The following is a 133,163-nucleotide window of genomic DNA, read 5'->3' as shown; positions in this document are numbered from 1 at the left end:
AGGGACCAAAAGTAATGGGACAATTGGCTTCTCAGCTGTTCCATGGCCCGTGTGTGTTATTCCCTCATTATCACAATATCGATGAGCAGATAAAAGGTCCAGAGTTCATTTCAAGTGTGCTATTTGCATTTGGAATCTGTTGCTGTCAACTCTCGAGATAAAATCCAAACAGCTGTCACTATCAGTGAAGCAAGCCATCATTAGGCTGAAAAAACAATATAAACCCATCAGAGAGATGGCAAAAACATTAGGTGTGGCCAAAACAACTGTTTGGAACATTCTTAAAAAGAAGGAATGCACCGGTCAGCTCAGCAACACCAAAAGACCCGGAAGACTACGGAAAACAACTGTGGTGGATGACCGAAGAATTCTTTCCCTGGTGAAGAAAACACCCTACACAACAGTTGGCCAGATCAAGAACACTCTCCAGGAGGTAGGCGTATGTGTGTCAAAGTCAACAATTAAGAGGAGACTTCACTAGAGTGAATACAGAGGGTTCACCACAAGATGTAAACCATTGGTGAGCCTCAAAAACAGGAAGGCCAGATTAGAGTTTGCCAAACGACATCTAAAAAAGCCTTCACAGTTCTGGAACAACATTATATGGACAGATGAGACCAAGATCAACTTGTACCAGAGTGATGGGAAGAGAAGAGTATGGAGAAGGAAAGGAACTGCTCATGATCCTAAGCATACGACCTCATCAGTGAAGCATGGTAGTGTCATGGCATGGGCATGTATGGCTGCCAATGGAACTGGTTCTCTTGTATTTATTGATGCGACTGCTGACAAAAGCAGCAGGATGAATTCTGAAGTGTTTCGGGCAATATTATCTGCTCATATTCAGCCAAATGCTTCAGAACTCATTGGACAGCGCTTCACAGTGCAGATGGACAATGACCCAAAGCATACTGCAAAAGCAACCAAAGAGTTTTTTAAGGGAAAGAAGTGGAATGTTATGCAATGGCCAAATCAATCACCTGACCCGAATCCGATTGAGCATGCATTTCACTTGCTGAAGACAAAACTGAAGGGAAAATGCCCCAAGAACAAGCAGGAACTGAAGACAGTTGCAGTAGAGGCCTGGCAGAGCATCACCAGGGATGAAACCCAGCGTCTGGTGATGTCTATGCGTTCCAGACTTCAGGCTGTAATTGACTGCAAAGGATTTGCGACCAAGTATTTAAAAAGTGAAAGTTTGATTTATGATTATTATTCTGTCCCATTACTTTTGGTCCCTTAACAAGTGGGAGGCACATATGTAAACTGTTGTAATTCCTACACCGTTCACCTGATTTGGATGTAAATACCCTCAAATTAAAGCTGTTAGTCTGCAGTTAAAGCACATCTTGTTTGTTTCATTTCTAATCCATTGTGGTGGTGTATAGAGCCAAAAATGTTAGCATTGTGTCGATGTCCCAATATTTATGGACCTGACTGTATATCAGGGGTCGGTACAGAGATCTCTCCCATCATCTATTTATCCTCAGGACTGTGACTGTGACGAGGGGACATCCTCTGCGTCTGGAGTAAAGAAGGTTTGTACACAAACATAGAAGAGGATTCTTTACGGTAAGAGCAGTGAGACTATGGAGCTCTCTGCCTGAGGAGGTGGTGATGGTGAGTACAATAAAGGAATTCAAGAGGGGCTTGGATGTATTTCTGGAGCGTAATAATATTACAGGCTATAGCTACTAGAGAGGGGTCGTTGATCCAGGGAGTTATTCTGATTGCCTGATTGGAGTCGGGAAGGAATTTTTTATTCCCCTAAAGTGGGGAAAATTGGCTTCTACCTCACAGTTTTTTTTTGCCTTCCTCTGGATCAACTTGCAGGATAACAGGCCGAACTGGATGGGCAAATGTCTTTTTTCGGCCTTATGTACTACGTTACTAAGTTCAGTCAGTTTTGTCTGGGATTGTGTTTAGTTCAGTTTTTTCCGCACGGGTGCAATGCATTTTGATGCGTTTGTCACTTACGTGATAAAAAACGGAAGGTTTACAAACAATATTTCTTCACTTGCTTCCGGATGCAATGCATTTTTCACTGAAGCCCCAAAAATGCAGAATATAGAACACTCTGCGTTTTTCACACAACACAGAACTGATGCGTGAAACAAAAAGCTCATGTACACAGACCCATTGAAATGAATGGGTCCGGATTCAGTGCGGGTACTATGTGTTCACTTCACGCATTGCACATCGCGCAGAAAACTTGCTCGTGTTAAAGGGGCCCTAGGCCCCTTTCACACGGGCGAGATTTCCTCGCGGGTGCGATGCGTGAGGTGAACGCATTGCACCTGCACTGAATCCGGACCCATTCATTTATATGGGGCTGTGCACATGAGCTGTGATTTTCGCGCATCACTTGTGCATTGCGTGAAAATCGCAGCATGCTCCTCTTTGTGCGTTTTTCACGTAACGCAGGCCCCATAGAAATGAATGGGGTTGCGTGAAAATCGCAAGCATCCGCAAGCAAGTGCGGATGCGGTGCGATTTTCACGCACGGTTGCTAGGTGACGATCGGGATGGAGACCCGATCATTATTATTTTCCCTTTTAACATGTTATAAGGGAAAATAATAGCATTCTGAATACAGAATGCATAGTACAATAGGGCTGGAGGGGTTAAAAAAAAAATAAAAAAATATTTAACTCACCTTAATCCACTTGTTCGCGCAGCCGGCATCTCTTCTGTCTTCTTTTGTGAGGAATAGGACCTTTGATGACGTCACTACGTTCATCATATGGTCCGTCACATGATCCATCACCATGGTAAAAGATCATGTGATGGACCATGTGATGAGCGTAGTGACGTCATCAAAGGTCCTATTCTTTACAAAAGAAGACAGAAGAGATGCCGGTTGCGTGAACAAGTGGATTAAGGTGAGTTAAATAATATATATATTATTTTTTAACCCCTCCAGCCCTATTGTACTAAGCATTCTGTATTCAGAATGCTATTATTTTCCCTTATAGCCATGTTATAAGGGAAAATAATACAATCTACACAACCTTGAACCCAAACCTGAACTTCTGTGAAGAAGTTCGGGTCTGGGTACCACATTCAGTTTTTTATCACGCGCGTGCAAAACGCATTGCATCCGCACGATAAAAACTGAACAACGGAACGCAATCGCAGTCAAAACTGACTGCAATTGCGTACCTACTCGCGTGGGTTTGCCGCAATGCACCGGGACACATCCGGATCTAATCCGGACACGCTCGTCTGCAAGGGGCCTTAGGGTGTTCCTTCTTTCTATGTAAAGCCTCATTCACACGCCAGTGTGCTGTACATGTCCTCCACGGACAGCACACGTCCCCATTCATTTTAATGTGTGTATTCAGACATCAGTGTTTTACCATGGTCTGTGGGTTAGTTTTGTAGCACGGATGCATGCACTGTTCACAAATCTATGACGCCCATTACAGTTTATGGGTCCATGAAAACCATGGATGCCATCCGTGTTTCATGGATCATTAGGAAGAGATGCTTTCAAAATTGTTTTTCAGCTGTGCAGGGTGAGTGAAACACACAGACAGCAAAAAACGGACACATGGACCCAACATGGATCCATCACTGACCATCTTCTCACGGATTTGAGCACGGACATGTGAATAAGGCTTAAGGCTGGGTTCACATCACATTTTTCCTGTATGTTTAATGTATACATTTTTTGTATTCATTAAACATACAGGAAAAATGTGATGTGAACCCACTCCAATACAGAAAAACATATACGTTAAACGGATGCCTCAGACTGATACCACACATTGGCATCTGTTCCCCACAGAGTTCCATTGTAAAAAAAAAAAAAATTATATATATATATATATATATATATATATACAGTACAGACCAAAAGTTTGGACACACCTTCTCATTCAAAGAGTTTTCTTTATTTTCATGACTATGAAGGCATCAAAACTATAAATTAACACATGTGGAATTATATACATAACAAACAAGTGTGAAACAACTGAAAATATGTCATATTCTAGGTTCTTCAAAGTAGCCACCTTTTGCTTTGATTACTGCTTTGCACACTCTTGGCATTCTCTTGATGAGCTTCAAGAGGTAGTCCCCTGAAATGGTCTTCCAACAGTCTTGAAGGAGTTCCCAGAGATGCTTAGCACTTGTTGGCCCTTTTGCCTTCACTCTGCGGTCCAGCTCACCCCAAACCATCTCGATTGGGTTCAGGTCCGGTGACTGTGGAGGCCAGGTCATCTGTCGCAGCACCCCATCACTCTCTTTCATGGTCAAATAGCCCTTACTTTCAAAGTTTTCCCAATTTTTCGGCTGACTGACTGACCTTCATTTCTTAAAGTAATGATGGCCACTCGTTTTTCTTTACTTTGCTGCTTTTTTCTTGCCATAAACATAATACAAATTCTAACAGTCTATTCAGTAGGACTATCAGCTGTGTATCCACCTGACTTCTCCTCAACACAACTGATGGTCCCAACCCCATTTATAAGGCAAGAAATCCCACTTATTAAACCTGACAGGGCACACCTGTGAAGTGAAAACCATTTCAGGGGACTACCTCTTGAAGCTCATCAAGAGAATGCCAAGAGTGTGCAAAGCAGTAATCAAAGCAAAAGGTGGCTACTTTGAAGAACCTAGAATATGACATATTTTCAGTTGTTTCACACTTGTTTGTTATTTATATAATTCCACATGTGTTAATTCATAGTTATGATGCCTTCAGTGTGAATCTACAATTTTCATAGTCATGAAAATAAAGAAAACTCTTTGAATGAGAAGGTGTGTCCAAACTTTTGGTCTGTACTGTATATATATATATATACACGCTTTTTTTTTTACCGGACTGTGCAGGATACAAAAACGTGGTGTGCTGCATTTTTGTATCCTTTTTTTCCCTAACGTATACATCAAAGGGCATAAAACACGATGTGAACCCAGCCTAACCAATATTATTGAGCAGGATAGCTTAACGATGCATACTGTTTACGGTACATAAGATTTAGGATACATAAACCCTGAGGATTTTCTGCAGTCTCAGCCTTATAAGGCCACCGACACACAGGTGCAGGTCAATGCACATAAGATCCGCACTAATTTTTGTGCGGATTTATGTGTGTTTCTGCATGCATATCCATACCGAAATCCACAATTTCTAATTGTGTATTAGATGCGGTTTTGCTGCAGATTTCAACCTTCCATTGAAAAGGGTGAAATCTGCAGTTACCGGTAGATCCGCAAACATACAGTAACTGACATGCTGCAGATTTGGAAATCTGCTATGTGGGTCAATTTTTGCACAGAAACAATATGCAAAGTACATGAGATTTGTATAATCGCCAACACTTTGCTGGTACTGTACTACATTGCTGTTTTTCTGCACGAAAATCCGCATGTATTCTGCAACATGTGCAGGTGGCCTAAAAGATCTCATCCATATGGCAGAAGTTGACCTACTGAGTGGATTTTGAATCTGCGGCAGCATGTTACGGTCCATTCACACGTCCGTAGTGTATTGCGGATCTGCAATACAATTGCGGACCAGAATAGGACATGTCCTTTTTTTTCCCGGAGCTGCGGAACGGAAGATCGGGGCCGCGCTCCGGAAATGCGGATACGGAGAGCACACAGTGTGCTCTCCGCATCCATTCCTGCTCTATTGAGAATGAATGGGTCCGCACCCGTTCCGGATATTGTGGAACGGATGCGGACCAATTCCGCGGACATGTGAATGGACCCTTAATATGGTGTTCATTTCCACCACAGATTCTGGAAGGCTCTCAGATGTTCCAGGAGAGTTGACAAGTATGCTCTATTCCATTTAATAAAAAAAAAGTGTACCGAAACACACTGGCCCATATAACATAAAGTGGTTGTTTGATTTCAGCGCTCTAAAGAGCCATTGATGGACTTTCACCAGTAACGTTACCGCTGCAGCCAGTAAGAAGAGCCTGGGTGGGAGAACTGGAGAGGTGGTGCGGAATCTGTCAGGTACTTACCTGTTCTTTATTTCAGGTGGATCTCAGGGTTGTCCGGTTTCCTCCCGCAAACCAGACAACTCTTTTAGGGCTCATGCACACGACCGTTGCCCGGCCGTATTGCGGTCTGCAATACAAGGGCACCGGCCATGTGCACCCCGCTTCACGGATGTGGACCCATTCACTTGAATGGGTCCGCAATCTGGGACATACAGTATGGATCGAAGCCCATGGAAGCACTATGGAGAGCTTCCATGGTGTTTCTGTCCGTGCCTCCGCACCGCAAAAAAAATAGAACATGTTCTATTTTTTTATGGTGCGGATGGATCACGGACCCATTCAAGTTAAATGGGTCTCGAGCCGTCCTGGCCGCTACACAGATATTGCCCATGCAATGGGGACGGCAAATTGCAGTCCCCAATGCACGGAACGGTCGTGTGCATGAGCCCTTAAAGGAACACTCTCTGAAACACTTTTGGCGTCATTTATTAAACTGGTGTAAGGTAGAACTGGCTTAGTTGCCCATAGCAACCAATCAGATTCCACCTTTCATTTTCCAAAAGGGTTCTAAAAATGAAAGGTGGAATCTGATTGGTTGCTATGGGCAACTGAGACAGTTCTGCTTTACACCACTTTGATAAATGACCCCATTTGTGCCTAGTGCTGGGCTGAGGGTTCACTGCATGTGCCAGGAGTTGAAAAAAGGCTTCAAAGACGTGTATACATACATTTCTTATTATGTACAGTCACCAAATACCCATATTTTACAGACTGTCATGAATGTACAGGTGGTTAGTATCCACATAGATCCCACAGGATGAAAAGGGTTATTCAAGTCAGAAAGCCCTTTAGATGATAAATGGATGGTAGATGGATATATAGATACATACATACCTAGACTGGGCAAAGTGGGACTCTGGGCCAACAGAACTTTTCCACCTAGAATTCTCCAAACACCTTCTCCAGGTCCACAAGAGCATCTCAAACAGCGCCTGTCAAGCAGAACTGGGCAGATTCCCACTCTACTTTGCTGTTCAGAAGCGGGTGCTTTCATTCAGATACCATCTGCATAGCAGCATTCCCAGCTCCTACCATTACAAAGCCTTGCTACACCAAGAAGCCCCAGAAAAACAAAGCACCCTGCAACAAGTCACCCAAACCCAGCCTGCCCAAGCCACCAACCAATACAGCCTGGCAAAGGGGGTAACCCAGAGGACGATACACAAGGGCAAAGAGAAGTATATCAGCGTCTGGAAGAACGACATACGAACATCACAGAAGCTGACAGTATACCAGAGCCTGCAGAAGGAGTACAAACTGGCCCCATATCTGTAGAAACTCCCCAATCCAAGAGACCGACAGATCCTGAGCCGATACAGACTGAGCAGCCACAGCCTGCTCATTGAATCCTGGCGTCACCGACAGAGGTACAAGCCCAGGAAGAGCAGACTGTGCCAGCAGTGCGACCAGGAGGCGTGAAGGATGAGGCTCATTTCCTGCTACAGTGCCTCAAATACTCAGCAGAAAGGGAGACTCACTTCAGGAGACTGTCTGATCTCTGCCCAGACTTCACCTCCATGGAGGAGGAAGAAAGATTATCCATACTGCTGGGGGAAGAGGAGAACACAGCGGCCACAGCAGCACAATATATTACTGCCTGCCATAGACTGAGAGGAGCCTGATATACCATGGACACCCCACCCTGGATGTGTCCCCATCCCCCAAACTTACCCTAAACCCCCTCCCTGGACGTGTCCCCATTCCCCAACCCTACCCAATTATTTCCCACCTGCTTTGGCAATGCTAAAATTTATTTAGTCCTGCCGATAAAGCTTATTTGATTAGATATGAGATAGATAGATAGATAGATAGATACCGTATTTTCCGGCGTATAAGACGACTTTCTAACACTAGAAATTATTTTCAAAAGTCGGGGGTCGTCTTATACGCCGGGTATACTCAGATCCGATGGTATATTCTAACCCCCAGGCGTTCCCATGGTGACGGGGATGCTTGCCGGGGGGTTAGAATATTCCATCGGATCTGAGTTTTCACGATCTCAGTGAGATCATGAAAACTCAAATCTGATGGTATATTCTAACCCCCAGGCGGTTAGAATATACAGGGCCACGCCGCTCACAGGAGTACATTTATAAACTGTAATCGGTAACTTTAACTTTAAGCATCGCTCATCTGTTTACTAGGATACCTCACTCTCAGCTCCGGTAACAGCAGGCAGTGTGGGCGGTGCTCACTCATTGATGTCACGTGCCTGCTCCTCCCACTAGGCGGTGCAGGTGCCTGCTGTTACCGGAGCTGAGAGTAAGGTATCCTAGTAAACAGATGAGCGATGATTAAAGTTAAAGATTACAGTTTATAAATGTACTCCTGTGTTTAGGGGAGGGGGATCTGTGGATGGCACTGTTTAGGGGAGGGGGATCTGCGGATGGCACTGTTTAGGAAGGGGGATCTGTGGATGGCACTGTTTAGGGGAGGGGGAACTGTGGATGGCACTATTTAGGGGAGGGGGATCTGTGGAGGGCACTGTTATGGGGAGGGGGATCTGTGGATGACACATATAGCATAAGATGCTATATACAGTCAGGTCCATAAATATTGGGACATCGACACAATGCTAACATTTTTGGCTCTATACACCACCACAATGGATTAGAAATGAAACTAACAAGGTGTGCTATAACTGCAGACTAACAGCTTTAATTTGAGGGTATTTTCATCCAAATCAGGTGAACGGTGTAGGAATTACAACAGTTTGCATATGTGCCTCCCACTTGTTAAGGGACCAAAAGTAATGGGACAGAATAATAATCATAAATCAAACTTTCACTTTTTAAATACTTGGTTGCAAATCCTTTGCAGTCAATTACAGCCTGAAGTCTGGAACGCATAGACATCACCAGACGCTGGGTTTCATCCCTGGTGATGCTCTGCCAGGCCTCTACTGCAACTGTCTTCAGTTCCTGCTTGTTCTTGGGGGCATTTTCCCTTCAGTTTTGTCTTCAGCAAGTGAAATGCATGCTCAATCGGATTCGGGTCAGGTGATTGATTTGGCCATTGCATAACATTCCACTTCTTTCCCTTAAAAAACTCTTTGGTTGCTTTTGCAGTATGCTTTGGGTCATTGTCCACCTGCACTGTGAAGCGCTGTCCAATGAGTTCTGAAGCATTTGGCTGAATATGAGCAGATAATATTGCCCGAAAAACTTCAGAATTCATCCTGCTGCCTTTGTCAGCAGTCACATCATCAATAAATACAAGAGAACCAGTTCCATTGGCAGCCATACATGCCCACGCCATGACACTACCACCACCATGGTTCACTGATGAGGTGGTATGCTTAGGATCATGAGCAGTTCCTTTCCTTCTCCATACTCTTCTCTTCCCATCACTCTGGTACAAGTTGATCTTGGTCTCATCTGTCCATAGGATGTTGTTCCAGAACTGTGAAGGCTTTTTTAGATGTCGTTTGGCAAACTCTAATCTGGCCTTCCTGTTTTTGAGGCTCACCAATAGTTTACATCTTGTGGTGAACCCTCTGTATTCACTCTGGTGAAGTCTTCTCTTAATTGTTGACATACGCCTACCTCCTGGAGAGTGTTCTTGATCTGGCCAACTGTTGTGAAGGGTTTTCTTCACCAGGGAAAGAATTCATCCACCACAGTTGTTTTCCGTAGTCTTCCGGGTCTTTTGGTGTTGCTGAGCTGACCGGTGCATTCCTTCTTTTTAAGAATGTTCCAAACAGTTGTTTTGGCCACACCTAATGTTTTTGCCATCTCTCTGATGGGTTTATATTGTTTTTTCAGCCTAATGATGGCTTGCTTCACTGATAGTGACAGCTCTTTGGATTTCATCTTGAGAGTTGACAGCAACAGATTCCAAAATGCAAATAGCAGACTTGAAATGAACTCTGGACCTTTTATCTGCTCATTGATATTGTGATAATAAGGAAATAACACACACGGGCCATGGAACAGCTGAGAAGCCAATTGTCCCATTACTTTTGGTCCCTTAAGAAGTGGGAGGAACATATGCAAACTGTTGTAATTCCTACACCGTTCACCTAATTTGGATGTAAATACCCTCAAATTAAAGCTGACAGTCTACAGTTAAAGTACAACTTGTTCATTTCATTTCAAATCCATTGTGGTGGTGTATAGAGCCAAAAATGTTAGAATTGTGTCGATGTCCCAATATTTATGGACCTGACTGTAGTGTCATCCATAGATCCCCCCCATAGCAGTGTCATTCACTGATCCCCCTCCCCATAACAATGCCATCCACAGATCTCAGTCAGTTCCCTGGACTGGAGAAGATCGTCTTGAAGACAGGGAGGGCTGGGCATTCAGGGGTAGTCTTATACGCCGAGTATAGCCCAAAACCTTTATTTTAAATGGAAAAGTTGGGGGTCGTCTTATACGCCGGAAAATACGTTAGATATGAAATTGATAATAGATACTATAGATAGATAGATATGAGATAGATAGATATGAGATAGATAGATATGAGATAGACAGATAGATATGAGATAGATAGAAAGATATGAAATAGATAGGAGATAGATATGAAATAGATAGATAGAAAAAATAATATAGCGTGTGAACGGCTCCGCAAGTACAAAGACAAATGGGTGCCAGCAGATGTTGAAGCCAGGGCTGTTTCTTGGACCGGGCGGGCCGGATAGCTGCCCGGGGCGCTGTCAGAAGGTGGGCGCCTACAGGGCACAGCAGGAGATGAGCGCTGCGCTTCCATTATGGAAGCGCTCACTCATCTCTATAGTCACCTGGATTCGCCACTGGTTGCTGGGGGCGCCGTTCCTCTGTGACTCTCCTGCTGTATTCACTTCTTGGCGAGTTTAGCTATTTTGGTAACTATATCATATTTGATCTATTTTAAATAAAGTACCCTGGTGTCTCAGTACGACTATTGATACACTGTGGGCCGAAGAGTTCCAATGACAGCGTGGCTCCATGACTAAGATCAGTCTTCTTTTCTTTATAATATTGCAAGTAACAATAAACAAACATTTAGACCAACCTATAAGAGAACTTCAGATAAGTGTATAAAATACACTGGGGTCTAGTATAATATATGAAACCAACCAACAAATCAAACTAATAACCCCATAAGAATGAGAAATCACATATAAAATATATGTAATTTATTGACAGAATCAAATAATTTAAATAGATGACACAAATCACCAAGGTAAAGGAGGGTGGGACGCCCCATGTGGCGGGATCATGAACAACCACCCTCACATATACCCAACTAACAAGGAAAGGAGGGTCACAGCCCCGGGTATAAAGCCACATAAATTTGGGAAAGCGGTAAACTTGCCCAAAGTAACATATGAGCATATGTCTGCTACATGCAAATAAAAATGAAAATAAAATTGAATGAAAATAAAATGTGGTCACACCTAGCAAGCTTACCCACCCTGGTAACATAGATGGCCACCTGAAGAGTACAGTGGCCAAATTAGAATAGATGAAGGCAGGGCAAGGGTGCTAAGTGTAAGCAGTAACAGTATGGTAGCAAATGTCCTAGCGAAAAGCAAAGCATATATTACCCATAGTGTGCCGGAACCCAGAGTCTGTGACCAAAGCTGCACCTCAACGCATGTTTCGCCTGGAGAGGCTTCGACCTCCTTACCGCCTTCATCTATTCTAATTTGGCCACTGTACTCTTCAGGTGGCCATCTATGTTACCAGGGTGGGTAAGCTTGCTAGGTGTGACCACATTTTATTTTCATTCAATTTTATTTTCATTTTTATTTGCATGTAGCAGACATATGCTCATATGTTACTTTGGGCAAGCTTACCGCTTTCCCAAATTGATGTGGCTTTATACCCGGGGCTGTGACCCTCCTTTCCTTGTTAGTTGGGTGTAGGTGAGGGTGGTTGTTCATGATCCCGCCACATGGGGCGTCCCACCCTCCTTTACCTTGGTGCTTTGTGTCATCTATTTATATTATTTGATTCTGTCAATAAATTACATATATTTTATGTGTTTTCTCATTCTTATGGGGTTATTACAATAAACAAACATGACTGGATCTCCAAATTGGGATTATATTCTTGACAATAACACTGCAGATGCCTGTGACTTTTAGCAGTTTAAGCAGTAATTTATGATTTTCTTTTGCTCTCAATAAATCTTGTGTTAAGCATAAAAAAATATATATATGGTGAGACGGTTGCAAGTACTCTTCTGATATGATTTCATCGAGCAGTTTTGATGGGGGAGGGGGAGTTCTTTTGACACTCGCCCTGAGAGAAATTTTACCTAGAAACTGCACTGGTTGAAGTGATCCAATCTCCAAAAATGCAGAAAATGAATATTCCACAGCACTCCAGAAAAGTAAAATAGATGTGACTTTAATTCACCAACGCAACGTTTCGGTCCGCACACTGGAACCTTCCTCAAGCAGTTGCGTTGGTGAATAAAAGTCACATCTATTTTACTTTTCTGGAGTGCTGTGGAATATTCATTTTCTAGATAGATAGATATATAGATATTAGATAGATAGATAGATAGATAGATAGATAGATAGATAGATAGAAAGATATGAAATAGATAGATATGAGATAGATAATAGATAGATAGAAAGATATGAAATAGATAGATATATATATATATATAGATATGAGATAGATAGATATAAGATAGATAGATATTAGATATGAGAGATAGATACATACATAGATAGAACCACTATGACAGGAGAGCATTCCCCTCATGTAACTGATAAGGTGAGCTCTGGCAGGACACAAGCTCCCACAACTAGTACAGAGCCGCTTGTGACCTTCTCCCAATGGCCGACAGAGCAGGCCGCTACGTGGACTAAGCTCAGCCGTGACGTCACCACGCTACTGACGCAGCTGCAGCTCTGGTCGTGTGTAGCGTGGGCTCCCGCAGCCATTGCAGCTCAGAGAGGTCTTTGCTTTAGTGTCACGGCGCAGGCTCGCTGTAGCGCAGCCGCTCTGAGGTGAGTGCCCTACCGCGCAATCTCCAGCTATCTCAGCCCTGCTGGCGCAGCCGCAACACGGAGCTCGGGCTCCGGGGCTCAGCCAGCAGCTCCGCCCCGCACAGCGCTTGTCGGGGATAACTGCGGGAAGTCGGGTGATGGGAAACGGCTGGAGCGCCAGGAAAAGGCGGGGAGGAGGCCGCAGGCCTAGCTAGGCCCGTGTGAACGTGCTCTTATTTGGGGTGGCCTCTTGCAGGGTGTTGTGCTGGCTGCAGACCAGGCCGGACCCGTGCACGTATATGACGGTGCAGTCCCTGGGGTCTGGATGCTGCATCATGTGCAGGACCGGCTGTGTGAATGGGGGCATAGACATGCCGCCTGCAGCACAGCCCATTGTATTAACCCTTCACCCTGCCGCCCTCCCTGTTGTATGTGATGCACCGTATACAGTGATCTGTGTCTGCAGGGCTTCAGCTGCTTGGACCTATAGCTGCTATAGGGGAAGAGTATGGAGGCCCAATTGTTGGTTGATACGGGTAATCATATTGTCTCTGGCGCTACTAGTGACCGGTTCTGCCCCTCCATTTACCACACGGTTAAAATGTGTAGTATTGGGGGCTGACTCCCGGGACCCCTGCCGATCCGCCGTGTAAAGATATGTCACCGTTTTCTTCTGCCAGATAGCAAAACACATCCCATTGACTTCTATGGCAGAGTCTTCTAGGCATGCTGTGTGCCCTGTGCAGAGGTCATCGTACAAGGAAAGAAGAGATAACATCTGACAATCCCCTATTGTCAATGGTGGATCCTGTCTTATCTATACGCAGAGGTGATACCTGTCACCCTAATCCTGTCTGTAATGATGAGCAGATAACTGCAGTAAAGTGATCTGTTCAGACCAAGAAGTGGCGCCTATTATTAGGATTAGTGGCCAGTGCAGGATTTTATAGGGTTTGTTTAAATATAGATATTGACATGGAAAAATGTAAAGATCACAGTTCTTTAAGGCCTCTTGAATACAGCCGTACTGCGCTTTGGGTACCGCAATTTGCGTTCCCCAATGCACAGGGACCATCTGTGCGGCTGCCGCAGACAGATCTGGACTCGTTCAACTTGAAATGTTCTATTTTAATTTTTTATTTTTTTTTGCGGTGCGGAGGCACGAAGAGGAACATTCTAGATTGCTGACCCATTCAAGTGAATGGGTCCGCATCTGTGCGGTGAGCACACGGCCGGCGCCTGCATATTGCGGACCCGCTGCTTGCAGGCTGTGATACGGGCACGGCTGTGTGCATGAGCCCTAAAAAAAATGAAGTCAAATGTCCCCCAGAGGTCTTGTATGACCTTTATGGGGGCCACAAAGTGTAAAATAAAAAAATTGTGTTTTATAAAACAAATGTAAAAAAAAAAAAATTTGAAATAAAAAAATCCCCTAATTAAGTAATGAAAAAAATAAAATAGACATATTTGGTATTGCCGCGTCCGTGACTGCCGGCTCTATAAATATATCCCATGATCCACCCTGTCTGATAAACACCATAAAAAAAATAAACTGTGTAAAAAAAAAAAAAAAAAAAAAAAAGCCATTTTTGTCACCTTACATCACAAAAAATGCAACATGAAGTGATCAAAAAGGCGTATGTCCCACACAATGGTACTAATAAAGCAGTCACCTCATCCTGTAAAAAAGGAGCCCCTACATAAGAAAATCGCCCAAAAAATAAAAAAAACTGACTCTCAGAATATGGAGACACTAAAACATGATTTCAAAAAACATTATTATGTAAAACTTAAATAAAAGAAAGTAGACATTAGGTATTGCCACGTCCGTAACAACCTGCTCTATTAAAGTATAACATGACCTAACCCCTCAGGTGAACACCGTAAAAAAAGTAGTCATATTTGGTATTGTCGCGTCCGTAACAACCTGTTCTATAGAAATATCACATGATCTAACCTGTCAGACGAACATTGTAAATAAAAACTGTGCCAAAACAGCTATTTGTTACCTTGCCTCACAAAAAGTGTAATATAGAGCAACCAAAAATCATATGTATCCTAAAATAGTACCAACAAAACTGCCACCTTATCCTGTAGTTTCCAAAATGGGGTTACTTTTTTGGAGTTTCTACTCTAGGGGTGCATCAGGGGGGCTTCAAAATCTGCCTTCCAAAAACCATATGGCGTTCCTTTTTTTTCTGCGCCCTGCCGTGTGGCCATACAGCAGTTTATGAGCACATATGGGGTGTTTCTGTAAACTACAGAATCAGGGCAATAAATATTGAGAGTTTTGTCTGGCTGTTAACCCTTGCTCTGTTAGCTGAAAAAAATGATTAAAATGGAAAATCTGCCAAAAAAGTGAAATTCTGAAATTACATCTCCATTTTCCACTTTTATTAACTTTATCTGCTGAATAAATGCCAATTGCTGAAGTGAAACAACCCTTTTAACCAGCGCATCACTGTCCATTAGGCTAGTTTCACACTCGCGTTTGGTGCGGATCCATCATGGATCTGCACAGACGGATCCGTTCAGACAATACAACCATCTGCATCCGTTCAGAACGCATCCGTTTGTATTATCTGTAACATAGCCAAGACGGATCCGTCATGAACTCCATTGAAAGTCAAAAGAGGACGGATTCGTTTTCTATTGTGCCAGAGAGAACGGATCCGTCCCCATTGACTTACATTGTGTCAGAACGGATCTGTTTGGCTCAGTTTCGTCAGAAGGATACCAAAGTGGAATGGAGGCAGAGCGGAGGCAAACTGAGCGGATCCTTTTCCATTCAGAATGCATTAGGGCAAAACTGATCCGTTTTGGACCGCTTGGGAGAGCCCTCAACAGATCTCGCAAACGGAAAGCCAAAACGCCAGTGTGAAAGTAGCCTTAGATGGTGATGGTATCACAGCTAAAACCTATTCACTTGAGCTGCACCACTGATGATCTATCCTGAGGATCAGTCATCGGTATAAAATCCTTGGAAAACCCCTTTATAGGAAATGTCACCTAATATTGCTAGTTAAAACCAGATAGTAACACACGTCATTTTTTTTCTAACCTCTGTTTATTTTTTGATATACACTACTCACAAAAAGTTAGAGATATTTTGCTTTTGGGTGAATTTTATGGAAAACAAAAAGTTCACGCTCCAGTGATATTAGATCATGAAAGTAGGGCAAGTAGAAGCAGCAATGGTGATTTCCTCATCTCAAACAATTCATTGAAACAAAAGCCCACACCAGTGGTGGGTATACCGCCACAAAAATGTTAGTGTCTCAATAACTTTGTCATGTGGCCTTGAGCATCAATTACAGCTTGACAACGACGTCTCGTGCTGTTCAGAAGTCATCTTATTGTCTGCTGAGGCATGGCATCCTACTCTTCTTGAAGGGCGGCCCTCAGGTCATTGAGGTTCTGGGGTACAGAGTTACCAGCCTCTACATGGCGACTCAGCTGATCCCATACGTTTTCAATGGGATTCAGGACTGGAGAAAGTGCAGGCCACTCCATTTTAGGTCCCCCATTCTCCAGCAGCCATTCACTAATGATGCAACCTCGATGAGCTTGTGCATTGTCGTCTGTGAAGATGAAATGATGCCTGTGTTGTTCATGCAGAGGCACAATGACTGGATTAATGATGTTATTGAAGTAGTATGGTCTTGTCACTGTACCATTCACAAAGTGTAGGACAGTTCTGTATTGACTAGACACACCTGCCCACTCTGTAACTCCACCAAAGGCTCATCAGTGGCTGATGCATAGCGCTCTCCTTGATGTCTCCAACATCATTGGCGGCCATCGTTTCTGCTCACCGTGAATCGACTTTCATCAGTGAACAGCACTGAAGCCCACTGGTCCCTCGTCCAGCGTAGATACTCCCTGGTCCATGCAAGACGATGATGCCTGTGGTCAGGTACCCTTGCAGGTCGTCTAGCATGCAGCCCACACCGATGTAAACTGTTTTGAATGGTCTGACGTGACACTTGGGTGCCTCTCGCCTCCCTTAAATGTACCTGGAGTTGTGTGGCATTCATCGTCCGGTTCCGCAGGGCATTGGTCACAATGAAGCGGTCATCAGTGTGGGATGTGGCCAAAAAACGTCCACTTCTATGCCTTTCTGTGACTCTTCCCGTCTCTCTGTAGCGCTGATACAACCAGTTGATGACACTCTAAGTGGCCACTTCAGTCTGAGAACATCCTGCTTGAATTCTCGCAATGGCGAGGTACTGTGGATCAATTGTTAGGTGTCAACTTGGTCTCATGATGTCAAAATGTGAACAGCATGATGAGGAGGACTGTTCAAATACCAATTCTAATTGAACCAGGAAATTTATTGGGCGTTTCATGGATCAAACACCTGGTGTGAATTTTGCCATTAAGCTCCTTACAGCAAGTTGTGTAAAAAATACTGAAACATTGAACAGTTGGACATGTGCATTCAAAAGTTTAGAGAAGGTCACATTAAACCCACCTGTAAAGGTTAGAGTGCATTTTAGGTTCATCCTGAAATTTCACCCACAAGCCAAATATTCCTAACTTTTTGTGAGTAGTGTATATATTTTTTTCCTATGGGAGTTTTTTTTTAGGCATGCTGTGTGATCTGTGCAGAGGTCAGGAAGGAGTAGATAAGCTGTGATATCGCCTATTGTTAATGGTGAATCCTGTGTTATCTATAGATAATGTCATTGCAGTCTAGCCTGTGATAAAGAAGTGGCACCTATTAGGCTTTTACTGACCTGAGCTAAAACTGACCTGCAAGATTTTAGGATGTTTTCTTTAGGCTACTTTCACACCTGCGTTTAGGTGCGGATCCGTCTGGTATCTGCACAGACGGAGCCGCACCTATAATGCAAACGCTTAGATCCGTTCAGTACGGATCCGTCTGCATTACTCTGTCAAAAAAAAAAGTCTAAGTGTAAGTCAAACGGATCCGTCCTGACTTACATTGAAAGTCAATGGGGGATGGATCCGTTTACAATTGCAACATATTTGGATCCGTTTGGCTCTGCATCGTCAGGCGGACACCAAAACGCTGCAAGCAGCGTTTTGGTGTCCGCCTCCAGAGCAGAAAGGAGCCAAACTGATGCCTTCTGAACGGATACTTATCCATTCAGAATGCATTGGGGCTAAACTGATCCGTTTGGGGCCGCTTGTGAGAGCCCTGAAACGGATCTCACAGGTGGACCCAGAAACGGCAGTGTGAAAGTAGCCTTAACTGTAGCTTGTGACATGGAAAATTAAAAATATTGCCAAAAATTCTTTAAAAATGGGTTTAACGTAAAAACGGGATTTAAATTGTCATTTACTGATAACACTTTCCTTTTAATATGAAGCCAAATAACCCGTCGGTATGTCTCTTTGAGGTTGAGAGGTACCTAGTCCTATTCAAGTGAATTTTCTGGTTTTGGCTTTAGAAACTGCATAAAAAAAACAAGGCTGTTTTCCCCTTACACAGGCAAATTGCCAGGAACGGGCGTTTATACAAACTTATCCTCAATATTTGGCGTAATTATAGGTCCGCGTAAGAGGCCCTTTTAGGCCTTATGCACACGACCGTATCAGTTTTGCAAATAGCAGATCAAGAAAACACATTTTCCCTTCCGCAGGTCCCGCACAATATTTCAATTGCCTATTCTTGACCTCAAAATGAACAGGAATAGAAAATGGTTTTTTAGTAAATGGAATGCTTTCTAGGCAAAGAAACATTAGTAAGTCTGGATCTGGGCTGCAATACCAAGCACAGCCACTATTACTGCACTGTGCTTGGCATGCTGATCGGTGGCAGTGCCAGGAGCCGGATCCCCATTCATCAGATATTACCTGTCCTGTTTTAGGGTGTACCAGGGATAGGTTTCGTTAGAGTCCATGCACCATCATGGTATTACTCTGTTTATAGGGGTTATTTCAGGTATATCAAGGGGTAGCTGGCTGCTTCCCTCTAACCCCCTTATTTTTGAAAACTTTACCCTTTTGTCACCAACACAACAACAACCACGAGAGTATATATAATTCCTTACATGTAAAATATTTTTTTATTAGTAATTAAGAGTGTACAAAACACTATCATGAATAACATATAGTACGAGTTTCCAAGTTTTTTTTGGTACTGCATCTATAGCGTTCAATTACTAGTACAATACATCCACATAGGTAACAAATAAATATATGAGGGAAACACAATGTGCATGACCTAATAAACCGCAGGGTATAGTAATCTCTGCTGAATTGAAGTGCATAAGTGTCCCAATATCTGTCTAGTTCTTGAACGCTATAGATGCAGTACCAAAAAAACCTTGGAAACTCGTACTATATGTTATTCATGATAGTGTTTTGTACACTTTTTTAATTACTAATAAATAAATATTTTACATGTAAGGAATTATATATACTCTCGTGGTTGTTGTTGTATTGAACTTTTGAGTATTCCGGTCACGTAGGACCATATAAACTGCCGACCTTGTTGTGTAGTAAGTACCTTTTGTCACCAAGCCTATCTTGCACCATGTACTTTTTGCTTTTTGAATTGGTAGTTTATTCCTTACGTCTTTCTTTATTGTGGTTATGTTCCTTGGTGACCTTTTTATTGCCTAGTATCCATTAAAAGCTAAGTTTTATGTTTAAGAGGTATAGCTGCCAGACTGTGTTTGTGCCCTACATCAGAAATGATACTATTGTATAGATAGATCTATCAAGAAATCCATCCAATTAGTTTAGGGTACTTTCTCACATGCAGCAGGACGGATCTGACAGGCTGTTCACCCTGTCGGATCCGTCCTTCCGCTATTTCGCCGTGCCGCCGCTCTGTCCCCATTGACTATAATGGGGACGGGGCAGAGCTCCAGCGCAGTTCGCGGTGAGAGGCCGCCGGACTAAAAAGTCGGACATGCAGGACTTTTAGTCCGGCGGCCTTTCGCCGAGTTGCGCCGGAGCTCCGCCCCGTCCCTATTATAGTCAATGGGGATGGAGCGGTGGCACGGCAAAATAGCTGAAGGACTGATCCGACAGGATGAACAGCCTGTCGGATCCGTCCTGCCGCATGTGTGAAAGTACCCTAACTGCTGCAAGTATGAAAGTAGCCTTAGGCTGGTTTCACACGGGTGTTGCGGGAACATGCACGATTTTTCAGCGCGAGTGCAAAACATTGTAATGCGTTTTGCACGCGCATGAGAAAAATCGGCATGTTTGGTACCCAAACCCGAACTTCTTCACAGAAGTTCAGGTTTGGGTTAGATGCTGGGTAGATTGTAATATTTTCCCTTATAACATGGTTATAAGGGAAAATAATAGAATTCTTAATACAGAATGCTTAGTACAATGGGGCTGGAGGGGTTAAAAAATAATTTAACTCGCCTTAATCCACTTGTTCGCGCAGCCCGGCTTCTTTTCTGTCTTCTTCTTTGAGGAATAGGACCTTGATGACGTCACTGCACTCATCACATGGTCTTTTACCATGGTGATGGATCATGTGACAGACCATGTGATGAGTGCAGTGACGTCACCACAGGTCCTTTTCATGTGCACAGCAAAGAAAAAGACAGAAGAGATGCCGGGCTGCGCGAACAAGTGGATGGGGTGAGTTAAATTATTATTTTTTAACCCCTCCAGCCCCATTGTACTATGCATTCTGTATTAAGAATGCTATTATTTTCCCTTATAACCATGTTATAAGGGAAAATTATAATGATCGGGTCTCCATCCTGATCGTCTCCTAGCAACCGTGCGTGAAAATCACCCCGCATCTGCACTTGCTTGCGGATGCTTGCGATTTTCACGGAGCCACATACACTTCTATGGAGCCTGCGTTGCGTGAAAAATGCAAAATATAGAACATGCTGAGATTTTCACGCAACGCACAAGTGATGCGTGAAAATCATCGCTCATGTGAACAGCCCCATAGAAATGAATGGGTCCGGATTCAGTGCGGGTGCAATGCGTTCACCTCACGCATTGCACCCGCGTGGAAAACTCGCCCGTGTGAAGGGGGCCTTAGGCTACTTTTACACTTGCGTTCTTAATTCCGGGATTGAGATCCAGCAGAGGATCCCAATATCGGAATTAAACAGATCCGTTTAGATTTTTCACAATAGGATTCATCAGTTCCGTTAGGATGCAGTTGTGTGAAATCAAAACAGAAAAAAAATGATCTGTTACTACATACATTGAAAGTCAATGGGTGATCCGGATCTGTTTTTTTTAGGCTTCATATAAAACGGATCCATTACCATTGACGTACATTGTTTTCAGTGTCTAATCCATTTTTAACCGTATCTTGCAGCGGTTTTGTGTCTGGTCACAAAACACAATGCTGCTGTAACGGAAGACATCCTGAACGGATCTCTTTCCATTCAGAATGCATGAGGACCAAACGGAAATTTTCTTTTTCTGGTATTGATGTTCTCTGCTGAATCTCAATACCGGATAACAACAACGCAAGTGTGAAAGTAGCCTGAGTTTAGTTTAGTTTACTTTTTTGTTTGGCCGGTTTTCATCAGATTTATAGAAATGTAGCCGTACATAGATTTCCATGTACTAAAATGCATACTTTTATGTCAACGTTTTCTTCTGTGGTGGCACAGTATGCTGGTACGTAATGAATTGTATGCCAAATGACCCTATGTAAGACTATAGGTTCAGTATATGTGTATATGAGGTGGGCCAGAAACATGTAACGCCTATTTTCCGGTAATTGATTTTACTGAGGGCAGAAGATTCAAGTAACAATGGAAAATAAAATCCATTTAGCTTCAGCTTTCAGTGTAAGGGCTCATGACGTCCGTGTGCGTTCCGTATTTTGTGGAACGGAACCGCTGGCCCCATAATAGAGCAGTACTATCCTTGTCCGTAATGCGGACAATAACACCACGCAACAAAAAAAAACTTTTCGTCTGCTACTGGGCAAAAACCATTTGTCCTATACTAAATTGAGTGTGCGGATTACAAATCCAGTCAGAAATGTAACGCGTCATGAAATTGTGCTATGCATAAGTATGCCCCAATGAATTAAGTACTTAAAAAGCATTGAATAATTTTGAACAGAACAAGTCTTACTCCAACAATTACCTGATTTACATCAAAGTTTGCGTAGTAAATAGTGTATGAAAATGTAATGGAATAACAATTTCAAAAAATCTTGTTTTTCAGTTTAAAAGTCTTACTTGAGCAAGGCCCAATACTGTTAAAAGTGCTTCAGGCATCTGCTTTTGGGTTTGTGAACGGTCATATTTTCCTGTTGCAAAAACCAGCAGTAGTCCCTCATCATGTTGGGATTCCAGCGGCCTTGATACCTGTTCTCCATTGTAGAAATATCTTTATGGAACCGCTCTCCATGTTCATCACTTACGTGTCCCAAATTGGGTGGGAAAAAGTCAATTCATAGGTCCGTAGTGCATTGTGGATCCGCAAATTGCGGATCTGCAATACACCTGGCCGGCACCCCCATAGAGCTGCCTATTCTTGTCCGCAATTGCGGACAAGAATAGGACATGTTCTATTTTTTTCCGGAGCCGTGGACCAGGAAGAACAGGGACACGCTCTGGAAATGCGGATGCGGTGAGCACAAAGTGTGCTCTCCGCATCCATTCCATCCCCATAGAGAATGAATGGGGAACGGATGCAGACCCATCATACGGACGTGTCAATTACATTCGGCAGCCAAGTTGTTCATGTGCTGTAAGCATGTTGTCTACTAATTCAGCATAGTTTGCAGATCGTCTGTTCCCAAGGAAGTTCTGCACTACTAGCACAAATGCATCCCAAGCTGTTAGATGCACTCGCTTTGTCAGATTCTTGCGCTGATCATAAGCAGTGTATTTGCCACATATGTATCAGAAATTGTCTGGATCGTTAACACATTTGCTTTTATCCATCTTAAGTTTCAAAACTGATAGCACTGTAACAGATCACTTTATCAAAATCTGTCCAGCTTGCCTTATATAATTACTGCTGACATCAGCCTGAGTGCGTCCGGACAGGTCTGGACATGTCCATTGGAATATCTCCAATATAATGCATTAATATTATAACTGAATAGGCTTTGCATGTATAACTTAACCCCTTTAATCCTCAACCCTTTGGGATCTACATGTACAGCGGAAGTCCGGTCCCCAAACATGGTGCCTGCTCGCACGTGCTATTTTAAATAGCAGAGACCCGCGGCACATGTATGCGATCAGCCATACATTTTCCCTTTCAGATGCCATGGTCAAATGTGACCATGGCATCTGCACAGTCCGTAAGCGGAAGTCGCGCACTTCCGCTCCGGTAACTGTGTTCCGTGGCTGAGATCGGGGAATCTGTTACATTGAGGCTTCAGCCTATTAGATCAATCAGGCTTCGGTGCCTATTAGATGACTATACCAATACAGGACACTAGGTGACAGCATTGTATTGGTATAGTGCAAATTAAAGGGAGTCTTTCACGCCGATTGACCCTATTTAACAGACTTATGTCCACGGCATCCCCCCTATTAAAACTGTTCTTACCGTTAGTTCCCTGCTAGCATCGTTCGTCCGAAAAACACTTATTCCGTATGCAAATTAGGCTGTGAAGGTGCCCACGGGCGGCCTTACAACGGCCGGTGCCCAGGCCCCTGGGTCATTTTCATACCAATCCACTCCCCCTCCGCCGCTTCTGCCCGCCCATCTGCCGCGGGCAGAAGCGGCGGAGGGGGAGTGGATTGGTATGAAAATGACCCAGGGGCCTGGGCACCGGCCGTTGTAAGGCCGCCCCTGGGCACCTTCACAGCCTAATTTGCATACGGAATAAGTGTTTTTCGGACGAACGATGCTAGCAGGGAACTAACGGTAAGAACAGTTTTAATAGGGGGGATGCCGTGGACATAAGTCTGTTAATAGGGTCAATCGGCGTGAAAGACTCCCTTTAAGTGTTCAACGGTGTCTATATAGACATCAATGAACACAATAGACAATCGAATGATTGTCAGTCACTGTCATCCAAGGTGACTTAAAAAAAAAGTTCAAATCACCCCCCTTAAAATAAAAATACTTAAACAATGAAAACAAAAACAAAACATGGGCATCGCCGCTTGCAAAAATGCCCATACTATTAAAATATAACAATGGCATACGGCAAATGGGGGGGGGGGGGGGGATTTGCCTTTTTTTTTCAATTCAACTACTTTTTTTCCTCAAAGGATTTAATTTTTCTTTCAGTATTTAAACGCAAGAAAAATTATACAAGTGGGGTATCGTTGGAACCGTACTGACCTGGAGAATATGAAGGTAACAAGTAAATTTTACTGCATAGTGTACAGTGTAAAAAAAATATATAAAAACCGTTATAAGAATTGCGTTTTTTCCAAATTCTACCCCATTTGGATTTTTTTCCCCGCTTCCTACTACATGGTATGCAACCGTAAATGGTGCCATTAGAAAGTATAACTTGTCCCGCAAAAAATAAGCCCTATTAAGGCTATGTGAATGGAAAAATAAAAAAAAGTTAGGACTATGGGAAGGTGGGGAGTGAAAAATGGAAAATCACAGGGTCTTAAAGGGGTTAAAATCTAGACATGTCAGGCAAATTCCGAGTTCATAATTGGAATCAGCGTGCTCATTTTAGTAATAAATCACGTTTTTCTCTCAGTAGCAAAATCATTGTTGCGCGGTGTAATAGGACGTTCTATTTTTTTGCGGAACGGATATATGGAAATGGAATGCACACGGAGTAACTTCAGTGTTTTTTTTGTTTGTTTTTTGTGGACCCATTGAAATGAATGGTTCCACGCAAGATCAGCAAAAAAAGGAACAGACACGGAAAGAAAATACGTTCATGTGCATGAGCCCTAAGCCTGACATGGAATACTTGCAGTTGAGTCTCCTCTCACTTGCTACTGTTGGCGTGTGATAAGAAGACTGTAATGTAATGTAGGATTGGGTGTGAGGCTGTGTGTTACACGGCAGGGAGGTGGAAGACGAGTAATATGGCGGGGCGTCGCTCTGAACTAAGCATTTATGGCAGAGATAAACTGGAATAGCTATTCCCCACAATGTGGCCACTGATTTCACTCCCCTGTCACAGCAGTCAGTGGGACATTTTTGTGCTGATCATTATGACTATCTACATGCTGCTATATGGAAATATCAATCCATATCTCTGTGTAAAGTATAGACCAGGCTAAGGGTACTTTCACACTAGCGTTTTTGTTTTCCGGTATTGAGTTCCGTCCTAGGGGCTCAATCCCGGAAAAGAACTGATCAGTTTTATCCTTATGCATTCTGAATGAATCCGTTCAGGATGCATCAGTTCAGTCCCTCTTACATTTTGTAGACTGAGAAAATACTGCAGCATGCTACAGTTTTCTCTCCGGCCAAAAATACTGCTCACTTGCCGTAATGCCGAATCCGGCATTTAGTGTTTCGGCAAAACTGATCCGGCTTTCCTGTCTGTGAATGCGCAGACCTTTAAAAATGCAAAAAAAGTTAATACTGGATCTGTTTTTCCGTATGACACTGGAGACAGATCCGATATTTCAATGCATTTGTCAGACGGATACGTCTGACAAATGCCATCAGGAATCCTGCTGGAATCCTCTGCCACAAGTGTGAAAGTACCCTAATGCTTCTGTCATAACCTTGAAAAAAACACACAGAGCTTTTAACATTCCCCATAAAAACATGATTTTATGAATCTAAGATGAACAAAAATATTATAGGGATCAACTGCTCCAAATAACTTAAAGGGGTATTCCCATCTTAGGCAATGGGGACATATTGCTAGGCTATGCCCCCATTGTCTGATAGGTGCGGGTCCCACCGCTGGGACCCGCACCTATATCGAACGGAACGGGGAGCGCTGTGGCTGGAGGACCCCAGATTTCCCGGGGTCCATCCACCACTAAGCGCTAATCCCCGCCTCTCCCATAGAAGTGAATGGGAGCGTTCTCGATATAGGTGTGGGTCCTAGCGGTGGGACCCGCACCTATAAGACAATGGGGTCATATCCCAGCGATATGCCCCCATTGCCTGAGATGAGAATTTTTTCCCATTGAAATACATTAATGCCGGATCCTGCCCTGAGTGTTCTGGCAAAACGGATCCGGCATTGCGGTCTGTGCATGCTCAGACCACAAAAAATGTGAATTTTTTTTATGCCAGATCTGTTTTTCCGAATGACACCGGAGGGACGGATCCGGCATTTCAATGCATTTGTCATACGGATCAGGATCCTGATCCGTATGACAAATGCCATCAGTTTGCATACGTCGCCGGAACTGCCTGCCTCAATCCTTTGCCGCAAGTCTGAAAGTACCCTAAAAGAGGTTTTTAACTTATTAGAAAAATTATGGATTGTAAAGCTCGTCACTGCTCCTCAGAATCTGACTACGGGACAAAAATATGGGGAACCAAACATTGCGGTTTTCCAGTAGCCCACAACAGCAATGGATGTCTTTGAGAGAAACCCCCTAGAAAGGTCACCTTCACACAATCAGTATTTGTCAGTATTTGAAAGCCAAAATCGGGAGGGGTCCACAACACAGAAGAAGCACAAATCCTTCCATACTGTTTCTCTGTAGGTTTCACTCCTGGTTTTGCTTACAAATACTACTGGTGCTGACCGTGTGAAAGTGAAATCGCCAAAAAATGAAGATGGTCTGCACAAAAACTGTTAGTAGTCACTAAAAGTGCTAGACCCGTAAAACATAATGTTTAAAGGGGTTGTCTCGTCTCAGACAATGGAGGCATGTCGTTAGGATATGCGCCCATTGTCTTATAAGTGCGTCTCCCACCGCTGGGACCTGCACTTATATTGGGAATAGAGCCCCGCAAAGTGGTGGCTGGAGGACTCCGGTCCGGCCAAAGCCAAGCACGCTCCCCATAGAAGTGCTCTGCTATTTTCTGTGGCACCATAGAAAATTAATGGAGGGGGTGTGCGCATGCGTAGTTTGCCTTCCACAACTTTTGGGGCTCCGTTCTTGATATAGGTGCGGTCCCAGCATAGGGCTCTGTTCTCGATATAGGTGCGGTCCTAGCATAGGTGGGCACCTATCAGACAATGGGGGCATATCCCAGCGATATGCCCCCATTGTCTGAGATAAGACAACCCCTTTAAGTATGCATCTAAAAAACAGAGTACATATAGTGTGTAATAAACAACACACACATGCGTAAATGCCAAAAAGACCAGGGTCCATTAACTAACCCCTTATTCAGTAGGTAACCCCAGATTACAGTAAGTGGGGGTACCATTCAGGTAATAAATGGGGGATGGGGTAGTGGAGGAGTAATAATACAGTGTGAGGGTGGCAATATATACCTAACCCTGGTACTGGACCCTAAAAATGAAATTGGGGTTATCGCCCTAAAAAGGGTGGCTCTGTGCTGGAACCTAGTACTGTGTGACCCTGTCACACTTTGTCTTCTGAGTCCACACCACACAGGACTGAAGTGAGACCTTTGTGCCACTATCTGTGTAGTCCATGCCATACCTTTCATGTCTCTCCTGAAGTACATATACACGGCCAAAAACTACTGGTCTGCGAATACTGGCATTTTACACTGCATAATACGCATTCTAAACACTACAAGCAGCTTGCTATTGATTTCAATAGAAATACATGCCTTCGAGCACGATTTAAATCAGTGGAAAGGGGTAAAATCCAATGAGAAGGAGTGTATATTTCTGAAGTGTAAATGTAGACCTTTACGCCACCAAAAAGCCGAAAAATTATGCAGATTTGATCACTTCTGATCAAAGTGTGTCTTTAGTGGATGGCCTAAGTGTCATGTCTTCTATCCCACCTAAGGAAATCCTGTTATAATTCAGGTCTTGATGAATAATCAAAGCTAGGAGCTCTACTCCTAGTGCGAAAAGAAGCGGTGGAAGAATCTGACTCTACCCATCAATTTTAAAAAGGAAACCAACCACCAACCGACTCGAAGGCCTTGGCCACATCTAAGAAGGTCAAGGCTCAATCCTTATTCATTGCCCTAACCATTAGCACAGCTACCTGTACGGTTTGGATGTTATCAGAAGTAGACCTCCTGGCATGAAACCAGATTGCTCCACACCTACAGTAGAGAGGATTACTTTATTTAACCTAATGGCAAGGACCTTTCCCAAGATGTTGTAGTCATTATTCAAAAGTGATATAGGGCGATAGGATCCACAATCGGTGGGTTCTGTTCCGGGTGTCAGAAAATCTTCAAGGTACCTACAACATATTTCCATGGGAAGGCCATCCCGTCCCAGAGATTCCCTAGGGTACAAATAGCCTCATATAAAGTTCTTCTGGGTAATATTTGCTTCTGGAGTCAGTCTGGGAATTGTTTAGATGAGAGGCGAGCAGTGCTGACTCATAGGTTATCTGAGATTTATATCTCGCTATAAAAATGGTTAAATCTGCGAGCCATGTCATTAGAATCAATCAGCATCTCACTTTCAGAGTGGTTGGAGATGACGTTTTGCCTAACAGTGTTGGCTGACAACTGACTAGACTGATTAATTCAATGTACATTTGTTTGGCGAAGAATAATTTCCTATGGGCTTTCTCGTGTAGGTGTGATAAATAATTGTCTGCCAGCAGTTAACCACGCAGTTCTGTTTAGGTCCAATCGGTCAGGAAGAAACTGTCTCTCTAGCTCTGCACATTGACCTGACAATTAATTTTCCCTAGCAGAGGACTCTCATTTAAAGGGGTTTTCCTATTGCATACAATGGGGGCATTGCTGCCCATTTCCCCTGAAGAAGCCAGTTTAACTGGCGAAACATGTCAGGGGGCAGTTTTTTCCTGTTTTAATGTGCGGTCTCCTTCCTCATAGTGTTTGAACTGTGGCTGTCCGAAAGGACCAGCATACTAGCACAGTTATCTATCAATCAAGTTTGATACACCTTTTACAGTGTTTGCCGGAACTGTGGAACTTTGGCTAATAGTTCAACTCTTAGTTGATTAGCTGTGTGTATGGGAGACTCTCTTTTTTTTCTCCCGCTATAGAGGGCTGATGTCGCTTTAGTCCCCTCTGCTTTACACTGCCACGGATAGCAGTATTGGGCCAATATCAGTCCTGCAGATGGCGACACTGTTACCTATCAGTGAGAGGGTGGGAGATAGTGCACTCTCCTGGTCCCTCTCAATTATAAAGTCCAGTCCTGTGAAGTTTAAACTGTAATTTTAACTTTAGGATCTTTGAATTGTAGAAAATTAATAGTTACCCCATCCTTTTTCATTTACCTATTGTGATGTAGGTTTTAGTATACTAAAAATAAAAGTGAAGTTTTAAGTAACACTTGGGTCAAGATAGGTCTCATTGCCTTGGTGGCATTAGTTAATTTAGTTATTAAATACCTTACCCAGGTTCTGTCCTAAATTTACTTCTTATATCAGACAATGGGGGCATATCCTAGCGATATGCCCCCATTGTATGTGATGTAAATACCCCTTTAATGTATCCAATGGAGGATCTTAAACAGCCCCTATGATGGTGCCTGCCAGATTTCTTCCGTTTTACACAGCAGATACCTGGGGCTAATGTTTATGATCAGCGATGAGTCTGATTCCAGACATTTAACCCCTTAGATGCTGTGGTTACTGTTGAGCGAAGCATTCGAAGCAGAATTTGGTCTGAATTTTAGGAAAACCTTGATTCTAAATAAATCTGAGTTTTCTTGTGCTTCGTGGTAATGAATCTGGTTTTCTTAAAATGGCATCTGCACGTGTTACAAAGCTAAGTGTACAGAAGACAAGCCCGAGACCACAAGAACACCCATAATGCTGTGCAGCCAGCCAATCTGCAGATGGCTATCCCCTGTGATGTCACAGCCCTATAAAACCCTCATCCCGCTCGGGCTCCTCCATTGTCTTGTGAGCTGAGCATAGGGAGAGAAGAGGCAAGCACTTATGTGCTAGGGACAGTGCTGCTGAAAGTGATTAATAGAAGAATATTGGAGAGGGATACTGCAGGGACAGTGTAGGGAGAGTGCAGGGAGACTTATTCTGGGGTCAGTTTTATTTATTTATTCTTGCATCAGCCATAAAATGTAATTCAATACCAATAAGATGGAAGCCTTTATTATTCCACTGCCAGAGTGCCCACCACTACCATCTAGTCTACACCCCTTAGGGAAGCCAGGTCTTAATGATGACCATCCTTATCTTTTGCTGGCTTTACTTTTTCCAAATCATCCTTCAAAGTCTCATATCCTAGAAAAGTCAATAAGATGCAGAGAGAGAAGGATCTGGATGTTCCTGATATATTCTCATCGATATTAGATGATGTGGAAAAGGAGGAAAAGCAGATGGCAGAAGAAGGGCTTCCACCTGTAGGGCAGGAGAGCGCTGGGGTTGGAGAAGTGGGTATGCCAGCATATTGAGCCCCCACCTGACCAGCCAAACCCGATACCAGCAACAGGCCCTGTTTAAAGGTGTAGCGCAGCCATTAACAATGAAGGACTATATAGTGCAGTCTTTATTATTAAATGAAAGTCAGCTGCGGGCTAATTCACTGCAGATGCGCGGTTCTTCACTGCAGCATGGCCACAACCCGCCCCTAGTACAGCTGCTCCATGTGGCCGTACTCTAAGTCAGAGAGGTCTGGGTATACCTGATTTTATAGCGATTTGTGACATTAATTTGGAATAAATCAAATTTCTTGGTGAACAACGGCAAAGTTGCCAAATCAAATTTTTTAAAACTTCGCTCCTCACTGCAGCCCTCCACCAATCTGGACTTTATGGCAGAGTAGCCAGAAAGAAGCCTCTCCTCAGTAAAAGATACATGAAGCCCACTAGGAGTTTGTAAAAAGCAAACTCAAAGCTGTGAGGAAACAAGATACGCTGGTCTGATGACCTTTTTGGCCTCAATTCTAAGCATCGTGTCTGGAGGATACCAGGCACTGCTCATCTGTCCAATGCCATCCCTACAGCAAACCGTGGTGGTGGCTACGTCATGATGTGGAGATGTTTTTCAACAGATGAGACAGGGAGACTGGTGAGGATTGAGGGAAAGCTGAATGGAGCACAGTACAGAGAATACTCCTAATGAAAACTTGATCCAGTGTGCTCTAGAGACCTCAGACTGGGCTGAAGGTTCACCTTCCAACAGTGATCCTAAGCATACTACCAACAACAGAAGTGGCTTAGGAACAGCTCTGTGAATTTACTTCAGTGATCCAGCCAGAGCCCTGACTTGAACCAAATCGAACATTTCTGGAGAGATATGAATATGGCAGTCCACCGACAGTCCTCATCCAGTCTGACAGAGCTTGAGAGGATCTGCAGAAAATCCCCAAATCCAGATGTGCAAACCTTGTGGCATCATACCAACGAATACTGAAGGCCATAATCACTTTAACTTAGTCCTGAGTAAAGGGTCTGAATACTTATGTTAATGCAAGATTTTAGTTTTTGCTTTTCTATAAATTAGCAAAGAATTAGAACATTCTGTTTTCACTCCCATTATGTGGTATTTAATGCCTTCAAAAATAATGTGTAAATCCTTTTTTTTTTTTTTTTTTTTTTTTTTTTATCATGTAATAAAATGCAAAGTGAATACACAAAATAAATCTACTGTAAATCAAATCAGTATCTTATGTGACCACCCTTTGCCTTCAAAACAGCATCAATTCTGCTAGTTACACCTGAACAGTTTTTGAAGGAACTTGGCCTGGGGGTTGTTCCAGATATCTTGGAGAACAAACGACAGATCTGACGTGGATGTAGACTTGCTCAAATCCATCTCTCTCTTCATGTAATCCCAGACAGTCTCAATGATGATGCGATCAGGGCTTTGTGGGTGCCATATTCTCACTTCCAGGATTCCTCAAACTGGTGTAAAGTAGAACTGGCTTAGTTGCCCATAGCAACGAATCAGATTCCACCTTTCATTTTCCAAAAGAGTTCTGAAAAATGAAACGTGGAATCTGATTGGTTGCTATGGGCTACACCAGTTTGATACATCTCCCCCCTCTTGTTCTTCTTTGCAGGGAAGATATGGAGTATGATGGAGTATCTGCCTGTATTTCTCAGCATTGAGGACACCATGAATCCTGACCAAATCCCTGTACTGTGTGCTTATCATGTTCAAATTTGAATAACTGACAAATCTGCTAAAGCTGTGTTCACACATTGCAGTGTTTTCGGGAAACTCTGTCAGAAAAACACACCATGGCAGGAGGATTTGAACACAACCTAAATATTTTCTGTAGACACGGAACGGTGCGGTAATGAATGACAACTTTGAAGCAGCATAAATCCTATAATAGGCAACTACTGTAAAGCTCGGTATTGGCTCAAATTCACACACTGAATATCATTCACAGTTTTTTTTTTTTTTTTCTATTATAAACGACAGAGCAGAGTTGTCTGGCCTGGGGACCGATGAAAACAATAAGAAAAAAACAACCACCTGTCCATAGTCCTACCATTTCTGTGCTGCTGTCCTGTTCTCAGCTGCTTTCGGAACCCACCGGACTGGGAGTGGCTTGGTCCTTTCGCAGCTGCAGTCAATCACTGGCCTCAGCAGTCATATGTGCCAGAGTGGCATGTCCATGTGATATGCTGTTCTAGCACATGAAACCGTTGAGGCCAGTGATTGACTGCAGTGGTCACAGGTGACGGGACCAAACCACTTCCAGTCTGGCAGGAACCAGAAGTGGGTGACACTGTGGACAGGTGAGTGGTTATTTATAATAATAATAAATAAAAAAACTAGATTAGTTACAGCAACTGGGGTTGTCGGCTCCTAGGCCAGAAGACCATTTTATATCTACCTTTTAACTGTATCCCTGATCTATTGCTTATACTTTATTAAAGGATCTTTTCTGTGAACAACATTGACCACTTCTCCACGGGATAGACAATAAATGTATGGTCATGAGAGCAGTGTCCTCTGTGTAACATGGCTGACCACTGCTCCATCTACTTCTATTGTAGGGCTGTACTTGCCAGTCCTCTAGAAGTGAATAGAGGGTGGTCACACATGCACGTTATCCCTTCATTCACACTGGGGTCTTGGGTAACCCTAAACCTGTGATTGATGCAGATCCCAGTGGTCAGTCCTTCAGCATTTATCATCTATCTAAGGCTACATGCACACGACCGTGCCGTTTTTTTGCGGTCCGCAAACCGGAGGCCGTCCGCGTGCTTTCCGCAATTTGCGGAACGGAACAGGCGGCCCATTGTAGACATGCCTATTCTTGTCCGCAAAACGGACAAGAATAGGACATGCTATATTTTTTTTGCGGAGCCTCGGAACGGAGCAATGGATGCGGACAGCACACAGAGTTCTGTCCGCATCTTTTGCGGCCCCATTGAAGTGAATGGGTCCGCACCCGAGCCGCAAAAACTGCTGCTCAGATACGGACCCGAAAAACGGTTGTGTGCATGAGGCCTTATAGATGGGAAATGAATGTTTGTAAGCCAACCTCTTTAAGTGGGAATCACACGTGCAGTTTATGTGCCAATTTTTGAGCCAAACTATGAAATAGACATAAAACAGAACTCTATCAGCCTTTCCTTTTATATTTTTCCATCTCCTTGGATCTATTATTGTCTTTGGCTCAAAAAACTGTGTCAAATGCTGCATGTGTGATTCCAACCTGAAAGTAAAACTCCCAGCCAGGTCCTAAAATAAAAAATTACTGCTGGACTTTAGGAATCCACCCCACCCCTTCAGAGTTTTACTTGGCCTACTTCCAAATCTGCGTCAGCGATTCTCCAGATCCTTCACTGCCTGATGCAACCGGAATGCCCGCTGGCCCCATTCATTATAAGGAGGTCTGGACGGACATCTGGCTGCGTTTCGGGAAAAATGCAGAGAATGAGCCGGACACAAACTCCTGCAGTTTGTCTTTCCGATTCTTGCCATTTGTACTAGGTCTCCATGCTGCAGATGTGAAAGTAGCCTTAGGAATTGCAGTCTGAATGTTCAAATGGTTCAGATTGTCTATCACAGGTCTTCTGCCATACTAAAAATTCAGATTGTAAGGTTGTAAAATAGCATTGTCTAAATATGGTTGCTCGATGACAGGGAACACGATTGTGGATATGTTGCTACACATCAAAGGGAACCTGTCACCATGAAAATGGAAAATAATCTGCAGGCAGCGTGTCATAGAGCAGGAGGAGCTGAGCAGACTGATTATATAGTTTTTTGGGAAAGGATTGAGTAAAAGCTGTAATTTATAAATTTATATCCCTGCTCATTCTGGGCATTGAAGTCAGGTAGATGGTCCTATCAGTGACTGACAGCTATCTCTGTATATACAGTCATAGAGGGGAGGATGTCATTTACTGATGGGACCGTCTCCTTGACTTCGAAGTTCAGAAGGAGCAGAGATATAAATGGATAAAATGCATAAGTATATATCAATCTGCTCAACTCCTCCTCCTGCTGTTTAACATGCAGCCTGAAGATTATTTAGCATTTTCATGGTGATATTCCCTTTAACATCCACCTGTAGTCAGACTTCTTCTGCACTGGGCAATGTGACTATGGTATAGATTGGATTGCAGAGCTGAATAATCACTACATGTAAATGCCTGTTTTCCCCATCCCCTCAGGGATCAAAAGAAAACACACATTTCCTACAGTGCTGTCAACCAGTGGTGCAGATGGATTTGCTTTGCAATAGCAACAGTGGTAGTTGTGTTACAACATATATCTTGTCTGGCTGAAGTGGGTGAGAGGTTTCACTGCGTGTAGTACCTACTACTAAAATGGATTCCTGTTTGTGTTCTTGGAAGCAACCGATGTGGTCTGTATCAGATTATTATTGAAAGGTATGCTTTGTTAAAGGACTTTCCCTGGACTTGAAGGGGTTTTCCTGGATTTTAATATTGATCACCTATTTCCACCTCATCACCACGACGGCTACAAGGAGATTGACCCCTGACCTCTGTAGGGGCAGGAACAGAGAGAGGGTTTAAATCCCCCCCCTCCCACCACCACCACCAGTGTTTCCTGTCCCTACAGAGGACAGGGGCAGAGAGAGTCTCCCTGCGGGGAGATGAAGATGGTAATAATTTCCTGGCACCTACCGGTGTTCCCCCTGCCCTCCTGCGGTCGGTGTACTAATGCTGGGCAGGGGTGAGGAGGGAGGCCTCGCTCCATTATTAGATGTGAGCCTGCTCCCGGCTGCGATCTCCCGCCGACGCCGAGTCTGGGGCGTTCGCCGGGTGCGCACCAAAGCGCTTCTGGGGCGGCCGACGTCACTTCCGGTGGAAGATGAGATGTTTGGGAGACTCCGGGTTAAGAAAACCCGTGTATTTCCAATCAATGAAAATATCCGAGATATGGTTTTGGACGAATGGTCCAACCCCGAAAAACGGTTGGGGGTTTCCAAATCCTTCAAGAACAGTTTATTATTTGATTCAAATGAGGTGAAGATCTTCAATGAGACTCCCAAAGTGGACATTCAGGTCGCCAAGGTCAATAAAAAGACTGCCTTGCCCTTTGAAGATACCTCGCAATTACGTGATCCTATGGATAGGAAGGCAGATAGTCTCCTGAAAAAATCATGGGAGGCGGCCATGATTAATCTGAAAACTAACATCGCGGCCACCTCGGTAGCCAGGTCCATGAGGATATGGCTAGACGAGTTAGGAAATCATATTAGGGATAATACCCCTAGGGAAGAGCTACTCAGGTCCCTTCCCTTATTGAAATCAGCCACAGCTTTTATGGCAGACGCCTCGGCCGAATCTGTTAGATTCGCCGCAAAGGATGCGGGGCTTTCCAACGCTGCCCGCCGCGCCTTGTGGATGAAAAGCTGGTCGGGTGACAACACTTCAAAGATGAAGCTGTGTGCTATCCCGTTTTCGGGGGAATATGTATTTGGCCCGGTCTTGGACCGTATCCTGGAAAAGGCCGCAGATAAGAAGGGCTTTCCTGAGGAAAAATCTTTTAAAAGGAAATATCCCTTTCGGGCCCCCTCTAGCCAGAATAAACCCTTTAGGGATAAGGGAAAGTCAGGGCGTTGGAGCTATTCCAAAGGGGGCAGGGGTAGAGGTAATCCCTCTTCTGCCCAAAATAAATCCGATAAACAATGACGCCAGCGTAGGGGGGAGATTGAGGAGATTTCTGACTCCGTGGGAGTCCATCTCCCCGAATCCTTGGGTCCGGGACATCGTAAAATCCGGCTATCGGATCGAACTTTCCTCATTTCCCCCAAACCGCTTCGTCATTACGAACCCAGGCTCCCCCAACACTCGTCTAAAATTCTACAAGGAGTTCAGAGCCTTCTGGCTATGGACGTGATAGTACGGGTCCCCCCTTCTCAACTGGGGCAGGGCTTCTATTCAAGCCTTTTCCTAGTGGAGAAGAAAGAGGGGTCTTTCCGTACAATTATAAACTTGAAAGCCCTAAACAAGTTTATAACTTATCGAAAGTTCAGAATGGAATCCCTAAAATCCCTGATCCCCTTAATAGGGAAGAACGCCCTAATGTGCTCAGTAGATCTTCAGGATGCCTACTATCATGTCCCAATTCATCCAGAATCCCAGAGGCTCCTAAGATTTGCTATTCAGGATCACAAGGGGATAACCAACCACTTCCAGTTTACGGCCCTCCCCTTTGGGATATCGTCTGCGCCCAGAATCTTTACGAAGCTGGTGGTCGAGATGGTAGCCTTCCTGAGACACAAAGGACTAGTGATCGTTCCATACCTGGACGACTTCCTCCTAGTCGGGAACTCAGAGGACGATCTAAAATCGGACTTACTAACCTTCCTATCTCTCATCCAAGATCTGGGATGGTTGGTGAACCAGAAAAAGTCACATCTGGTACCGTCCAGCACTATCCAGTTTCTGGGGGTCATCCTGGACTCCCGGGCTCAGCGTACCTTCCTTCCACCAGACAAAATCAAAGGCCTCCAACTGAAGATCCATCGGTTTCAGAGCAGAAGGTCTTGTCCCATAAGAGAGGCTATGAGCCTCCTGGGCCTTCTTTCATCCTGCATCCCATCCGTTCCCTGGAGCCAGTCTCACTTTCGATCACTTCAGCTATGGATCCTCAGATCTTGGGACAGGCGACAGTCCTCACTGAACCACAAGGTTCTGATTCCCACCGCGGTGAAGGTCTCCCTAAACTGGTGGAGACACTCAGCCAACCTGTCCTTGGGAGTCGCCTGGGAGAAGACCCCCTACATCCAAGTTCTCACGGACGCGAGCGAGAAAGGATGGGGTGCGAAAGTGGGAGATCACTTCTTTCAAGGCTCCTGGGTTTCGGTAACCCGCTCCCAATCTTCCAATTTCAGGGAGCTAGAAGCGGTCCGGAAAGCCCTGAAGGCGGCAGAAGCCCTCCTTGTGGGTCACCACATAAAAATACTCTCCGACAATACGACGACAGTGGCGTACCTTTCTCATCAGGGAGGCACAAGGTCAGAGAAACTGATGTCAATCTCAAGAAAAATCTTCGACTGGGCAGAGTCCCGCGTGAAGTCCATCTCCGCAATCCATCTAAAAGGGATCCTAAACGTGGAGGCAGACTATCTCAGTCGTCAGTGGATAGACCATACCGAGTGGTCCCTGAATCAGGACGTGTTCCAGACTCTCGTAGAGAAGTGGGGTGTCCCACAGGTGGACCTGTTTGCGTCCAAGAAAAACGCAAAAGTACCAACATTCTGCTCCTTGAACCCTCGGGACAACCCTTGGGCTCTGGACGCGCTGACGATTCCCTGGGACTGGGATCTCGGCTACGCATTCCCACCCTTGCCTCTGCTTCCCAGGGTAATTCAAAAGCTCAACTCAGAAAACTCGACTTTGATCCTAATAGCCCCCTATTGGCCGAAAAGGAGCTGGTTCACTTTACTAAAGAACCTATCGATAGAAGATCCATGGCCTCTTCCCTCCAGGAGGGACCTTCTTCATCAGGGGCCGATACTGCACCCAAATTCGAGTTTTCTCAAGCTATCGGCCTGGATCCTGAAGTCCAGAGGTTGAGATCTCAAGGACTTTCCGATCAAGTGATTTCAACCCTTAAAGCAAGTAGGAAGAAAGTCACCTTTTCGATATACCTAAAAATTTGGAAGCGTTTTTGTTCTTGGAGCGGCAATCCTGCCCCAAATCTGGAGCCACCCAACTTCCAGAGGATCTTAGATTTCCTCCAGCAGGGACTTGAATTGGGTCTCAGGCCTTCCACCCTGAAAGTACAGGTCTCGGCCCTAGCCTGTTTTTTTGATCTAGACCTAGCCAATCATCGCTGGATCAAAAGGTTTGAGAGCCGCTTCCCGACTTCGTCCCTCCCTGAAAACTAGGATCCCCAATTGGGACCTCAATACGGTACTCACAGGCCTGACCCTCGCCCCGTTTGAGCCCTTGGATAGCTGTTCTATCAAACATCTCTCTCTAAAAACAGCCTTTTTAGTGGCCATCACGTCCGCAAGAAGGTTAGGCGAGATTCAGGCCCTATCCATTCAGGAGCCCTACCTCCGCATCACCGATGACCGAATTATCCTAAGATTAGATCCAGGTTTTCTACCTAAGGTAGTATCAGATTTCCACCGGAACCAGGAGATAATCCTTCCTTCCTTCTGCAGTAATCCCTCTAATGATAGAGAGGCTAGCTTCCATTCCCTGGACGTGAGACGTTCAGTACTACGTTATCTTGAGGTATCTAAAGGTTTCCGTAGATCTAACAACCTATTCATCCTCTTCTCCGGTAAGAATAAGGGCCTAAAAGCCTCCAGGTCCTCCTTAGCTCGATGGATCAGGGATTCCATTTCCTTTTCTTATGAGTCTCAGGGTCTTCCTTGCCCCACAAATTTGAGAGCCCACTCTACTCGAGCTATGTCCTCTTCCCAAGCAGAGCGAGCAGGAGCTTCCCTGGAGGATATCTGTAAAGCTGCCACTTGGTCTAACATTCACACCTTCACTAAACATTATAGGTTAGACCTATCCAGTTCAGACCTGTCTTTTGGACGTAAGGTCCTTCAGGCGGTCGTCCCCCCCTAGGCGATAATTTTGTATATCTCCTTGTAGCCGTCGTGGTGATGAGGTGGAAAGCCGGAATTAGACTTACCGGTAATTCAGTTTCCACGAGATCACCACGACGGCACGTATTTTCCCTACCCCTTACTTATTTTCTATGAGGTTATGAAGTAATACCCTCTTGATTTACTATGTTTGTTCTCACCACCTTTTTTGTTTGATTGTCTCTGTAATTTTGGACACACTGGTGTTGGTGGTGGGAGGGGGGGATTTAAACCCTCTCTCTGTTCCTGCCCCTACAGAGGTCAGGGGTCAATCTCCTTGTAGCCGTCGTGGTGATCTCGTGGAAACTGAATTACCGGTAAGTCTAATTCCGGCTTTTCAGGACAGGTCATCAATATCAGATTGATAAGGGTCTGTCATCCGGCACCCCAGCTGTTTGAAGGGAAGGCCGCTCTCTGTGCAAGCGCAGCCTTCTCTTCATTGTTAACTTGCTCGCCGTCGACAGCACAGCAGTGAGCAGGTGTAATTATAAGCCATCCCATTCACTTCCATAGACCTCGTTCCTGTACACTTGAATAGGAACGAGCCGCCCCCTTTGAAACGATTGGGGAGGCTTGTAGTTACACCTGCTCACCGCAGCGAGCAGGTTAACAATGAAGAGAAGGCAGCACATACGCTTTCCCTTCAACCAGCTGATCAGCGGGGGTGTCGGACCCTCACCAATCTGATATTGATTATCTATCCCGAGGATAGGTCATCAGTATTAAAATCCCAAAAAACCCTATAACCATTGATGTACTGTTTTTTCCATTTTTTTTTTTAGGATAAACCTTCAGTGCTGGATCATGGGTCTCCCATCTCTGCCAACCAGCTGCGGCCCATATCATGTTGCGTACACAAGTTGCAGTTTGCACGCATATTCCCATACAGATAACGCGGCGTAGTACAGTACCAGCAAAGTGTATGAGAATAGACTATTATCATGTACATATTGGTTGTTTTTTTTTTTCTGCGTGGAAATTGACGTGCTGTGTGGATTTCCAAATCTGCTTCATCTTAATTGTGTGTTTGGTTTAAGCTGCGAATTTCACCCTTTTCCATAGAAGGGGCGAGATCTGTGAAAAAACCACAACAAATCCTCACTTCTAACCGCTGTTAGAGATTTAGCATTTTTGGTTATGGTTTGGGTGCAGGAACACACAGAAGTTCATGTAGCCACAGAAGTTCATGTAGTTCTTCTGCCTGTTCACCCGCGTGCAGGTACTTTTAGAGGGGCACAGCGCCAAACATATCCAGACAATCCCATTTGCTTGAACGGAACTGATTAGTAGTATCGGGCAAAGGAAGGATGAACACCACTGCCCTTGAGTAATGTCTAATATTGGTCTTGATTTGTTTCTACAGTTTGAAGCTATGGAGGACCATGACGTCACCCAGACAGATAACCTTACTACCATTGAAGCACATACAGTTGCTCACACTGTTGCCCATTCTGTGGCTCAGCAAGTACAACAAGTCCATGTTGCTACCTACACGGACCATAGTATGCTGAGTGCCGATGAGGATTCTCCATCATCTCCTGAGGACACCTCTTATGATGACTCTGACATACTGAACTCCACTGCTGCTGATGAAATAACAGCTCACCTGGCAGCTGCAGGTATGAAGATGAGCTTTTGTGTCATGCTTAATAACATGTGAGCCCCACCGTCAGGAATACCATCAAACCAAGCCGATGTTCATGCCAGTTTTCCATTATAGCATCTCTGCAGTTTGATTTCCCAAGGAAGGCCCATGAATAGTCGTAAAGGTGGAATGACCGTTTTCTTTTAGGTTAAAGCATCTGGTATATGCATGATCAATGCTGAACTCTGTCATGGGGCCAGAAACAGCAGGTTCCCCTCCAATGAATTTCATTCCAAAACTGAAGTGAAGCATGTCATGTGAGCCCTGGAGGTTATGTCTAAGAGCTGTGAGGGCTCGAGTATCAGAGCTCCCGCATATGCACATTAATGTCTATGGCACACTATCCCCATTCCCAACAGAGAGTAATCTGAGTATCTGTGCATTGCAGTTTAGCTCAAACCCACAGTCCACCAGTTGGCTCTGATCCCTTTAAAGGTGGTTTCCTGGTGTTTAATATTGATGGTCTATCATCAGGATAGGTCATCAATATCAGATCGGTGGTGGTCCAACTCCTGGGACCCCGCCAATCAGCTGTTTGAGGAAGCCTCGGCGCTCTTCGCACCTTACCAAGCACAGTGCCATCCATTGGATAGTGGCTGTGTTTGCTATTTCAGCTCAGCCACATTCACTGGAATGGGCCTGAGCTGTGCCTAGGCCAGGTGACCGAAGAACGTGATGTCATTGTACTTGGTAGATGCTGCAGTGCTCAACAAAGTGTCCTGGTCTCTTCAAACATCTGATCAGCAAGGGTTCCAGGAGTCGGGCCCACGCCGATCTAAGGCTACTTTCACACTCGCGTTTGGTGCGGATCAGTCTTGTATCTGCACAGACGGATCCGCACCAATAATGCAAACACTTGTATTCGTTCATAACGGATTCGTTTGCATTATTCATTCAAAAAAAAAGTCTTGTCAAAACGGATCCGTCTTGACTTGCATTGAAAGTCAATGGGGACGGATCCGTTTTCAATTGCACCATATTGTGTCAGTGAAAAACGGATCCGTCCCTATTGACTTACATTGTAAGTCAGGGCCGATCCGTTAGGCTCCGCATAGTCAGACGGTCACCAAAACGCTGCAAGCTGCGTTTGTGTCTGTCTAAAAAACGCAACGGAGACCAAACGCAGCCAAATTGATGCATTCTGAACGGATCCTTATCCATTCTGAATGCATTGGGGCTGAACTGATCCGTTTTGGGTCGCTTGTGAGAGCCCTGAAACGGATCTCACAAGCGGACCCAGAAACCCCAGTGTGAAAGTAGCCTAATATGGATGACCTATTCTGAGGATAGGCCATCAATATCAAAATAACAGACAACTCCTTTAATTTTGGGTTGAGTTGACATTCAGCACAGTTACATTCACACTAGGCATATATTATTATTTTTTCCCTGAAAATCTGTTCTGAATGGGGTTTCTGCAGCAAGCAAAATGATTTTTACAAACCCCCTTACAGATGTATGGTATTTCTATGTGTGAATGTAACCTCAACATTTCTTGTGTTTACCCTTTGACGTTTATTGGGGGAAAACAATTAATAGAACCTGTTATAAGAAAACTGCCGTATGCCAGCATCTGCCTCCAATGTATCATGGTGTGGATGAATGGTAAATGGCCAATTAAAGGGTAGGAAATACTTTCTGCAGATGTCCTGAGGGCATTTGAGTGAATTCCACCTCAGTAATATGATTCCCCATTGATAGAGAAAATTGGTAGCTCACAGATGCCTCCCCGAACTTCCAAGCTGTAAACTGCTGTTGTGCTGGATACCATTCTGTCTGTCCTTCTCCCCGAGGAGGGAGTTTCTGTTAGGAATGATAAGCCAATTCTCAATAGACTTGTGTGGTTTGTGCAGGATAGTGTGCAAATCCCTAACCTAAGGATGAAGAAAATAAATCTCTGAATATCGGGGACTAGCGTTCCCATACGTGCACTGGAGTAAGATGCGCCTAATTTAGGGCTCTTTCACACTTGCGTTGTCCGGATCCGTCGTGCACTCCATTTGCCGGAGGTGCCCGCCGGATCCGTAACAACGCAAGTGAACTGAAAGCATTTGAAGACGGATCCGTCTTCAAAATGCGTTCAGTGTTACTATGGCACCCAGAACGCTATTAAAGTCCTGGCTGCCATAGTAGTAGTGGGGAGCGAGGGAGCGGTATACTTACAGTCCGTGCGGCTCCCCGGGCGCTCCAGAATGACGTCAGAGCGCCCCATGCGCATGGATGATGTGATCACGTCATCCATGAGCGTGGGGCGCCCTGACGTCACTCTGAAGCGCCCCGGGAGCCGCACGGACGGTAAGTATACTGCTCCCCCGCTCCCCGCTACACTTTACCATGGCAAACAGGACTTTAGCGTCCTGGCAGCCATGGTAACCATTCAGAAAAAGCTAAACGTCGGATCCGGTAATGCGCCGAAACGACGTTTAGCTTAAGGCCGGATCCGGATTAATGCCTTTCAATGGGCATTAATTCCGGATCCGGCCTTGTGGCAAGTGTTCAGGATTTTTGACCGGACCAAAATGCTGCATGCCGCAGTATTTTCTCCGGCCAAAAAACGCTCCGTTCCGGAACTGAAGACATCCTGATGCATCCTGAACGGATTTCTCTCCATTCAGAATGCATGGGGATAATCCTGATCAGGATTCTTCCGGCATAGAGCCCCGACGACGGAACTCTATGCCGGAAGAAAACAACGCAAGTGTGAAAGAGCCCTTATTAAAGGTCATATGCCTCAAATTAGGCACATCTCTGACCTTCCATAAACCAGAACCTGAAATCCACGCCTTGACATGAGCTATAGCTTACGCCAGTTGCTACCACTAAGCACTACCACAGAAAGCTGAAAGTTGCAAACGATGGCTAGCACCATAATTTTCATCTTTTTAATGCCACAATAATGGAGTAAAGATATTCATAAATGCCCCTCTAAATATTAAGTTTGATGTTCTAATTGTTTATCTGGCTATAATTCTTCCAAGCAGCAGCTGCATGTAAATCCACCACTCTGCCAGCAGGGGGAGCAGTAGCATTACTTAAATACGCGTCTTAGGGTACTTTCACACTGGCATTGTTGGATTCCGGCAGGCAGTTCCATCGCTGGCCATCGATCCGGCAATCTGTATGCAAACGGATACCATTTGTAGACGGATCCGGATCAGTCTACAAATGCATTGCAATACTGGATCCGTGTCTCCGGTTGTCATCCGGAAAAACGGATCCGGTATTTATCTTTTTCACATTTTTAAAGGTATGCGCACACCGCAAAACCGGATCCGTTTTTCCAGAGCGGATCCGGGCATTAATGCATTTCAATGGAAAATAATGCTGGAGCCGGCATTCCGGCAAGTGGAATTTTGGACTGAGAAAATACCGCCACATGCTGCGGTATTTTCTCTGTCCAAAAACCGTACAGTGACTGAACTGAAGACATCCTGATGCATACAGAATGGATTGCTCTCCATTCAGAATGCATGGGGATATACCTGATCAGTTCTTTTCCGGTATTGAGCCCCTAGGACGGAACTCAATGCCGGAAAAGAATAACGCTAGTGTGAAAGTACCATTAGAAGATATTAATGCCTGCAGTGAGTAAGCGTGTAATATACTGGTTACATTTCTGAACACTGAAAATTATCTAAATCGACCTGAAAATCTTTGTGTTTACTACGTTGGTAAATGTGTTCCCCTTTCATTGCAATATGAATTCATAATTTTTATCCAAGAGCACCATAGCTTAGTCTTGAGGAGGTCTTGCACAAGTCTTGCTACAACAGGTTTTCAGGAGGTTGTCACCTACTTGATGGTGGTTTTATACAGTCTGAAGGCATTTTATTGTGACTTGTAACATTTAGGTCAGATCCGTGTTCCGACCAAGTTATGCATCTGTATTTCTCGTATGTGTCACAACCCCAACCACAAGTTCTGCCAACTCGAAATCACATATCGCAGCTCTATGATGCTGTGAGTTCAAGTCAGTTAAACCCACAGTCGGTCCATGACAGACTTTTGGCCTTCGAGCGCTCGTGGAGTTTGGAGCCGTACTCTACACACTCAAAGTCGAGCCAATGGAAACTGAAGGGGCAGGGAGCTCTGAGCAGCACTTCCGCCCTCTTTCTTTCTTACAACAAAGGCTTAGTAACCCTTTAATACTCGAATTTGGGCTATTAGTATATCTTCTTATTTTCAGGTCCTGTTGGAATGGCTGCTGCGGCAGCGGTGGCCACAGGGAAGAAACGCAAGAAACCCCACATCTTTGAGTCTAACCCTTCCATACGTAAGAGACAACAAACCCGGCTACTGAGGTGAGTTCATCCCCATTTGTCTAAAGCTTGCCTTGTGAATGTCTGTGTGCGCTGCTATTGACAAGAAGTGCAGAGGAGAGATGACACTAACTGGCTGTGATCCTTCCTCCTAATGTCACTTGCAGCAACCCACCTTTACATGCACACAGAACCAGCGCAGTGCACTCGCCTTTCCTTTCTATTGGACTTCTGAAAATAGATGAGCCGCTCACTATTTTTGGAACTCGCATGGAAATGAATGGAGGGTAGCCGCACATGCGCAGCGTGCTCTCCTTCACTTACGGGGGCCCGTTCTGGAGATAGGTGCAGGTCCCACAGCTATCTGCGGGTCCCAGAGACAACTCCTTTAATATTATGCAAGATCTAATCTGTAATCCCAGTATTTTAGCCCTAACCTTGGGCCTCCTGCACGCGAACGTTTTTTTTTTTTACCCCCGTTTACGTTCCGTTTTTTGCGTTCCGTATAGGGAACTATTCATTTCAATGGATCCGCAAAAAAAAAAACAGGAGGTACTCCGTATGCCTTCTTTTTTCGTATTTCCATTCCATTCAAACATAGAACATGCCCTATTGTCCGCAAATCGCGTTCCGTGGCTCCATTCAAGTCAATGGGTCCGCAAAAACGGAATGCATCTGTATGTCTTCCGTATCGTTCTATTTTTGCGGAACCATCTATTGAAAATGGTATGCCCAGCCCAATTTTTTTATGTACTCATTGTTTAAACAGTATTGTATGTTTTCCGTTTGCGATCCACAAAAAAACGGATCACAAACGGAAACACTACTGAAACAAAAAAGACTGTAAAACGGACCGCAAACCATACGGTCGTGTGCAAGAGGCCTTAGTCAGAACATATTACATACATGTTTATATAGCGAAGAAAAAACTTTAACGTATAAATGTATTTAGGTTTATAATTTGTAATATATCTAGTTTTACACTGAATTATGTGCTTCTTTTGACTCCAGGAAACTTAGGGCAACCCTGGATGAGTACACCACTAGGGTCGGCCAGCAGGCGATTGTCCTGTGCATTTCTCCTTCTAAACCTAACCCTGTTTTTAAAGTGTTTGGAGCGGCACCTTTGGAGAATGTGGTGAGTGTCCAGATATCAGTTTGGAGCTGTGTCCAGCTTCTTGTCTCCTGTTTAGGACCTGGTAGTGTGCTTGTAAAGTGATTCTGGCAATTCTTTACTAACTGAAAAGGTGTTTGGACTTTTAGTGTGCAGTAATTGGAACCGGACTACAAGTGTTTGGCTATCATTATACAGTGCCTATGAAATCAGCGGACTAAGGGTCCATTCACACGTCCGTTGTTTCTTTCCTGATCTGTTCCGTTTTTTGCGGAACAGATCTGGACCAGATCTGTACCCATTCATTTTCAATGGGTCCTGAAAAAAAATCGGACAGAAAATGTCAGATTTTTTTTTCAGGACCCATTGAAAATGAATGGGTACAGATCTGGTCCAGATCTGTTTTGCAAAACACGGAACAGATCAGGAAAGAAACAACGAACGTGTGAATGGACCCTAACTGCGTAATGCACGATGGTGACAAGTCCTACAAAGTCATTGCTTTTGCCTTATTTTCCACATTTTTTCGCTGTGGCTCTCAAAGCTGCTCTGAAATACACAGGCCTGACGGCTGTGCTGTAATATCATAATGGAGAGGACTCTTGTGTGCATGCACAGCGTTCCTGACCATGTAATTCAGAGCAGTGCTTACTGCGGGGGAATGGGGGCAGGGCATTTGAAACATTTTAAAATAAAAATAGTGATCTGGACGACTCCTTATCTGCTGTTCTATATGTGTGTGTTACTGTAGATCATAGTCCTAGATCATGGTGATGTATTCCCTTTAAATGATAAGCTATCATGAGGATAAGGCACCCCCGCAGATCAGCTGTTTTGTGTAACTCCATCATTGGAACTACACGGCACTGTTAGCATTGTAGTGGACAGCGGTCACAACTGCAACGCCCCTCCCATTGAAGTGAATGCAAGCAGTGCTGTGGTTGCAAGTGGTGTCCACCCCAATTTTGATAGTGTAGTTCTGGTGACAGGCTCAACAGAACAGCTAATTGGCTGGGGTACTCGCTGTTGGAGCCCCCGCCAATCAGGTATTCATTGCCTATCCTGAGGGTATCCCCTAAAAAAGGCTGGACAACCCCTTTAATCAAGTACCCAATCCCCCATCTTTCTGGTGCTCTCCACAGCTCTTTGTTTGCGACACTGCAGCGATGACTACATGATTGCTGCAGCCCAGTCACTGGTCTCAGCATTTGCATGGGGTACTTGGGAGAGTGCTGAAAACAAAGAACTGCGGGGTTTGGACAGGTTACTTTCAAACCTGCGTTCAGGTGTCCGCTCGTGAGCTCCGTTTGAAGGGGCTCACGAGCGGCCCTGAACGCAGCCGTCCGGCCCTAATGCATTCTCAGTGGAGGCGGATCCACTGAGAATGCATCCGCCTGCCAGCGCTCAGCCTCCGCTCCGCTCAGTGAGTGGACACCTGAACGCTGCTTGCAGCGTTCGGGTGTCCGCCTGGCCGTGCGGAGGCAAGCGGATCCGTCCAGACTTATAATGGAAGTCAATGGGGACGGATCTGCTTGAAGATGACACCATATGGCTCAATCTTCAAGCGGATCCGTCCCCCATTGACTTTCAATGTAAAGTCTGAACGGATCCGCTCAGGCTACTTTCAGACTTAGAAATTTTTCTAAGTTATAATGCAGACGGATCCATTCTGAACGGATGCAAACATCTGCATTATAGGAGCGGACCCGCTCCGAACGCTAGTGTGAAAGTAGCCTAAGACTGCTTTTTTTTAAATATTATGCCACTCCTTGTCTCTACCTAATTTTTGGGGATCTTGGGGAAAACCCTTGTTAACTGTTTGCTATGCAGAGACCACTGGTGACATTGACATGCTTCCACTCTTCCTGTCGAGATGATGCAGAGGTGTAGGTGATAAATTATCCACCATTACCAGAGTGGGAAATGCTGGCTGAAGCAAATGACTCCTTCCCCTTGCTGGAGTTTTTGAGGTGGATTCAATGCTGTTGAATTTTGCATACTGAATGTTCCTTTAGGCCCCTTTCACACGAGCGAGTTTACCGCACGGGTGCAATGTGTGACATGAATGCATAGCACCCGCACTGAAACCTGACCCATTAATTTCAATGGGTGTGTGTACATTTTTTTCACATATCAGTTGTGCATTGCATGAGAATCTGAGCATGTTCTATATTCTGCGTTTTTCACGCAGCCCTGGCCCCATAGAAGTGAATGGGGCTTCAGTCAAAAACGCATTGCATTCGGTAGCGAGTGCGTCTTTCACTGATGGTTGCTAAGAGATGTTGTGTGTAAACCTTCAATTTTTTATCACGCGCGTGAAAAACGTATCAAAACGCATTGTGCAGACAAAACTGACCTTGCTTGCAAAATGGCGCGAGTTTCACTGAACGCATCCGTACCTAATCCGTCACGCTCGTGTGAAAGAGGCCTTAGTATTCACTCATTCTTACTGCTACTACTGAAGTCATTACTTGATGTTTCATCATTATTTCCTCCTGGTTCAGCCATCAGAGACACAGAGGACCGTGTATTTTTAGCTGGCAGCTGTGCTGTCAGAGTTGCCTTTATGCCCTGGGGCTGTCATGTTACCAAGCACAGGGAGGCTGAGCGCTTCACTCATGTCTGTTTACCACCCACTCTCTCCCCTAGGTGCGCAAGTATAAGAGTATGATCCTGGAGGACTTGGAAACTGCACTGGCAGAGCATGCACCTGTCCAACAAGACATCAACTCTGACCTGCCCCCTCTGACTATAGATGGCATTCCAGTGTCTGTGGACAAGATGACCCAGGTGAGCAGCAGTCTGCCAACATGCCACTTCTGTGTTCTAAAGAAACTGCCACCTCAGCAAAAACGAGGTTCTCTGGTCCCTTGCTTCACCAATACTGCCCTTTGGAAGAATACAGTATTAGGCTACTTGCACACGACCGTATGTGTTTTGCGGTCCGCAAATTGCGTACCGACAAAAAACGGATGACATCCATTTATTTAATTTTTTTGCGGATCCATTGTAACAAGAATAGGACATGTTCCTTTTTTTTCTTTTTTTTTTTTGCGGGGCTACGGAACGGACATACTGATGCGGACAGCACTTTTTTGCGGACCCATTGAAATGAATGGGTCCGCATCCTATCCGCAAAAAAACGGAACGGACACGGAAACCAAATGCGTTCGTGTGCATGTAGCCTTAAAAACAGAAAAAAGTGAAGTAGTAAAAGCACAGTGGACTGATGGTAGTTTAATATTCTGGATCTAAACCCACAAGCAACCCCACATTCAGAATAGAACAACTGCAGTAATTAAATGATAGCAACATGCCTCCCCAAGTAAAAGCCATCTAACGATTGTGCGACCGTTACAGAAAATCCAATGCTCTTGGATTTTTGGTCACAACACTTTGCTCTCACAGACTACAACGTAAGTTGTGGGAAACTTACCTTTTCTGCAAAACGATCTTATTACCCTATGAACGAGCGTTCATAGAGTAATTGGCGTCACCTTTACATCGGCAGATTATCGCTACCAAGGAATATATCTGCTAGTCTTTTATAAAGATAACCGTTTGGAGACTAGGCGAGCACTAAGAAAGTTATAGAGACATGTCCAGCTCTCTGAATATAGTTATCCGGGCAGTACGTATGGTTGCCATTCCCTGATGTAGTGTGGGGTAGCTGTTTGTGCTCCTTTGGACTGGAGGGTATTATATGAGCTCAATCAACGTATGCATATGTTATACAAGGTTTTAAATTGGTTCTTGAAAAGGCACCATTGTTTCACCAGCAGCCCGTCATAGCTGCTATATGGCACCGTTATTTAGGCCAGTGTGTGGAACGTGTAAGCTGCTGCTGTACAATTAGATTCTCAGTTAGGCCAAGTTCACACTTCATTTATTTGGTCAGTTATTTCCATCAGTTAGGGTCCATTCACACGTCCGTTGTTTCTTTCCTCATCTGTTCCGTTTTTTGCTGAACAGATCTGGACCCATTCATTTTCAATGGGTCCTGGAAAAAAACTGACAGCTCAATGTCTGATTTTTTTCAGGACCCATTGAAAATGAATGGGTCCAGATCTGTTCAGCAAAAAACGGAACAGATCAGGAAAGAAACAACGGACGTGTGAATGGACCCTTACTGTGAGCCAAAACCAGGACTGAAGCCTACTCAGAGATCAGGTATAATGGAAAGATCTGCTCCTGTTCTGTGCTTCTGACTCGCACCTGGTTTTGGCTGGCAATAAGGGCTCCTACACATGAACGTATTTTCTTTTGGTTTTTTGGGCTGTTTTTTGCGGACCGTATGCGGAAACCATTAATTTCAATTGGTCCAAAAAACAGTAGTTACTGTGTGCATTCCGTTTCCATACGTCCTTTGCGCAAAAAAATAGAACATGTCCTATTAGGCCTCATGAACACGGCCGTTGTTTTGGTCCGCATCCGAGACGCTGTTTTTGCGGCTCGGATGCGGACCCATTCACTTCAATGGGGCTGCATCCGTTGCTCCGTTCCGTGGTCTGCAAAAAAAAATGTAACCTGTCCTATTCTTGTCAGCGTTTTGCAGACAAGAATAGGCAGTTATATTAATGGCTGTCAGTGCCGTTTCCGCAAATTGCAGACCGCAAAACGCACAATGGTCATGTGCATTTGGCCTTATTGTCTGCATTACGGACAAGGATAGTACTGTAATTAGGGGCCAGCTGTTCTGTTCTGCAAAATACGGAATGCACTCGGACGTCATCCGTATTTTTTGTGGGCTGCAAAATACAGTCGTGTGCATGAGCCCTAAGTGATGGAAATAACTGACCAAATAATTGAAGTCAGAACTTAGCCTTACTTGTATTCTGGTGTGTTGGAAGCGGTCTTTTTATATTTGCAGAACTCACATGGGCAGCATCCGTGTTTTGCAGATCCGCAATTTGAGGACCACAAAACACTGCACGATCGTGTAAATGCGCCCTAATGTGCCACCCGTTCCGCAAATTGTGGAACGCACATGGGCAGCATCTGTGTTTTGCGGACCGCAAAACACGGAGAGGTCGTGTGATTGCGCCCCAACACAGCACACTGTATATAGTTTTATTTATATAGGTTGTTCATGAAGGAATTGTAGCATTAATAAGGTAAGTAGTGTTTGCAGTCAATCCTGAAGTAAATGAGGTAAGGTGACGCATCATTTCCTATGGGATTTTTCAGCAACTTTGGAAGCGCCAATGGCCTTTCATTAGGAGGAGTGATTAAATGGGACAAGTGAAAGAGAGCTCAGGTGTGCTGCTCACTCGCCCGGTTGAGGGCTTCAGGTAACACAGCCTTAATTGCTCTATTTTCCATGGTAGTCTTAAGGGAGACAGAGCTATGATGGTGTTATGGGCCTGCAAATCCAGCTATTTCATACAGCTAGAATATTGGTTATTACACACAATGCTATATATGAAAAACCTACCAATAAGCTGCTCAGATATTATTTCAGTTAATCAAAGTTGTCTTTAGGGTGGGTTCACACACAGGTTGCAATGGCGCTTTGAACAACCTTTTTTTTTTGTTTTTTCTTTGTTTTTTTCTTGCTCCAGATAGGTGATATGAAACACAGGACACACTGGTATTTTTTGACATCTTCTCTATAGGGGGAAAAACTCCAGAGGAAAAAAAAGGTTCACCCAATCATTTAGGAAAAGCCACAAGGCATAAACATGTGTTGTGGGGAAAAAAATAGTTGTTTTTATTTTTTGTGTGTGCGAAGGTTGCTGTATTTTTCCTATCCCCTTTAGCCTACGAGAAGGCAATGGCACATCTGTATGCAGCTGAAAAGAGGTGTTTGCTTTGTGTTCGTTTCATGTGTGGATAGCTGGTTAGAAAGCCCCCCCTTTTTTTTTTTTTTTTTTTTTTGTCGTTGTTGGTTTTAGTGTGATTGTGTCTCACGATCATCATGTCTCCAGAGAATGTAGCTAACAAGTAGGTTATACTTCTCAACTAGACAGGGCTAGTAATTATTTCTGCCCTCAATATCTATTGTCTCAGTTAGGTTCATTAACACAATATTTGTCCTGCAAGCAACGCAGAAAATTCTAAATGGGGTGGAATTTATTCTCCTCCGTTCTCTGTGTGGGGAAAGCCTATCTGATGCCACTGTCACAGTTGACTGAAGCATCTGAGGGTTTAAAATGTTTGTAATCGGCATTATAGCCAATCGCAGACATTAGCTCTAGGTGTCTGCTTTTTAACCCAGCAGAAACCTGACTGTTATGGTGCTTGCTCAGACTTCTGGAAGGGGTTAAAGAAAAATGTAGTAAACGAAGCCTGTTGTGAATGTTGTATGTATGTTAATTCAGTGTATGTTTGAATAGGTGGAAAGGACAAAAAAGTTGCTATATTAAAATATAGTAGTTGAGTGCTTTTTAAAGGTTGCTAGCCTTCGTAAGTCTTTGTTCACTTAAATTTTTTTGCCATTTGGAGCCCTTAAAAAAATAAAGGAATATGAATGAACCCCTACTCCATCTGCTACAGAATGTTAATTTTTCCAGTCATGGGGCAGTGCCGCAGTATCGGACACAACCATTCATACGGTCAAGCCTGTGTGCACAAGGTGATGCAGCATTTGCATGCGCTCCGTGGCCCTTTCACAGTGCTGACTAGCAGGGCTCCTGGAGGTTGGAGTCAACTGATCAAATAATAATTACCCATCTTAGGGTACTTTCACACTTGCGTTGTTTGATTCCGGCAGGCAGTTCCGTTGCCTGAACTGACTGCCTGATCAGGCGAACTGTATGCAAACGGATGTCATTTTTTCTCACTGATCAGGCATTTTTCAGACTGATCAGGATCCTGATCAGTCTGATAAATGCCTGGTCAATCAGAAAAATGCATTGCAATACCGGATCCGTTTTTCCGGTGTCATCAGGCGAAACGGATCCGGTATTCTTCTTCTTCTCATTTTTAAAGGTCTTCGCATGCATTCAGGCAAGTTTTTTTCGCCAGAGATAAAACCGTAGCATGCTACGGTTTTCTCTTTTGCATGATCAGTCAAAATGACTGAACTGAAGACATCCTGATGCATCCTGAACGGATTGCTCTCCATTCAGAATGCATGGGGATATGCCTGATCAGTTCTTTTCTGGTATAGAGCCCCTGTGATCTAACTCTATGCCGGAAAAGAAAAACACTAATGTGAAAGTGGCCTTAAAGGGAACCTGTCACCAGTTTTATGGTGTCCTAACTAAGGGCAACATAAATAAGTGACTGACTGTCTTAGCAAAATGCTGGGTCACTTTCTTTAATTGATCCAGTCAATCTGCCAACATCTTGTATTGAAAAGCTCCAGCTGATAAAGATGAGTCATGAATATTTATGAGCTCCTGACTCTCCCCGCCTACCGGCTGCAGATTGACAGTTTTTTTCCATATAAATCAGCAGCAGGTGGGCAGGGGAGTGGCTATATCTCTGAATTAAATAAACGCTGGACTCAAATCAGCTCATTAGCATGTGGCACCTTTGTGTGTATATTATGAGGTAACCATTTGTCACACCAGTAAGTGAATAAATCTAAGGTACTTTTTAGTAGTTTAATGATTGTATATAATTAGTTAGATTATAATCAAATATCCACATGACAGTTTCCCTTTAAGGACTGCCCATTAGTTGTAACCTCCTCCCTTTAAAGAGAACCTGGCACCTCAAAATGCATTGCAATTTGCAGACAGCATTTTATACGGCAGAAGGAGCTGACCAGATTGATATATAGAAAACAATAATCCAGCAGATAAGAAACTCACTTCCTTGATTTAGCAGCCATTAACCCCTTTAGGACACAGCCATATTTCACCTTAAGGACCAGGCCATTTTTTTGCAAATCTGACCAGTGTCCCTTTTAAGTGCTGATAACTTTAAAACGCTTTGACTTATACAGGCCATTCTGAGATTGTTTTTTCGTCACATATTGTACTTCATGACACTGGTAAAATGAAGTTAAAAAAATTCATTTTTATTTATAAAAAAAAAATCAAATTTACCATTTTTTTAAAAAAAATTGCAAATTTCCAAGTTTCAATTTCTCTACTTGTATAATACATAATAATACCTCCAAAAATAGTTATTACTTTACATTCCCCATATGTCTACTTCATGTTTGGATCAATTTGGGAATGATATTTTATTTTTGGGGGATGTTACAAGGCTTAGAAGTTTAGAAGCAAATCTTGAAATTTTTCAGAAATTTTTCAAAAACCCACTTTTTAGGGACCACTTTGTGAGGCTTACATAATAGAAACCACCCAAAAATGACCCCATTCTAGAAACTACACCCCTCAAGGTATTCAAAACTGATTTTACAAACGTCGTTAACCCTTTAGGTGTTCCACAAGAGTTAATGGCAAATTGTGATAAAATTTCTGAATTTAGATTTTTTTGGGCAAATTTTCCATTTCAATCTTTTCCAGTAACAAAGCAAGGGTTAACAGCCAAACAAAACTCAATATTTATGGCTCTGATTCTGTAGTTTACAGAAACACCCCATATGTGGTCGTAAACCGCTGTACGGGCACACGGCAGGGTGCAGAAGGAAAGGAATGCCATACGGTTTTGGAAGGCAGATTTTGCTGGACTGGTTTTTTTGATACCATGTCCCATTTGAAGCCCCCCTGATGCACCCCTAGAGTAGAAACTCCAAAAAAGTGACCCCATTTTAGAAACTACGGGATAGGGTGGAGGTTTTGTTGGTACTAGTTTAGGGTACATATGATTTTTGGTTGCTCTATATTACACTATTTGTGAGGCAAGGTACAAGAAATAGCTGTTTTGGCACAGTTTTTTTTTTTGTTATTTTCAATATTCATCTGACAGGTTAGATCATGTAATATTTTTATAGAGCAGGTTGTCACGGACGTGGCGATACCTAATATGTATACAATTTTTTTTATTTATGTACGTTTTACACAATTTCATTTTTGAAACAAAAACAATCATGTTTTAGTGTCTCCATAGTCTGAGAGCCATAGTTTTTCAGTTTTTGTGCAAATATCTTGGGTAGGGTATGATTTTTGCGGGATGAGATGACTGTTTGATTGGCACTATTTTGGGGTGCGTATGACTTTTTGATTGCTATTACACTTTTTGTGATGTAAGGTGAAAAAAAATAGCTTCTTTTACATTTTTTTTTATTTTTTTATGGTATTCACCTGAGGGGTTAGGTCATGTGATATTTTTATAGAGCAGGTTATTACGGACGCGACGATAACTAATGTGTATACTTTTTTTTTATTTATGTAAGTTTTACACAATTATTTCATTTTTTAAACAAAAACAAAAAAAATCATGTTTTAGTGTCATGTTTAGCCATAGTTTTTTCAGTTTTTGGGCGATTATCTTAGGTAGGGTCTCATTTTTTGCGGGATGAGGTGACTGTACTATTTTGGCGTACATACGACTTTTTTGATCACTTTTATTACCTTTTTTGTGAAGTAAGGTGGGCAAAATTTCAATTTCATCATTTTTTTTATAATTTTTTTTATGGCGTTCACTGTGCAGATAAAGTAAAAAATTTTATAGATCAGGGTGTTACGGACGCGGTGATATCAAACATGTGTAGGGAATTTATTTATTTTTTCATTTTTAATCAGTGATAAATGTGTGTTTTTCATTTTTTACCTTTTTTTTTTTTTTTTAAACTTTTTTTTTTGACCCAGACCCACTTGATTCTTGAAGATCCAGTGGGTCTGATGTCTGTATAATACAGTACAGTACACTATATAGTGTACTGTATTTTCACTTTACAAAGTCTGATTAGACTTCTGCCTTTAGCAGGAGTCTAATCAGCACCATGGACAGCCTCTGATCAGTACCATGGACAGCCGGACGCCTGTGAAGGCGTCCGATTGCCATGGTAACCATCACTCGCTGCCACAGCAGAGCAGTGGGTGATGGGAAGGGAGGGGGCCCCCCTCCCTCTCCCATCGGGGGCTGAAAAGGCACCGCCCGGCCGCACTTCCCCCGCTGCGCCCGCCGGCAGATAACAAAGAGGGCAGGGGGGGGGGGGGGGGGGTTAAACATTAAAATAAAGCTTATTTGAAGTTTCTGATCAGAAACTTCCGAAACCGCAGCAAACCGCAGGTCTGAATTGACCTGCGGTTTGCTGCGATCGCCGACATGGGGCGGTCACAGGACCCCCCGGCGCATTTAGCCAAGGTTCACCGGGTTCCGAACACCGGGCGGCGGTGATCGGAACTATACATGACGTACCGGTACGTCATGTGTCCTTAAGAGGTTAAAATCCATGAAGCATATCTGTAAAACCTTAAAGGGGTTGTCCGGGTTCAGAGTTGAACCCGGACATACCCTTATTTTCACCCCGGCAGCATCCCTGAGCCTAGCATTGGAGCATCTCATGCTCCGATGCGCTCCCGTGCCCTGCGCTAAATCGCGCACTGCACGGGCTCTTTTGTTTTCAATAACACACTGCCGGGCGGTAACTTCCGCCCGGCAGTATGTTCGGTGACGTCACCGGCTCTGAGGGGCAGGCTTTAGCTCTGCCCTAGCCGTTTTACTGGCTAGGGCAGAGCTAAATCCTGCCTATCGGTGCCGGTGACGTCACCGGGGTTCCTGTCAGCCCCATGGAGAGCCCCGGTACGTCACCGGAACTCCTGAAAATGCCTTTGCCCTGCGCAACATAGCGCAGGGCAAAGGAGAGCATCGGAGCATGAATTGCTCCGATGCTCATGTCAGGGGGGCTGCCAGGGGGAAAATGGAGATATGTCTGGGTTCAGCTCTGAACCCGGACAACCCCTTTAAGCTCTTACCTGTTACAAGAGGAAAAACCTCTCTAGGCCCTTTTACGTGACCCGATAGAGCAGACATGGAATCGCCATATACATGCAGCACTCGCCTTCCAGTATGGGTAGGAGTAATCGCTAATGTCATCATTTGTCCCCGTACAGAATCACTGTTTGCCGGCAGCAGAATGCTGTTTAGACAAACAGTGATTTAAGGCCCCTTTACAATACCCAATGTTCGGGCAGATAATTGCATACCAGCGCTAGTTAGTGATAATTTGCCAGTGTAAAAGTGCTGTAGATGAACGAGCGAATGGCTCATTCATTAGGTAATAGGATTGTTGGTGCCGACACCTAAATCGTTTGCCGGCAGCAGATCTTGCTGTCTCAACAGCACTCTGCTGCCAACAAACAATGATTCTGTATCGGGACGAGCAATGACATTAGCGATCACACTTCTCCATACTGTCTAGAAGATTGCTGCATGTAAATGTACTATTTTTGGCTGCAATATGCAGTTCGCTGACCTATTGATGCAGGTCTGCGCCACAATGCAGGGTGCACATGGCCGGTGTCCTTGCTTTGCGGATCCGCGGCCTGAAAAACGGACACGGCCAATGTGATCAGCTATTCCGGCTCTGTAACATGCTGCCTGCAGGTTGCATTGGATTTCATGGTGACAGGTCCTCTTTTAAAAGTGTTATCCAGGAGTTTACAATTAATGGCAAGTCCTTAGGATAGGTAATATTTCTTTGTTGTTTTCTTTTCTAATAGTACTAGGTTATTGCAATCTGCCCATTTTCAGTTTCAAATATTTTTTTATATTTTTTTTTACAGCACATTTTGCAGACTAGTGGGCTCTCTGCTTCACACTGAATCCTTCAGAGAACTACAGTCAGCTGAATCTGTATCCCTTATCTCTGTACTCCTGACAGTTCATAGACACGCATTTAAGATAAATTCTTTCAAACTAATAAGAATTTAGCTATGGTGAGTGTTTATGAGCTGTTAGGAAAGTACAGATCCAGCCGACAAAGCAGTTGTCTGATGGATTCACTGTGAAGCAGAGAGCCTGCTAGTCTGCAAATGCACTGAAAGTGAAAACTGTGTTAGAAAAACGATATTAAAAATGTGAACTTTTTTTTTCTTAATTATTCAGCTTTCTTTAGGGTTATTACTTTTTTTTTTGCTTTTTTATATAGGCTCAGCTGCGTGCATTCATCCCAGAAATGCTGAAATATTCCACAGGAAGAGGTAAACCAGGCTGGGGCAAAGAGAGCTGTAAACCTATCTGGTGGCCTGATGACATACCATGGGCAAATGTGCGCAGTGATGTCCGCACCGAAGAACAGAAACAGAGGGTATGATGCTGTTAATTACATTAATCTAAAGGAAGAGTGTGCAACATGTAAAATCTTTAACCTGTTAGTGAGGCCTTAGGCTAGACTGCCACCTTGTTACGGCAGCTTAGTCTAAATGCATCGAAGAACAAGGAGCCCAGTCCTCTCATGACAGCTGGGCTCCTGCTGTAACTGCTGATCCCCGAGCCATTTAATCCCTTAGATGCCACGGTCCATAGCAACGACACCATCTAAGTGGTTTAGAGGGTGGAGGCTCCCTCTCTCAGGCATCAGCACCGCTGTTAATGAGATTGCGGGGTTCTGATGTCTTAGTATGGCAGCCAAGGGGCTTACAAAGGCCCCCTCAGGTCTGCCTGCACTGTATGCCTATCAGATGTGCAGCCTGATAGTACCTGTCAGTATCCCACTGACAGTATAATACACTGTACTGTATATTAGAAGTGAGCAGAAGATCCCCTGTCAAACTCTATTAGATTTGAAAAAAACTCAAAGTAAAAAAAAAGCACCATTTTCCATTGAAGAAATGCTTTTCAATGGAAAAATTGCAAAAATAAAATCCCCTCAACATATTTGGTATCGCCGCATCTATAACGACCCACACTATATAATTTTCACATAATTTATCTTGCATGGTGAATGCCGTAAAAAAAAACAACAGAATTGATATTTTTGCTTATTCGCCGCAAACAAAATGGAATAAAAAGCAATGAGAAAGTGTTATGTACCTCAAAATGGAAAAAAATGAAGACTACAAGTCGTTCCGCCAAAAAATCAAGCCCCCAGATGTCTCTGTAGAATGAAAAATAAAAAGTATATATGGGGGGTCATTTGCGTTCAGAAATATGCATACATAAGGCATATTTCTGGCGCAGATTACGGCGCAAAGGTTATTTGCGCCACAATCTGAATTTTCCCTGCTCACATCAGGTCTAAAAAAGTGGGCATGGCGGGGAAGGGGACAGGAGGCCAATCTTATAAATCTTCTAGGCATGGTTTAGGTATAGAAAATGGTCTAAATGTAAGCCAGCAAGGAAGATGCATTACATTTAGACCAGCGCTGGATATGCTAAAGTTATTTAGAGGCCGGCGGATCCACTGCCAGCACAGGGGCTTATTAAAGAGGACCTTTCAAGTTTACGAATGGGTGGTATTCCAGAAGCGTGGATGCCCATCAAAATTTGAAACGTTTGAATAACAATGTCTAGTATTGTATTTTTGTACTTCTATACTACAGTGGAAAGGGAGGGGGGAAGGGTGAAAATTAGAGTTTTGCTAATTGTTTAGTAGTCTGACTGATGTCAGCATTACAAAAGTTGTCGATATATCATTTTTATTTACGATCTGTACAACAGTGTATTTACATTGTAAATGCTCAATAAAAAAGAACTGATTCAAAAAAAGAGGACCTTTCATGGGTTTATACAGGTGAAACTAGAAAAATTAGAATATCGTGCAAAAGTCCATTTATTTCAGTAATGCAAATTAAAAGGAATTACATTAATACAGCTTAAAATTAGAATTTTGTGAAAAGGTTCAATATTCTAGGCTCAAAGTGTCACACTCTAGTCAGCTAATTAATCCAGACCCCCTGAGCAAAGGGTACCTCAAAATTGTGACTTTGGGGTTTCATAAGCTGTAAGCCATAATCATCCAAATTATAACAAATAAAGACTTGAAATATTTCGCTTTGCATGTAAGGCTACTTTCACACCTGCGTTAGTTGCGGATCCGTCTGGTATCTGCACAGACGGATCCGCACCTATAAATGCAAACAATGGTATCCGTTCAGAACGGATCCGTCTGCATTCTATGTAAAAAAAAATGTCAGTCTAATTGTTAGTCAGACGGATCCGTCCTGACTTTACATTGAAAGTCAATGGGGGACGGATCCGTTTGCAATTGCACCATATTGTGTCAACGTCAAACGGATCCGTCCCCATTGTCTTGCATTGTAAGTCAGGACGGATCCGTTTGGCTCAGCAGCGTTTTGGTGTCCACCTCCAGAGCGGAATGGAGCCAAACTGATGCATTCCTCACGGATCCGCATCCATTCAGAATGCATTGGGGCTAAACTGCTCCGTTTGGGGCCGCTTGTAAGAGCCTTGAAACGGATCTCACAGGCGGACACCGAAACGCTGGTGTGAAAGTAGCCTAATGAGTCTCTCTCCTATGTTAGTTTCACCTTTTAAGTTGCATTACTGAAATAAATTTACTTTGCACGATATTCAAATTTCTTGAGTTTCACCTGTATGTTACAAACTGGTATGCTTACCAGATAGGGCGGCCCCTACAGATGTAAGTCCTTTTTTTTTTTTTGTTAAATACCCTTACGTTCCGTCGCTGTCCCTACTGCGCTGTTTTTAGATCCTGATGTGTTCATTTAGACCATCGGTACAGGGAAGAGGAGACATTTGGTTTTCTAACTGGGCGTCTCCTTCTCCCTGGCTGTAGCGCGGTCCAGACGCAGTGGAGAGCGTCACAGCCAGGGAGAGAAAAAGTCTCTCTCTCTCTCCACTGCTACTTGACTGCGCTACAACCAGGGAGAAGGAAACTCCCATTGAGAAGCCCGGCCGTCTCCTCCTCCCTGTATCAATGGTCTAAATTAACATATCAAGCAGCGGGGGACACCACGCTGGAACGGAGGGGTATTTTAGAAAGAAGAAAAAAGTGCTTGCATCTGCAACATATAAACCCATAAAAGGTCCTCTTTAAGATTAAGGCACTGATATGCGGCGATGCAAAAACATATTTGGTATCGCTGTAGTTGTACTGACCCAGAGAATAAAGCTATTATGTTATTCATGCTGAAAAATGAACTCCGGTAAATTTGTAGCATAAAAACTCAGTGGCAGTATTGCTGTTTTTCCCCATTTCCCCCAAACCAGTCTGTTGGCAGACTATCACTTCTAAGTTCCGTCAGCTTATGTGAAGCCATATCTCTCATCTCCTGACCTCATAAACACTCAATTAATGCCTGTATTAGACAGGCAGATCAACAATCGATTGTCGGGAGGAAAGCTTTCTCTCCTGGCAATCACTTGCTAGCTAGCGGAGGAAACTGCTGCTACTACACAGCATGGGGAGGAGGAGTGTTTGCTGTGTCATCGCTCGTCCCTATACTGTCTATTGGTTTGCCGGCAGCAGATCGCTATTAGACAGCACAATCTGCCGCCGGCAAGTGCTGATTTTTAAGCATGCACATTCATCAGGCAATTGGCGCCAGTATCGCATTGCAAGATGCAAATGCTCGTTAGTGATTATTGGCCAGTGTAATACTGCCTTAAGCCATATTCTTATCAGTTTGATAAGAGTTTAGCCTTAATGAATGTTTATGATGTCAGGAGATCAGAGATAGAATGATGAAATGCAATCATAAAAAAATTGCCCCAAAGGTGTCCATAGCCTTTAAGATGCTTGTGTGTTACAGCAGTGGTGACAGTCACAGTATTCGTAAAACCTCTGGCATTGCATGGAAGAAACTTCTGATGCTGTTGCCCTGTACCACACAGGGCTACTACAGAGCCATAATACTGCCATTTGTGTGTTACTGTGAATTGCTAAAAATCTGTTTCATTATACATATTTTTTCTACTCCCCATCATGGTAAGTCTTGTACCTCACATCCACCTTTTGTATTGCAGGTTTCCTGGACCCAAGCGTTAAGGACTATAGTGAAGAATTGTTATAAGCAGCATGGTAGGGAAGATCTGTTATATGCATTTGAGGATCAACAGACACAACAGGTGGCAACTGCACATGGTATTGCTCACCTTGTGCCCTCACAGACTGTGGTACAGACAATCAGCAACCCCGATGGCACGGTGTCCCTGATTCAGGTTTGCTACAGTTTTTAAACCCTAGAAGTCATGGAAAGTCTCCATCACCCACGTAGTTTAGTTTAGTTTGTTTGTTTTTCTTTTTGTTTTGGGATTTTAATTTGTGACTGTTTTTTGTTTTATATTGTGTATAATTCATGATGTATGGATATACTGTCCAGTGCAAAGACTGTACAAAGTTTATTTGCTATTGCAAACTGGGGCTACGTAAAGGATATATATTTAATAAAATGATTCCATTTAACATGTGGATGGAAGATGTTTGCTAAATTACTTATTCCTCTATAGTAGAACACTTTCCTCTTTCCCAGCTGCAGTAACTTGACAGACATAGGCAGATTTTCATCGTCTCCTGTGACTAAATTCAGGGGCACGTTTATTAAGACCAGTGTTTTAGACACCGGTCTTAATAAACCCCTAAGCTGGCGGTGGTTCCATCGAAGTTATGAAGAGGCACTGTCCTCTTCAGAACTTTAGCAAATCTCCGCCAGTTGTAAATGTAAGACAGCTTCTGAGCATTTAGACATTTTTCTACGCCAGAAACAAGAGTAGAAAATGGTAAATGTGACGGACCTGCTGGCCGTTCCACGCCACGCCCACTTTCTTAGACCTGGCGTGAGCAGGGGGTAGTCGCAGACTGCAGCACGACTAGCTGTTGCATCGTGATATGCTCCTTAAATACTCCTAATATAGGCGTATTTCAGCTTAATAAATGACCCCCAGAGTCTTCTGGTCGTGCAGTTTATTGGCGTCCTCGTTGACGTCAGGGTGCGTTGCTTCCCCCAGCACCTATACTAAACTGGTGGATGGGTGGAACAAGTGCTAGAAAAGATGCCAGCATATGATGCATGCTGCGTTTGGTTTGCGTACCCAAGCAGAAACTTCCAAAACTGGAAGTTCGAGATCCAAACAACCAGACATGGCAGTAATGGGGTTACTCCAGGAGGACACCTTTTGTAGTGTTAAAAAAAAAAAAAAAGTACTGGGGGCTCAATTGTGCGTTGTCTGCGGTAAGCTAAGCAATTAAAAGAATACATTTAGTTCTCGGAGAACCTTTTTTTTTTTTTTAACTTGGGGTGCTATTACATATCTTTCTGATTTACCACTAATTGCCGCCTCCACCTGGACTTGCCGTTATTTTAGGTTGCAAGTCTAGGTGCAGTCTGGCAATTACCGGTAAACCGCAAGTGCTACCCATGAGTAGTCCACTTTAGTAAAGAGAAGGGGGGGGGGGGGCCTTACAATCAGCTTGAAGTCTTTTCTCCTTCTGGGGGCACATCTGACTTTCTATTCTGCAGCAAGAACGTAGAAATGGGTTTGCAGGGTAGTAGGAAGACAAAATACTCCAGTGAAAAACCCTTTGGCAGCTGTCAAGCAAACTGAATAATAGATTCTCTGGGCTCAGTTTGGCTGAAGATCATAGCATTAATGAAGCCTAAACAGAGCTCGTTTCTTTGTGCTACAGAGGGTTTGTGAACACATGTACAGCCATTAATGGTGCCTAATAGCTGCTTTGATTGCTGCAGGTCGGTACAGGGGCGACTGTTGCCACACTTGCAGATGCATCGGAGCTGCCAACTACTGTAACTGTCGCACAAGTCAATTATTCCACGGTTAGTGATGGGGAGGTAAGGTTATAAATGACATAGAACGCATATAAAGAGCATGCCACAGCTGTATTATGGCTCCGTTTTGTAAGGATCCACAAAAGGGGTTGCATTCTACTGGATCGGACCTTACTGTGCCTCCACTTTCAAACAGAGTTACAAAGTTTTTTTTGTTTTTTTTTTCGTATTCTGCCTAAAACCAACTGAAAATTAAGATATTTTTTTTTCGATCGGATGGCATATATGCGGAGCTTTACTTCTCTATCACATGCCGTTCAATGGAGCCTATACAGCAGAACATGGAGCGTAAGATATGGATTCTTCTAGTTGGGTCAGGTTTAGCCTTCTGTTGAACAGCTTCTTTACCCTCAGGTGGAGCAGAACTGGGCTACACTTCAAGGGGGAGAGATGACCATCCAAACTACTCAAGCTTCTGAAGCCACTCAAGCTGTAGCATCCCTCGCTGAAGCTGCTGTTGCAGCATCCCATGATATGCCGCCAGGAGCCACAGTGACCATGGCACTTAATAGGTATATAACTAATCTGAGAAGTATTTTTGATGTTTATGTTTTAACTTATTAACTAGTATTTTGCTTATTATACATTTATACTTTGGATTGACATTAAAATAACACATATACCACATTTACAAATATGTCTGGTTTTAGGCTACTTTCACACTTGCGGCAGAGTCATCCGGCAAGCAGTTTGTAGACTGATTCGGATGCGGATCCATTTCACAAATGCATTGCAGAACGGATCCGTCTCTCCGTATGTCATTCGGAGAAACTGATGCGTTATATATTTTTTTCAAATTTTTACTTTAGAAGGATGGATCCGGCATTGCGGTATTTTTAATGCCATATTTCCCCCGTCCAAAACGCCGTTCAGTGACTGAACTGAAGACATCCTGATGCATCCTGAACGGATTGCTCTCCATTCAGAATGCATGGCGATAAAACTGATCAGTTCTTTTGAGCCCCTAGGACGGAACTCTATGCCAGAAAAGAAAAACGCTAGTGTGAAAGTACCCTTAGAAGATTGCTATTTCAGCCATTGATTTTCAGATTGATATATTAACATTTGGGCAGACATTTGTGTCAGTTCTCTGAAACAAATTTAACAAAAAATATGCAGCAAAAAACTGAAATTTGGAAATTTAAGATGCATTGTTATAACAGCAGAGGGCGCTGTTATAGAAGAGTACAGGGAAGGGAGTCAATGGACACCTGACATTTTTCTCAAAAATCTCATTGCAGTGGGGTTATGGTTGCGTATCGAATATGGAGACCAAAAATAGCATTGTGTGCATGTTGTTAATTTACTTGATGAAATAGTCTTTTTACATTAAAAGAGGGGTTTCTTAAGTGTGACTTTTATAAAGTGTCATACATCTGATAAGTCCAGAAGAGAGCAGGAATATGGGCATTCTGTGTAAATGGAGATCGTGAGCTGAATCACATGGCGATATCCACATCACCTTACTAGGGTGTTGTGAATGCAGCCATGTTGTCCCACTTGATCATAAATTAATGTAGTGTGCTCTTTCTTGTAGCATCAATGGGCTTATTTTTAGCACATCTGTCAGTGTTAAAGTGGACTCCCTTTAAAATGCTGGTTTCCCGAAGATGAATTACCCTTAGGTCTCATGCACATGACCATGGGGCCGGCGTGCTCATGTTGCAAACCACAAACTGCGGGTCCGCAAAACATGGACACCAGCCGTGTGCACTCTGCATCGCAGTACGGACCCATTTACTTCAATGGGTCCTCGATCCGCAAGATGCAGCGAATGGTAGGCTGATGCCCCTGTTTTACAGACCCGCAGTTCACAGCACAGGCAGGGCAGGCCCACGCTCATGTGCGTGAGGCCTTATTCTGCTAGTAACAAATCTTCAAGGGAATTCAAGTTTCATATGTCTTAGTAGGGCATTTGGACATAATATAGGGTTAGGGTTCCCTGCTCGCCCTTTATGACCACAGCAGGGCACCTCTGCAAAGTGAGCCATGTAATGCCATGTTTCCCTCACAATGGTCATGTGCTGAGTGATTGCATGAATATTCCCTCAGTGATCATATTGAACAGAACCTTTCGGGCTCCCTCTCTGGATTTTAAAGGATAGGACGGACCACACGGATTTCATCCAGGATCTCAGTGTCAGATTTGTGGCCACTCTCATTTCGATCCCGTTCATTTTTATGAGATCACAGCTACTCTCCTGCAGCGACCAGTGTTGCCATTTAGCCCTAACCTAATACAGATGCGGTAAGGATGACCTGCAAATGTGTTTATATTTTTAATTTTCACTGCCAGGGCTATTTGGACCCTCTGCACCTCTAGTAGCCAGGACAGTTTTCGCAGTTTTGGTGTGTAAATAAAACCTAAAATAAAAATCATACTAACCCCTCATACCCGTATATTTGCTGAAAGTAGACACCTGGCACATTGTTAAAATGCTACTCATCACTATATACACACACAGAGTAACCCAAGCAGAAAGTTATATGGACCACACCTCTCACTCCTCACTTCAAGTGATGCAAATGATTTCCCCTGGGGTCCAAACACAATCCAAATAAATGTAACGCACAGGGGCGTAACTAGAAGTGACTGGGCCCCACAGCAAATATTTGTAAGGGTCCCTCCAGCGCGCCTCCTTCCTCCTGTGTAAACCCCACTCCTTTGGCACAGTGTAGCGGTATAGTGTATATTGTGGGGCACAGTGTAGGCTATATGTGTATAACATAAACATATTTCATATGAAAACTTAGTTACTTGGCTTGGCCCTTGAGGATCTCGGACACCACTTCAACACTTTGGCCGGGGGCTCGGCGGAGCTGATGTGTTTTATCCTAATGAGAAAGATTTCATAATAAGGATTTGGAGAAGGGGCAGAGGGGTCACAGAGCAGGGAGAGGCTGGTGCTGCTACTAGGGGGTCATACCATGGGGGAGTAATAAAGCCCACCATAATGCCCCCCCACAGTAGAAATAATTCTCCTTATAATGTGACAGTGCAAAAATACCCCCTTGTAATGCCCCCAGTTGAGCTAATGTCCCCATAGTGCCCCCATAATGTCCCAGTATAAAATACCCCTATATAGTGCCCCCAGTAATTTCCCCCATAGTGCTCCTCCCCCCTTCCTGCTAGTGCCCCCCCCCCCCCCGTAATGTACCAGTATAAAATGCCCCATATATAGTGCCCCAGTAGATGCCCCTCAGTGTCCGGCCTCTGATAGGCTGCCGGCCTAGTGTCCCCATAGATGCCCCCCATCATGTGCCAGTATCAAGTGCCTCTCTCCCCCCCACATGTCCCAGTATCATAGTGCCATCTCCCCCCTCCCCAATGTGCCAGTATCAAGTGCCTCTCTCCTTCCCACCCCCCATGTGCAAGTATCATAGTGCCAAACCCCCCCATGTGCCAGTATAAAGTGCCTCTCTCTTCCCCCCCTTGTCCCAGTATCATAGTGCCATCTCCCCCCCAAAAAAGTGGCAGTATCAAGTGCCTCTCCCCCCCACCATGTCCCAGTATCATAGTGCAATCTCCCCCCCCAAAAAAATGTACCAGTATAAAGTGCCTCTCCGCGCCCCCCCCCCCCCATGTGCCAGTATCAGGTGCCAACCCCCCTCCCCCCATGTGCCAGTATCAAGTGCCTCCCGCTCCCCCCATGGCAGTAACAGTCGGGTATTAAAAAAAAAATATATATATATAAACACCATGTCAGCGATGCGATGCAGCCTCTTCCTGTGTCCCGCCCTGTATGTCCATATATGGAGTCAGTGCTTGAATTTCAGAAAAGTTTCTGCTGGGATTCGAACCCATGACCTTCTGTATCAGAGGCAAAGCACTTAACCACATAGCCTTGCCACTGACTGAAAAAATATGAGACTTCTACTGTTATAGCTGGCTAAGTGTACATCTATACACATGACAGCTGCCTTAACACACCCAGCACTGCTATATCTCTATATGACAGCTGTCCCAGCACACTCAGCTCTGCTATATCTCTATATATGACAGCTGCCCCAGCACACCCAGCACTGCTACATCTATATATCTCTAAGTATTGCTATACAGTAGATAGATATGTAGAGATATAGCAAAGCTGAGTGTGCTGGGGCAGCTGTCATGTGTATAGATGTAGCAGAGCTGTGTGTGTTTGGGCAGCTGTCATGTGTATAGATGTAGCAGAGCTGGGTTTGCTGGGGCAGCTGTCATATATAGAGATATAGTAGAGCTGAGTGTGCTGGGACAGCTGTCATATAGAGATATAGCAGTGCTGGGTGTGTTGGGGCAGCTGTCATGTGTATAGATGTACACTTAGCCAGCTATAACAGTAGAAGTCTCATATTTTTTTCCATCAGTGGCAATGCAGCCCTTATGGCTGTGTGGGTAAACGCTTTGCCTCTGATACATGAAGGTTGTGGGTTCGAATCCCACACACATCAGGAGACAGTAAGATTAGATCACATTAGCGAGGGGGCCTGGTCCACCGCTGCTGCTGTGAAGGGGCCCTGAACATTAAGACAAGAATCGAACTAACTTGAAAATAAACTGTCACACATGCCGGGGCGCCGGGCCCCTTTGCAGCCGCTTCCCCTGCTTCCCCGGTAGTTACGCCACTGGTAACGCAGCACTCCTTAGATAAAAAGTGAAAAAATACAAAATGTATTCAACACAGGCCTGTATCAACATGTGTTGAATACATTTTGTATTTTTTCACTTTTTATCTAAGGATTGCTGCGAATTTGGAATATATATATATATATATATATATATATATATATATATATATATATATATATAATTATATATATATATATATAATTATAATATATATTCAAAAAAATAGAGCAGCACTCCAGGATCGCGGTAAAAAAATTGTGGCGTTTAACCATTAGTGACGCAATGTTTTGGCTCCAACATGGCTTCATGTTGGAGCCGAAATGTTGCGTCACTAATGGGTGAATAAACACAATTTTTTTTTACCGCAATCCTGGAGTGCTGCTCTATTTTTCAGCAATACATTTTGGGTAAGCCTCTCCCCTTGAGCTAGCACCCACTTCCATTAATGGTTGGTGCTGCCATACTTATATATATATATATATTTACAAGGATATATAAAATACAAGGAGTAAGTGCACCGCCCAAAACCTATTTTCCGAAAGCAGACAACTTGATGATTGTCATTGCCTTGACAGACCGTTGACAACCATGTCCACCTTCATGTTATTTAAAAACTTCATCAAAACAAACATTTGCACCTGAAACTCATTCAAGCAGAAGTTTACACATATAAACCTATATGTATTATTCTCCCCCAAAAAAAATACAAGATGTGAGGAGTTCATACATACCACACGTCTACATTTAGTGTTGAGCGAAGACTTTGGACTTTGATTTTTCAACTTGAAAGCCATTTTAAAACTTGAATCCGAAGTTGGCTTCGGGACCAAGGTACCAGCCTTCAGATTAAAGTTTTAAAATGGTTTTCAAGTAATAGAATTAAAGTTATTCAACAAAGTCTCTTGTGGCTTCGGAGATAACGAATCTCGTCTTGGTGGAGCCCATACATTTCAATGCTGTAGAGAGACGGATCTCCCCGCACAGCATTCAAACAAAGTTTTGACCAAAGCGACTTCGGTTCTATGATCCGAAGCTCACTTCTCTCTCAACGCTACATTCAATGGTGTATGTGTCACTCAGATGCCTACTTTTGCATGCAAGTATTGGGAATGATGTAGGATATAATTTTCCATGCCGCCATACAAATTGTACTCCTAATGAACAATGAAAAATTCCTGAACCTCATATAATGCATTACCTGAGGCTGCTTTTAGAGAAGTAAAATAAGGGTGCTTTATTGGACCGAACACTTGAACCTCCTGAGTTAGAGCCCCATAACTCTGGTTCTGAAGAACCATGGGAGGTTCATGTGTTGCACCCATATATGGGCACAAAAAAAATCCTCTGTTGTACACCTCGCTGAAAAGTGGTTAAATACGGTTATTTAAAAAAAACGGTAATCGAAAATGATCATTTATGGCAACAGTCAATGAGCGAAAATGTCTGTCAGAAAATATAGTAGATATTCCTCTCAAGTACCGATAATAGATCCTTACGACTGCCTCATACTAACTCCGTGCTCCAAGAAACCAGCAGTAAAATGTATTGAGAGGACTCCTGAGTTCATGTACATAATGGAGAGGACTCAGAGGAGTCCTCCCAATGCATTTTACTGCTGCATTGTGGGAGCACAGAGTATGAAGATAAAAATGACATAACCGGACTTAGTGTCACTTTATACATTGCTAACTCTAGATTGGACGGGTTTTTGTGCTGACAGATTCCCTTTAAAGGATCTGCTGTTAATGTCTTGGGGACACCTTCAGAGATCTGGTAGAGTCCATGCCTTGATATGTCACAGCAAGTTTTGCGACAGGAGGGGAACCTGCTGTTGTCATGGCTAATCATTTTATATCAGCATTGTCTGATGCCTGGAATAGTGTGAGACCACTTAATTCAATCATTGTAAAAGAGCTAAAATGTTCTCTAACTGAAAGCCCCTTTTTTACACTTGCCAAGCATTGACCCGATAATCGCTAACAAGTGTTTGTAAGAATGCTCGGTAGCCATAATCTGCTGGTGCTGCCGATTTATCCTATGAGCGTTTCCGTCTAAATGGCCTCTGGTGCCAGAAAATGATTCTGTATGGGGACGAGTGATGGCATTAGCGATCACTCCTCCCCATACAGTGGAGGAGATCACTGCATGTAAATGCAGAGGTCTCCTCCACTGATGAGCAGGCGATTGCCAGGAAGGAACGCTTCCTTCCCTACAATCATCGGCTCAATTGTAGCAGGCTTAGCCTAGCAGTATTTGACAACCATTGTGGGGTTGTGCTTTCAAATAAGGAAGAGGCTACCATTTGATTAGTAGCCGTGGTAAAAGGAAGAAAGCCTTATGTTGTGTGACGTTTTACTCTGGTAGAAGGGCCTATTTAATGTGGTATTTGTTTTTTTTCCATGTTGACTGTCCAATTACAGTGAAGCAGCGGCTCATGCAGTAGCGACATTGGCAGAAGCCACACTACAGGGAGGAGGGCAGATCGTTTTGTCAGGGGAGACTGCGGCAGCTGTTGGAGCATTGACTGGAGTACAGGATGCCAATGGTAAGAGTCAGCCCGGCTTTATTTGGGTATGATGATGCATTACACATTTGCTTTCAGAGGCAAGCACTGTCTGGTAAGCACTGTGTGGCAGAATTCTGCTAGTAAAACCAGATCTACTGGCTGTTTGGATAAACTGGTGGCAGCCTTCGCTATACTGCTTACCAGGCTTGTGGCATTTACTGATGGTGCACTACCAGCCCTTCCACGCCCAGCCCCTGAAATAGAGGTCTGAAGAGCCCCTGTCAGGGAAATACACATTATCTGTATCGCAACAAATGTGCAATTAAAAGAATAATGAGGCTAAGTTCACACTGAGTTTTTACTGTGCTGAAAAATGCAGATTCTTCAGTATTCTGCTTCGGGTTTTTTCAGCAGCGTTTTTTATGCCAATGTGGTTTTTAATTTTGTGTTTTTTCCATGTTTTTTAAAACCACAAGCAGAAAAAAACCATGCAGTGTAAATTAACAAGTGGTTTTACCATTGAAATTGATAGAGATGATTTGCAAGCATTTTCAGTGCGGAATCCATGCCAAAAAGCACATCTGAAAAACTCTGTGTGAACAGACCCTTCTAATAATTTTTGGGATCCATTTATTTAAACAAGTTCTTTTGAGATTTTATTTGACTCATAAAGTATTTGAGTTGTGTCCAGTTTTGCAGCTCATTCCCATTCAAGTCATTGGTGCTGGCCGGCTCCGGCAGAAATAAAGGTATGGTTTTTACTTTTGCTGTAAATCCTACCTGTAGGAAAAATTAATGCGCACACAAATTGCATACATGAATGGAAAATGGAAAAATTTCTGCAAAAAAAAAGAGCATAATTTAGGCATTTCAAATAATTAGATTAATGGTGCTGCCTCTGAGCTGATTTCTGTTTAGGCGCACGGACTGTCAGGGGAGGCCTGCCCCTTATAATAATGCGCAGAAAGCACTGGTCTTAATACATTTTCCCCGCTGTGTGCAAAAAAGGTGACCAAAACCACAGGGCGCTAAAAAACGAAACAACATAGTTATTCTTTTGTTCTGTTTCTATTTATTTTTTTATTTTACTGCAGACATTATCATCACTGTCCCCAGTGGGGCTCACAATCTAAGTTCCCTATCATTATGTCTTTGGAGTGAGGGAGGAAACCGGAGTACTCGGAGGAAACCCCCGCAAACACGGGGAGAACATACAAACTCCATGCAGATGTTGTCCTTGGTTGGATTTGACCCTCAACCTCCAGCTCTGCAAGGCACCAGTGCTAACCACTGAGCCACCATGCTGTAAAAAAAAAAAATGGCAGTACAGACTTGCTTGCATGAACAACATTTTCAATTTTTTTTTTAAATGCGTGCTTCATGACTTTCCTCAGTTATGTAAATAATTGTCCCCTTTTTTATGGGGATTTTTGTATGTAATTTTATTTTAGTATTTTTTTATGCCTGTGAAAGTCTTTTTTTATTTTTTTTTATTTTAATTTAATTTTTTTTAAAGGGAAAAGTGCAACTAAAACTTTAAAAAAAATATATCCCCTTTCCATAACACATATATGTCGAGTGGGGCTAGAAGCTGCAGTGTGATGATGGTGTTTATTATTTATTTTTAATTACTGATTTCTCCTGTAACTGGGGCTGATATATTAAAGAGAACCTGTCACATTGAACATGGTGTCTGTGTTGTATGCAACATGTTATAGAGCAGGAGCAGCTGAACAAGTTGATATATTTTTTTTGGGGGGGTGGAAGATTCAGTAGAAGGGTATGGCCACACGGCGACGTTTCGTGCAATAGGAAGACGCAGAAAAGTTGCGTCAAACGAAAATGTGTGACTTATCTGTAACATGCTGTAGCGTGACTATTTTAGAACTGCGATTTGGCTGTGAAAACACAGCCAAGCGGCAGATGAGTCGCGTATTGCTTGCGACTTACATTAGTCAGTGGAGTAAAGGTTGCGTGCAACGTGCAACTCCAAATATTACTGCAACTGTAGCAGCATGTCGCTTGTCACATTGCAACACCATTGACGAACATTCCATGAAATGTTTTTCTTGTGGCTGTGTAGCCAAACCCTTACTTGTAATATATTTATATTCCTGCTCATCCTGGCCTTTGAAGTCAAGGAGACGTTCCTGTTCCCATCAGTGATTGACATCTATCTCTGTATACACAGCCATAGAGGGAAGGATGTCCATCACTGATAGGACCGTCTACCTGACTTCAAAGCCCAGAATGAGCTGGAATTTAAATGAATGAAATCCAAGTTTTACTGAATCTTTTCCCACAAAACTATATATCAGTCCTCTCTTCTCCTCCTGCTCTCTACAACCTGCTGATGAAGTTCCCTTTAAGGCTAGATTCACATGCTTTTTCTTTTAGCAAAGGGAGAACACAACAGACTTAAATTGCCTTTTTGTAACTCTATTTTGCTATTAATTGTCATTAAATTTTGCGGTGTGTTTCCCTTTTCTGGAAGAAAGCGCACTGTAAAAGCAGGTATGTTGCAAAAACCTTTTTTTTTTTTTTTCCGCAAACCAAAAGCTCAGCACTGCAGCGATGTGTGTCAGCACCCTTTTGCTATGGCAATCTCTTCTCTATGTGCTGCAAATTATGAAAAAGGTCAAGTGGAAGCAGACATGTTGGGGTACAACCACACGGCGGCCGCTTTAAGATGGGTGTAGCAGGTTGTAATTAAACGAATGTGGACAGCACTGCTTAGTGCACAATGATTCTGCATTGGGCTGCACTGCACCCACAATACAATGCAGCTATTAACAATGCATCCGCAACCCAAGCGCACCATGTGGTCGTTCCCTTGCTAAAACAGATTTTGAAGGAATTAGCCAAGAGGAGCTTTAAATCCCACATCCAGTTTGCCAGGACCAGAGTGATTAGTTTAATTTGAGTGTAGCCTCTAAATAAGCAGTTAAGAAAATAAGACAAATTAACCCTTATTCAATATTAGAAAAAAATTATCTGCACATCTCCATCAGACACATAGGGTTTTTGTCTGTGCCGCCTGCATTTATATAGTCTGTCACCAACCTGACCGGTTTTAAACCAATTTCATAGTTCAGCGGGGCCCAAAGACATGACACCGATATTAGCTTGTTTAGTATTTCAGATCCTCCAAATCACCAAAAAGTATTTTTGATGATATGCTAATGAGCCATCGCAAGTGCCCAGGGGCGGAGAGTTTGCTACAAGTGCCCAGGCCCCCCCGCCTTACTCGCTCCTAACTCTGTGCCTAACCCCAGTCCCGCACCTTCACCCACCCATTACCGCCAGGCATGCGCAGTGCTCTTGCCCACTGTGAGAAGAGGCACAGAGAGATGCAGTGGGCATGTGCCGATATCTCCTGGCTCAGCGTTGATGCACGAATGCACAGGATTTGGGCTACAGGGAAAAATGATGTCACACAGACACAGCACTGGCCGGAGAACACTGGGGATTGGAGGATCTGAAAAACTAAACAAAGGTAACATCTGTTTCATGTTTTTGTGTCCCACTGAACTAGGTCATCAGTTTAAGGCTAGTTTCACGCCTCCGTTGTGAATTCCGGCAGGCTGTTCTGGCAGACATTGCCGGGAATCTGCTGGACACAAACCGAAGCATGCAGTCTCCATGTTGTCTACCGGAATCAGCCGGATGTGTGGACGAGGTGAATTCTGCTGGGACAGACAACACCGTGTGAAGCTAGCCTAAAACTGATCAGGTTGGTGACGGGCTCCCTTTAAAGTATAACTGTCTTATTTATTTATTTTTGGAGTATTGGATTGTGGTGATTAATATCTCCTTGGTGGCCCTATTTCAACTTTTCACTGTGTATTCAATTACCCCCTAATTCCACAGTTTTGTTCCCTGTACTGCCTACTTTTACCTGTGCTTAAAATAAGGTTGCTAGGCATGGTCCGTCCTTCTGTTGAAGGATGGAGGACGCAGAAGCAGGCTGCGTGCAAGGTCACATTACTGACAGCCAGGGACTGTAAGTAAATGATTAAAGCCAGGTCCTCCCCAGCAGCTGATAACAGTGCCTGGGCTGTGTGCACTTCTCCCTGTCCCTGCGCTTGGCAGACGCTCCCTCACTCAGCAGAGCTGGAGAATGCAGAGTTGAAACAGCACAGACCAGGGAAGGGAGATCTGCCATCTGCTCAGTGTATAAATGAAAGCAACATGTGGTAAGAAGACCCCTTTGTGCTGCAGGAGATTAACCCTTTAGGGGGGAGGCCTCTGGTTACTGACACTTTTGGGGGGTTATTGTTACTGGCTAGTGAGGGCAGGCGGAATAGCCTCAGGGTGAGGGCAGTGGCGGCCATCTTAACTGAATATTGAAATTGCAGTTTTATGCAGACTGGTTGCGAAGGGCTGAATCTTATTAAATATGGGGTAAGTCAGTCTAATAGTAACTGATTCTGGAATATCATGTTATTAGTAACTACATATATGAAAATTGAAATTAGGGTCTAAGTGTGACAGTTATCCTTTAAGCGAACTGTGAGGAATAATGCCCTTGGAGGTTTTACTGAACAGTCGTTTTATTGTAAGGTTTGATAAATGGCTGTTTATAGTCTTTGCTCCTGATCTCTAGCTTATATACCATTAAGAAAATGGATATCCAAAAATTTATAATGGTGGGGGAAAAAATGTTTTTGGCAGCCCAGCAACCTTCAGTAGGAAATGGCTCATGACGTTAGGTTTCAGAAACCGATCCTTCGGTGTATTAAATGCCTAAATGTAATAATTCTGCTGGAAATCCACTTCATGTGTGACTTGCGCTGTGGATTCACACACTGGATTTGGTGACATCCACAGCATGCTTGGTTTTTCCATGTAGAAATTGTCCACTTTGTGGATGGCTTTTTCAAAACATACAGAATTTTGCTCCAGTCTTGTCCGGTCCTCCGTGCTGCCTCCCAGTTTTTCCTTGTTCCTGACCTCACAGTGTTGACATGCAGCCAAGCATGGGCATCGTCACATGCTCTGCTGCAGCCAATCACTGGCTTCAGCAGTGACGTGGCCAATAGCCACACATTGACTGCAGCAGTGCATTTGATCATGGTCATGCTGCGCCGGATGTCAACACTGCAGGGACCGGAACATAGGGGACTGGAGCAGTGGGGAGGCAGGTATGTAAACAGGCCTTTAGGTGGATTGCTAACTTTAAAGGTTGCTCAGCAAACTGACTATTGGGATACGGTCACATCTATAGAAAGAAATCTCTTTTTCTTGAGTTCCCATAGTATCTGGCCATGTATTGCACTGCAATGTAACATGATTGGCCTGAGTTCAGTGTGAACTGAGCACACACCAAGTTTGTGTATGAGCGGCTGGCCTGTAAGTGATTCTATTCTACCCGGTGGTTGCATTTTCTGGCTTGCAGTCTTGCTATTCCTTGATGGGTGTGTAGAAGGTCCTGATGGCGTTCCTCCTCCCCACATACCGCAGTGCAGTGGGATGGTGCTGTCCTGATTCCCCTCTCCTCCTCATGACCTTCCCAGCCTCCGACAGCTTGCTATGCTATAAAGCAGCTCATGTGACTGCAGTAATCCGGAGCCAGTAAACAGCTGTGCAGGAACATAGCAAGATGAATCGAGCCCATTGTTCCGCACTGCCGACCTGTCTCTGGCAGGCTTTCCTCAGCCTTTTCATGCAGTAACATAAACTAAGTGCCCTGCCGGATTGTACCTGCTGGTGGGGTCACTGTGCGTAGGGATCATTGGTATCACCATCGTTCCCACCCGTGGCACAGTAAAGACAATACCACACCACCTCCCCACCCAATACCTATAGTGAGCGTGAGTATATAGATGTAGCCATGACAAGGGCAGTGCTGTGCAGTGCACAGATTGAGGTAGCTAAAAGGAATATACTTCATAGGTAGTTTCTAATTGCTTGATTACATGGATGCTTTTATTAAAGTGGACAGGTTGTGCGTCTCTTGCACGTTTCCCCTCTTAGGTTTCAGAAGATGGTAAACTTCAGGTTCCTGTCTCATGGTCACCTCCAGTCAGGCAAATTTGACTAAGGGTACTTTCACACTTGCGTTGTGGAGATCCGGCAGGCAGTTCCGGCGACGGAACTGCCTGCCTGATCCGGAAATCCGTGTGCAAACGGATAGCATTTGTAGACGGATCCGTCTAACAAATGCATTGAAACACCAGATCCGTCTCTCCAGTGTCATCCGGAAAAACGGATCCGGTATTTTTGTAATATTTTTTTTTTTGCATTTTTAACCCCTTAAGGACCGGGCTCATTTTCACCTTAAGGACCAGGCTCATTTTCACCTTAAGGACCAGGCCATTTTTTGCAAATCTGACCAGTGTCACTTTAAGTGCTCATAACTTTAAAACGCTTTGACTTACCCAGGCCGTTCTGAGATTGTTTTTTCGTCACATATTGTACTTCATGACACTGCTAAAATTGGATCAAAAAAGTTAATTTTTTTGCATAAAAAAATACAATTTTTACCGTAAATTTTGAAAAATTAGCAAATTTCAAATTTTCAGTTTCTCTACCTCTGTAATACATAGTAATACCCCCAAAAATTGTGATGACTTTACATTCCCCATATGTCTACTTCATGCTTGAATTGTTTTGGGAATGATATTTTATTTTTTGGGGATGTTACAAGGCTTAGAAGTTTAGAAGCAAATTTTGAAATTTTCAGAAATCTTCAAAATCCCACTTTTTATGGACCAGTTCAGGTTTGAAGTCATATTGTGAGGCTTAGATAATAGAAACCTCCCAAAAATGACCCCATTCTAGAAACTACACCCCTCAAGGTATTCAAAACTGTTTTTTCAAACTTTGTTAACCCTTTAGGTGTTCCACAAGAGTTAATGGCAGATGGAGAAACAATTTTGAAATTTATATTTTTTGGAAAATTTTCCAATATAATCAATTTTTTCCAGGAGTAAAACAAGGGTTAACTGCCAAACAACACTCAAAATGGGTTGCCCTGATTCTGTAGTTTGCAAAAACACCCCATATGTGGTCGTAAACTACTGTTTGGCCGAACGGTAGCACATAGAAGGAGGGGAACACCATATGGGTTTTGGAAGGCAGATTTGGCAGGACTGGTTTTGTTTATACCATGTCCCATTTGAAGCCCCCTGTTGCACCCCTAGAATAGAAATTTCAAAAAAGTGACTCCATCTAAGAAAGTACACCCCTCAAGGTATTCAAAACTGGGTTTACAAACTTTGTTAACCCTTTAGGTGTTCCACAAGAGTTAATGGCAGATGGAGAAACAATTTTGAAATTTCTATTTTTTGGAAAATTTTCCAATATAATCAATTTTTTCCAGGAGTAAAACAAGGGTTAACTGCCAAACAACACTCAAAATGGGTTGCCCTGATTCTGTAGTTTGCAAAAACACCCCATATGTGGTCGTAAACTACTGTTTGGCCGAACGGTAGCACATAGAAGGAGGGGAACACCATATGGGTTTTGGAAGGCAGATTTGGCAGGACTGGTTTTGTTTATACCATGTCCCATTTGAAGCCCCCTGTTGCACCCCTAGAATAGAAATTTCAAAAAAGTGACTCCATCTAAGAAAGTACACCCCTCAAGGTATTCAAAACTGGGTTTACAAACTTTGTTAACCCTTTAGGTGTTCCACAAGAGTTAATGGCAGATGGAGAAACAATTTTGAAATTTCTATTTTTTGGAAAATTTTCCAATATAATCAATTTTTTCCAGGAGTAAAACAAGGGTTAACTGCCAAACAACACTCAAAATGGGTTGCCCTGATTCTGTAGTTTGCAAAAACACCCCATATGTGGTCGTAAACTACTGTTTGGCCGAACGGTAGCACATAGAAGGAGGGGAACACCATATGGGTTTTGGAAGGCAGATGTGGCAGGACTGGTTTTGTTTATACCATGTCCCATTTGAAGCCCCCTGTTGCACCCCTAGAATAGAAATTTCAAAAAAGTGACTCCATCTAAGAAAGTACACCCCTCAAGGTATTCAAAACTGGGTTTACAAACTTTGTTAACCCTTTAGGTGTTCCACAAGAGTTAATGGCAGATGGAGAAACAATTTTGAAATTTCTATTTTTTGGAAAATTTTCCAATATAATCAATTTTTTCCAGGAGTAAAACAAGGGTTAACTGCCAAACAACACTCAAAATGGGTTGCCCTGATTCTGTAGTTTGCAAAAACACCCCATATGTGGTCGTAAACTACTATTTGGCTAAACGGCAGGACATAGAAGAAGGGGAACGTCATTTTTGGAAGGCAGATTTTGCTGGACTGGTTTATTGACACCATGTACCCTCTCAAGCCCCCTGATGCACCCCTAGAGTAGAAACTCCATAAAAGTGACCCCATCTAGGAAACTACGGGATAAGGTGGTTGTTGTTTTGGGACTATTTTTGGGGTAAATTTGATTTTTGGTTGCTCTATATTAGTCTTTTTTGAGGCAATGTAACAAAAAAATGTAATTCTAAAATTGTTTCTACATTCACTATTTGGTTTTGTGGAACACCTAAAGGGTTAACATAGTTTGTAAAGTAACTTTTGAATACCTTGAGGGGTGTAGTTTCTTAGATGGGGTCACTTTTTTGGAGTTTCTAGTCTAGGCTACATCAGGGGGGGCTTCTAATGGGACATGGTGTCAAAAAAAAAACTGTCCATCAAAATCTGCCTTCCAGAAACCATATGGAGTTCCCTTCGTTCTATGCCCTGCCGTGCGGCTATATAGCCATTTACGACCACATATGGGGTGTTTCTGCAAACTACAGAATCGGGGCAATAAATATTTAGTTTTGTTTGGCTGTTAACCCTTGCTTTATTACCGGCAAAATGGATTCAAATTGAAATTTTGCCCAAAAATTGGTGTTTTGGCACAGTTTTTATTTTATATTTTTAACACCGTTCATCCGAGGCGTTTGGTCAAAAGTTATTTTTATAGCGACGACTTTTACGCACGCGACGATGCCCAATATGTATGGCTCTCAGACTTTGGAGACACTAAGCAGGCATCCTAAAACTGCGGCCCTCCAGATATTGTAAAACTACAATTCCCACCATGCCCTGCTGATGGCTGTAGGTTGTCTGGGCATGCTGGGAGTTATAGTTTTACAACATCTGGAGGGCCGCAGTTTGAGGATGCCTGCTCTAAAACTAATATTTTTTGGGGAAAGAAAAATTGTTTCCGTGTCTCCAAAGTCTGAGAGCCATAGTGTTTTATGTTCTCTAGTGGACTGTTGAGGATTATAAAAATTTAGTACTCCATGGAAGTGTGATACTCCCTGAAGCAATTGATAATGCAGAGGCCCGGATGATCGGGGCAAGTGTCACATTGAGTAGTGGTGTCCTTCCGTATCCCCCTCTTGTGACACACTCTGCACTTTTTTTGGGTTCGTCCCTTCTTTCCAGTATGGGGGACCACACCTGGAAAGTGTTGGCCAGGGACGATCCGGGCGCCTCCAATTCCCGAGGTACTCCGGCCTGCTCTTTCCCGGTCCGAAAAGATCAGGTCTTTGAGGACTGCCTCATAGAACTGGAGGAATGTCCCTGTGCTGCCAGCGCTTCGGGATAGTACAAAAGAGTTGTACATGGCAACCTGCACCAAGTAGACCGCAACTTTTTTGTACCATGCCCGGGTTTTGCGCATGGCGTTATATGGCGTGAGGACTTGATCAGAGAGATCAACTCCTCCCATATACCGATTGTAGTCGACGATACAATCGGGCTTGAGGACCGTTGCCGCGGTACCTCGCACAGGGACAGGGGTGGTGCCGTTACCGTGGATTGTGGACAGCATAAGGACATCCCTCTTGTCCTTATACCTGACCAGCAACAGGTTTCCACTGGTAAGGGCACGGGTCTCACCCCTGGGGATAGGTACCTGGAGGGGGTAGGCAGGGAGGCCGCGTTGATTTTTCCGCACGGTCCCACAAGCGAACGTGGATCTGGCGGCAAGGGACCTGAACAAGGGAATGCTGGTATAAAAGTTATCCACGTACAAGTGGTAACCATTATCCAGCAGTGGGTACATAAGGTCCCACACGAGTTTCCCGCTAACACCCAGAGTGGGGGGACATTCTGGGGGTTCAATACGGGAATCTCGCCCCTCGTACACACGAAATTTGTAAGTGTACCCTGAGGCACTCTCACAAATTTTGTATAGCTTCACGCCATACCTCGCCCGCTTTGTGGGAATGTATTGGCGGAAACTGAGTCTCCCCTTGAACGCAACGAGAGACTCATCAACCGCGACCTCCCTTCCAGGTACGTAGGCCTGCTGAAATGTGGCCCCAAAGTGATCGATGACCGGCCGTATCTTATACAGCCGGTCATAGGCAGGATCACTTCGGGGGGGACATGCTGCATTATCGGAATAATGCAGACATTTCCGGATGGCCTCAAACCGGTGACGTATCATGACCATACTGTACAGTGGGGTCTGGTAGAGTATGTCCCCACTCCAGTATTGCCTGACACTGGGTTTTTGGACTAGACCCATATGCAGCACGAGGCCCCAAAATGTCCTCATTTCGGCTGCACTGACCGGCGTCCAGCCACCGGGTCTAGCCAAAACTGAGCCTGGGTTTTGAGCGACGAACTGTTGGGCGTACAGATTCGTCTGCTCCACCATCAAATTCACCAGTGAGTTACTGAAAAAAAAACTAAAATAGTCTATTTCAGTAAACCCCACTGTGGGAATCTGGATTCCAGGATTGCCAGCAAAATCCGGAATCTCAGGCTCAAAGTCCACTGGGGGACACCAGCTAAGTTCATCGGCAGGGGGCTCCGGTGGACTTATTTGGTGGGCCGGGAAACCAGTACGAACCCCAGGGCGGCTCGTACTAGGGTGGGCCACAGGATCCCTAGCATGTGGGGCCCCTGGCTCCGCCTGGCGGCGTCTCCGCCGCCTTGGTGGCTCATCGTCATCAGATGATGATGAGGAGGATGCGGATGACAAAAGGAATGTGGGGTCATCCTCATCCTCACTGGGGCTCTCAGAGTCGGAGGCAATCTGGGCGTATGCCTCCTCGGCCGAGAACATCCGGTGGGCCATGGGTGTGTGTGCGTGTAGGTGTGCGTGTGTGGCAAACTTTATTATATGTGCGTGTGTGTGGGGGCAACGGGTGTTCGCGTACTAAAAAGTCCAGGCAAAAAAATGGGCAAGTGTTAGAAAAAAAAAAAGTTAAAACTTGCTGATCAGCGGTACAACGCTGATCAGCGGTCGGTGGGGTGGTGGGGCGGGCGATGCGCTAACAGTGGACGGACGCTAAAAAGTGCCGGCCAGTCAGCGCACGCAGAAAAAAAAAAGTGGTGGTGAGTGGGGGGTGGGGGGTGCTGGTGGGGGGTAGGTGGGGGGGGGGAGGCAGGTGGGGGGGGGGGGGAAGTGGCTGGTGGGGGGTGGGTGGGGGGGCAAGTGGCAGGAGGGGTCTGGGTTAGGGTTAGATGGAAGTTTGGAAGTTTGGAATAAAAGTACTTTTTTTTTTTTTTTTCTAACTTACTTTTCCCTTCTTTCCCTGCCTAACGGTGCCTCTCCCTCACTGACCCTAACCTACCTGGGTGGCGATGGGTGCAGGAGGGTGATGGATGCCGATTAGGGGGACACAGGAGCTCGTTCTGGACGGTGCTGCACGGTCAGGGTGCTGGACAGGAAGAGGAGGGGAGAGAGGAGCGCAGGAAGTTTGAATCTCGCGCCTCTCTCCCCTGCACCAATCAGCACCCTGGACAGCGGCATTCAGCACCAGGGCCAGCACCGCCTCTCCAAATCCTCGGACTGCGATAGGTGGTGTATAATTACGCCACCGATCGCAGTCTTTTTCCGGTTCATCGGGTCACAGGACACCCGAATGGACCGGAAACGCAGAAAACCGCAGGTCTGAATTGACCTGCGGTTTTCTGCGATCGCCGATACGGGGGGGTCAAATGACCCCCCCCTGCATTGTTACGGGATGCCGGCTGAATGATTTCAGCCGAAATCCCGTTCCGATTAACCCCTGCGGCGCCGGAGTTCCGATTTTAAGTCAGGACGTACCGGTACGTCCTCGGTCCTTAAGGACTCGGGAAATAGGGCGTACCGGTACGTCCTAGGTCCTTAAGGACTCGGGAAATAGGGCGTACCGGTACGTCCTAGGTCCTTAAGGGGTTAAAGGTCTGCGGATCAGTTTTTCCGGATACGGCATTAATGCATTTCAATGGAAAATAATTCCGGATCCGGCATTCCGGCAAGTGTTCCGGAATTTTGGACGGAGAAAATACAGCAGAATGTTGCGGTATTTTCTCCGGCCAATTACTGTACCGTAAGAGTGACTGAACTGAAGACATCCTGATGCATACTGAATGGATTAGTCTCCATTCAGAATGCATTAGGATAAAACTGATCAGTTTTTTTTACGGTATTGAGCTCCTAGGATGGAACTCAATACCGGAAAATAACGCTAGTGTGAAAGTACCCTCAATGTGTTTTGATGGCATAACAGTCATACTCGGTCCCTGGATGTCTTCAGCAGTCTTCCGACTACCATACTGTAAGCTTCCAGACGGACATGGTCACATGCACTGCTGCAGCCAAATACTGGCTTTAGCAGTGATATGTCCCTAGACGCAGGAGTGCACCAGGTGGGGGCAGCCAAAGGGCCATGGGCTTAAGGGAAGGGGTTAGGTTAAGAAATTGGCATTTGGGAGGTAGGGGCGCCATTTTAGTTTTCGCCTCAGGCAGCAGAAAGGCTAGGTGCACCCCTGCCTAGATGGTAACTGACCCAGCAGTGACGTGCTGTTGGGGACATGTGACAGCTGAGGCCAGTTATTGGAGCAAGTGAGTTTTTTTTTTTGCCAACAGATACAACAGGCAGCTATTGTTAGTTAACAATGTCCAAAAAGATTGCACAACCCCTTTAACATCTAGTTTTTATTGGGCTTCATTAGGATGAATTCACACGCAGCAGATTTAATGTGGAAATTCCTGCGACTGTCCCATTCATCTGAATAAGTGTACATGAACATATTTTTTTCCTGTCATTCCTTTTTTTTTTTTTTTTTGCGTCCCGTATGCGGAACCATTTGCTTAAATGGGGCCACAAAAAAACAGAAGTGACTCTGTGCATTCTGTGTCGGCATGACCATTCTGCAAAAAAAAAAATAGAATGTGTTATTGTCCTCATTACCGAGAAGGATAGGACTGTTCTATTAGGGGCTGGACTTTCCGGTCCGCAAAATGCGTAGTGCACACGGATGGTATCTGTGTGTTTTGCGGATCTGCAATTTGTGGACCACAAAACATCCAATAGTCGTGTGCATGAGCCCTAAAGGTTGCAGTAAGCAGCCACATTCGCATAAATGCAACTGACTTTGTCACAGAAATCTCTGCAACGAATGCTGCATGTGAAATCATCCAAAAGGTCCTTTAACAGATTTTGTGCCCAAAAACAAGCGTTAATCGACTATATAGCAAAGTAAGTTGGCGTTCGTTTCGCCCCCTTTACGGTGAACAATCATCAGCAGTGTATGTGCCTGCGCTATCATCACAAATAATAATAAAAAAGTGAGCTGATTCTCCCATTATGTACTATGGACAGGCAGAATATGCATAACCATTACATTTCTAAAGTCCTCAAATACTGGCTATTATTCAGTGAACAGTCAATGGGGGAATTTATCATGAGGGGGATGTTTGAAGTCGGTTTTGCAGGAGTATAAGTTGTACTTTGTCACCATCAAATGTCACATGTTTTCGATAAATTTGTCTCATCCTTAAGCCTAAGGCCAGCTTTATATCTGCGTTGTGAACTTTAGAAGACTGTTCCAGCGGAGGAACACACTGTCGGAATTCACTGTAACATCTGAAAGCCATCATACATGCCGGGTCCCGTTATAGTAAATGGGGATCTGGTGGTGCACGGTTATACAGTGAACTCCGGTAGTGTTTTCCTCTGCCGGATCAGACTGCCAGAGTTCATAACGCAAATATTAACGCAACACTTTTGTCCAGAAAAGCTACTCCAGTTTTCCTACTCTAACTCGTACTGGAATGAGATTTGTGAAATTTTAAAGTCTCAATAATAAATCTGGAAACTCATTAACATAGCTAAACATGCCCATATTTCAAAACTGGAGTGAGTGGTGTAAAAATGCCCAAAAAAAGTAAAAAAAAAAATTTGCGCAAGCAAGTAAAAAAATTTCACAAAGGCCTCATTTTGTGACTTTTTGAGGACGTGTGATAAATCAGGACTATATGTTAAAAAAAAAAAAAAAATGAACTAAAAAGATCCTCATTATCTCAGTGCACTACAAGGTGGGGACATGAGTGGACAACAAGTAGCCAACATTATGTTGTTTAGGCTACATTCACACGACCGTATGAATGAGTCCGCGTGCTGTCCACATCCATTGCTCCGTGCCTCGGCCCCGGAAAAAAAAATAGAACATGTCCTATTCTTGTCTGCAATTGTAGACAAGAATAGGCGTTTTGTATGACAGCCGCGGCAAGTGCGGTCCGCAAATTGCAGAACGCACATGGGCCTGTGTCCGTGTTTTGCGGATCCGCAAAACACCATGTTCATGTGACTGTAGCCTTATTCTCTCAGTTCTGATCAGTTATCTCTGGTGGTAATTAATATTTTCTGCTAGATCAGCACATGTATATATGGAGCACAGATTGCTCCAGCAGTTTATGGCATTTGTGACTTGGTGAGTTGGTTATCTGAGTTGGAGAGACGCGAGCGTCTTTTAATAAAACTGAAAGGGTCTTAATCCACCACTTTGGATTATGAACATGTGCAGACTAGATTAGCCTAATCAAAGCCCCATGCCTGACCAGATGCAGTGTCGGGACAATCACAAACCTGATTAATACTTGTCAAGGGCTTAATCACTCCACTGTCTGCTGAGTTTTAATACCAGGCAATGCTGGTGCCGTCAGCCTGCGGGCTGCCATCACTGCACTGCAGGAATGTAAAGGCTGCAATCTTCCTTTAATAAAACATTCCCTATTAATTAGATTATAAATCTATGTTCAGTATACCATACTTAAGATGGATGCAAACACCATTCATATTTAAAGAGGTTCTCAACCTAACACCTGGATTATGCAGACTGCTACTGCAAGATGTTATCAAGTGACTGCTTTAACTTCATAAATAGTCAATCAGTTGTGCTACAAAAATTCTCCATGTAAGCCCAGGGCTAAAATGTAGTTTTCGTAAAATCTGATTAGAATGTGCATTAGATGTGGGTGGTGTGATGAGACACCTACCAAACTGCATCTCTGCTGACTTGATTTTAATGGATACACTGCCTAATGCCTCGTTTAGACTGCCCAATTGTTGGGTATATTGTCAGGAACGAACATTCCCACGAACGCATGTTCCCGATCATCTAAAGGTGCCACAGATCGGCCAGTGAATGAGTGTTTTCATTCATCAAATGATTTTTGGTGTGGACACATCAATCATCATTTTTGGGCAGCACATCGGGGTGTCTAAGGCTACTTTCACACGAGCGTTCGGGTGTCCGCTCGTGCGCTCCGTTTGAAGGGGCTCACGAGCGGCCCCGAACGCATCCGTCTGGCCCTAATGCATTCTCAGTGGAGGCGGATCCACTGAGAATGCATCCGCCTGCCAGCGCTCAGCCTCCGCTCCGCGAGCGGACACCTGAACGCTGCTTGCAGCGTTCGGGTGTCCGCCTGGCCGTGCGGATCCGTCCAGACTTATAATGGAAGTCAATGGGGACGGATCCGCTTGAAGATGACACCATATGGCTCAATCTTCAAGCGGATCCGTTCCCCATTGACTTTCAATGTAAAGTCTGAACGGATCCACTCAGGCTACTTTCTGACTTAGAAAATTTTCGAAGTAATAATGCAGACGGATCCGTTCTGAACGGATGCAAACGTCTGCATTATCGGAGCGGATCCGTCTGATGAAACATCAGACGGATCCGCTCCGAACGCTCGTGTGAAAGTAGCCTAAACAAGGCAGCTGTATCAGAACAAGCGATAGCAGTAGCCATTGCTCTTCCTCATACTGTACAGGTGATCGCAGCATCGCTTCACCTCCACTAACTAGCATTACCTCCTAACAGTCACATAAAATTTGGAAAAACTCCCCAAAATGTCCCTTTTTTATTGTAGATTTTTAGTATGTGTCTGAAGTAGATCTTGTTGGTGCACAATTGCATTTTGTGTTCTTTTGGTGACATAATTAATTTAGGATTAAGGACCGGTAACATTTTCTCCCTTCTTGTTCCAGCAGGCTTAACTTTTGAATTTGTTTCTTCTAAGTTTTTTTTTTTTTTTTTTTGTGTGTGGTTAGTTGTAGGTTTTGTAAGACCCGTTTTGGGATATATACATTTATAATGTATTAACTATTTTTTATTTATTTTTAAAGGGCAAGATAAAAAAAAAAATGCTATCTTTACATTGTTTTGTGGAATTAATTTACTGCGTTCACTGTGTGGTATAAATAACATAACTTTATTATGTGGTTCACTACAATGATGATGACACATTTCTATATAATTTATTTTTTTCCTTTCCTCCTGCAGGCTGTGAGTTCCCCAGCTGCCCCCTCCTCTTCCAGACTGAAGGGGAGGGGGGCAGCTACTTTAGCTGCTCATATCTATGGATCTAAAGATATGGGTTTTGTATTGTTTGAAGACTGACATTCACTTCATTACATGGGAAGATATCACTGTTAGAAGTCGGGATGCAGTGAATACAGCTGACAGTGAAAGTAAAAACTGTTTTTTACCCTGTTTATTTCAGACTTGATTTCTAACAGTGATATCTCCTGCTTCTGTTGTGCTAATGCTGCCAGCTTTAGAACATAACCAGCCCCATATCTCTAGCTGCTACTAATCAAGAGATATGAGCAGTTAAAGCTGCCCTACTTCCCCTTCTGACCGAGCTGGTCTCGGGCAAAACATTTAGGTGGTTAAAGGGGTTTTCCTAGAGTTCTATACTGATGACCTATCCTCTGGGCTGGTCGTCAGTATGTGATTGGTGGAAGTCCAACTCCCAGGACCCCTGTTGATCAGCTGTTTGAGAAGTCACCTGTGCTCGCAGTAGCAACACGTCCTTCTCTCAGCAAACCAAGCACAGTGCTGTACATTGCATTTGCTTGGTATCGCAGCTCAGCCTTATTTTCTTCATAGAAAGCTTTGACGCTACTGTGAGTGCCAATGTCTTTTCAAACAGCTGATTGGTGAGGGCTCAGGTGTCAGACCCCCACCAATCAGATACTGATGACCTATCCACAGGATAGGTCATCCATATAAAAGTCTCGGAAAACCACTTTAATAAACACAGTAGGACAGACTTACTAATACTGTATAATACTAAACTAAGTGTAAACTTTGACAATCTCAAAAAGGGCATGATTTATCACAGTGGCTGGTGCTGGTTGATAACTTTTGCACTCCATTAGACTGTCTACTCTGCTTAAACCACCTATTAGTAGGCTCACTTTACACCAGAATCCAGTGCCAAAATTTTGGTGCATTTTTTGGTACGTCTTAAAGGGAGTCTGTCACCATCTTTTTACATTATAAATGGCCCCTGGTTTGCTGTATATCACATTGACAGTATCCCAGACATATCTTTTGGTTGGTATATATCGATCCTAGTTTCCCACAAATAAGATCTTTATTCCAATATGCAAATGAGCTGAAGAGTCCAAGGGGCAGTACCCTTGGTCATTGGAGCCCAGCCACTCCCATTAGAATTGAGGCCTGCTTCTCCCATCTTCAACCTCTCTACACTTCCCTCCAGTGCTTGAACTCTCACGCAGGCGATTATCACCCATCTGTGTGTGCTCACTTCGGTGACATTGGTGTTATTAACCCTTCCAGTGCTTGCGCTCCACATCTGATGATGCCACATTTTCACTAGTAAATGTCCCCCGCTGTCTTCAATAAAGATATCAGGCAGCACATTCCTATAAAATTTATCTTTATATTTAGATATACTATATTTGGTACCAAAATGCAGGACCATGCTGTATTGTGATTAAAGGGGTTATCCGACCCCTAAAATGCCTCCCCATATGCCCGGCCCCTGACAGAGGTTATACTTATGTTATACAACCTCTGCACCCACTGCGCTTCTGACACCTGCACGGCCGCCGCTGCATCTCCCCATCGCGTGGATGAAAACATCCGGCTTCGGGACCCTCGACTGGTCCCTTCCTCAGTGGTCAAAAAAGCTAAAACACTGACCACTAAGGAAGGGACCATTCGAGGATCCCGAAACGTGTTTGGTGCAGGAAGACCCCCCAATATTGACTCTGCAGCGAAGGACCTGAAAATTAAAAGTGAAATGCAGCGCTCCGCAACTTTCTCAGCTGAAAGCACGAGAGGACTTTACTTACCAGCGTCTGCGCTGCATGATCTACAATCATTACGGCACTCAGCTCATATCATCATCACCCAGTGCACGCAACCAAACAGACACTATACCTGAAGTAAGATCGCTCTAAGCCGAGCAACACATGGGACGCCATGGCCGGCATGAGATTCAGATCCGTCAGCATCTAATCGTAAGTTAGTGGGTATACACCCATGTGCATAAAAAGGGGAAAACAGACGTTATATGTACATTAATTACTGAAGCCACAGCATCAGCCGTGATAATTCTCAGGTTCCAAATAAGTGAACATTAAGAAGGGATTTCTGGCACAAATCCGCTTCACTGCTAGTACAATATAACTTTATAGCCTATAATATACATCTCATTTTATTACAAAAATGTCACAAGAACGGATATTGTTACATCAATATTGTTGATTGTTATTAAGGGACCAATTGATGAATATATATCTCAATATTTGGGGACTATTCCTATGACTGACTGTTGGATCATCCACATTACACATTGGATTATCCTTATTTGTGGTGCACTACAAGTTCCACATTACTTATATGCACTTTTTGTGATTCCCTCACTAATATTGTTTTTATTTTTAATTTTATTTATTATATTCCAGTCTCTATTTTTAATTGAATACATTTTAATGTGTCTTTATTATAATGTAATCAGCCTTTCTTTGGGCGGACATTATAGAATAAAGTTTATATTTTTACCTATATGTCCCAGTGTGATTCTGGAGAGAGTGACAATCATTTATTTATATTACAGTAGTATTAATTAGTTCCTTGGTGCCAATACTGTGATTATAATCTAAAATGTTATCTGCCTCTAACTGTGTCTGATTGTTACAGCTACAGAGCAAACAGCAGTTATTAAAATGTCAATGTAACAATAAATGTGATTTTTCTTTTGTATTTTTTTTAGCTTGTTTTACTTGTATTTTTCATTCATTTAGGTATGTGTGTGCATCAATGATTAGAACCGTCTTAATCAAAATCCTATTAGGATCGATGGTGTGTAACAATCAGTGTAGGTCATATCCTATACACTAGGATAACCACTTGTGAATGGGTTATAAGCCAGTTTGGCAGTTCTTTTATCTGGCTTAGTGTAAAAAGAACACCTGTCATCAGTAGTGACATCATTGAGACTGACTCCCAGTAGCTGGTATTTCTGAATAAGGCATTTGTAATTGGCAACTCTATTTCTGATAGATATCATATGCATAGCTCTCAGATGAATCCCATATCGATACATGAATCTGAAATACAACCCAGATAGATTTCATGGCCTAGAGAGACATAGAGATCAGAGTATCTATCTATCTGTTGGTCACTACAATGATAATAATGACCAATTTCTATATATTTTTATTATTTTTCCTTTCCACCTGCAGACAGCTCCCCAACTGCCCCCCTCCTCCTCCAGACTGAAGGGAAGGGGGCAGCTACTTTAGCTGCTCATATCTATGGATCTAGAGCAGGCATCCTCAAACTGCGGCCCTCCAGCTGTTGTAAAACTACAACTCCCACAATGCCCTGCTGTAGGCCGATTCCTGTAGGCTGTTCAGGCATGCTGGGAGTTGTAGTTTTGCAACAGCTGGAGGGCCGCAGTTTGAGGATGCCTGATCTAGAGATATGGGCTTTGTATTGTTTGAAAGCTGACATTCCAAGCTTTCAAACAATACCAAAATCACAGCATCTTATCTTCAGTACATGGGAAGATATCACTGTTAGAAATCGGAATGCAGTGAATACAGCTGAAAGTGAAAGTAAAAGCATTCCCCCAACGCCCCCCCCCCCCCCGGTTTATTCCTGACTTGGTTGTTGACAGTGATATCTCCTGCTTCTGTTGTGCTAATGCTGCCAGCTTTCAAACATAACCAGTCCCATGGGTATTGAAATGAACTGAGGAACGAACTGAGTACTTACAGGTTGATTTCCTTTTCATCTTTTTAGTTGAAAATCCGCCACAGCTTCTCCGACTATCTGGTGCACACAGTCACTCTAGACGCTTTCTACTTTTCCTCTTGGTTTGGCAAGTACTATTCACGTGAGCAGTGCTGGCCAATACAAAGGCAGCAGGAAGTGTCTTGGACTATCAAATGCCTAGAGTTAATTAGCGGTATGGCCATCGTGGATGGCAGAAGAGGGGTTTGGGAACTGTCAGATTTGCAGCTGACATATCTGCTTGAACAGGAGGGTCGCATTAGGTTAACTGATAACCTCTTGTATGGGTTAAGCTTAGACATTCTTTCAACCTTGTAACTGGGAACTAACTCTGTATCAATAAATTAATGTTCTTTTCCATTACAGGACTAGTACAGATACCAGTCAGTATGTACCAGACGGTGGTCACGAGCCTCACGCAGGGTAATGGACCAGTGCAAGTTGCCATGGCCCCAGTCACTGCAAGGATATCGGATTCTACTGTCACGGTGGATGGGCAGGCAGTAGAAGTGGTTACTTTAGAACAGTGACGTTCTCGCCAAAGAAGATTTTTGATGTAATTTCCCGTCTCACTCTTGTTCCCAATGTTATGAACAGAGTGGTTTTAGAGACTTCTGCAGAACCTGCCATTGCTTGGACCCCTGCCCCAATTTATTTTTCTCATCCATGGAAAGTGCTTGACCATGTAATAGTCTGTTTTTTTTCCTCGTTTAATTTATTTCAATAAAAGAAGCATCAAGCGTATGTGTATTTAACACCTTCAGGTTACATTGGGCAAGCAGTGCACTGTGGAGGATCGCCTTGATGACTGTTTACCTTGGTTCTTAACTGACTGTTTCCTACCATTGGTATGATGGACTACTTTGGAATCGAAGACTTTACTGGTTTTATTGTGCCCCGTTGTTGGATTATTAATGATGATGATTTCTAAAAAGAGGAATCCCACTGTTCTCCGCTTACTTCTGGTACTTGTAGTTAAAGAATGTGGCGGCACTGGTTTACCTAATCTTGGGATAGAGAGTTCTGCAAAAATTATTCATAATGGTCCCTACAACATTACAACCTTCACAAATCCAGGACTTTCCCAAAGCATCTTAATAATAATGTTTTGACTCTATGGAAGGAGGTTCTGGAACTTGCCTAAGCGTTGTCCTTCATTGGTGCTTGGGATAAGCAGATGCATGTGTATACTCTGGAAAAAAAAAAAAACTCTTTTGGGCAGGAAACAATTAACCCCAAGCATTCTCACCTTTGTGTTTACTCCACTCACACTTTGTAATGTGTCCCCATGTATGTTCTAGCATTTTTGTGATAGTCTATTACTATTAATCCTGTGCCATCGCTGCTGCTCATTTGATACTCATGGTTCCTTTTGTTTTACTTTTAGATGTTTATTTGCCATACATGAATTGACATAGGACATTTATAGTGTATCTACAGGGTTTAACAGTTTAGTTATTTTAAAATGTATCTTATAATGTACAAGTGGAATATTTTTATATAGCTGAAAGCTTAACCTGCCTTAAACAAGACTCTTACACACTCTGGGAGATTTATCAAGATTGGCGTGTGGCACACCGGTCTTTATACTCCCTGTGCTGCTGGAGGATGCACTTAATGTATGACAAGGCGCAGGCTTAGTCATAAATTAGGCGCATCCTACGTCACTTCGTGTGTCTAAACTGAGATCGATGGCAGGTGACATAAAAGAAGATAAATGTGTCATGCCCACTGGCCCTACCCTCCTCCCACCCTCATCACACCCCTGTATGGGAAGGTGGTGAGGGTGGCGTAGAAACGCCATATGCAACTAAAATTAGTCGCAGTGGTATTTAAAAGTCCTGGACATGAGGTTTGCTTTTTATTTATTTATTTTTTTTATCAAAAACTGGCATGGAGGAATGAGAAATTCCCCTCAGTCTCCAGAAAGCAAATACATCTGTCATAGGACTCTGATAAATACCATTCAAGGGAACCTGTCACATTGGACATGCGGTATAATCTGCCAGCTCCATGTTCTAGGGCAGGGGAAACTGAACAGATATATATAGTTTTATTGGAAAAGCTTCAGTGATTGACAGCTGTCTCCATGCTCACTTGTACAGGAAAGGTGAGTAACCACGGAGTAGAACCACTCGGCTATCTCAAGAAGTCCCAGTCTATGCATAGCACTCCTAAGCACAGAAAGAGCAGAGATTTAATTGAAAAAATACAAGTTATACCAAATCTTATACCCATACAGGTATATTTCAATCTGTTCAGTGTTTCCTGCTCTATACCTTACTGCACATAGATTGCAGCGCAATTCCAAGGTTTCCTTTTACGCTGATTTATAGGTTAGACATTGGGGGCATTTCAGCAGCCAGTGGCTGCCCGAAAACAAAGTAGCACAGTGTTATCTTAGCATCACTGCCACTTTGTTCTGTCGATTGCCATAGATTTGTCCCTGGCCTATTGGACATTGGTGGTATATTGCAAGACAGTCCCATTAAATGTTCAATGCAGTGATGCTAAGTGAGCCAGCAGCTTACCCACTGGAACAGAGATCAGCAACCTCTGTACTCTGGCTTTACTGAATACTCCATTCACTTCTGGTAGCTTTAAGAACAGCTGAGCAAGTGTGCATGCTGGGAGCTGTAGTTTTACAGTTCTAGAGTGCTGAACTAGACGCAAGCCCTTTAAGAGCTTCTCACTTGGAGAGATTTGGTAATACCAGTGGAAGGGAAAAGTGGAGTGGTAGACTATGGCAGACGATCAAATTCCACAGAACAGCTGAAGAGTTTTAATTTTTTTTTGCCAAATCTGTTAAATTAAAGACTCAAGCTATGTGCACACGATAAAGCTGAAAACTGTGCTGGCATGCAGTGTTACTACAAATCAGCATGGTTTTTAATCTCAGCCGCACTCTCTCCACACTGTGTGTTCAGCATTAGTAGTCCTTCAGACAGCCGTAATGCGGGCGCATGTTAGTGTCTATATTAGTCGTAAATCCTGGCCTGACTGGTGGTTTAGTGAGCTGAACTTGGTGTCATAGATCCCTATGATGCTGTTAGTTTGGGTCATTAGACTTGGGCTGGAATTTGTGGTTAAAATGCTGCCACCTTTGAGGTCTTACCTGGAGTTACCACAGTTCTGCTGAGAACAGCATAAAAGGCACAAAAAACACTACTTGCCTGGGCCTAAGCAGTGTGCAGAGGCCTCATGCACATAACCGTATCTGTTTAGCATTCTGCAAATCGCGCATCCGAAAACATAGATACCCGCCATGAGCATCCAGCATTTTCCCATTCCGTATGTCCCACCCTATGTTTAAAATGCCTCTTGTCCACAAGACAGACAAGAATAGGATATGTTTCATATTTTTTTGCAGAACGGACACATTATGTGGACAGCAAATGGCATCCTGTCCTCATTTTTTGTAAATCGGATGCAGACCATAAATAGTCGTGTGCATGGGGCTCAATGCTGTGCTTCTATGGTGGTAGTGGTAATTAGGGATGAGCGAATTTCATGTTATGAAATTCGTTTGGTGGTAAAAGCAGAATTGCGTTACGGATTCCGTTACCACAGACCATAACTGTTCTATGACGGAATGCCTTTAGAGGCATTCAGTTATTCATTCCGTCATTCATTCCGTCATAATAGAAGTCTATGGCCTGCATAACAGATCTGTCCCTTTATGCTGGAGTCCTCTCCTCCATAACAGAAACGGGTTGGATCCATTATGCAGCCCATAGACTTCTATTATGACGGAATGAATAACGGAATGCCGTCATAGAACAGAGTTATGGTCCGTGGTAACGGAATCCATAACACAATTCTGCTTTTACCACCAAACGAATTTCAAAATGTGAAATTCGCTCATCTCTTGTGGTAATGAATACACTTTAATCCATTAATTTCATAATCTACTTGTCTTCATTTCAAGTGGATGCTTTTCATGACGGCCGGACGAATGTTCTTGTCATTTTGTATGTTATCCTATAACTAAAAATATCATCATGCCAAAGATATTTGCAGCAGTACTGTCGTTTTTCTTCTTGGCACTCTTCCAGCAACTGCTTTGCAGTTAAGGCTACTTTCACTCTGGCGTTTCTGGGTCCGCTTGGGAGATCCGTTTCAGGGCCCCAAAACGGATCACTTCAGCCCCAATGCATTCTGAATGGATAAGGATCCGTTCAGAATGCCTTAGTTTGGCTCCATTCAGCCTCCATTCGTTTTGATGTCCGCCTGACGATGCGGAGCCAAACGGATCCGTCCTGACTTACAATGTAAGTCAATGGGGACGGATCCGTTTTCACTGACACAATATGGTGCAATTGAAAACGGATCCGCCTCCCATTGACTTTATCATGAACAAAGAACAAAAAATATATATAATTTATTTATTTTTTGTTCATGGCAATGCAAACAGATCCGCACCTAACGCAGGTGTGAAGTAGCCTTAAGGTTTTTTTTTTTTGTTTTTCTTTTAGCTTGGAGGTTACCTGATTTTCCATTTCTATTGTGTTTTTAGCTTTCTACGTCATTTGTTTTAAATATTTAAATAACCATGGGGAGATAATGGTCACTCTTAATAACCAACAAATGGGTACCCAATTATAAATACAAGAAAAACTGAATTAGTGGGTGACCTCAATTAAGACTTAACTTTTAATACATCATTAAAATAATATACCCAAAAGGAAGCGGAAGGCCGCCCGCCAGGGTGCAACACACTTATAACGAGTCACTCAATGGTGAATAAATACAGTATTGCTATTTTAGTGCCAGGGGGGATAGAGAGGGGAAGGGAAAACTGGCTCTCTTCCTCCTAGTAAGCCCTCCTCTAGTGATCCTCTACGCTGGGGATAAACAAGCTCACCCTAAACAGGGTGATCCCACTGCGTGTCTCCTTCCGCCTAGTGTAACCCTTAATATCCCTATGCCGCGCCAATTGACTGCCCAGCTTCGGCTGGGAAAAGGAACAAGCGGAGGAACTGACACCTGGCACAATAAAAGGAAACACAAAGATATAGCTACATAAAGCAAATACGCAGGTATATAATGTCCTGCCCAAGCATAGACATGTAATTATGCACAGAAAATCAAGCAGTATATAGCTATGTCCCAGTACCACTCTGTCTGGCGCGTTTCATTGGCCTGGCGGGCGGCCTTCCGCTTCCTTTTGGGTATATTATTTTACTGATGTATTAAAAGTTAAGTCTTCAGGTCACCCACAAATATTTAATCATGAAATAAAACCCATATGTTGGTGTTGATAGCAATCATTGTGTATTTTGATGAGGACAGGTTAGTCGCTTTTTCGGGTTTGCAAAATGTGACGCAGGTTGAAATATCTCAATGTAAGGGCCCAACGATGAAGTATCTGCAAAGCTCCGTGAATAAACCTTATGTTTGTTTTTATATTGTAAATACATTGTGAATATAATGGTATAATTCTAAAATGTTTTACTCCCCAATGATTGTTTTTTTTTTTTTGTTTTGTTTTGTTTTTTTAGGATGGTGGTTAAAAGAAATCTGAAAGTGAAGCTCTGCCATTTGATGTACATTCACTTCGCTATCAGATGTAAAGTCAAACACCTTAGAAAATAGTAGATTTTTATGTGAAACTGTCAACAAGCAGGTTAAAGTTAACAGATATTTTTGCAGCTAATATGATTACCCTGGAAAACCATACTCCATTAGCAATACCACCATCATAGTAATTCTTAAAATAACCCTCTATTTCATGAAAACCAATACTGGGGACTGAACAGAACACTTACATAGTGCCCACCTTTTATCTTTTCAGCTGCCGATCCACTTAATCCTCTTCTGTCATCCAAGATGGCTGCACCGCTTCTCAGACTCTGATGCATGCTGTGCATTTGATTGTCCAAGACACGCCCTGCTTGTTCAGCCCTACTCTCGGATTGCCCAACACTCTTCATGTGAGTAGTGCTGGCCGATCCAAGAGCGGCAGGAAGTATCTTGGATCACCTAATACACAGTGTGTATCAGGCTGAGAAGCAGTACAGCCATTTTGGATGACAGAAGAGGCGTTCAGGAATTGGCACATCTGCAGCTGCAAAATGAAAAGGAGGGCACCATGTAAGCGTTCTATTCGTTCCCCAGTAAGGCCTCTTGCACACGACTGTATGTATTATTTTGCGAAACGGAACAGCTGGCCCCTAATAGAATAGTACTATCCTTGTCCGTAATGCGGACAATAGTAGGACATGTACTATTTTTATGCGGAACGGACATACGGAAACTAAAAAATGTAAAGAAAATACGTTCATGTGCAAGAGGCCTTAATGTATATATATTTTTTTTTTTCCCCTTGAGCCAGAGAGTTGCTTTAATACTTGCATTGGGTGTACATAAGCACCAACATACTTGGGATACTCTCACACAGTCAGGTTTCTGGAGGAGAAGCCATATCTGTCCTTTATACTTTCGCTCTTTTTATGATCTGCTGATTTTGCCTTCCAAAACTGCATCCGGAAACATGACCGTGTGGCCGTGCCCTTAATACTCTAGTTACAGAGGACCTTTCATGGGATTATGTGTTTATAAACTAGTATGCTTACCAGATTGTGTGGCCCCTGGTGATGCAAGCGGGTGGCACAGTGGCGGTACGGGTATTTTTGAAAAAAAAAAAACTGCCATCTGTAGGGGCAGCACTATGTGGTAAACATATCCGTTTGTATTGCATAATCCCATGAAAGGTCCTGTTTAATGCATATTTCATACTCTTGGGAGGCACCATTATGCACACAGAGTATCAAAGACTCAGTTTAACATCTGACCGCAGCAGCTTGATGGTAGATTCCATGTAGCAACAAAATATTTTTCAGCTATAAAATAATAAATTCCAAATAACAGATATGCTAGATTTTCATTTGTTGTACTATACATCCCAAATTTTTCATTGTGGCACATTCAATCATCATGCTTGTGTGAGTGCTGTACTGAACGGGTTTGGGGGAACTCTTCATCCCAGGTTTCCCTTTTCTCCCATTGTGGGTACCTCTCCTAACTCCAGAAGTTACTGCATATTTGAGTTTTTTACTCCCAGGGGATGAAGGATACTTCAGCACTCTTAGATGTGTATATTGTCACCCATATGGTCTGTGTCTTTCTTTGCTTCATGAAATATATGTTATCTAGGGAAACCTTTATACATAGGCCTATAGCTTGTACAACATTTTATTTTATATCTGTGTTTGATTCCAGATAACTTATGTTTTTGTTACCAGAACCCAATTTTCCTTCAAAATGGCAATGAATTTGAGCAGTGTACATTGACTTGCGTTATATGCTCTGTGTGAGCGACATTGAGCAAATAAATTGTTTAACATGTTTGTGTCTTTTATTTATTACCCACAGATTTTAAAACACCTCCACACACTTCTGCACAAAGGTGTTTGTGAATCCTTCAGAATTTTTTATATTTCTACATAAATTTGGCTTGAAACTGCATCAGATTAGATAAATATAAAGAACACAAACAAATGAGTCAAAATATTACACTTGATTATTGAAGAAAATGATCCAATATCCTGTGTCTGGGAGTGGCAAAAGTATGTGAACCGTTAGGATTAGCAGATAATTTGAATGTGAAATTAGGTGTTTTTAGTCAATTGGGTGACTGGTGACATGTTTTATTTAAAGACTAGGGATCTATAAAAGTCTGATCTTCACAACACAATAATATACAGTCTCGAGTCACATTACTATGGCCACCAGGTAATATCCAGAGTAACTGCTGTGGGCTGGGAGTGCTTAAGTAAGGTCCTGGTAGGTTGTCACTGCAGAGCATCCCACAGCTCTTGGAAGATGTGTTTGGGAGGATCTATTGAGTAAACATGATTGGGATGGTACCACAGATGCTCGATTGCTTCAAGTTTGGGGAATTAGGGGTCCAGTATAGTACTTTGAAGTCTTGGCTCTTCCAACCAATGTCAGACATTTCTAGCAATGTCACATGGTCTTGCTGGAAGATCCCATCCACCCTAGGGTAGACAATCAACATGTATTGGTGTACGTGATCTGCAAGGTTGGATTCATACCCAAATTGGTTGAGAGTGCCTTCCACATGGATGAGTGGGCCAGAGAATGACATCAAAATATTTCCAAGACTTTAATGCTTTCACCAACAGCTTGTGTTCTTCCAGCAATGGTTGCAGGGTGTTTGTTCTCTGATCTTTCTCACCTGACACAACAATGTCCATCCGTTTGATGAAGCAGAAAATGTGATTCATTGGAGAAGACAACCCTTTGCCAATCAGCAGAGGTCCAATTCCAATACTGCAGTGAAAATTGAAGCCTTTTCTGCCGATGCAACTTGGTTAGAGACGCAGTGACCATCTATCTGCATTGGAACCCAATGCGCAGTAGAGTTTGCTGAATTGTTTGACATGCCAAGTAGCCCCTGGGTCATTTTAGTGGTGAGCTCCTCCTTTTTTGCAACTTTGATAAATTGCCAGTCTTACCCGTCACAGCAACGAGGGATATGTGTGCAGACAGCAATAATAATAGCCGTAATAATGTGACTCGACTGTGTATATTTGTAGAAGTGTATCATGGCACTAACAAAGAAGATTTCTGAGGATCTAGGAAGAGTTGTCGATGGTAGAAAAGATTTAAAAAAAAAAATCTCTAAACAGTTTGGACTCCACCAATCCACAGTCAGATACTGTGCATAAATGCTGGAATCATGCCAAGAGCAAGGCGTGTAATTGTCCACAAGGTCACGAAGGTAGTCTTAAGGAAACCAAAGGCTTTTCTGACGTTAGTTAACGTTCATGAGTCTACTGCTCTCCATAAAGTACGTTGCTGCTCATCTGCAATTTGCTAAAGATCACCTGGACAAGTCAGTCGGTTACTGCAACAATGCAGGTTAATTAAATGCGTTATATTTGGAGAAAGGAAAACACAGTTTTCCAGCATAAAAACATCCCATCTGTGAAACACAATAGTGGCAATATCCTGGTTTGGGCCTGTTTTGCTGCATCTGAGCCCGGACATCATTGATGGAACAATTATTCTGAATTATACCAGCAAATTCTAAAGGAAAACATCAGGACATCTGTCTATGACATGAATCTCAGGAGAACATGGGTCATGCATCAAGACAACAACCCTAAGCACATTAGTCATTCTACCAAAGCATGATTAAAGAAAAAAGAAATTAAAGTTTTTAAATGGTCAAGTCAAAATCCTGACTTTAATCAAATAGAAATGTTGTGGAAAGACCTGAAGCGAGCAGTTCATGGGAGGAAACCACCAACATAAGTTGAAGTGTTTTTTATGGAGTAATGGGATAGAATTCCTCCAGGCCGATATGCTGGATTAATCAACAATTACCAGAAATGTTTAGTTGCAATTATTGCTGCACAAGGGGATCTGACCAGATACTGAAAGCAAAGGTTCACATACTTTTGCCAGTTACAGACAGATCATTTTCTTCAATAAATAAATGACCAATTCTGATATTTTTGGCCTATATATTTGATTTGGTTATCTTTATCCACTTTTAGAAAGTGTATAAAATTCTGTAGTTTTAGGTCAAATTTATGCAGAAAATTCTGAAGGGTTCAAAAACTTTCAAGCACACTGTAAGCTTATGATATCTTTAGGATTAGTAAATCTGGGCCACAGTCTGCCATTGGCTCGCACTGTAAAAAAAAATATGCTTTGCTGTATTTTTGTTTCTTACGATATGCCACTGTATAGAAACGCATGGATCAGCAACCTTTTGGCACTCCAGCTGTTGTGAAACTACAACTCTCAGCATGCACACTTGCTAGGCTGTTCTTCTAAATCCCACAGAAGTGAAAAGAATCGACCCAATGGAAGTCAAAGGACCCGCTTTTGACTGCTATCAGGTGAATGGAGTGCTATGCATACATCTGGTGTATATGATGGGAGCTTTTCCCTGTGTATACACCAATTGTAGCGTCGTGACATGATGTGAACATGCTCTAACCCATTATAATTTTGCTATTTCCTTTTAAAATGCGTTCTTACAAGTGATATGTCACAAATAAGGATTTAAGTAAAAGCGATGTGATGTTTTCTCAGCTGCTAGTCCACATAAGAATATAAAGCATTGTTTGCACCTTTTGGCAGGTGATATGGAGAGGAGAATTATTCACCTGCTGCAGCCAGCCAATGAACAGAAACGTTAAGTGTTGACAGACCTACATGTGTAGAGGTTACATACATGGTTCTCTGCTTGGCCCTGAAGCCTCAGGAAACTTCATGTGCTGGAGAAACCCACATACATCTACAACAGGCAGCACCTCGGCATAAGGATATACATGGGATTCAATGGTTGTAGAAAGCTAAACCTGAGCAAATGTAATTTTATCATTTATCATCAATTTGAAATTGAATGGTGCTTAACTTTTGCTGTATGCTTTTTTAAGTATACGTTTATGTTAGTCTGGTATCACACACCTTGTTTGTACTGTACAGTATTAGAACAAAGTTTTATGTGAATCGACTTCGGATGTTTCATCCGAAGTCGATTCGCTCATCCCTACTTATGGCAGCTGATTGTGATCTTTATTTGTTTTCTTCTTTATTTTACATTTCTTAGTAATCCTGTATTATGAACATAGGAGATCTGAATTTACAAAATCATTATCCAGTGTGTGTGTGTATATACATATGTATATATAAATAATATTTGTGTGTATATACTATAGTGTACCCTGTTTATAAAGTTCTTTTAAAATATTTTTTCAAAACAAAAAAACATATTGAAGCATAAAAAAGTTTAAGGATAGTTTTTATGGTTGTGTATTCTCGGGGCCATATTTTCCCTTATGCACAACAGGCTCATGTCCAAGGGTTATCCTACTGAGATGAGCCACCTGCTTCTTTATGCAGAAGTCTACTCAGTATACAGGTACTTATCAATAAATTAGAATATTATTTAAAAAAAGTTGATTTATTTCAGTAATTTAATCCAAAGAGTGAAACTCTATATAGATTCATTACACACAGTGATATATTTCAAGTTTTTTATTTTTTAATGTTGATGATTATGGCTTACAGCTAATAAAAACCCAAAGGGCAGTATCTCAGAAATATACAATATTGTAAAAAAGTTGAATATTATAGACTCTTGATGTCACACATCTAATCAAAACACCTTTAAATGACCCGCAGTCTGGTTCAGTAGGCGACACAATCATGGGGAAGACTGCTGACTTAATAGTTGTTCAGGAGACGGTCATTAACAGCCTCCACAAGTAGAGTAAGCCACAAAAGAAGCTGGCTGTTCAAAGAATGCTGTATTCAAGCATATTAAAGGAAATTTTAGTGAATTGTAAAAATTGTGGTAGAAAGAGGTGCACACACAGCAGGGATAACTGCAGCCTTGATAGGATTGTTCAAGAATTTGGGGGAGATTCACAAGGAGTGGAGTGTGGCTGGAGTCAGTGCTTCAAAAGCCACCACACACAGACAAATCCAGGACATGAGCTACAATTGTCACATTTCTTGTGCCAAGCCACTCATGACCCAGAGACAACATCAGAAGCGTCTTACCTGGGCTAAGGAAAAAAAAAAAAAAGTATTGGACTGTTGCTGTTTTACAAAGTTCTGTTTTCAGGTGAAAGTAAATTTTGTATTTCATTTGGAAATCAAGGTCCCAGAGTCTGGAGGAAGAGTGGAGCCACAAAATCCAAGTTGCTTGAGGTCCAGTATGAAGTTTCCACAGTCAGTGATGGTCTGGGAAGCGATGTCATCTGCTGGTGTTGGTACACTGTGCTATATCAAGTCCGAAGTCAGTGCAATTATCTACCAGGAAATTTTGGAGTACTTCATGCTTCCCTATACTGACACGTTTTTTGGAGATGCTGATTTCATTGTCCAGCAGGACTTGGCACCTGCCCACATTGCCAAAAGTGCTAGTACCTCGTTTAATAACCACACTAGGACGCCATCCCACTGCTGCCACCAAATGTAACGGATCTCCTAGTACCCCGACCGGGTACCTCCGTTGATAGATGCTCCTAGTGCTTTCCGAGGACTCCAAGCACTCCACTTGACACCGTACGCACTGCAGACCCCACGAACCGCCGAAGCTTGGTTGAGGTCTCACCGTCTCCTACCCACCCTGGACCTACGACAAGGCTCCAGGCTCCAGTGGGTGAACCTCTCCTAAAACCAGAGAGCAGGAACACTTTATTGAGGGCTACCTGCCCGTATTTATGCAGGTCCCCATCTGGTGTACATGCCCCTAGGGGACCAGAAGGAAGACTGTGACACAGGACAGATATGTAGCACTCAGGATACACAGACACAACACATCCCCACAATGCATCATGGTTTCCTCCTCTCTGCCCTGGAGACACCCGAGGAGCAATTCAATTATCTCTCAAGACAAAGGGAAATCGCCAATACACATGTGGGGACAACAGAACAGAAATCACCACCCAAACACACAATGTCACACCCCCACAGCAAACACAGACATTTAACATATTCCCACATAGCTCAAGTCTGAGTGCATATCATTAGGTGAATGGCACTCAGAATACACAAATACAATAAAATTAGCTATCTGGGTACCCTCACATAACAAAATACAATTGCAAAGACAGATTTAAGCTGTGCGGCCGGTCTGTCTGCTCCTTTAAAGTTAGTATGGTCATAATCCTGAGGCAAGAGGCTGGTAGCCAGGCCCCTCCGAAACCCAGTGGCGAGGTTGGTTTCGCCACACTCTGTTTGTGTACAAACCTTCTTTCCTCCAGACGCAGAGGATGTCCCCTCGTCACTGTCACAGTCCTGGGGATAAATAGATGATGGGAGAAATCTCTGTACTGACCCCTGATATATTTATACATAGTTATTAGATCTCTCCTCAGTCATCTTTTTTCTAAAGTGAATAACTCTAATTTCGATAATCTTTCAGGGTACTGTAGTCCATCCCTTTCAGTTATTACTTTAGTTGCCGTCCTCTGAACCCACTCCAGCTCTGCTATTTCTGCTTGTTCACAGGAGCCCAGAACTGTACACAGTCCTCCATGTGTGGTCTGACTAGTGATTTGTAAAGTGGTAGGACTATGTTCTCATCACCGGCATCTATGCCCCTTTTGATGCAACCCATTATCTTATTGGCCTTGGCAGCAGCTGCGTGACACTGGTTTCTAAAGCTTAGTTTGCTGTTCGCTAAAATTCCTAGGTCCTTTTCCATGTCAGTGTTACCCAGTGTTTTACTATTTAGTATGTACTGGTGACTTGCATTATTCCTTGCCATGTGCATAACCTTACATTTGTCCGTGTTAAACCTCATCTGCCACTTATCTGCCCAAGCCTCCAATCTATCCAGATCCCTCTGTAGTAGTATACTGTCCTCTATAGTATATATATACAGTATACTGTCCTCTTCCGTGTTAATAACTTCACACAGTTTAGTGTCATCTGCAAAAATTTATATTTTACTATGCAAGCCTTCTACAAGATCATTAATAAATATATTGAAGAGAATAGGGCCCAATACTGACCCCTGAGGTACCCCACTAGTGACAGTGACCCAATCTGAGTGTGTACCATTAATAACCACCCTCTGTTTTCTATCATTGAGCCAGTTACTTACCCACATACAGACGTTTTCTCCCAGTCCGAGCATTATAATTTTATATACTAACCTTTTATGCGGTACAATGTCAAATGCTTTGGACAAGTCCAGATATACGACATCCATTGATTTGCCGCTGTCAAGTCTAGAACTTACCTCCTCATAGAAACTGAATAAATTAGTTTGAAATGACCGATCCCTCATAAAACCATGCTGATATGGCGTTATTTGCTTATTTTCATTGAGGTGCTCCAAGATAGCATCTCTTAGAAAACCTTCAAACAGTTTACCCACGACAGGTGTTAGACTTACCGGCCTATAGTTTCTGGTTTTTGGACCCTTTTTGAATATTGGCACCACATTTGATATGCGCCAATCCTGTGGAACACTCCCTGTCAGTATAGAGTCCATTGATGCAGTAGTTCCTGCAAAAGAAGCCCCGACCAAGTATTGGTCTTATACAGTATAATATTATAATTTTCATTGATACTTGGGGTCGTTTATCTGTTAACTGGTGTAAAGTAGAACTGGCTTAGTTGCCCATAGCAACCAATCAGATTCCACCTTTCAATTTTGACAACTCCTTTGGAAAATGAAAGGTGGAATCTGATTTAGATTTTTTGGATTTTCATTAGCTGTAAGCCATAATCATCAATATTAAAAGAAATAAACCCTTGAAATAGATCACTCTGTGTGTAATACATCTAAATAATGTATTAGTTTAACGTTTTAAATTGAATTACTGAAATAAATTAAGTTTTCAATGATATTCAAATTTATTGAGCTGCGCCTGTATGTGTTCTGCAGCTTTATGCTTTAAGTTCTAAAATAAGGATACTTGGTTGCAGTCCATTAGAGGGGTTCTTCAGGATTTCACAATTGATGACCGACCCATAGGATAGGACATCAGTATAAGATCAGTGGGTGTCACCTTGCACCCCCATTGAAGTGAATGGGAGGAGTGCTGTAGTAATCAGGTCTGTCCACTAAACATTAGATAGCATTGTGTAGTTCTCACTAGGGATGAGCGAATCGAATTCGGATGAAGGTACCATTTGGAACCTAACCCGAGACTTTGCGAATTAATAACTTCTTATAATACATTCTAATACTGTACGGAGCTCCTGCTCCATACAGTATTGGAACAGAGTTTTATGCAAATCGACTTTGGATGTTTCATCCGAAGTCAATTTGTTCATCCCTAGTTCTCACTCCTATGTCAATCCTCACCAATCTCATATTGATGACATCCTAAGAATAGGTCCCCAATTGTTAAATCCTGGAAAACCCCATAAATTTAATCAGAGAGCAGTGTACAGTCTCATGAGATCACTCAAGGTTATTGAAGCACTCCTATACATGACTTTTATCCATTTATTTATCACAACACTATCAGTTTCGAGGAGTTTTATGGTTATTATTCCCACAAATAAGGCATTACTGTTTTCTGTGGTCAAAAATTGTGCTTTTGAAACAGTTACCAGTTTTGAGTTGTGGGTTCCCTTGTGCATTTTATATAAATCCCAACATCCATATTTATTATTTATGTATACTTGTAATCAAAATTACTATTTTGAAGACAGACTTTACTACTATTAGGGCTCATGCACACGACCGTTGTTTTGCGGTCTGTTTTTCACGGATCCGTTGTTCCGTATCTGAGGTGTTTTTTTTTCCTCTGATTTAAGTCCTCTTCCATTGAGTTATTCCACAAAACATATCCATATGGTTTCCATATGCGATCCGTTTTTTGCGGATTGGAAACGGAAACAGTAGCTTATTAATCACCAAACACATGAGTAATATGGGCTGGGCATAGCATTTCTACAGTATGGATCCGCAAAATACAGATGAAATACGGCTGACATACGGATTTGTTCCGTGTGCGTTCCCTATATTTTGCAGACTCATTGACTTGAATGGAGCCTCAGACCATGATTTGCGGACAATAATAGGACATGCACTACTTTTTTGCGGAACGGAAACGGAATGCACACGGAGTACCTTCCGTAGTTTTTTGCGGACCCATTGAAGTGAATGGTTCCGCATACGGTCCGAAAAACCCTGGAACGGAAGCGGAAAGAAATTACGTTCGTGTGCATGAGCCCTTAACCATATCATGAAAATTTTACAGTTCCTATAAAAAAAAAAAATCTATATAAATATCTCAATGAACGTTTAATGTTTAAACTATTGCTGGCTAAGAAGAAAGTGTGTTGATGGCCATTATCTATTTTTTACACAGGAGGACCAGTGTATGTACAGTATTTACAAGATTTGTAATTTGACCCTTTGATACTGTATGTCCGGTTTCTTCTCCATACTCGTATAATTCAGTCTCTCTGGAGTCTTGTTTATGGACAAATTTCATGGACAGTGATACGTGTACATATAGGATCAAACAGTCAAGTTACTGACTAAAAGCAACATGCCAAGGACCCCAGAGCATTGTGGAGACCAAGGAATGTGTGGTCCCATGGAGTCTCAATGGAGAAATTATGGGCATCTATTTATTAATTTAAATACAACATATAGTACATATTCTGCAGCGCTCACTTTGGTACTTGTTATCATTGGGACTTGTAATCTAAATTCCAAATGAAGCAATCCGTATGTGGCCGTGATAAAAAATAATGTACGTTCTAGAATTTGTACTCCCCCCCCCCCCCCCCCCAAAAAAAAATACCTAGACAATCTTTTCATTGTGAAGATAAAATGCATGATCCCTTCTATGCTTAAATAAATCATGCATAAAAATATGCAGAGTGGATGTCCTAAGAGGCTTTGTACACTAGCCTATCTTGAATTGACCCAGCCGTTATGGTAATATCTGTATTGAAGAGCTCCAGCCTAGCGCTAAGTGAATAATCAAATAAATTCCATTAATTTGCTCGGTTTGTGGCTGGTGATGCATAATTGCCAAATTCAATTTTGCAGTACAACTAGTTAAAAAGGTGGCCGTCATGTTTCTGGCAGGAGGGCGATTCCACATTTTCTATTCCTCCTGCCCACATCAGGATGAGTCATTGGGGGCATGGTTTGGCCACAATGCTGTGAAGAGGCAGCAGCATGGAGCTCCATCTTACCTTATGCCTGCACAATCCAAAGTAACTCTTCTTTCTTGACCAGAACACCTAATAAACAGCTACATGGTGTGTGCTGTGCCATCCTGCCCCGGCCCTTAGCTGCCTGCTGTCTGTAATTACAGGGCCATAAATCTGATACCCATGATCCAGCTGCAAGTGCAGAAATACCGGGAGGGGGAGATTTATGAAACTGTCCAGAAGGAAAGCTGTGCTGCCCATAGCAAACCTGTAAAGTTGTCTAAAATATATTAATATATGTTGGCTATTTACATAAAGAAAATGGTGGATTTATTAGCGTTTTGGGCATGTTTTAGCAATAAAAAATAATTGAGATTACAATTGATTTTTTTACCATAGTCACCCAGCCCGAACAGCATGCATCCTCGTGTTCATGGGCTCCCGTCTCTCCCCACTGCCACTGCTTGACAGCTCTCTTCCTGCTGCAAGGGGTGACAGGAGAGCCTGGGCCTCATGAATATGAGACCGCACATGGTGTATTAACTCCAGCACTCGGCATGCACTGGAGCTGTTCAATAGAGTTGAGCGAAGCGAGCTTTGGATGCTACATCCGAAGTTGCTTCGTTCAAAACTTCGGAATAATACTGTGCGGAGATCCGTCTCCATAAAGTATTAGAATGTATGGGCTCCAATGAGCTGAAGTAAGTTATTAGCGAAGTCGTGCAGACTTTGTTGAAGAACTTCGGTAGTTGATTTTTAAAGTGGAAAACCACTTTAAGGTTTGAAACCGAACTTGGCTTCAGTTCAGACTAGTACCTCGGAACCAAAGCTGAGTTCAGTTTCAAGTTGCAAAGTGGTTTTCCATCAACTAACGAAATTATTCAACAAAGTCAAGCACGACTTCGCAAATAACTAACTTCGGCTCATCGGAGCCCATACATTCTAATACTGTACAGAGACGGATCTCCGTACAGTATTATTCCGAAGTTTTGAACGAAGCAACTTCCGATGTAGCATCTGAAGCTCACTTCGCTCAACTTTACTGTTCAATGCACATTTTAGCAAAACGGCTGGGTAAGTTCAAGTACTATATCCTGCCCTCAGATAGGATAGCATAAAACTGGTGATAGGTCTGGCACATACCAGTGCAAATAATGACATGAGACTGAAAAAGCTGAGCAGGAGTAGACTGGTCAAGCACAGGACGCTTCCATGGAGTCAGTGCAGTACAATGAGGCACCAGAGCATGCAATGCCAAATGGAAGGGTGGCTTTGGCTAGTCATGACGTCATAAAAGCGTGCCGCAGCACCAAAAACCAGCACAGCCACTGTTTACAGCTGGAGATGTGCCAAACAATAAAGAACAGTAGAACGGGAATCTAGAATAATTTAGAAATCATATACGTTAGATTGTGAGCCCCATTGGAGACAGCTTAATGCTAATGTCTGTAAAGCGCTGAGGAATATAGTAGCGCTATATAAGTGAGTATAATAAATATATCAGAAACAATACATAACATACCCCTTTAGACTACAGTATAGTTTAAATTTATGATCAATGGAACCACCAGTGATCCCGAGAATGTGATTCTCTTGATTGAATAAAGCGCTGGTTACTGTGTGCCCCTTTTATTTCCAGTGGTGAAACCTCTATGATTGTCCTTCTATCTCCTATCCTTTTAGCACACGACATGGTCTATTCATCCCTATAATCTTTGTTCTTCAGAAACGTCAAGAGACATTGGGGTGGATTTCCCTCCTTGTTTGTTTTTTGGACATACTTTCCAGCTATTATGACTTGATATTATGGATTCACCATGTTCATAGAGATGACTTAAAAAAAAAGAAATGAGTTACTTTACTGATTGATGATTATCCCCCGATTTTACATTTCTTGCATGGGGTTATGCACGTACAGCAGTTTTACATTTCAGCTATTGTTGCACCTTCTTCATCTATGTTATTATACAATGTGCTTCAACATGCTAGTTTAAAGAGGAGGAAGGGGGTGGGGAGTCCTCTTGTCAACAGATGAATGGTGACTTTAATCTTCAGTAATCGCTATTAAATGAGAGGGTCAGGCCCACCTGCTGGCTTCCACCTTCTGCTCATTGTACAACTCTTGTTTAATCCAGAGTGGGGTTTAAATAGCCGAGGAACAAAGCTAAGTAATGTGCACCACAAGCGTGGCAGGGAGGGAGCATGATCTGAGAGCGACACCCTGATACCAATGAATGTTTAATGGGTTCATCACAAGAACTTCCAAAATAGGCATGACAGTATGATTATCTACCCAACAAGAAACACTAATCATATCTCCTGCTCGAGACCAGATACATTCTCCTGCCTGTGTTACCATAGTTTACTACTGCAGTGAATTAATTTGTGCTATGCTATGGTTTTACTTGAGTTGCATAAGAGAAAAAAAATGTAAAAAATAAATAAAAAATACACACACACTTGGATGTGGAACATTTAACCAGAGCTTAAATGTATTAACAATAGAAGCGACCTAATGTAATATTTAGACTGCATCACATTAGATCAAGCAGTCTAAAGATATGCCAAATTTATCAAGGTGGTTTAGGCTGAATGGTACATTTGGAGCATCTTTAGACACATGTGTGTAACTTTACCCCATCTAATGAATGGCATACACTGTTCCAAGATTTTGACATGTGCATCTCCTCCCCAAACTAATTGAAGAGGATTAGAAGGTCCAATGTATCCCAAAATGGTGTCAGTAAAAACTATAGCTTAACCCGCAAGAAAACTCAGCTCCTTCGTCAGAAAAGTGAAAAAAGGTTATGGGCATCAGAATACAATGACAAAAAGCTATTTTTTTAAGGAGCATTTTAATTTAAAAAAATAAAAATTTTAAAAGCATCCACATTTAGTATAATCCTACTGACCCTCAGGATAAAGTAAAAATGCCATTACTGAACATTGAAACCCTAAAAACAGAATTGTGTTGTTTTTTCACACTCTTGCGCCCAAATTTTTTTTTAATTTATTGCCCTAATTTATCCACAGAGGATGCCAATAAAAATACAACTTTCCCCGCATAACACAAGTACTTATACGGCTATGTTGATGGAAAAAATAAAAATATTTAAATGCAGAGATCAAAAAGCAACAAAAATCATGCCATAAAGGGGTATTCCGGTTATATTAAAGTGGTATTTCCATCACAGACAATGGGGGCATATCGCTAGGATATGCCCCCATTGTCTGATAGGTGAGGGTCCAACCTCTGGCTCGGCTATTTCCGTCGGCCCCATAGAAATGAATAGGAGTGGGGACTGCGCATGCATGGTGCGCTCCCATTCACTTGTATGGGAGCAGCAATTGGTGGTGGTCAGACCCTGGGAAACCCGAGGTCCTCCAGCCACAACTCTCGCCACTCCTTTCTCGTTGTAGGTGCGGGTCCCAGAGGTGGGACCTGCACCTATCAGACAATGGGGTCATATCTTAGCGATATGCCCCCATTGTCTGTGATGTGAATACCCCTTTAACTATAAGATCAGTGGTGGTGTGGGGGGTCCTACCGCTGGGGCCCCCACCTATCACAAGAACAGGCACCTGTACCCTGTGGAACCCCTCTGAAATGCTTCATTCATCTCCATTGGACTTGCTGGAGTGCTGTACTTGTCTTGCTCCAGAACTTAAATAGAAATAAATTGAGCGGCCGAATTCACGCCCCAACCAGCCACTCCGTTTTGTTTAGGGGCTCCAGGGGTTAAGGGGCCCCGTTCTTGTGATCGGTGGAGGTGCCAGTGGTAGGACCCCCACCAATCTAATAATTTTCCCTTATCCTGGGGATGGGGGCTCTTAATATAACCATAATACTTTTTTAAGTACCAAACTAGGCTGTGACATTAAGGGTTTAAGACAAAATTCTGCCACATTTATCTTAGTAAATTACCCCCAATATGTTTAATTGTGTACCATTTTTGAAGATAGTGTAGAAGTTGCTTGAGGCCACTGATTGCCTGGCAGCTGTGATGCACACTTCTGGTCACATGTGAACCAGAAGCTGCAGAGATGGGAGCTCAATGCTGGATCCAGTGTGATCTGATCAGGTTTTTTTTAATTCTTACACTATGCTCAGCTCCTTGAACAGCATTGGTTCCTGGACAACCACTTTAAGTAAGAAAAAAAACTTTAACTTTATTGAAAATAAATGTCAAAAAATATATTTTGGGTGAAACCCATCTTTGAAGATCTTTGCCTGCCTTCCAAATATCCATAAAATTGTCATTCTACTGCATTCAAAAACAGTGAGAAGGAGGAAGAAGATTCAAGTGGATGTTCATCTTACACTTTACATACAGAACTGATAGATGTAACAAGACTTTGTAATTGCATATTTATCTTATTTTGCTCCTGATTTAGACCAATTAAGGTCAAGATTTGAGTTACATGTGGACTTAGCTATATATAATACCCACAACATTGCAATGGCAGAAATCTGCAGGGATTCTTGACTTACTATGGATCTGAAAATTTGCGGCATGTAAATTTTTTAATACTCTAGCTGTTTGTTAAAACCCCATTTACATGTAGAATCTTTGCTGCACAATTTCATTGCAGATTATGCTTCTGAAAATGGCACAACGAAACAAATGTGATGTATAGGTTCAGTCAACGTGTTCCACTTCATTTCAGTAATTTAAGGAGGTCCCAGCCCAGCTTTGTGCAAGACAGTTATGTTCTTTTACACCCGCTCCACACATGTCTGGTGATTCGGCTCAGTTTCCCTCCAGGCAGTTACAGAAGACGACAGAGGGAAACAAAGCTAAAACTGATCCTATAGTTTCCTATGGAATCATTCATAGTCATCCGATGCATCAGTTGTAAAATGGCACTGGACAGAAAAATGCTGCATGCTACCTTTTCCTGTCTGGCTCTAAGACTAAGATTTTAAAGAATATAACAGATTTATCCATGATCAAATGTATGTATATATATATATATATATATATATATATATATATATATATACACACACACACACAGGTGAAACTCGAAAAATTAGAATATCGTGCAAACGTTCATTTATTTCAGTAATGCAACTTAAAATTAGAATTTTGTGAAAAGGTTCAATATTCTAGGCTCAAAGTGTCACACTCTAGTCATCTAATTTATCCAAATCCCATGAGCAAAGGGTACCTCAAAATTGTGACTTTGGGGTTTCATAAGCTGTAAGCCATAGTCATCCAACTTATACCAAATATATGCATACATGCATGTAATGAGTCTATCTCATATGTTAGTTTCACCTTTTAAGTTGCATTACTGAAATAAATTAACTTTGCACAATATAAAAAAATTTCGCGTTTCACCTGTATGTATATATATATATTCACCACAGATGAGAGAAGCAGCGTTGTAGTTATTAACTTGACTTCTAAGAATTAAGACATTATGTCATCCGCTCCTGCACCTAAAATACCTGTGAGTCACACAGCGGAAGACAGGGCTTAAGACAAGCAGATGAGCAATGTGTGGGTAGCAGTTTACATTAAAGCTTCCTATTTTATGGTGTTTATTTTGAGTGCTAAGTAGAACCTTAATGATTTAGAATTCAAAGGGAGGGCGTGCACAATTTGAAAGAAAAAGTAAGCCTTTTATAATGCATTTTTCTCTGAACTTCTTTGAAAGCATGTACTTTATGAACAGCACTAGGACAATACAGTTACTTATGAGACCAAGCACAGTAAAGAAGGGGGAAAAAAATGGGTATAGATCTGATGTCTATAAGAAAGTCTGTGATCACATATCTAGCAAGATGTAATACAATAATCATAAAGAGGGGAAGTTTATCATTCCCCCTATGCCAGTTTTTTTGGTGTTAAAAAGCTGCAAAACCAAGTTTTGCAAGTTTTTAAATGCCATTGCTACTTTTGTAGTCGCAACTTGTGTTTTTACACTGCCCTTGCCAGGGCAATGACTTTATGGCTACAAGCTGCCTAGGATTTCAGTCTGGCGCCTGTGGCTCGTCATAATTTAAATGCCTGCTTAGGCATCATACAGCGATCTTGGTAAATCTGGACCAAAGTGCACGTGCAACTGCTGTGGTGCCCTTTTTATATGATCCATATGGTTATACATATGGCTTCTTTCCTTACAGTCACAAAAGTAGCAAAGAATTGAGGATTACCTTAGGGTGCTTTCACACGTGACAGATATTGTTGCAGAAATATCTGCAATTGAAAATCAATTCTGTTTATCTGAATGGGGTTGTTTTGGTGGCATGTACATGTATTTCTGCAAGAAGGTGACTGGAACTGATATTCAGTTGCATAAAATGTCTGCAACAAAATCTTTCACGTGTGAAGTCACCCCCACCACCATTCAGTGAATGGGAAATTGGGTAACAAGCAGCAAAACCTTCTGTCCAGCGATGATGGATCGTGAAGGCATCAACCGGCAACAGCATGGAACCTCATTTTGATATTGGCAAGTAATTATACATAGATGCAGAACAAAATGATAATAATAATAATTTCTGGTTCCTTTATGGTCACCAATCCTATCACATAAATGTGAGCACTAAGAAGGTTTAGCCAATTACACTCCAGATCTTACATCTCAAATTCAGCTAAAGGTCTGGAAGTGTCCCAGCCTTGACCTAGTTAACAGTTATAAACCCCTTAGTGGTCCAATCAGACACAGTATTTTCAAGATGCACTTTTTGTACTGGATTTTATAAGCCACATTTGTAGAATATGGAGAAATCCTTTAAGGCATATGTGCTTTTTATGTTTATCACTTATAACAATGCACCGAATATTCTTCAAATACCATAATTTTTTTTCTTGCATAATGATTTGTGCAGCAATCTCATGTACAGGCAGAAATACTCATTCCGTACTACCTGCATTGGCATAGTAAGGTTTGTTTGTCTTGATGTCTTTTGAGATATCAGGTGAAGCTGCTGAAATGGTGAAATATTAACCGATGCTGTTTTGCCTCATAACTAGTAGATCACATTCTGGGGATAACCCATTCACTGGCACCAGAACCTCATTATATAAAACATCCGTATAGAATATGTCTGACCAAGCTAATACATTTCAAACATCTTTTTGGATTTTTTGTCTGTGCATTCATTTTCTCAAATGACATAAAGGACAAAGCTAAAAAGTCACATTAGAGTGGGAGTTGTTGAAAAGAAAATGGGAAGTGAAAGCCATTTCAGCTGCCAGCAGGTTATGTGTTCAGGGCCACTTCAGTTCCTCTTGGATTTCAGATATTTTAGTCTTACATTATAATAGGAGATGAAAGCTTGAGCATGCACGTGAAGGTTTTCTTTGGTTGATTCTATGATCCTCAGCTCCCAACTTTCGGAACATTACAAAGAAAAGACCACAAAACAAAAAGCAGCCAGGAGGGAACCAGTTTTGTAGAGGCAAGAATGGCCAGACTGGTTCAAGATGGCTGGAAGATGCCCATTACCTTGAGCTGCACATTGTGTGATTTGCTTTAGAGCATCTCTAAATGCACATTATTCAACCTTGGAAAGGAGGACATCTTTGTTGGCACAGATTAGGTCTCATTCAACATGTTGATCATTGTCATAGCCTGAGTATTGTTCTTTTCAGGAGGGTTGAAAATGAGTAAAGTGTCACATATCATTTTGTAGAATAGGATATCCTAGAGGACAATGGTGGCCACAAGTGTCTACACTTTTGGGATGTGTCGTTGAGCAGATCAGCAATGCATCCATTTAGAAAGTTACTTGGCTTATTTGCTCTAGTTATCGTTTAAACTCAAGCTTATGAACAACTATCAATGGATAAACTATTTGGATTTACTACCTCAAAGTTGTGGAGTCCTGTAACTTCAGGTGTGCAGAGGATCATGAGTGAGCACTCCTACTGCACTACCATCAGCCACTTATTGTTGAGGGTTTTGTATAGCAAGAACCTACAAAAAAAATGGATCTAGATTTCTTCCCAGCTGAGATGTGTTCATTGTTGGAATCATCTGGAAGTGAAAGAAACATCTTGTGCAACAGCTGAGAGCATTCCTCCCAGGCCATAGTTGGCAAGTCTAGAACCACCGGATCCACATAGCTCACCAGTGTGAGTTCTACCATTGCCAAACACTGCCGGAGAAGTCAGTCTTTCCTGTTTTAAACCTGAGGAGAAAAGTTGAACATGAAAGCATTTAATACACTACTATAAAGATGGCTGGTGTTTCAGTGCATTTACAAGTTGTCCAATGAATCCTCATGCAAATGTATACTTTAAGGGGGTATCCCATGGTTAATGTAAAAAAAATGAAAACAGACATTATATAGTATGTAACAATTTGTAACAAAGCTAGAACTACCCCGTACCTTACATAGTTTGAGAGAGCTCCCCATTCATTGCTCCAATTACTCTGCTAGATTGGCAGCTCAGAGAGTGTGTCTTTTCTGGTGAAGCTCTCTCCCTGTAACTGTCACAGCTTCTAATGTTAGATTTGGCTGGTGGCAGGTGAAGGATGTGACCACCTCAGTGGGGTGGACAGAGAAATAAGCAAAACAGTAGATGGCGCTATACAGATACATTGTATTGAATAACTCAGTGGCTATAATACATTTTTAATTACATGCAATTATAAAAGTATTCACATTCAGGTGCTGGTTTGAAAAATTTATTTTTGGTGGGACAACCCCTTTAACAATAGAGCAAGGTTTGGTTTACTGAATTTTGGAAGGCACTGAATGGGCTACCACACAAGGATAGATGTATAACTATAGCAGTTGGGGGTGTGCCATGGTGCATTAGGGTGGGCTTTAAAGGCCTTCCTGACTCATAGCAGTGCTATGCAGAACACTAGATGACTGAGGGTACAAATTTTTAAACAAGACCTAGATGTTCCAAGCTACACCTCTGCTGCAATACATAATGTTAGGGAAGATACTAATACTGTCTAATAGTAAGTGTAAACAGTCAAACTGTGTCCTAGTGGCTGATGCTGGATGATACATCTTTACACTGCCTTGTCTAGGTTTACACCACCTATATATTAGTGTAGTTTTACTCCAACAATGGTGAGAAAGATTGAATCATGGAGGCACATTAAAGCCATGGCCTTTCCCATGAAGTCACACTCTTGGCACATTTTCAATAGTAAGTCTGTCCCAATGTGATGCAAACAGGATGGAAATATCTGAGCACAATCATTCTTTGCTAATTTAAAGGAACATAGAGCAAAGCTGATGTATTGTGTTATACTTTCTGCATTGGGTTTATTTGAATTCCTGTGCCATGTGCTAAATTGCACATGGTGTGCCCCCCGTTGCTTAGTATTATATGTGCTAAATTGCTAAAATTCTAATTTCTGATTTATTGTGGAACGAGAAAAGGTGGGAAAAACCACACGATTTATACATCGTCCATATGTCAATATAAAGCTTTGCACACATAGAAAATTGTTCAGCTATATCCCTGGTTATTATACATGGGAAGATTGCAGTCATCCTATGTAACTACTAGAAACACTATCATAGCCACGGAGCATCCGGGGGACAATGCTGGCTGGATTCAGGTCTGATTGACAATTCCAGCCTCACTAGCAGCGCCCCACAGGGGTAGCTAGTCATAACTCAACAATTAGCAACTGACACTGTGTATAGTGCAGGCAACTAGCTACCAAAGTCATACGACTGACCATCATATATGAGATGCTGATTACCAGAAAAGAACTACTTCATATGCACACCAGAAACCAGCATGAAGTTCCTTGTATCCTGCCAGCCCTTGCGTGCACATGTAGGTTGCATAAACCTACCCTTTCTCCCCAGTACATCATGTGTCACTTAAATTCAACTATAAGAAAGACTCAAGTGACCTCTCAGCACATTTGCAGCTTGGAGACTTCCATTAGCTTTGATTTCACTGATCTGTGGTTCCATTTCTTGTGGTAAGAAACGCTAATCTAATGAATAGCACAGGCCAGACGTCAGTGGAAGTGGTACAGACAGATAGGAGATGGCCTTACTGCCTCCATCATATGGAAAATGTTCAAACCGTATTATTGATGAGAAGAGCTCGAAAATAATTTTTGACATTTAAAGTGCATTCCTTGACCTCATTAATGCAAGTTAGGCATTAATCATTGATGATAAACAAATTTGGAACATTATATTCACCCAGGCCTGTGCATCAGCAAGGCTGGGATGACTGGACTATGTCTCCTAAAAAGCTGGCTCTAGATCTTATTGATCTCTTCAAAAGGACATTGTATTACGTATCCTATTATAGCCACAACGGGAACGGACCGGGACGAGCCTACAAAAGGCCTTCTAAACATTGATACTGGCGATTAATCACAGGAATATTTTGGATCGTTTGCAATCATTTATGGAAGTGAATATAATAAGAAGGTGCCGACTAAGCATTGGGTGGGTTTACTCTCTTGCAGTAGAACCACTCTTGCTATGCCTGACAGTGGAGTCACTCCTTTGGCATTAGGTTTATAAACTATACCAATATCTACTACATAGCAATATAAAGACAGTTCTATGAGATAATACTGTGATTTTCTCTTCTACTCTTCCTCTGCCCCTTGTAGTGTTTGGTGTGTACTGTATCCCCATTCATGTCTGGGACTCTTCTGTTAAAGGTTGACTCACTGTATGAATAGCAGGTGGTGACGGGGACGAGCCTCCCTAGGGTCACCCACGATGCTAGGGAGGCTTGTCCCCGTCGCGGCCTGCTATTGGCTGCTCCCCCTGTCGCCGGATGTTTTGATCCGAGTGAGGGGGAGATGCAGCGGCAGCCATGTGGGGATCAGAAGCAAAACGGGTGGCGGGGAGCAGGGGCCTGGGCATTGATTGGATAACCCGTTTAAAGTGGCTCTGTCACCTGGATCAACCTGGTAGGGCTGATGACGCTGATTAAAACGATACCTGTCTTATGTCTGTTGGTGGTATAGTTGTGGAGAAAATGAACTTTTAAAATTATGCAAATAAACTATTCGAGCACCAGGAGACGGGCTTATGCAGTTCGAGCACCGATTCACTGATGCCCCTGGTGCTCCATAATGAGGCCCCTCTGCTTTTCATCAGGCCCCCTGCCTTTAGATTGACAGTGCAAGACCGCACTCGTGTCCAGAATGGGGCGTGCGCACATCTTCGCTCGTCGGGATGAAGCAGAAAATGTTGTGAGCACGTGCTGTTTCTGGACACGAGTGCGGTCTAGTGCTGTCAATCTTAAAGCAAGGGGGGGGGGGGGCGTGATGAAAAACGGAGGGGCGTCTTTATGGAGCACCAGGGGTGTCGCTGGAGCAGTGCTCGAACCACATAAACCTGCCTCCTGGCGCTCGAATAGTTCATTTGCATAATTGTTAAAGTTTGTTTTTCTCCGCAACTATACCACTGACAAACATAAATTAAAAATGTAATCAGCGTCATCAACTCTACCAGGCTATATTTCTGGAACAGTAGGATTGATCCGGGTGACAGAGCGACTTTAGGGTAAGAATCCACTAATCGGAAATTGGAGTCTGTCTCCAGTCTGTCTTCTGCAGTGTGGAGAGACAGCACTCTGTGTGAACGCTTCTCTCTCCTCACTCTAGCTTTTGATCGGGGTTTCAGCAGTCGGGCATTCAATAATCCAAACCCTTGATATGTGGCTATATCAAAAAAAAATTCTCAAGTACAGGGACACTTCAAATATTTTTCATCAATCGGATTGTGCTTAACAACCAACAAACCCCAGAAACCCCAGGTTTTGGTTCCACAAAAGAAATAAATCTAAACCAAACCATCATCATTATTAATTTAGCAAAATTTATCTTAATTGATATTTTCTAAAACATTCCTGTTCAGTGATATAAAAGTAGGAAAATCAAGGAGGGTCAATCTACACTCATTGACAAAAAATAATAATAACGCACCAAGAAGGAGTTGTTGGAATTGAATGTAAGATTGTGTGTGAATGTAATGAGATATGTAAGTGATTACATTATTTATCAGGGAAAACTGTACAATTGAAATAGGGCTCTAGTACCTGTTGGGCTGTCTCTAGCCTGAATATAAGATGAGATATAGTTGGGCATGGAGGCATACAGGTTCTGTATGATATCCTGCAGCACTTTTGCCCACAGATGTTGCAGCTGGGCCTGTAGATCCTGCCCACTCGTAGGTTGCTGAAGTTGCCGTCCTAGCAGGTCCCATAAATACTTGATTGGTGATAAGGCAGGACAAGGAAGCATTGTAATCTGGAGGAAACATTCCTGGGAATGTTGAGTGTAGGCAAGTATTATCCTGCTGAAAAATGCTAGTTGGATGCCCTGCCATGTGATGCACCAGAGGTGGCTGCAGGATGTCCTGCACATATCACTGAACTGCTAGTGTCCCTCGTATCACTACTAGGGGTGACCGACTGTCATATGCGATGGCTCCCCAGATCATCACACAAGCAGTCGGGGCAGTGTGTCGCTTCACAGCAAAGGCAGGTTTGAAGCACCCACTACGAGGCCTCCATACTCAAACTCAACTGTGTAATGACAATACGGTTCCAATCTATACCAGTCCTGGTTTCTTCTTCAAGAGGCCACTACAAACGAAGACAACGGTGGCTTGCTGTCAATGACATTAGATGTAATGGGTGCTGTGACGTCAAATTTCCTTCTGCTAAGCGGCTGGAAATTGCCCGGGCAGAGATAGGGATGTGTAACGATCTCTCACCAGTAGGTACACTACCCGAAAGTAGCCTCTGAGAGCCTTTTTATAGGGCAAGGGAAGCACTTTTATGCCCTCTTGTGACAAGACCCGGTGTCTAATGAGACCACACCTGTAATCATTTACATATCTGCCTGAGACATACAGTAATTGTATGCTGAGTTTTGCAGCAATGTGACATTTCTATGTGGGTGCCTTATGTTTTTTTGTCAATGAGTGTATTTGGATTATAATTTCAGTACTCACTGTCAGTAACATCAGCAAGAATTCAGCATTACATATATCAGCTGGAGTGATTCCGAATTTAGCTGTAGTCTATTCTGCACTGTCCTATATTGGCACTACACATAATTGCTCAAAGTAGATGTACAAAAGCAAAAATGTGCTAGTGCCAAAGCAGGCCAGGCAGTGTGATCTTCATCTGGTGGAGCCCAGAAATTCAGAAAAAAAACACCTATTCAAACGGAGGAAGACGTGACAACCTACTGCACATTGTCATTATCATGAAAATGTCACATGAAGAGCACTGCGATGAGTGACGTAAGAAAACCAATGACTATTGGTAAAACCTATTGAAACAGATTCATGGCAGTAAATACAGGTTTTGGATTATATTCATCTGTTTCATAGTTATATTAGTTTTAGTTTTAAAAAAATATGGCTACCCTTAATGCTTCCTTCAGGGACCGTTATTAATGGCAAGCCTGTTAATAATCTAGGAAAGATGAGTGACAACCAGTGTACAGCATATGAATGGCTGGACAGAATTGTTGAGGACAACTCAAATAATGTGTTTCCAGGTGACTTTGTATATACACCGATCAGACATAACATTAAAACCAGGTAAAGCGATTGACAGCTGCTACTGTGATTAGATAATCAGTGTTAAGGGCATAATATATTGGTCAGCAATTGAACAGTCAGTTCTTAGAGTTGAAATGTTGGAAGCAGGAAAAGCGAGCAAGCGTAAAAATCTGAGCGACTTTGAGAAGAGCTAAAATGTAAAATGTGATACTGGGTCAGAACTTCTGGTGTTCTTGGAATGCAATGTTTAGTACCCATAAAGTGGTCCAATAAAGGACAAGAAATTACCAGCATCAGGTTCAATAATGAGCAGGATGAGCCTAGGCTGTCTAATTCAATCCCACAGAAGTGCTACTATTCAAGAAAAACTAATACTGACTATGATAGAAAGGTGTCAGAACACACAGTCCATTTACACTTGTTGGCTCCATAGTCACAGACTGGTCAGAGTGCCTATGCTGACCCCTATCTGCCATCAAATGAGCCTACAGTGGGCACATGAGCATCAGAACTGGACCGTAGAGCAATGGTAGAAGGTGACCTGGTCTGAAGAATCACATTTTCTTTACACCATGCCATAAGCTGGGTAAATGTGCATCCCTTAACTGGGGATATGATGGCACCAGAATGCACTTTAAGAAGAAGGCAAGCCAGCAGAGGCAGTGCGATTCTCAGAGCAATGTTCTCCTAGAAAACCTTGGGTCCTGGCATTCATGTGGATGCTACTTTGACACATGCCAACTACCTAAACATTATTACTAATCTAGTACGCCTTTTCATGTCAACAGTATTCTCTAATGACATTGGCCTCTTTTAGCAGGATAATGTGCCCAGGCCACCCTGCAGAAAAATAATAATCCAGGAATGGTTTGAGGAACATGACAAAGAGTTCAAGGCGTTGACTTGGACTCCAAAGTCCTCACTTCTCAATCTAATGGAGCACCTGTGGAGTGTGCTGGAAAAACAAGTTTGGTCCATGGCGGCCCTACCTTGTAACTTTAGGGCTTGATAGGAAAGGAAGGAAGGGGGGGGGGGGGGTACCTGGGAATCATTGGAATGGAGGTTGCAGGGGATTGGTAAAATAAGTTTATACAGCATTCCCTTGTTTTTCACTCAGCCAGAGAAAACCTTTAAAGGCTCTGCTGATAAGGTCTTGGTGCCAGATACCACAGGACACCTTCATACCTTAATGATTCAAAGCTGTATTGGTAGCACAAGGGGAATCTACATAATATTAGGCAAGTGGTTTTCATGTTATGGCTGATCAGTTTTTATGTGTCTGACTGATAAGCAGGTGATGCCACCATAGCTCATATGTACAAGTTCATTTTCACTATGCTATGTACAGCACATTTGTTTTCATATCGCCAGGGCTTGCTGTGGGAAGGATTATAAATGTAGTAGAGTACATCTCCCATGATTCCTTTCACTTCTCACAGACACTCCCTCTATCATAGCTGCCTGCATACCCCTCTATTACAAGGTATAAAGTACAAAACGAATTATTCTCTATTAATGTTATGGCTGATTGGTGTATATTGACATAGGTTTCCTCACTGAAGCCTCCTGTGGTTATTTCTCTGCTCTGTTTATGGCCCTATGGTAATTCACTGATTTTGTGTTTCACAGTGAATTCTACCAGTGCCATACACAGAACAGGAGGGATGCTCACCCAGTGGCAGCCTGTAAAGAAAACAGGTGTTACTTCAGGTCACTACTATACATTAGGATTTGCAGTACAAATGTATACAGCCTAGAAGCACAAATAGAAGCTGGAGAAAATATAAAACATTGCAATAAAGATATATTGTATGAGCTGCATCATTATCCTAACACAGGGCAGAATTAATCATGTTGGGATTGCATTATGCTCCATCAGTGATGCCGCAATGATCCTTAGCAATAGAAAGCAATTAAATTAAACAGGTGTGTTGCTTTTAAAAAAAAATGTTAGCTCTGTCAGTAACTGATGTAAAAGAACTGTATGTTAAAATTGTGAAAGAGCTGCCAACTATGCTTTCTGATACAACTCATTCTATGTGCACTTTATGCATTGGAGGATCTGAGGCTCTTATGGCATCTATTAAATATGCTTCAAATATCAACAGCTGTAAACCTGGGACTGACCATATTTACATTTGTATGAGCATACAAATTTGTATGTATAGTGCTTAGCCAGATCTCCTGCTTTTAAATAGTAAATACTGTTGAAGGTTAAAAAAATGGAGTAATGTTTATATTATTATTATTATTATTATTATAATAATAATAATAATAATATCATAGTTATTTCTATATTTACTGGATGTCTCATGTCCAGTGAGACATTACTTCTATATTTACTGGATGTCCCATGTCCAGTGAGACATTACTTCTATATTTACTGGATGTCCCATGTCCAGTGAGACATTACTTCTATATTTACTGGATGTCCCATGTCCAGTGAGACATTACTTCTATATTTACTGGACGTCCCATGTCCAGTGAGACATTACTTCTATATTTACTGGATGTCCCATGTCCAGTGAGACATTACTTCTATATTTACTGGACATCCCATGTCCAGTGAGACATTACTTCTATATTTACTGGACGTCCCATGTCCAGTGAGACATTACTTCTATATTTACTGGACGTCCCATGTCCAGTGAGACATTACTTCTATATTTACTGGACCTCCCATGTCCATTGAGACATTACTTCTATATTTACTGGACCTCCCATGTCCATTGAGACATTACTTCTATATTTACTGGACGTCCCATGTCCAGTGAGACATTACTTCTATATTTACTGGACGTCCCATGTCCAGTGAGACATTACTTCTATATTTACTGGACGTCCCATGTCCAGTGAGACATTACTTCTATATTTACTGGATGTCCCATGTCCAGTGAGACATTACTTCTATATTTAGTGCATTCCCTATGCCACTGACACATTACTTATATATTTACTGCATGTCCTATGTCTATTAAGACATTACTGATATTCTATAGCTATTAATGGTGGCACTCCTGATGCCTAGTCTTTCCCAATAAAAGTTAAACAGTATTACTGTAAAAACTACAAACGATTTCAGTAGTGTACAAACACAGAAGTCCTGCCCATTATTCTAAGGGGGGCAGGGGCACAATTAACAGCATTTACATGTCTGCTTCTGCCCTAATGTGGGGACATTGTTGTCATAAGACTACAGGGGTAAATCACCAGGATTTTAGATCTGGTATTTTTGAAGGAATAAAATCAAGAATGATCTATAACTCTATAGGCATTCAATTTGCAGACATCATTCCAGATATGTGCCATCTGTGGAACTGTGTGCAGGTCAGAAACTAATATATGAGAAATAGTAGTGCTGCCCTAATGTCCAGTATAGAGCTCAACATATATATTAAAGTAGGTATACAGTAGTGTGCAAAAAGGAGCTCACATGGGTGTTGGATACATTATAGTCACCCACCATTCTGCTATTTATGCTAAGCTTAGTTTATTGCTCTGCCTACTGTCTCCTTCCTTATAGATCAGTATGTAATAATTTATCAGTGGAGCTTTGGCAGTAAGAATTGGTGGTGCAATAAAGTCTGGTCTCTAAGATCACATTGTACTTTCCAGCAGCAGGGATCAGTGGTGGATATGTCATCTGTCAGGCTGTCTGCTCTGCATCTCCTGAAGTCAGATCATGGATGAAGTGCACCTCCCCTGATGAGTACCAGATTATCAGGAATGAAATGTCAATCTACTGCTCTGAACATACTCCAATGATCCTGGCTTTCCATTCACATCAGTTAATAAAAAAAAAAAATTGTTAAATTATATAGGGGAACAAGACAATAACTGCCTGAAGGGAAATTACAAAGGAGAGTTTCAGAGATGTCCTGGGGGTAAATTTGGTGCAGGATAACAAACTAAAAATCCAAATATTTTCATATTGTAAAATAAATAAATATAAATAAATAAAAGTATTCCATCGAGTATTTCTTTTACAGATTTTGATGTTCAGTTTGTGTTGTTTTTCAGTTTTGTTTTCCTGCACCAAATTATCCTCAGGCCATCTCATAGAAAACTGATCATTACAATTCATCAAGAAGAATATTCAGAGAATAATAGTAATCCGAATTATAATTATTTTCCATTTGTGGTGAAATTATAATTACCAATATGACTAGGAGTATTAGTAGTAGTTGGAGAAGTAGTAGTAGTAGTAGTAGTAGTAATAGGATTAGCAGTAGTAGGAGTAGTAGTAACCTCAGTATGAGAAGATTTAAACGAAAATTAAAAACAGAATTGCCATTCTAATTTTGTAGCAATGAAAAAGTGCATAATTCTATAGTATGTGTATATTATGGTCTGAAGGGAATCAAAAGGCTTCCAATTTACCCCAAAATGTCATTCCCAATGGCTTCCACTCTCAGGATTCAGTAAAGTCACGCAGAGTGTAAATGCCAGAACATTTCGATAATGTGTATGCATTTATATATCTATACTTTATATGTATGCGTTTTTTATTGGAATTGCCTTTTATAGCCACTAGGTGTCCAATCACATTTTAGTCGGGGACTAGATGTACTATAGAGCTAGTTATAAAAAGAGGCCATAATAAATGACATCTGACGCCACTACCTAGGCTTTATATATATATATATATATATATATATACCTCTGTCAAACACTATGAGGATGCTGTGATAAGAGCTAGATTTTACCACTTACTGCAAAATAGATTTTCTTAAACACATAAAATCTATTGCATATATTCTTCAAAACGTTATGGAAACTTCTTTAACTGTTCGTGATAAGTTATAAAATCCTTATCAATAGAACTGGCTCTATATAACTAATATATAGATATATAACTACCAAAACACTATGACATATTATAAATGCTCGGAAAAGAATATTATAAAAGTCTGAAAAGAATTCGTCTGCAGCGTTTGATAACTGGGCCATCAGCAGTGTCCTTGGACTGACCTTGGTAGAGACATCGCCATCATGTACAGTCCGCAGCATCAGGGGCTATATATAATCTGCACATGCGCTTACATACCAGATATATATATACTGCAAGCTAAATTTATAATTGCCACATATTTTATCAAACAATAAGTGAGGAGAGATTATTAATACCTCCCCTACATATTCCCAAGTATATCCAAAACTAAAGAAACCCCAGGAACGGGGTATAGGGAATTAAAACTTAACTTTTACTATTAATATCTCCACACCAAAAAGACATACAATACACAATAAATTCAAGTAGTAGTACACTACCTTATGGGAATGGGACCCATCCACTTTGGGTAGTGTACTACATGCGGTCTCAGCCAGGAGCCAGGAGTACATTGAATTTATTGGGTATTGTATGTCTTTTTGGTGTGGAGATAACTTTACTATTAATCGCATAAAACTACGTTTTGATTCCCTATACCCCGTTCCTGGGGTCTCTTTAGTTTCAAACAATAATTGCACTTTAAAATAATGTCTGGTGCACAACGGAGCTGATGTGGGGTTTATAACAGAATATATTATTCTATCGAATATCATTAACTATATAAATATACTATTAATACTATTCTTCCATGTTAACGAATTAAAAACATATACGGAGTGTATATATATATATATATATATATATATATATATATATATATTCCACTGAAGTATTGCTAGGCTGTTAGAACAAGACATTTGGTCTCGGACAGGTCCTTCCTAAATAGCCAGCATAGCCTCCAGTGTGCCCCGTACACAAGGTTTGGCTCCAGTGGTGGGGCAGGACATGATCGCTGACTGACACTGGGATATTACATCTTTACCATAGTCCTATCTCTCTATGAGCAGGAGGAAGGTGCAGGCTGGATTGCATGCTTAGCACAGAGCCCAGGGTCAGTCTTCCATAGGACTGCAGGTAACCTGCTGCAGTCTGTTGTGTCCCCTGTAGTACATGTCCCTGGCACAGGATCTCTCAGTCACTAAATACTGTGTCCAGCTGCCCCTTATCATAGGAGATACAAAGTACCACTCATCTTCCTCTCATACAGTTATCTATAAGTGATGGGAGGCAGGTAAATGGCCCCCAGAGCAGGACATTTCCTGCATAGATCAATATCCCCTAAAAGTAGTCAGGGTCATAAGGATGGGAAAAAAAAGCCCCCCTCCCCATAGAGACCCCAGCTTCTGCCCCAGCCCCGGGCTTGCTCATGGCAGCAATTAGGATCACTTAGGAAGATCAGACATGATTAATATTTAAAGATCTGGGAGCAGCACGATGCTACTTATCCTGCCCCCCTCCTCCTCCTCCCAGCACTGCGCCTTCTGTGCCAGTATCCACCAGCCCAACTTATGCAGGGACCCAGTGATTACACTCCTCTCTACCAGTACATATACAACGAAAACTAACAGTCCATCTTAATATTCCATCTATCCATCACTTCACTAATAAGCTGCACATTATCTATCAACCACCCATAGATATAGTATCTATACCATCTATTTAACCTCTCCAGATCTTCTAGACATCCATATATCTCCAGAATTTCTATATATCTATTTACTATGTATCTATCCATCTGTAGATGCACCATCTATCTATAGATATATCTACCAATCATCCATAGATATAGCATCTATCTATCTATACCATCTATCATCCAGATTGTCTATCCATCTATCTCCAGATTTTCTACAAATCTATTTACTATGTATCTATCCATCTATAGATGTTTCTTTTATCACTAGATTTTCTATTTACTATCTATCTCATATCTATGTATTTATTATTATTATTATTATTATTATTATTATTATTATTATTATATCCATTTGGATCAGGGTGCAGCCACCATACACAGAACACTATAAGTAACCATGGTATTTTAACAGAGATTTTGGTTTCTGTAATTTTTCGTTAGGGACAATTTGTGGCTATGAACATCTCTGTTCACTCTATCTATCTATCTATATATCTATCTATCTAATATCTATCTATCTATCTATCTATCTATCTATCTAATATCTATCTATCTTATCTATCTAATATCTATCTATCTATCTATCTAATATATATCTATCTTATCTATCTAATATCTATCTATCTATCTATCTACCTATCTAATATCTATCTATCTACCTATCTAATATCTATCTATCTACCTACCTATCTAATATCTATCTATCTTATCTATCTTTTTTAGATGATCTATCTTTAGATTTTCTATTTATCTGTTATTTATTATCATATATATATATATATATATATATATATATAATTTCTAGATTTTCTATTTGTCAATCTATCCATTTATCAAGGAGAAACAGCTTTCATTAGGGTAAAGATCATTTACTATTACATGAGACAAGGAAACGCTTTCATAAAGCAGAATGCTCCATAGTAATATTAGTCACTTTCCATTTCAGTAGTACAGGTAAAAAAACACAGCACATAAACTCTGCAGACAATGATGGGCGGCACTGAAAGGGTTAATGGTGGCAGCCAGTGACTGCAGAAGACGGGAATGCAGGGGCAGAATCCAGGAAGATGGCAGCAGTGATTACTATCTCATGATAAATCAATGTCCCCCATTCTGCAGTCCTCTCTGACTTCACATTCTCCTTACCACCTACGTGCTATAAGGATACTTAGCAATCATCTGCTGCCATATTTGGTGCATAATATCAAGAACCACTACTTTGCTTGTTGAGAATGATTTTCCTTTTATAATACACGTTTTATTCTGATTGTATGTCTATAGCTGAGCCCCAGACTACGGATTAGATAGGCTGCTGACTGGTATTGTCTGCATAATCTGAGACTTGGTTCCACTCATCTTTAGGTGACATCTCCTGAATGTACCCTTGTATCATCCATCCCCAGACTGTCTAGATCTATACCTGTGCCATCTAGCAGGGTGCAGGACCTCCTCCATACTAGGACATGGTAGACCCTGACAGGTCGTCCTGGCTGCAGAAGAGGACATGGCTGATCACGCAGCTTTCACAGAGAATTGCAACAGATCATTTCATCAGCCAGCAAAAACCATTCTCCCTGTGCTACACAGATTACATGACACCCCCTGTGGGCATAGGATTAATGATGCCTCACTAGCCAGCTACCCAACCTGCTGCTGACAGGAGGTTACCCAGCTGTACCCATACTATATCTATCTCCTATCTATCTAATATCTAATATCTATCTCATATCCATCTATCTCATATCCATCTATCTCATATCTATCTATCTATCTATTATCCATCTATCTCCTATCTATCTATCTATCTATCTATCTATCTATCTATCTATCTATCTATCTATCTATCTATCTCCTATCTATCTATCTCCTATCCATCCATCTATCTCATATCTATCTATCTATCTATCTATCTATCTATCTATCTATCTATCTATCTATTATCTATCTATCTCCTATCTATCCATCTATCTATTATCTATCTATCTCCTATCTATCTATCTATCTATCTATCTCCTATCTATCTATCCATCTATCTCATATCTATCTATCTATCTATCTATCTATCTATCTATCTATCTCCTATCCATCCATCTATCTATCTATCTATCTATCTATCTATCTATCTATCTATCTATCTAATAACCTTGCAGCCTGTTGTGGAAACCATTTGGATACTCACCACCTCCTGCCAAGGTTCAAGGACTTCACAAAGGACTGCATACAATGCTTATAAATGTTCAGTTCTGGTCATTTGGATGCTGCATGCACTAGACCCTCCCTATAATAATGGGGGAGGGGGAGGGGTCAGGTAGAGGTGACCTAAAGGTAATGACAGGTGTTTTTCATTGTCTTCTCTGTATAGTTTTTGCTATTATTTTTGTAAGGCATTCATAATCCAAACGATAAACCAGGCAGCTACCTCTCTGTAATCTGCTTTGAATTAACCCCTGCAAACCCAGTGGGTGATGCACCTGGACAGCCCTGCCCTGTCTGCCTCTTCCAAAGCCGAGATGGGAATTTGCTGATTTGAATTCCCATTCAGGGGGGACGTCAAACAAATGAGAGATTCATTTACATGGTTATGCAAAGAGTCTAGATGCAGCTGACAGCCCCTGGCTCCCCTGTCCTCCCATAATAACTCCGACCAGAGCCTGGACTCATGATGCCATCACCTGCGTCCATGAGAGTCCAGACTCACATTGCAGCACTCCTATCCACACAACACAAAGCAAACCATGACATACCAAGTAAAGACAGAATAACCTTGCCTTCGTAGAAATGATTGGAAAATTCATTTCTTGCATGTCATCCTTTCCAGCGATTTGGATTGACCTGATGGATGGACGTGGTATTGTCTGAAGGCGCTTGAGAAGTGCTGATCACTGATGATGATGATGATGATGATGATGATGATGATGATGCTATTCTATGTCACCAGAGAAGCTGGAGCTTGGTCCTGTCTAATCCCAGGCTGGATCTAGAATTCTGGAGATCGTTCACTATAGAAAATGTGCTGTAGTCTGATTTAACCCCTCCCGAACCAGCATCTCCCACCCTACAGAATGCGGTCTACTCCATTATAACCCATCTGCGCAGTTTATCTGAATGGGAACCTCTGGGTCTACTATGTCATGTTCATCGTGAAGTGAGCTAACGAAATCCTTTACAAAGCTCAGCAATTCTAAGCCAGGAGAGATGGAAAATAGCGAGAGGTTTCAGATCCTTACATCCCATACCCTGCACCCTCAGATCTGATCCTTACACCCTATACCCTGAACCCTCAGAAGTCAGATCTGATCCATACACCCCATGCCCTGCTCCCTCAGATCAGATCCTTACACCCCATGCCCTGCACCCTCAGATCTGATCCTTACATCCCATGCCCTGCACCCTCAGATCTGATCTTTACACCCCATGCCCTACACCCTCAGATCTGATCCTTACATCCCATGTCCTGCACCCTCAGAAGTCAGATCTGATCCTTACACCCCATGCCCTGCACCCTCAGAAGTCAGATCTGATCCTTACACCCCATGCCCTGCACCCTCAGATCTGATCCTTACACCCCATGCCCTGCATCCTTCAGAAGTCAGGCCTCCTCCTGCTGAGGATTTCAGGTGTAACACTGATTCTTTCATGGCTCCAGACGCCGGCCCCTCCTTTTAGTCTGTGGAGATGGGCAGATCTGTAGCGTAGGAAGATCAGAGAGACACAATAAAGAGCCCAGCAGAGAGTCCTCCCTGCTATCAGGTGTCCGCCCCGGGCAGTGTCTGCTCCATTACCTGTTGCTTGCTGATGATGGGAACTCAGTCTTCATTACCTGCCTCCCCCACTTCACTATAATCTTCCCATAGCCATCCTCCTCCTCCTAACCCTGGTGCCAGCCTGTGCCCTCATTGTGCCTACTTGAATCTTCCCCAGCTCCAGGGACAGATAATACCCCTCTAATCCCCTTACCTCTCCAGCCGGGACATAATCCACACACAGCATGTGCCTGGAGGAGCCGCTCATTTTCCAATGTCACCGGCCCAGGTGCCTTTTAAGGTGGAGGCGCAGGAGGCCGGCTCACCTCCACAGTCACATGCTAATGAGCAAGAAGCTGGCAGGGGATTGGCTGCGGGGGCGTGTCTATCTGTTAGCCCCTCCCCCTGTCTGATGTAATTTCCAAAGCCTTTTGATGGAGATCTGTTTGTCCATCTGAGCATCCCTCGGATACCTCCAAAGCGCTTAACCCCTTCGAGGACGGCTGAGATACAGTGGTAGGCTGCAACAGTGGCCACACAATGACATGGGAAGAACATGCCACCGTGTCCTGTATAAGCTACATGTAGGAAGTGGAAAGTATGTTATCGATAGAGAGACAATGTCTTTTATACAGGCAGTGTGACGATGATATATCAGGTGGACAGAAGAAAGAAGGAAAGAAGAAAGGAAGGGAGAGAAAGAGAGAAAGAAAGAAGGAAAGAAGAAAGGAAGGGAGAGAAAGAAAGAAGAAAGGAAGGGAGAGAAAGAAAGAAAGAAAGAAAGAAAGAAGGAAAGAAGAAAGGAAGGGAGAGAAAGAAAGAAAGAAAGAAAGAAAGAAAAAGAAAGAGAAAAAGGAAGGAAGAGAATGAAAAGAAGGAAAGAAGTATAAGGAAGGGAAGAAGGAAAGCAAAGCTGGCACTTTACTTACTCATATATGTGCAACCTTTGTACACAGCTTTTATTCCCAAGCTTTGGGAGGTGAAACTGTCGCCTACATAAAGGGAATAAAGTACCAGATGTCCTTCCCTGAAGCCAATCTGTATCTCTCGATTTGCTGTACAGTTACTGTAGACAGAGATAGATGGATAGATAGTATATAGACAGTATATAGACAGTATATAGACAGTATATAGATAGTAGATGATGCAGGTCAGCAGGCAGCTCCTGCACAGTCCTCTCTACCTGTTCTGCTCTGGTAGCTCAGGGGCAGACAATGGGGGATTGTGTGCCCGGCGCTGAGCCTTACAGCCCCATTATCAGGGGTGCTCCGGCAGAAGAGGCAGGTCGGGGGGCTTGTGGTGGAGGACAGGTACATGCAGAGCACACTGCAGGCTATTGTGCTGGGAGGGTTGCACATCTGTCACCCCCCCCCCCCCCCCCTCCCTTCTTCCCACCAAATATCAGTAGCAGCAAACAACTCCGACTTCATTCAGAAATGTCTGCCCCGGGGGTGCGCGGCTCCCAGTGGTGACAGTGCACACGGTGCGGTCTGCGGCCCCTATGTGCTAATAGCAGGCTTTCAGACTGGAATCGATGAGAAAAGTTATCTGGGAAATATTCACAATCATTGAGCCAGCTGATTATTTTACTGTTTTATAAAACCAGAGAGAAATAGAAAAAACCTATGATTGCCAAATCCACAAACAATGAGAGTTTAGTATGGCACATGGTCGCACCATATGGACAGGGATGTGCATATACCTGCGGCATTCTGGTGATGACGTCATAGCCGAGTGATATACAATATGTGCACATGTACCTGTGTGTATAGGAGCTGCCGGACTGCAAGCTGATATACAATCCTATGCATGTCCACTGTTTGTCATGTCTGACAATTATTACTGCAATATATTATTACAATACTGCAAATATAATACTGCAATATATTGTTACAATACTGCATTTATAATACTGCAATATATTGTTACAATACTGCATTTATAATACTGCAATATCTTATTA

General features: G+C 42.8%; 1 protein-coding gene across 7 annotated transcripts; it reads left to right on the top strand.

Annotated features, from left to right (window-relative positions):
- The first annotated feature begins 12,894 nt into the window (after positions 1-12,894).
- On the top strand, positions 12,895-92,075 carry NRF1 (nuclear respiratory factor 1). Of its 7 annotated transcripts, XM_040413448.1 has the most exons (13): positions 13,577-13,777; positions 24,124-24,192; positions 40,238-40,493; positions 44,706-44,820; positions 45,790-45,916; positions 48,542-48,682; positions 57,846-58,004; positions 61,646-61,840; positions 63,367-63,468; positions 63,820-63,977; positions 70,480-70,619; positions 71,272-71,329; positions 71,675-71,719. In XM_040413448.1, the coding sequence occupies exons 2-12, from the start codon at positions 24,187-24,189 to the stop codon at positions 71,325-71,327; spliced, it is 1,455 nt and encodes a 484-aa protein (XP_040269382.1). In that variant the 5' UTR covers positions 13,577-13,777; positions 24,124-24,186; the 3' UTR covers positions 71,328-71,329; positions 71,675-71,719. The 7 variants fall into 7 exon arrangements, with proteins under 7 accessions (XP_040269380.1, XP_040269382.1, XP_040269377.1 ...); XM_040413443.1 differs by lacking the exons at positions 71,272-71,329; positions 71,675-71,719 and adding an exon at positions 91,245-92,075 and having other exon boundaries at positions 13,578-13,777; positions 70,495-70,619; XM_040413442.1 differs by lacking the exons at positions 71,272-71,329; positions 71,675-71,719 and adding an exon at positions 91,245-92,075 and having other exon boundaries at positions 13,656-13,777; positions 63,829-63,977.
- Positions 92,076-133,163: the final 41,088 nt, after the last annotated feature.

Source organism: Bufo bufo, chromosome 1, assembly GCF_905171765.1.
Source record: "Bufo bufo chromosome 1, aBufBuf1.1, whole genome shotgun sequence".
Taxonomy (NCBI): Eukaryota; Metazoa; Chordata; class Amphibia; order Anura; family Bufonidae; genus Bufo; species Bufo bufo.
Note: the sequence above shows the minus strand (reverse complement) of the source record. Positions and strands in the feature narration are given on the sequence as shown.

Bases quoted from the DNA above. Each gene is read 5' to 3' on its own strand.
- NRF1 (XM_040413441.1), top strand. The intron at 40,494-44,705 runs GTATGAAGATGA...TCTTATTTTCAG, and splicing joins AGCTCACCTGGCAGCTGCAG to GTCCTGTTGGAATGGCTGCT. The intron at 70,620-91,244 runs GTAAGAGTCAGC...TTTCCATTACAG, and splicing joins TGGAGTACAGGATGCCAATG to GACTAGTACAGATACCAGTC.